Source organism: Moschus berezovskii, chromosome 2 (assembly GCF_049115385.1).
Source record: "Moschus berezovskii isolate FMDL1 chromosome 2, NW_MosBer_1.0, whole genome shotgun sequence".
Lineage (NCBI taxonomy): Eukaryota > Metazoa > Chordata > Mammalia > Artiodactyla > Moschidae > Moschus > Moschus berezovskii.
The window spans coordinates 17,655,692-17,777,587 of record NC_142461.1 but is presented as its reverse complement, the minus strand read 5'-3'; the positions used below and the strand labels follow the sequence as shown (position 1 = coordinate 17,777,587).

General features: G+C 41.4%; 1 protein-coding gene across 9 annotated transcripts; it reads left to right on the top strand.

Moving 5' to 3' along the window:
- Positions 1-266: 266 nt before the first annotated feature.
- SP100 (SP100 nuclear body protein) lies at positions 267-101,899 on the top strand. Of its 9 annotated transcripts, XM_055397112.2 has the most exons (22): positions 271-452; positions 33,905-34,067; positions 35,402-35,570; positions 37,569-37,652; positions 39,089-39,139; positions 39,408-39,479; positions 44,148-44,297; positions 44,799-44,882; positions 47,582-47,728; positions 48,444-48,527; positions 58,763-58,816; positions 59,430-59,513; positions 66,001-66,054; positions 79,429-79,476; positions 81,005-81,109; positions 83,818-83,960; positions 87,302-87,340; positions 92,992-93,107; positions 98,980-99,100; positions 99,385-99,456; positions 99,946-100,089; positions 101,608-101,899. In XM_055397112.2, the coding sequence occupies exons 1-22, from the start codon at positions 421-423 to the stop codon at positions 101,707-101,709; spliced, it is 2,118 nt and encodes a 705-aa protein (XP_055253087.2). In that variant the 5' UTR covers positions 271-420; the 3' UTR covers positions 101,710-101,899. The 9 variants fall into 9 exon arrangements, with proteins under 9 accessions (XP_055253090.2, XP_055253092.2, XP_088701120.1 ...); XM_088844958.1 differs by lacking the exon at positions 99,385-99,456 and having other exon boundaries at positions 270-452; XM_055397116.2 differs by lacking the exon at positions 44,799-44,882.
- The last annotated feature ends 19,997 nt before the right edge of the window (positions 101,900-121,896 follow it).

Here is a 121,896-nt window from a genome sequence, read left to right as displayed (position 1 = left end):
CTAAACTCTGAACCGCCCTGAGAAGGCAGAAGCCTGCAGACTGTTGGGGTCATGCAGATATCGTTGCTATCTGTGCACAAACAGGTGGACCCCTGGGGGCTGGTCCTGTCCCTCCCTTGGCCCTCCAGGCCCTGAGTGTCACTCCTTGTCTTGCATCACTGGGACCACATGCCTTGATGGCTGGAAGCACCAGGGAGCTGCGGGTGGAGGGAGGGAGCCGGTGTCTGCCAAGCACAGCTCACTGGCAAGTACTTTCACTTCTCTTTTCCCCTCCATGGGCGGAGCCACCAGCCCTGGGTGAGACCCGGAGCTGACTTCCTGCTCGGGGGCTCAGGGCTCCGGAGGCCTCTCCGGATCCAGGCTGGGGAGACTGGAGGAATCCGAGGCCAAGCTCAGGCCCAGGCCGGGCCGGGCAGGAAAATGGCTGGAGAGGGCAGAGAGCTCAGCACCAGGTCAGCCTTTCTCCCTGTTCTTCCGCCTTTCCCTTTGCCCACGGCTCTGTTCAGTGCTATGTTTGGACTCTGCACTGAACCTTTGCTTTCCACCTGGTGTAGGGGAACCTTCGCCTGTCGCCTGTCGTATAAGGGTGGTCAGGAATGTGTGACGAGGAAATGGGATTTCAAACTGCAGCAGGGCGCCTGCTGGTTGAGTCCTGCCGCCACAACACACACGGCTGCTTATTTTGCAACTACTGCTCGGCTGGCAGGTCTGCCTGAAGGCGCCTTGACCTTTATGACGCTTTATTTCCTCATGACCCCAGATCACTCTCGTTTCCCTCATGTCAGTTCTACCTTTGCATAGATCATTTCGAAGAAGGTAGTTTAGAAAACATGAAATTCAGGGTAAACCCCTGACTTATTTTGAAACCCTGGGTGGTGTGGGCTCACGTCTGTCCTGTGGAGGACACAGCTCTGTCAGCTCTGAAACTAACCTCATTTCTGACTGGGGGTCCTGGGCTCCTCCTCCAGCCATCCTGAGCTAAGAAACAAAAGGAAGAGAAATGCCCCAAACTGCCCAGGGTTAGCACAGGCTGAATAATTTTACGTTTGGTTTCATTTTCTGTTCTGGAACAGTTTACATTTCTACAAGGAAAAAAGTAGTGTTTCTATCTTTCTCTAGTAATCGGTCAGAAATAACATTACTTAATATTTTAAATTTTTTATTTTTTTAATACAAAAGGAATACATATGCAATCTGGCTCATAAAATTTCAAACAATACGGAAGTAGAGAGAGGGGAAAAGTCCTGTTCACCACTCACCCCCTCGCAGCTTCCAATCCCGGTCCTGTTAGAGTTGTAGGCATAACCCTCTAGATTTGTTTCTATGCATTTATGTATATAACTCATTTTCCTAAATACACAATTTGAGCCCTGTTTTTTAAAATATGGAATTACATTGTAAATACTATTTTGCATTTTCATTTAGTTTAATAGTGAAAATCATAGAGATCTTCTTAATAATCATAGGCTTGCCTTATTCCTTTTAACAGCCATATATAATACTATTCTATGGAATGGACACACCATAGTTTTATGTTGTTGTTGTTTGTTTATTTCTTTAATTGAAGTTTAATAGTTTTACAATATTGTGTGAGTTTCAAGTATACAGCAAAATAGTTCAGTTGTTCATATATGGTTATATATGTACATACGCATATATATTCTTTTTCATTCTTTTTCCATATATGTTATTACAAAATACTGAGTAAAGTTCCCTCTGCTACAAGTAGATCTTTGTTGTTTGTCTGTTTTATATAGTAGTGTGTATATGTTACTCCAAAGTTCCTAATTTATCCCTCCCTCCACATGTCCCCTTTGGAAACTATAAGTTTGTTTTCTATGTCTGTGAGTCAGTTTCTGTTTTGTAAATAAGCTTATTTGTATCAGTTTTTTAGATTCCACATATAAATGATATATGGTATTTGTCTTTCTCTGACTTACTTCACTTAATGTGACCATCTCTAGGTTCATCCATGTTGCTGCAAATGGCATTGCATTTTTTTTTCTGACTGAGTAATATTCTGTTGTATATATATACCACATCTTCTTTATCCATTCCTCTGTTGATAGATATTTAGGTTGTCTCCACATTCTGGCTACTGTAAACAATGCTGCAGTGAATATTGGGTTGCATGTATGTTTTTGAAGTATGGTTTTCTCTGTACACATACTCAAGAGTGGGATTGCTGGATCATATGGTAGTTCTGTTTTTAGTTTTTTAAGGAACTTCCATACTGTTCTTCATAGTGGCTGCACCAATTTACATTCCCATCAATAGTGTAGGAGTCCCTTTTCTCCGCACACTCTTCAACATTTATTTGTAGACTTTTTGATGATGACCATTCTCACTTACACCATAGTTTTTAATCCACTCCACCACTCTACTGAGAGACCTTCAGGTAATTTTCAATTGCTCACTTTTACCAACAAGCTATGATAACAAAGATAATTTATTTCTTTATACTTTTTACACATATACAAGTGTTTGTGTTGTGTCAATAACCAAAAAAGCTATAGTGCTGAGGCAAAGGGCACTCATATTTAATTGATTATAGATTCTGCCAAACTGCTTAAGTAGCTGAACCAGTATATCTTCCTGCCAAAAGTTAGGCTTCCCTTTTTGGCTCAGTGGTAAAGAATCCATCTGCTAATGCAAGATACGCAGGTTCAATCCTTGGGTCAGGAAGATCCCCTGGAGGAAGGATATGGCAACCCACTCCAGTATTCTTGCCTGGAAAATCCCATGAACAGAGGAGCCTTCAGGCCTACAGTCCATGTGGTCGAAAAAGAGTCAGACATGACTTAGCGACTAAACAACAACCCAAAATTAGACAAGCCATCTCCCCACACCCAAACTTTGCAGATGTGGTGAATAAAGAGTTGGTATCTTGTTAACTTCATTTCAGTTCAGTTGCTCGGTCCTGACTGACTCCTTGCAACCCCATGGACTGCAGCACACCAGGCTTCCCTATCCATCACCAGCTCCCAGAGCTTATTCAAACTCACATCCATTGAGTCGGTGATACCATCCAACCATCTCATCCTCTGTGGTCCCCTTCTCCTTCCACCTTCAATCTTTTCCAGAGTCAAGGTCTTTTCAAAGGAGTCAGTTGTTCGCATCAGATGGCCAAAGTATTGGAATTTCAACCTCAGCATCAGTCCTTCCAATGAACATTTAGGGCTGATTTCCTTTAGGATTGACTGGTTGGATCTCCTTGCAGCCCAAGGGACTCTCAAGAGTCTTCTCCAACACCACAGATCAAAAGCATCAATGCTTCGGCATTCAACTTTCTTTATAGTCTAACTCTCAGATCCACACATGACTACTGCAAAAACAGTAGCTTTGACTAGACAGACCTTTGTTGGCAAAGTAATATCTCTGCTTTTTAATATGCTGTCTAGGCTGGTCATAGCTTTTCTTCCAAGAAGCAAGCATCTTTTAATTTCATGTCAGCAGTCACCACCTGCAGTGATTTTGGAGCCCCCCAAAATAAAGTCTCTTACTGTTTCCATTGTTTCCCAGTCTATTTGCCATGAAGTCATGGGGCTGGATGCCATGATCTTAGTTTTCTGAATGTTGAGTTTTAAACCAACTTTTTCACTCTTCTGTTTCACTTTCATCAAGAGGCTCTTTAGTTCCTCTTTGCTTTCTGCCATAAGGGTGGTGTCATCTGCGTATATGTCATTATTGATATTTCTCCTGGCAATCTTGATTCCAGCTTGTGCTTCATGCAGCCCAGCACTTCACATGATGTACTCTGCATATAAGTTAAATAGGCAGGGTGACAATATGTAGCCTTGACGTACTCCTTTCCCAATTTGGAACCAGTCTGTTGTTCCATGTCCAGTTCTAACTGTTGCTTCTTGACCTGCATACAGATTTCTCAGGAGGCAGGTAAGGTGGTCTGGTATTCCCATCTCTTTAAGAATTTTCCACAGTTTGTTGTGATCCACACAGTCAAAGGCTTTGGCGTAGTCAATAAACAGAAGTAGATATTTTTCTGGAACTCTCTTGCTTTTTTGATGATCCAACAGATGTTGGCAATTTGATCTCTGGTTCCTCTGCCTATTCTAAACCCAGCTTGAACATCTGGAAGTTCACAATTCATGTACTGTTGAAGCCTGTCTTGGAGAAATTTAAACATTATATTGCTAGCATGTGAGATAAGTGCAATTGTGCATTAGTTTGAATATTTTTTGGCATTGCCTTTCTTTGGGATTGGAAAGAAAACTGAACTTTTCCAGTCTTATGGCCACTGCTGAGTTTTCCAAATTTGCTGGCATATTGAGTGCAGCACTTTCACAGCATCATCTTTTAGGATTTGAAATCGCTCAGCTGGAATTCCATCACCTCCCCTAACTTTGTTCGTAGTGATGCTTCATAAGGCCCACTTGACTTCACATTCTAGGATGTCTGGCTCTAGGTGAGTGATCACACCATCGTGGTTATCTGGGTCATGAAGATATTTTTTGTATATTCTTCTGTGTATTCTTGCCACCTCTTCTTAATATCTTCTGTTTCCATTAAGTCCATACCATTTCTGTCCTTTATTTTGCCCATCTTTGCATGAAATATTGCCTTGGTATCTCTAATTTTCTTGAAGAGAACTATTGCTTTCCTCTATTTCTTTGCATTGATCGCTGAGGAAGGCTTTCTTGTCTCTCCTTGCTGTTCTTTGGAATTCTGCATTCAAATGGGTATATCTCCTTTTCTCCTTTGCCTTTAGCTTCTCTTCTTTTCATAGCTATTTGTGAGGCCTCCTGAGACAATCATTTTGCCTTTCCTTTTCTTGGGAATAGTCTTGATCACTGCCTCCTGTACAATGTCACGAACCTTCCTCCATAGTTCTTCAGACATTCTATCAGATCTAATCCCTTGAATCTGTTTGCCACTTCCACTGTATAATCGTATGGGATTTGACCTGAATGGTCTAGGGGTTTTCCCTACTTTCTTCATTTTAAGTCTGAATGTGGCAATAAGGAGTTCATGATCTGAGCCACAGTCAGCTCCCAGTCTTGTTTTTGCTGACTGTGTGGAGCTTCTCCATCTTTGGCTGCAAAGAATATAATCAATGTGATTTCGGTGTTGACCATCTGGTGATGTCCATGTATAGAGTCTTCTCTCGTGTTGTTGGAAGAGGGTGTTTGCTATAACCAGTGTGTTCTCTTGGCAAACTCTGTCAGTCTTTGCCCTGCTTCATTTTGTACTCCAAGGCCAAATTTGCCTGTTACTACAGGTATCTCTATCTCTTGTTAACTTGATTCTCCTAATTACACGAGAGATTGAAAATTTTTTGTGTTTTCTGAATTACTGGTTAATTTATTGCCAATGTGAGTTCAGATGATTGTTCTTTCTTTAACAATAAGAATTTGCTAAGTATTCTGAAAGTTATGAATACACTTTTCTTGCCTTTTAACTTTGCTCATGGGGACTTTTTCTTATTAAAGCTTAAACTTCAAGTATAGACTTCTTCTATTGATTTCATAAAATAGATTCGCCCTTGTTATTTGGAATAAATAAAACCATTCAGAAGGTTACTGATGAATTCCATGTGCACTGTCTTTAGCCACAGCCCTTGTGTTCTTAAGGTGATAGATTCAATTCTACCTTTATGGTAAGGTTCTCCTCTAGTATATCCAAAATTATTTTCTTTTTCAATTTTTGGATAAAATTATTCTTTCATTGTAACAGTTTTAGCCTTCATAGCATTTATCTGTCTTTCAACTTTTATATTTTTAGCATTTTGCTTTCTGCTTATACTGGTTGTCTCAAACTTTTCTTCATGATAATTATTTAATTTTTAGTAGTTTCTGGTTTCTTGGTTTTTTTTTTAAGTTGACTGTGTTTATTTGGGGGATCTTCCTTTGTTTCTACAGCTCTCCCAACTTGAAACATTTTGTTATTTTACCACCTCATCTTCCTGCTCTTGCTTTATTGTTTAGGTCTTTGTGTGATGTTCAGCGCTTTGAGGATATTTTCTTCATCTTCTGGGTTATCTTTCCAGATTGATTCTGTTTGCAGTTTGGTTTCATATGTTGTTTAACTTTCTTGTTCATGTGCCTGCCATGGTTTAACAGCCCAGTTCACTCTGACTTGACCTGAACAGCTCGCTGGTCACCCACAGTCTTGAGTAAATGTTTTTGTTTTTCTACCCATATTTTCTTTAGATATCTGAGACCAAATTACTTCCTGTCTGATAAAGCGTCTACTTTAATTCTTGTCAATTTCAGTCAGCGAATCCTTTGATCAGTTAAACCATCCCTTTCCCCACTGATCTGCTGTGCTCCACTTCTCATTAGCCACGTGGTCATATATGCAGGGTGCTGTTTATGTGCTCTCTCTTCTCTGCCATTGACCTATGGCAGGCTTTCCTTATGTGTCTCCATACTGTCATAGTAACAAAAGCTTCACGTGAACTCTTGAAAACGATAGAGTAAATCTTCCCATGCTCCTTGCTTTTTCCAAAGTGTTTTGGTTTTAGCATCTCCAAATCAGCTTGTTAAAATCTTGTTGAGGTTTTGTTTAGGACTGTATTGAATATGTAGGTCAATATTGTCTTCTATGTCATTATATGGCATTTGTATGTTATTAATTTAAAAATATTTTCTAATAAAATTTTCTGCCTAGAAGTCTTACACTTCTTCTGCTAGATTTATTCATAGATAGTTGACATCTTTCTGCAATTATATCTATGTAATTTCAAAACTGCTTGTTACTAAGACATAAAAATAAATGGAAACTTTGCCAAAAAATTCTAATAACTTGTATGGAGATATATACTTTTGTATGGACATAAATTTATAAAACATATACACAATGACGGTTTTGTTGCTTCTAATCTAATCCTTATTCTTCCTACTTCTTTTTCTAGCCTTACCATGTGGGCTAGGACTTTGGGTGTGGTGAACACTCGTAGTAGCAGTAATCATCTCTGTTTTGATTCTAGTTCCAAAGAGAAGGCCTTTGTCATTGTACAATTATGACTGATGTTTGCTGTAGGTTTTCTTTTTTAATAAAAATGCTTACACAGGTTAAAGAAGTTTTATCCTTGACATCTGATACTTTCCATATATGAAGTGTTTGTGGCCCTGTTTTCTTTTGTTTCTGCCAGTTCTCACTCACAAATTTCATTTTTTAAAGTAAACTTCTTATTTTGGAATAACTTTATATTTACAAAAAAGTTGCAAAGGTAGTACAGAAGTTTCTAAACACTGCACACCCAGTTTCATATCCTGTGATGTTACCCTCTCATATTATTGTGGTACATCTATCAAAACTAAAAAGCCCCATACTGCTAGGTTATTAGGTTACTATTAACTAAACATGGTGGCTCAGAGGAGAAAGAATCTGCGTGCAATGCAGGGAACCCGGGTTTGGTCACTGGGTCTGGAAGATCCCCTGGAGAAGAAAATGACAACCCATTCCAGTACTCTTGCTGGAGAATTCCATGGACAGAGGAGCCTGGAGAGTTGCAGCCCATGGGGTCGCAAAGGGTCGGACATGACTGAGTGTCTAACATCAACACTAAATGTACCTAACTAAAGCCCAGACTTTTTTTCAGTTTCACCAGTTTTTCCATCAGTGTTCATATTCTGTTGCAGGACTGAATTCAGGGCACCGCAGTGCACTGAACTATCCCATCACCTATTCTCTTCTGGTCTATGACATGTTCTCAGTCTTTTCTTGTCTTTCATGACCTTGAGAGTTTGAAGAGCACTGAGCAGTCATGTTGTAGAATGTCTTTCAAGTTGGGTTGGTCTTGATGTCTTCCTCAGAAGTGGGCTGGGGTTACAGGTTTTATGAAAGAAAGCCACAGAGATGAAATGCGCTTTTCATCACATCCCATTAGGGGACATGTCAACTGACTTATCACCAGGGGTGTTGACACTGATCATTCGAATCAGGTGGTGTTTGCCAGGCTTCTCCACCTATCAGGTTACTAGTTTTTTCCTTTTTATGCTCTATTCACAGGATTATTTTGCTTATATAGTTGGTTTTCTTGGACTATATACTAGCACTGTATTTGAAAAATTATTTATAGGTAAAATTTGGGGCCACAGTGAAGGTACTGGGCTTTGGAAAGGATTTCTGATTGTTTCATCCAGGTGCCTCAAGGCACCCCCTCCAGGATCTCTTAGGTACAAGCTCAGAGACTGAGGGAACCTGGAGGAATCCAGGTGATTTCATCGGGAATGCAATTCAGTAAATCCAGAGCTGTTCCTTCTTCACTTTATTCTCTCTATGAAGATATCAAGGTCAGGAACTGGACTTCCGCTGGACTCTGCACCCTGTGTGGACTCTAGACTTTATTTCTGTCCATCTCACCCCTTAAGGCTCTCAAATCTGAGGTTCTGATTTTCTGGGATCAGCAAATACCCTCAAATCAAGTGTCTCTTGCTTTGCTTACCTCTCTGGTTTCTCCCGCCCCCTTTGCTTTTGCTGGCAAATCCTTACTGCAGTTTCATCTCTTCAATGATTGCTAACATTTTTAAATGCTCTTTCCAACTCCTAAGTTTTTTCAACAGAACACTGTACTGCTTGTGGGAGCTGGTGAGAGATAGATGTTTTGAATCCTGCTCCACCACACCAGAAACTCACTGTCATTGATTGAAGGATTGATTAATTGGATAACTGCCAGTTTGCAAAGTTTATGGCTTGAGGTTTGATTGTGGCTCGTGAAGTTTCCTCTGATTGCTTCTAAGATTTTTCTCTTAGCATTTAAACAGTAATGAGCCTAGATTTGTTTGCATTTTGTTTTTGCTTTGCATTTATCCTATTGGCTTTTTCACAGTCGCTTTAATTTGTGACTTGATGTCTGCTTTAATTTGTGACTGATCGCTTTTGGAAAACCCTAGCTATTATCTCTTCAAATATTTCTTCTGCCCTCCCCCCAGCTTCCTCCTCTCTCTTTCCAGGACTAAAAAGATTATACTAGATCTTTTGACAGTTTCTCACATATTTCTTTCATGTTTTTCTGCACTTTCCCACTGTTTAAATTTCTGTATCTTGGTTGCATATCTTTTATTTAGCTGTCTGTCTTCTAGTTAGCCAGTTCACAAATTTTGCCTTTTTAATTCAGTCTTCTGCTAAATCCTGCTATTGAGTTTTTAATTTTTTAAAATTGAAGTACATTTGATTTACACTATTAGTTTCAGGTGTGTAACAGAGTGAGTCAATATTTTTATAGATTATACTCCATTTAAAGTTATTATAAAATGATGGTTATATTTCCCTGTGCTATACAATATATCCCTGTTGCTTATTTATTTACACAGGGTATTTGTGTCTCTTAATCTCATATCCCTATCTTGCCTCTCCCTACTTCGCTCTTCTCCCTGGTAACCATTAGCTTGTTCTTTATATCAATGAGTCTGCTACTGTTTTGTAATACATCCATTTGTTTTATTTTTTAAATTCCTGGTATAAGGGATAACACAGAGTATATGTCTTTTTCTGGCTTATTTCACTGCGCATAATACTCTCTAGGTCCATTCACAGTGTTGCAAATGGCAATAATGACTAACATTCTGATTAGTGTGTGTGTGTATTTCATCCTATTTCATGTGCTAATGGGCACTTACATTGACTCCATATCTTGGCAATTGTAAATAATGCTGCTATGAACCTTAAGGTGCATGTATCCATGTCCATTTTTATATATTCATGTCTACCAATGTTATCCTCCTTATGTCTTGTTTATTTATTTATTTATTTTTGCAAGACACACAGTGAGGTTTATTTCCAGCTAGCTGGGGTCCAAGTGTCCGTCCGACGCAGCGGGTTTCAACAAAGACCCCGAGCACTCAGAGCCAAGGGGTTATATAGCATTTTCAAATCATGATATTTCTAAATTACCTAACTCACAGGAATTTTCTTTACACACACACACAGCTGTGCCTATCTCTCTCCTGGGGTCTTAAGGAGATAAGTTTATCAGACCTGTTTACCTAATTTTCAGTGTCGAAGCCGCCCACATTCTTGGTACTTAAGATTAACTTGTCTCCCAGGTTTTATCTAGTTCTTCTTCCCTCAAGTCACATACTCAGTAAAAATGGTTTTTCCGGCCTCTAAGATGGCCATTCTTATGCTAACCCATTCTTACATTCCCCCCTTTTCTGTTGTTCAAACGGAGGAATCTTCCTCCGTGGGTAGAGTTTGATCCAGGGATCATTATACATCCTTACTCAAAAACAATTTTAGGAATCTTTACTTAAAAACAACCTTATCTTAAAATGGAATAACTTTGGTTTTACAAGCAGCAAGCAAAGTACAGAAGCAAAAATGCATTACAGGAGCATTAAATTCTACATTAGGTCACAGCGTCTAATCTGAAATCACACCCATAATATCATTTTTCAGGATATCTGGGAAATAGTTATTTCCCAGGATGTCTGAACCATAGCTACTCTATTCTGAATTTTAATTGTAAAAAAAAAAAATTTTTTTTTAATAGCCAAAGCAGATGTCACCATTAATGATGTCAATGTTTTTCTAGGTATGAGAAGATGCAAGAATTGGAACTCATAAAACCTTTTTCTGAAAAGATCTGACTATCTGAAGGCCTGTTCTGCCAGTTTTTTTTTCAGAGCACAGAGTGCCTCATTCCTGATTTTCACCCTGAACTTCTTTCAGGGGGTGTTGAAGGTCAGCAGCTTGCAATGGTCGTGACGTAATCTTTGTAGAGGCAGCTGGCAAGTACCAACTTCCAGTCAGCAGGGTCCCTTCATAGCCACACATCTGACCATGTGACACCATTTCATGGCCATTGTGTCCCACGTTGCTGGGAAGGGTCATTCCCAGGTCTAGGGAAGCGATGGGCCACTCAGTGTGCTAAAATTGGACCAGGCCTTGCAAGTAGCAAAAGTCTCTGGACCACTGTCTTACTAGCCTCCTGGTCCAGGAAAATATTCCCTCTTGTTGCTTTTTCTCATACCCAGAGTCACATTATTACAATTATTGATCTCATATGGAACTGCATATCAGCATTATATCACAGGCTCAGTGAAACAAGTGACATAGAAAATAATATAGCCCTAGCTAGCAGTTATTAGTAAAATAAGAATTATAAGTCAAGAAAACATTATAAATGATCATACAAATCAGGTCCAGCATCTTGGGCAAGCTGTCTACCTCTGATGTCGTCGTCTTCTCATCCTGGTGTAGTGTAGTTTCTTCTGAAAAAAAGTCCTTCCATCCAGGTTGGAGACAGTCCCTTAAATTATGTCTTTTTCTAGTCCTGGTTGCAGGTCATGAGGCATCTGATCTTCATCCAAAGATAGATCACTGAGACAAGCTTCAGAAACAAACCTAGGGTGCTCTTCAAGAACTCAACCAAATCCTATACTAATATCACATAACAGCAAAGATCATTCAGGAAATGAGTCTTAGTAGATACGGACTTCCATTAACAAACTGGGATTCAACATTCATTGAAACATCCTTTTCCCCCTAAAATCACCCTCATTTTTACCAAATATAACCAAATTAAGACTTGTTTACAAAATAGATCTGTTCTCAATAAACTTGACCTGATTATTTACATAACCATAGACTTTTCTTTTTTTTTTGCTGAAACTTTTATGGAGTCTCAAACTTAACTTTAAAACCTTTCAGGGCTAGGAAATTCATCTCAAAGGCTTATCACAGATTTTGCCTAACAGATGTGAGTGAATTCCTCCCTTTCTTAAGGTCTCCAAAACTGAGATTTCTGTACCTGTTAGTGAGATAACCTTCTTAGTTTATCTGATAAAGTTACTGGAAGCCTAGGAGTTTCCAGTCTCTGAAGGGGTCAGATAGAGAAAGATGTTAAATGCTTCAATTTGTCTATCAAATACCATTTTACCAAATTACTGTTAAGTCATAATTAGTTTGAGGGGAAGGTTTCCTAAGATCTGGAAAACACAGATTCAAACCAGTAATTTTTCAGAAACCATAAAAGTTATAAGCATATTTGCCAGTTCATTCGGTCCTTTTGTTAACCTTTGTACAGTCATCAGGTTTCTCACTAGAATCTTTTAATTTCTTACCCAGTTCAGAAACTTGTATTTATCCAAAAGTCCTTTTTATAAACCTTCTGGAAGAGGAAGCATTTTCACAACAAACTTGGTTAGTGCTGTGACAACACCCTAAGATAGTAATCAGAATTACGGCAACATTTTACCTGAATATATCAGAATTTATATATAAATTGTTTCTAGGATATCTGTATTAGTAACATTTACCATACAATATACCCGAGACGACTTATTCACTTGACAGTACTTCCCATGTAATTTAACATGGAAGTTGAACCCAATTAGTGTAATATCTCCCTTTGGGATGTTTCAGGGGCCCTCTGAAGCATCCCAAAGTCAGCTAGAAGCCAAAAGTGCTTCATCAGATTGATTTAGGAAGTTTTGTCAACAAATATCAGAAAGGTTTAGAGCACTCAGTCAGATGGGATTATAGGTCACTGTGAAACAATAGCTATTCACTCAGCCATAGTAACAATATAGGATTTCAGAGGCAAACATAGAACAGACCACTTAAGAGGCAAATAAACTTAAATCTATTGTCAAATGCAATTTAACATCTCAAGAAAATGTTTATTTAAACATAAAACTCTTTCCTTGGTGTCCACTTTCCACAAAACCATTTATGATTCGATCTCTGGGTCAGAAAGATCCCCTGGAGAAAGGAATGGCAACCCATTCTAGTATTCTTGCCTGGAGAATCCCCATGGACAGAGGGAGCCTGGCAGGCTACAGTCCATGGGGTCACAAAGAGTCGGACACAACTGAGCAACTAAAACTTACTTACTTACTTCACATACTCAGAATTCTACCCACATTCTCCTATATATTATACCAATACTTGATTCATTCATCCACAAATATTTCCTGACACCATATTCCCAGCACTTAATTAGATGCTGGAATATAATGGTGAGCAAAGCAGACCAAGTCTCTTGCCTAATGGAGATGACATTCAAGACAAAGAATAAGCAGATGAACTAATAAATTTATAATTTAATGACAGAAGGTAGTAAGAAAAAAAAAAACTATGGGGTACATGAATAGGGTGTAATGGGAAGGTTTTCTAAGAAGCTAGTATTGATATTTAATGGAAGCCATGAATGAATGAATGAAAAGCACCATGCAAATTCCTGAAGAAATGCTCTAAGTAGAAGAAACAGTCCATGAAAGTCAGGTATAGAAACACGCCTGGAATTTAAGAAGAAAATTTGGCGATTACAGTGCTAAAAGGCAGTGATCTGAAAGAAGAGTAGAAAAGGAGATTGGAAAGGTACTAAGAGATCATGTTGTTTCTCATAGGTCATGGTCAAGAATTTAGAATAGATTGTGGGGGCCATTGGAGGGTTTTTCAATAGAGTGAAATAATAGAATTTCAGTTTCAAAAAGATCTCTGTTGGTATTTAGAGTTTGGAGAACAGCTGCAATATGACATGACTGGAAAAAAGAAGACTAGTTGGTAGTCACTGCAGTAGCCTGGTATGATTGTGGTTGGGACAAGGTTGGAGCAGGGATACAAAGAAAAGGGGTGGGATACTGGATTTGTTTCTATAGTAAAGTGAAGGACTGTTGAAGATGGATAAAACATTAGGTATGGGAGGAAGAGAAGCGTCATAGAAGACTGCAAAGGTTCTAGCCAAAGAAACTAAAGGTTAGAGTTGTACCTAGATGGCAATATTATGTAATGATTAAAGGGTCTAGACTCTGGTCCAAAGCCTCATTCTGTTCTTTAGTAGTTATGTGGCCTTGCAGATATCTCTTAACATCTCTGGACACCTGTTTCTTCATCTGTAAAATGGGATGATAAGAGCATATACCTCATGGGGGCTGTTTCATGTATTTATTAAATCTTATAGATGGAAAAGTTAGAAAAAAAGTATGTTTCAAGATGTGACTGAGATCTGCAGTCAGTTCCTACATGGCTGAGTGTAAAAAGCCTGCTAGCTTCATCAAAGTGGAGATTGTTGTTGTCTTTTAATCACTCAGTTATGTCCAATTCTTTGTGACCCTATGGACTGCAGCATGCCAGGCTCTATGGGATTTCACAGGCAGGAATGCTTGAGAGGGTTGCCAGTTCCTGCTCCAGGGGATCTTCCTGACCCAGGGATCAAACCCGCGTCTCCTGCATTACCAGGCAGGTTCTTTACCACTGAGCCACCAGGGAAGCCTCAACTTGCCTAGCACACTCTGTTATCAATGTTCCCCAACAAAGTGGTACATTTTTTACAATTTTATGAACTTACATTGATGCTTTCCTGGTGCCTCAGCTGGTAAAGAATCCACCCGCAGTGCAGGAGACCTGGGTTTGACCCCTGGGTTGGGAACATCCCCTGGAGAAGGGAAAGGCTACCCACTCCAGTATTCTTGCCTAGAGAATTCCATGGATTGTATAGTCCATGGGGTCACAAAGAGTTGGACACGACTGAGCAGCTTTCACTTTCAACCCACACAGATACATCATCATCACTCAGAGTTCGTTGATTACATGAGGATTCATTCTTGTACACTGTTGTTGCTGTTCAGTCACTAAGTCATGTCCAACTCTTTGTGATCCCATGGACTGCAGCATGCCAAGCCACTGTCTTTTACTATCTCCCAGAGTTTGCTCAAATTCAAGTCCACTGTACACTGTGGGCTTAGACAAATATATGTCATGTGACCACCATCATGGTGGTCACCAACATGGTCACCAACATGGTCGTTTCTCTGCACTAAAAATGCTCTGTACCCTGCAACAGAGCATTATCCCTTCCCGGAGTCCCTGGCAACAACTGATCTTCTTACTGTCTCCCTTATTTTGCCTTTTCCAGACTATCATATGGTTGGAATCATACAGTATGTAGCCTTTTCAGATTATCTTCTTTTACTTAATAAAGTGTATTTTCTTTTGGCTTGAATCGTATTCTGTTCTGGTAAATAAATGTACCACAGTTTATTTATCCATTCACTTCCTGGAGGACATTTTGGTTGCTTCCAAATTTTGGCAATTATTCATAGACTTTTAAAATTTATATATAATTGGCATATAACATTATATTAATTTCAGGGGTATATCATAGCAATTTGATATTTGTATATATTATGAAATGATCACCACAGTAAGTCCACTTAACATTCAGTACCATACATAGTTACAAATATTTTTCTTGTGATGAAAACTTGAAAATATACTTTCTTAGTATTTTTAAGTATACAATACAGTATTATTATCAATAGTCCCCATGCTCTATGTTGCAATAGTTTCAGGTTTTACAGTTAACTCTTTAATCCATTTTGACTTAATTTTTGTATATGGTCAGAGAGTTCCAATTAGGTTTCTTATCCCTTCACTCTGTGAAATTGGCTACTGCTTGGGCTTCCCCAGTGACTCAGTGGTGAAAGAATCTGCCTGAAATGCAGGAGATGCGGAGAAGACCAGGGTTCAGTTCCTAGATTGGGAAGATCCCCTGGGGAAGGAAATGACAACCCACTCCAGTATTCTTGCCTGAAAAATCTCATGGACAGAGGAGCCTAGCAGTCCATGGGGTTTCAAAGAGTTGGACACGACTGAGTGACTAAAAACAACAATATACATTCACACCTCATCTTCAGAAGTGTCTGCTTAACGTGTGTTCAGTGTCCTTCCTTCTGTTCTTTCATCATTGCTTTCTGCCATGTCACTTTCTGACAGATGATTTCATGTCAGAAGCACATAATACAGATATGTTCAATCTGCCAGGTTTAACCAAAAGCATAGAAAGATTTTCTAACATGTCCTGTCCTAGACTTCCTGAGATGATTCTTATGTGGTCATATCACACTATTTTTTCATCTACCCTTGGACCGAACTCACTAATATCTTATGAGGGGATTTAATATTACATGCTTATAAGCAACACTAACCTACAGTTATCACTTATCTTGTGTTTCTCTGGATTTGATAGCAGAAATGTGTCAGCCTCATGATGATTTGTGGTGACTTAAATTTTTAAACTTATTTTAATGATTTAAGACAAATATGTTCTGATCTTTGAAGGATGACTGGAAATATCTCATTAAACTCTTTGAAACCGATTTCTGGGAGGGGAAATGGGGAGAGGGCAGGTTTAGGACAGGTCTGGAAGAACGTTATACATTTCTCCTATTCGTTTTAGTTCTATTTATTTCTCAAGTTTTCTCAGTTTTGATCATTTCTATTTTCTTAAAAAGTAACAATTTTTCCTAGATTGTCAATTTATTGGTAGGAAATTATATAAGAATTTATTTTATAAAAATTTAATCTTTTCTTTAACTAAAAACATATCCCTTTCCTTATTCCTAGCATTGTTCATTTGTCTTTTCTTTCATTCTCTTGATCAAATGTTCCATTTTGCTGTTCTTGTCCAAGAACCTTTTGATTCTTTTGGTTGCATTACTCTTAATTTTTGTTTGAGATTTAATTAAATTCTGTTTTTAAAAATAATATTTATAAAAAATTATATTTATATATTTTTCTCTTCTTTATTCTAGTTTTCAGCTTTCTTGGGGCATTACCTTGATTTCTTATTCTAACACCTTGACTTAAAGTTTAATTTACTTTTCAGTAGAGGAGAAATATTGTATGACATCCCTTGTATGTGGAATCTAAAAAAAGAAATTATACAAATGAACTACTTACAAGACAGAAAAAAACTGACAGACTTATGACCTTATGGTTGCCAGGGGGAAGGATTGGGGGAAAGGATGGTTAGGGAGCTTGGGATGGGCATGTAAACAGTGCTGTATTTAAAATGGATAACCAACAAGGACCTACTGTATAGCACAGGGAACTCTGCCCAATTTATGTGGCAGCCTAGATGGGAATGGGGTTTGGGGGAGAATGCATATGTGCATATCTACATATGTGTATGTGTATGGCTGAGTCCCTTCGCTGTTCATCTAAAACCATCACAACATTGTTAATTGGCTATCACTTCTGTTCAGTTCAGTTGTTCAGTAGTTGGTGATCAGTTTAGTTCAGTTCAGTTGTTCAGTACAGTAATTGGCTATACCCCAACACAAAATAAAAAGTTCAAAAGAATAAAGTTTAACTTACTATGCAGTGTTTCCTGTTTTTTAATAAATGCATTTTAGGCCATGAATGTTCACCTTTGTGCCACTTTGAGTATGTCTGTGGTTTTGTATGTATTGTTTTCATCAGCGTTTATTGCTCAATCATGTGTAATTTATATATTTTTAAAATTTCATTTCATTTTGTTTATTTATTTACTTTTGGCTGCCCCAAGTCATCATTGCTGCATGTGGGCTTTCTCTGGTTGCAATGTGCGGACTTCTCATCGCAGTGACTTCTCTCCTTGCAGAGCATGGGCTCTGGGCACTCATACTCAGTAGTCGGGGGGCATCGACTTATTGCCCCTTAGCATTTGGGATCTTCCCAAGGCCCTTGCTTTGGTAGGTGGATTCTTTACCACTGGACCACAGAAATCCCTGTAATTTAAATTTTTATTTTCTTTTTAACTTTTTTTAAAAAAAATGGAATATGGTTGTTTTACGATTTGTTAGTTTCTGCTGTACAGTGAAGTGAATCAGCTATATGTACACATATATCCTCTTCCCCTTGGACCTCCTTCCCACCCTCCCCACATCCTTCCCATCTAAACCATCACAGAGCAAAAGCTGAGCTCCCAGCTAAGGACTGTTGAGGAGGAGCTTTGAAAATTTCTCAGAGGATGGATTAGGAAAGGTCTTTCTTTGTCCAGTTACTTATTCTGATCATTTCACATATGATTAAGATTTTTTCGCTTAATAGTCTATTGTTATTTCTTTTGTTGTCTAATGCTTGTCATCTTTGAGGCTTCTCTGTGTTTGAAAGACAGTATTGTGTAATGATTAATAGTGTAGTATCTAACACCAGATAGAAGGAAGGGCAGAAGGTGAAGGGATAGGTACAAGCTTGGGAGGGATGTTTTGAACCCTAGGTCTGCCATTGTGGAGGTAGGGCAGCCTGAGTTTCCTACCTGTAGAATGTTGCTGATCAAAAATGTACCCACTGCATAGAAGAGCGAAAGTGTGTTAAACCACATACCAAGCACTAAGAAGAGTGCTAATAGTGAACATTCAAAAATATCAAATGCTTATTTACAAAACAGAAACAAAGATATAGAAAACAAACTTTTGGTTACCAAAAGGAAAGAGGGGAAGGGATAAAATAGGGAGATTGGGATTGACCTATAAACACTACTATACATAAAATATGGTCATGCATGGATGTGAGAGTTAGACTGTGAAGAAAGTTCATCGCCGAAGAATTGATGCTTTTGAACTGTGGTGTTGGAGAAGACTCTTGAGAGTCCCTTGGACTGCAAGGAGATCCAACCAGTCCATTTGAAAGGAGATCAGTCCTGGGTGTTCATTGGAAGGACTGATGCTAAAGCTGAAACTCCAATACTTTGGCCACCTCATGCGTAGAGTTGACTCACTGGAAAAGACTCTGATGCTGGGAGGGATTAGGGGCAGGAGGAGAAGGGGACGACAGAGAATGAGATGGCTGGATGGCATCACCGACTCAACGGACATGAGTTGATGATGGACAGGGAGGCCTGGAGTGCTGTGATTCATGGGGTCGCAAAGAGTTGGACATGACTGAGAGACTGAACTGAACTGATACATAAAATAGACAACTAATGAGAACCTACTGTATAGCACTGGTAACTCTACTCAGTGCTCCTTAGCTTTGTAATTATTTGGTATATCTATTTTAATCCCTTGGGTTTGAATCCCATTGAGTGGTTTCATTTTCACATATCCCTTAAAAATAGAATATAACTGGATTTTGTTTTCTACTCTACATACATATTTCTATATTTTATGTCAGTTTTTATATTAAAATTTATTTTGACCACCAGTGTGTTTGTATTTATTCTTGCTATTATTAGTGCTTTGTGTGCATAATGTACTCAAGAATAATTGAAGGACAAAGCAGACAAAATTCCTATGCTTGTGGCATATGTATTTTGGGAGAAGACAGTCAGAGAATAAGATAATAAGCACTAATTAAAGTAAATAAGTAATTTAGTATGTTAGGGAGTGATAAGGACATGGACAATAAAAATAGAGCCAGATTAAGAGGTTGTGAGTATGTAGTTTGGGTGGGAGGGCTGTGGTTGTGGTTTTGAGTAAGTTGATCAAAATGGTCCTAATTGAAGTGACATGGAATAAGGATTTTAAAAAGATGAGAGAGTCATTCATTATATAGATATCTGGAAAAAGAACATATCACATGGAGGAAAGAGCCAGCATCTCATTCCTAGAACTGTAGTATGCCTGGTATAGTCAAGAAATAACAGAGGACAGTGAGGTACCCCAGAGAGAAGTGAAACAAAGGAGAGGAGAGAAGGGCTGGATTATTTTAGGTCCTCTGAACACTGTAAGGACTTGGCTTTTACTCTGGGGGGAAGTAGGGAGCCATTGAAAGTTGTGGAGCTTTTTATGCATAATGGTGCTTTTATTTTCACAGGATAGGTTCCAACAGTATGATGGATTTCTGGGTCAATCTATGTGTCTTAAAATTTACTAGATCTTTTCTGAAAAGGCTATAGCAATTCTTGCTCATTCCAGCAATGCATGTATGTTTCTTTGAATCTTCTCCCACATTGCAATGTCATTTAAGAAGTTATTTTTGCCAATCTAAGGGGTGAAAAATGGTTTCTCATTACCATTTTAGTTTGTATGTATTCATATGTTTATTGGATATTTTTACTGTCTCTTCTCTAAGCTGTTCAAGTCCATTTTCTTTGGAATTATTTGTCATTTCACACATTGGGGAAGGAAATGGCAACCCACTCCAGTGTTCTTGTCTGGAGAATCCCAGGGACAGGGGAGCCTGGTGGGCTTCCGTCTATGGGGTCACACAGAGTCGGACACGACTGAAGTGACTTAGCAGCAGCAGCAGCAGCAATAGGCTGGAGCCTTTGTATATCATATATATTAAGCCTTTGTCATATTGGTTGAAAATATATTTATACATTGTATTTTAATGTGTATATTGTTTTTTACATTTAAATCTATTAAATCTTTTTCTGCTTTCTTTTTTTAAATTAATTGTTATTGGGGTAGAGTTGATTTACAATGTTGTTAGTTTCTGCTGTGTAGCAAAGGGAATCAGTTATACATCTCCACATACCCACTCTTTGTTAAATTATTTTCCCATATATTAATAGGTCGTTACAGATAACTGAGTAGAGTTCCCTGTGCTATACAATAGGTCCTTCCTAGTTATCTAGGCTTCCTAGGTGGCCCAGTGATAAAGAATCCGCCTGCCAGTACAGGAGACGCAAGAGAAGTGGGTTTGATCCCTGGGTTGGGAAGGTCCCTTGGAGTAGAAAATGACAACCCACGCCAGTATTCTTGCCTGGAAAATTCCATGAACAGAGGAACCTGGTGGGATACAGTCCAGGGTGTCAGAAAGAGTCAGACACAGACTGAGTGACCAAGCATACACACAAACACACATTAGTTTTCTACGGTACATACAGTCACTCGTATATGTTAACACAAACACACAAACACAAATTACAAATACACACAAACACACATTAGTTTTCTACGGTACATACAGTCACTCGTATATGTTAACACAAACAAACACACAAACACAAATTACAAATACACACAAACACACATTAGTTTTCTACGGTACATACAGTCACTCGTATATGTTAACACAAACAAACACACAAACACAAATTACAAATACACACAAACACACATTAGTTTTCTACGGTACATACAGTCACTCGTATATGTTAACACAAACAAACACACAAACACAAATTACAAACACACATTAGTTTTCTACGGTACATACAGTCACTCGTATATGTTGACCTCGGTCTCCCGCTTTATTCCTCCCCTCTTTCCCTGCATCATGTTTATTTTCTACATCTGTGACTCTCTCAGTTTGGTAAATAAGTTCATTTGTACCATTTTCTTAGATTTCACATATAATTGATATCATATAGTAGGTATCTTTGTCTGACTTACTTCACTCAATATAACAATCCCTAGGTCCATCCATGATGCTGCAAATGGTGTTATTTTGTCCTTTTTAATGGATGGGTGATATTCCATTGTGTATATGTACATATAAATGTGTATATATATATATATATATATATATACTGCATTTTCTTTATCCATTCCTCTGTTGATGGATGTTTAAGTTGCTTCCATGTCCTGGTTATTGTAAATAGTGCTGCAATGTATGTTTTCAAATTATGGTTTACTCTGGATATATGCCCAGGGGTGGAATTGCTAGATTATATGGTAGCTCCATTTTTAGTTTTTTCAAGAAACCTCTGTACTGTTCTCCATAGAGGCTGTCCCAATTTATAGTTCCACCAAGAGTTGCATTCTCCACACCCTCTCCAGCATTTATTATTTGTAGATTTTTGATGATGGACATTCTGACCAGTGTGAGGTGATAACTCAAGGTAGTTTTGATTTGCATTTCTCGAATAGTGATGTTGAGCATCTGAAACTTTTGGCCATCTGTATGTCATCTTAGGAGAAATGTCTATTTAAATCACATACAATTTCAATGGGATTACAAGTTGCAAGTGTACCACACTTTTACAATAATTTTGGAAGGATTGACATTTTAAAATTACTGTGCTTTCCTGATTGGAGGCAAGTTATATTATCTCCGTATATTTAGATCTTGTTTTAATAACCTTCAATAAGATTTTATATAAATCTTATAATATTTTATATAAATCAATAATAAGATTTTATAGTTTTTATTCATATTTTCAGGTGTTTATATACACATATATTTTTGCTATTACATTTGAAATATTCCTTTATTTATTTTCAATTTATGGTGCTCCAAATAACATCTATAAATTTTATTCATGCACATTGGCAAATTCTTTTTCTAGTTCTTATGGACTTCAGTTAGGACTCTGGGGTTTCTATGTATGTATGTTTTTAGTATTTATACCAATCACTTCATCTTCTTATCAAAACTTCTAAAATTATGTATATATATAATATACATATAACAATGATGGTAATAGTAGGCATCCCTGTCTTTTTTTCTATTAAAATTATTTCATCATTTCAATGTCTACTGTAATATTTGTTATTTTTGGAGACTTCATATTGTGTTCAGTATCTGTATATTTCACATAGTTTTTGTAAAATGGCTGTTAGGTCTTAGGAAATTCCCTTTTAAAATTATTATGGATATATTTATATACTTTTTCTCCTTTTGTTTGTTGAGGTAACAAATTGTATAAAGAGATTTCCTGATGCTAAACTATTTTCACTCATTCTCAGTGTGCTATTTTCCATTTTCTTCCACTTTTTTTAAAAATGACCTCTAGACCACAAAATATCATCTTTGACCCAACACAGCAATGTTTGTTTTGTTTCATGAACCTCCCGGTGGTTTATTTTCCTTACTATGCAGTCTATTTAGCTTCTGCTGCTTATAACTTTTCGTGACCTCATTTGTGTTCAGGACTGTAATCTGTATTGCTCTGCATTTAAAGGACATTGGGGGGAAATGTTCTGTTTTTAGGTTATAAGATTAAATAGTAAAACATTTTTGCTAATTTATCCAGAGCTTATATATTTTGATCATTTTTAAATATGTGAAGAGCGAAAAGCTAGAAGCGAACTGTTTCTCAATATTCATGAAACCTTTGCCCCATTATTTGTCTTTTGAATTTTGCTTTGAATTGGATATTAATACCCTTATTTTTTGTTTTGTTTATAGTTGAATACCATAACTTGCCTATCTTTGATTTTAACAAATTTTGTGTCACATTTTTTGGCCTCTTGTTGGATTCTATTTTTGATCCTCTGCCTTTCAATATAATTTTTCATTTACATCTAATGTTCTTAATGATATAATTTTCATGCTTTTTTCTTAGCTTTTAGAATTCTATTGTTTTTATTGTTTTGTCTTCTCTAAAAATGCAAACAATATTTCCGTTTTATATTATTTTTTAGTGCTTCACAAGGCTCTGTAAGAGTCCGATTTCACTCAGCCAGTGGTTACTTTCAGCTTTTCAAAGTGTTGAATTTGAAATCATATGTTCAAATTTTTCATATTTAAAAAAAATATACAAATTTTCCTTTACCAGTAAGGTCAACACTGGTTGTTTATATAACTCAAAATTTTACATCAAACCAGTTACAGTTATGTTATTATGCAAGTTAAATCTGTCTCCTTCAGAATCATTTTCTGTTTATTTTGATCCTATATATATTTTGTTAGATTCATACCTAAATATTTTAAATTTAAATTAAATTAATTTTAAAAATACTTAGGCATAAACCTAACAAAATACATACAGAATTGCTCCTTGGAAGGAAAGCTATGACAAATCTAGACAGCATATTTATAGGCAACGACATCAATTTGCTGACAAAGGTCCATCTAGTCAAAGCTGTGGTTTTTCCAGTAGTTGTGTGTGGATGTGAGAGTTGGATTATAAAGAAGGTTGAGCATTGAAGAATTGATGCTTTCGAAGCGTGGTGTTGGAGAAGACTCTTGAGAGTCTCTTGGACTATAAGGAGATCAAACCAGTCAATCTTGAAGGAAATCAACTCTGAATATTGATTGGAAAGACTTCCGCATCAGCTTGGGATGATGAAGCTGAAGCTCCAATACTTTGCGCACCTGATACAAAGAGCTGACTCATTGGAACAGACCCTAATGGTAGGAAAGACTGAAGGCAGGAGGAGAAGCAGGCAACAGAGGATGAGATGGTTGGATGGCATCACCTACTTAATGGATGTGAGTTTGAGCAAACTCAGGGAGATGGTGAAGGCCAGGGAAGTCTAGCATGCTGCCGTCTATGGGATTGCAAAGAGCTGGACACGACTTAATGACTGAACAACAACAAATACCTAAATATTTTATATTTTTGGTGCTATTGTAAATGGTGTTGTCTTACTGCATTTCAAATTCCAAATTTTCAATGCAGGTATATACAAAAGCAACTGATCTTTGTCCAGCAACCTTGTTATAATTAACTATTAGTTCCAGATTTTGTGTGCGTGTGAATTTTGGGGGATTTTATACATAAACAATCATTTTATTCTTTCCCTAACTCTCCTTGAATTTTCTTTTCTTCTTCTTCTTCTTCTTCTTTTTTTTTTTTTTGGTGCTAGCTGTGCCTTCCAGCGCAGTATTGAATAAGAATAGTGAAAGAGGGGATCTCTCCCTTGTTTCTAATCCTAGGAGGAAAGTGTGCAGGTTTTCAGCAGTAAGTATGATACTATCCACAGAGTTTTTGTTAGATTTTCTTCCCCATTTTGAAGATGTTCCTATCTCTAGTGTTCTAGGGAATTGTCCATGAAAAAGTGATAGAATTTGTCAAATGACTTTACTACATCAATTAATAAGATCATCCAGATTTTTTTCTTTTACCTTGATTGATATCAGATATTACATTGTTTGATATCAAATATTGAACCAGCCATGCATATCTTGAATAAGTTACACTTGGTCATGCTGTAATTTACTAATACTTTCTTGAAAATTTTTACATCTATGTTCATGAAAGATATTGACCTGTAGCTTGTCTTTATCTGCTTTGGGTATTGCAGTAGTTCTGAGCTCATAGAATAAATTAAGTGTTCCTTCTGCTTCTATTTTCTGCACAAGAAAGTGGGAAATTGGTGTCGTTTCTTCCTTAAATGTTTGGTAGGATTAACCAGTGAAATTCTCTGGGCCTAGTACTTAGTTTTTTCAAAGTTATTAATTACTAATTCAACTTTGTAATGAATATAGGCCTATTTAAATTTTCCATTTCTCCTTGTGTGAGTTTTGATAATTTGTGTCTTTCTAGGGTTTGGTCAATTTTATTTATCAAATTAGTGGGAATAGATTTGTTCATACTATTCCTTTGTTATCCTGTTAATATTCATAAATCAGTTGTGAAAACCCTACTGTCATTTCTGATATTGGTAATTTGTGATTTTTTTTCTCTTCTTTTCCTTAGTTAGCCTGGGTAGAAGTTTATCAATTTTATTGATATTTTCCAAGAACAAGCTTTAGATTTTGTGGAATTTTCTCTTTTGTTTCTTATCTCCAATTTCATTGATTTTTTTCTTCTTTATTTTATTTCTTCGACTGTTTTAGGCTTAAGTTTTCTTCCCCCACATTCCAGTTAGAGAAACATGTTGTTGATTTTACATCTTTTTTCTTTTCTAATATATACATAATAATGTATATTCAATGGAATATGTTTCTTTGTAGTCACTGCTTTTTCAGCATCCCACATATATTGATAAGTTGTAGGTTTATTTTCATTCAGTACAAAATATTTTAAAATTTCTCTTAAGACTTCTTCTTTGACTTATGTGTTACCTGAGTGTATTTTTAACTCTCCAAGTATTGGGGGGAATTTTTCACTTCTTTCTGTTATTTATTTGTAGTTTAATTTCTTTTTGTCTAAGAATGTACTTTTATGATTTCTATTCTTTCACATTTAAGATGTGTTTTATAGCCCAGAGTGGATTCTCTCTTGGTAAGGGTGATTATTCTATGTGATCTTTTTAAAAATGTATTTATTTTTTAATTGAAGGATCATTGCTTTACTGATTTTTGCTGTTTTCTGCCAAACCTCAACATGAATCAGCCAGAGGAGTATGTATATTCTGCTATGGTTGCATAGAGTATTCTAAAAGTATCAAATAGATCAAGTTGATTGGTAGTGGATGTTCAGGTCAGCTATATTCTGATGACTTCTCTACCTACTTGATCTATAAATTACTTTAAAAAAAAAAGAGCTGTTTTTGTATCGAACTGAAATAGTGGATTTGTCTATTTCTGTCACTGTTCTATCAATTTTTACCATACACAATTTGATGCTATGTGTTTACCATGTGTAAATAACATATTAAGGATTGTTATGTCTTCTTGGAAAACTGATCCCTTTGTCATATGTAACGCTCTCTTTCTCTTAATTAGTATTTTTTCTTGTCCTAAAGTCTTTTTTCCCTGGAAATAGTATAGTTACTCTTTCTTTTGACTAGTGTTGATGTGGTTTCTCCTTCTCCATTCTTTTTTTAAGATTTTTTTTTTAATGTGGACCATTTTTAAAGTCTGTATTGAATTTGTTGCAACACTGTCTCTGTTTTGTGTTTCAATTTTTTGGCCATGATACATATGGGATTTTAGGTCCCTGACCAGGAATTTAACCCCTACCCTCTACTTGAAAGGTGAAGTCTTAACCACTGGACCACCAGGAAGGTCTCTCCTTCTCCATTCTTAACATGTGTCTTTATATTTATGGTTTTTTCTTATTGACAATATAAGATAAGGCCTCATTTTCTCTGCCATTTCAACAATCTCTGTTTTTTTTATTGGAATATAATTGCTTTACAATGATGTGTTCGTTTCTGTGATACAATGAAGTTAATCAGTCATATGTATACATATATCCCCTCCCTCTGGACCTTCTTCCCACCACCTTCCCCTTCCCACCCATGTAGGTCATCACAGAGCACTGAGCTGAGCTTCCTGTGCTTTACAGACAATCTCTGCTTTTAATTAGAGTATTTAGGCCATTCACACTGAAAGTAATTATTGATATCCTGGAGTACATTACCATGTTTTAACTCTTCTTTATTTATTGTATTTGTTCTGTGTCTCTTTTCCCCACTCTTTTTCTACCTTCTCTAATTTTAATTAGCATTTTATATGATTCCATCTTAGTCTTCTATTAGCATATTAATTATACTTCTTTTAAAATGTTTTTGATGGTTGTCTAGAGATTATAATACACATTTTACAGCACTTCCCCTGTAGCACACGTAACTTATAGCAGAGTATATGCAATTCCCTTCTCCCTTTGCTTATGACATTGCTGTCATTCATGACACTTATCTGTATTGGCTTTCCCGGTGGCACAGTGGTGTGAATGGAAAGGAAAATAATGATTGTATAAAAATTTTAGAGCATGTATAAACTGTGTTTTTTAAACCTTAAATGTATATATTGACATAAGCATAAAGAAAATCTTAGGAACAACACTCAAAATGGATGTTTGTAGAGTGAAATTTCTCAGCCCTGCATGGCTGGAATTGGCCTGATTCGCTCTGCATTTTGAAGGCCTAGATCTGTTACTGATGAGATGTCTCAAGTTATTCTTGCCATTATCCTCAATAAGTGACCAGTTTCTTAATTCTTTCTGGAATATTTTAAGTTCGTCTCTGTTTTTTTAGGTGTTGGCATTTCATCATTATGTGCCTTGGTTTGGTTTTCTTTCTTAAATTTTTATTTATTTATTTATTTTTGACTGTGTTGGGTCTTTCTTGTGGTGTGTGGGCTTCTATGTAGCTTCTGGTTTGGTTCTTTTAAATTCATTTTTCTAAATCCTTTAAAGAAAGCCATGTTATTCTACTCTATAAAGTTCATAACTCTTTAAATAATTCTCCTGGTATGGTCCTCCTCTGCGTTTTCTTGAATATCTTTCTTGACTCTAATAAGGTTGCTGTTCAATTAAGTTCAGTTCAGTCGCTCAGTCGTGTCCAACTCTTTGCGACCGCATGAAACGCAGCATGCCAGGACTCCCTGTCCATCACCAATTCCTGGAGTCCACCCAAACCCATGTCCATTGAGTCAGTAATGCCATCCAACCATCTTATCCTCTGTTGTCCCCTTCTCTTCCTTCTTTCCCAGCATCAGGGTCTTTTCAAATGAGTCAGCTCTTCGCCTCAGGTGGCCAAAGTATTGGAGTTTCAGCTTCAACATCAGTTCTTCCAATGAACACCCAGGACTGATCTCCTTTAGGATGGACTGGTTGGATCTCCTTGCAGTCCAAAGGACTCTCAAGAGTCTTCTCCAACACCACAGTTCAAAAGCATCGATTCTTCGGCGCTCAGCTTTCTTTATAGTCCAGCTCTCACATCCATACATGACCACTAGAAAAACCATAGCTTTGACTAGATGGACCTCTGTTGGCAAAGTAATGTCTCTGCTTTTTAATATGCTGTCTAGGTTGGTCATAACTTTCCTTCCAAGGAGTAAGCGTCTTTTAATTTCCTGGCTGCAATCAGCATCTGCAGTGATTTTGGAGCCCAGAAAAATAAAGTCTGACACTGTTTCCACTGTTTCCCCACCTATTTTCCATGAAGTGGTGGTACTGGATGCCATGATTTTAGTTTTCTGAATGTTGAGCTTTAAACCAATTTTTTCACTCTCCTCTTTCACTTTCACCAAGAGGTTGTTTCATTCTTCTTCATTTTCTGCCATATCATCTGAATATCTGAGGTTATTGATATTTTCTGCCATATCATCTGAATATCTGAGGTTATTGATATTTCTCCCGGCAATCTTGATTCCAGCTTGTGCTTCCTCCAGCCCAGTGTTTCTCGTGATGTACTCTGCATATAAGTTAAATAAGCAGAGTGACAATATACAGCTTTGATGTACTCCTTTTTGGAACCAGTCTGTTGTTCCATGTCCAGTTCTAACTGTTGCTTCTTGACCTGCATATAGGTTTCTCAAGAGGCAGGTCAGGTGGTCTGAGATTCCCATCTCTTTTAGAATTTTCCACAGTTTATTGTGATCCACACAGTCAAAGGCTTTGGCATAGTCAATGAAGCAGAAATAGATGTTTTTCTGGAACTCTTGTTTTTTTGATGATGCATCGAATGTTGGCAATTTGATCTCTGGTTCCTCTACCTTTTCTAAAACCAGATTGAACATCTGGAAGTTCACATATTGCTGTAGCCTGGCTTGGAGAATTTTGAGCATTACTTTACTAGCGCGTGAGATGAGTGCAATTGTGCAGTAGTTTGAGCATTCTTTGACATTGCCTTTCTTTGGGATTGGAATAAAAACTGACCTTTTTCCGTCCTGTGGCCACTGCTGAGTTTTCCAAATTTGTTGGCATATTGAGTGCAGCACTTTCACTGCATCATCTTTCAGGATTTGAAATAGCTCAACTGGAATTCCATCACCTCCACTAGCTTTGTTCATTGTGATTCTTCCTAAGGCCCACTTGACTTCACATTCCAAGATGTCTGGCTCTAGGTGAGTGATCACACCATCGTGATTATCTTGGTCGTGAAGATCTTTTTTGTACAGTTCTTCTGTGTATTCTTTCCACCTCTTCTTAATATCTTCTGTTTCTGTTAGTTCCCTACCATTTCTGTCCTTTATTGAGCCCATCATTGCATGAAATGTTCCCTTGGTATCTCTAATTTTCTTGAAGAGGTCTCTAGTCTTTCCCATTCTATTGTTTTCCTCTATTTCTTTGCATTGATCGCTGAGGAAGGCTTTCTTATCTCTCCTTGGTATTCTTTGGAACTCTGCATTCAAATGGGTATATCTTTCCTTTTCTCCTTTGCTTTTCGCTTCTCTTCTTTTCACAGCTATTTGTAAGGCCTCCTCAGACAGCCATTTTGCTTTTTTTTTCCTTGGGGATGGTCTTGATCCCTGTCTCCTGTACAATGTCATAAACCTCCTTCCATAGACCCCTAAATTAATCTTGGACTCCTATGTGCTGTGCTGTGCTTAGTTGCTCAGTCGTGTCTGCCTTTTTGCGACTCCATGGACCATGGCTCTCCAGGCTCTTCTGTCCATAGGGATATTCCAAGCAAGAGTACTGGAATGGGTAGACTATCCCTTCTCCAGGGGATCTTCCTGACCCAGGAATCAAACCTAGGGTCTCCTGCATTGCAGGTGGAGTCTTTAAAAACTGAGTTATACTGGGAGCCCTGGACTCCTGTATTGTCTCTCAAATTTGCTCTCCTGTGTTCTTTCAATCTCTTTATTTTGGACTTCCCTGGTGGCTAAGTGGTAAAGAATCTGCCTGCAATGCAGGTTGGGTCAGGAAGATCCCCTGGAAAAGGAAATGGCAACCAACTCAGTATTCTTGCCTGGGAAATACCAGTGTCTCTTTCTCTGTTAGTTCCTTCTTCTCTGTAACCAGGGGTGCAATGTGTGTTCTCAAATCTCTCTAAAAATATTAGAGGTTTTGGACATTTCTCCTGTTTCCTACAATATCTCTGTTTCTCCTGGGGTAATGTCTTTCTCTTTTTAGTGTTATTCTTTCTGAAGTTGGAGAATTTCCTTAAAAGTCTGCTGATCTGTGGTTATCTGTTTCTACTTAAGAGGAGGCTCTGGAAATCAATGCATCTGACTCACCAAATTAAAGAATAAAGAAGGAAAACCATATGAACACCTCAATAGATGCATTTCATAATACTCAACTTCTGACCATGATAAAACTCTCAGCAAACTAGTAACAAACAGAATCTTCCTCTGTCACATGTGTGTATCTGTGTGTGTATGACGTCATACTTGATGCATACATTAAATGCATTTTCTCTAGGCTAGAAACAACATAAGGAAGAAAGAAAAAAGAAACAATTTTGGAAAGGAAGAAGCAGAAGAGTTTTATTTTCTGATGGCATGGTTATTTTTTTCTATGAAATCCAAAAGTAGTCTACAAATATATTACTAGAATACATGAATTTAGAAAAGTCACAAATACATGGTTACTCTTTCTTAAAATCAATTCTATGTTCATATAATTGTTGGAAATAATTTAAAAGTACGTAAAGTAGCCCCCCAAAGAATAAAACAGCTGAGAATTAGCTTAAGGAAAGAAGTGTATGACTCATGTGTACGTGTGTGTGTGTGTGTGTGTGTGTGTGTGTTCAGTCAGGTTTGATTCTTTGCGACTCTATGGACTGCAGCCTGCCAGGCTCCTCAGTCAGTGGAATTTCCCAAGCAAGAATACTGGAGTGGATTAACATTTCTTACTCCAGGAGATCTTGCCGACCCAGGAATCGAGCCCACGTCTCTTGCATCTCCTGCTTTAGCAAGCAGATCCTTTACCACTGCACCACTTGATACTGAAAGCTATAAACACTTCTGGCAAGATTAAGGAAAATTAAATAAATGGGTTGAACTCAATGTTGTTAAGATGTCACTTGTCACCAGATGAATCTAAAAGTTCGATGCAAACCCTATAAAATTCAAAAAGGCTTTTCTTGTAAAGATTGACAAATCAATTTTAAAAGATATGTGGAAAACCAAAAGGCGTAGAAAATCCAAGGTAATATTTTCCTAATTGACTTCAAGTCTTTCTATACGCTGTAGATTCAGATCAGTACACCATTGACACAAGAGTAGGCAAACAAACAAATGGCATAGAGTAGAAAATCTAGAAATAGGACCAGGTTTACACTTTAAATTAATTTTTGAATATTTTAATTAACTTGGGGGAGGCAAAGATTTCTCAGATAGTACCCTAAAGTTGTTAGCCACAGAAGAAAAAAATGATAGCTTTGGCTTTGTCAAAATTAAAAATTTCTCCTCATCAAAACACACAGTTAAGAAAATGAAGGCAAACCACAAAATGGGTGAAAATGTTCACAGTACATTGCTGTTGCTGTTCGGTTGCTCAGTCATGTCTGACTCTTTGTGACCCCATGGACTGTAGCATGCCAGGATTCCCTGTCCTTCACTATCTCCTGGAGTTTGCTCAAACTCATGTCTGTTGAGTCAATGATGCCATCCAACCATCTCATCCTTTGTCATCCCCTTTTCCTCCTGCCCTCAAGTTTTCCCAGTATCAAGGTCTTCTCCAATGATTTGGCTCTTCAAATCAGGTGGCCTAAGTGTTGGAGCTTCAGATTCAGCAACAGTCCTTCCAATCAATATTCAGAGTTAATTTCCTTTAAGATTGACTGATTTAATCTCCTTGCAGTCCAAGGGACTCTCAAGAGTCTTCTCCAGTACCACAGTTCAAAAGCATCAATTCTTTGATGCTCAGCCTTCTTTATGGTCCAACTCTCACCTCCATACATGACTACTGGAAAAACCATCGTTTTGACTATACAGACCTTTGTCGGTAAAGTGATATATCTGCTTTTTTTAATACACTGTCTAGGTTTGTCATAGATTTTCTTCCAAGGAGCAAATGTCTTTTAATTTTGTGGCTGCTGTCATTGTCTGCAGTGATTTTGGAGCCCAAGAAACTAAAGTCTGTCACTGTTTCCACTGTTTCCCCATCTATTTGCCATGAAGTGATGGGACTGGATGCCATGATCTCAGTTTTTGAATGCTGAGTTTTAAGCCAGCTTTTTCACTCACAGTATGTATATTAAACAAAACATTTCTTTTATAATATATACAAACTCCTACACATCAATGAATAATAAAAGACAACCAAGTAATATAAATGGGCCAAAGGCTTGAAAAGGCACTTCCAAAAAGGAGATTTTGAATACCCAATGAGCATATGGAAGTGTGCTCAGTATTATCAGTCATTAAAAAAATACAGGTTAAAACTGTATGAAATACCATATTATATATATAGACTAAAATGGCTAAAACTAGAAAGCCTGTTTCTAACAGACTTTGGAATAGTTTGATATATTCTAAAACTATTAAACATACTCCTACACAATGACTCAACAATTCCACTCCTAGTTATTTGCCGAAGGGAAATTAAAACATCTTGCCACCAAAAAAGAACCACAGCTTTATTCAAACTAGTCCCAAACTAGAATCCACCCAAATGTCCATAAACAGGAAAATGAATAAGTAGATTGTGGTAGGTCCACACAATGGAATATCTTCAACAATAAAAGAACCAAATTTCTGTTCATTTAACATGGATGATGAGCAAAAGAAGTCAGACACAAAGCACACGTGATGTATTGTTTTCATGTATACAACGTTAAAGTGTTAGTCACTCAGTCATGTCTAACTCGGCAAACCCATGGACTATGGCCCTCCAGGTGCTTCTGTCATGGAATTTCCTAGCCAAGAATACTGAAGTGGGCAGCCATTCCATTCTCCAGGGGATCTTCCCAACCCAGGTCTCCTGCATTGCAGGCACATTCTTTACCATCTGAGCCACCAGGGAATATGAAGTCCAATCATGCCTGCATGCTCAGTCATGTCTGACTCTTTGCAACTCTATGGATGATAGCCCACCAGGCTCCTCTGTCAATGGAATTTTCCCGGCAAGAATACTTGAATGGGTTGCCATGCCCTTCTCCAGGGGATCTTCCCAACCCAGGGATTGAACCCACATCTCTTGCATCTCCTGTACTGGCGGACAGGTTCTTTACCACTACTGCCACCTGGGAAGACCGTGTAAAGTTCAGTAACAAGTAAAATTAACATATGGTTACAAAAAGGATAGCACTGTTTCCCTCTGAGCGGCTGTCTGGGTACAAGTGGTCAGGATGCAACCTGAGGGTGGAAAGTGTGATGTTCTGTTCTTAATTTTTTAAATAACACATCAGTTTTCCACAACATGTCTCCCTTGTGATCTCCACTGGGTCTCCAGGGTTCTGCAGGACTCACTGGTTGCTTTCCTGACCTCTGGGAGTATTTTCCACCTACAACAGTGGTTAGCGATCCTCTGATCACTTTTTGTCTCATAAATTTTGGTAGAAATCTCTTATCTACTTATTGCCCCCTGCCATTCTCCTTGTCATTGTGAATCCAATCCCTTTATTAGCATTTTTAGTGGGAAGTGGTGGCAATAATAAAGAGAAGATAAATGATTCTCTTTAATTGGCAGTATTTAACCAGAAACATTTTTCACAGGAAGTTGATGCAATAAAGTGATTATTCCCCAATGCATTTTGGGTACTGAAAAGTACCCAAATACACCAGACACAGGTGGATATCTTTATAATGGTTTTGATTGGGACAGACTGGAATGGACTTCTTTAGTCCTGTACTTCAGTCTTTCTTAACTTCCACACTTTTCTTCAACTATATCATTGTTTGTTGTTTCAGTTGCTTTTATTTCTTTACTGAAAGCACTTATTTTATATATGTTGGTTCCTCACAATCTATGCTTTATATATAAAATGTTACAGCCTCCACAAGCATCTCGGAATCTTGATGACCATTTTCACATGATACTCTTCTTCCTTAGGATATCCACAGAAAATCAGAACACAGAAGACAGGCTTGTCTTTGAGACTGTATTCAGGCACTTCAAAAGACATAAAGTGGAGATTTCAACTGCAATTAAAAAGACGTTTCCTTTCTTTGAGGGCCTTCGTGACCGCGAACTCATCACCAATAAAATGTATGAAGTAAGTGAGGTTTCTTATGTCACCATCTGGTAAACCAACCCCAAACTAAGTTATGCTTTGATATCCTGAACACAAAAGTCAGGACACAGCTAGCTCACTGAGGAGTGTCTTATGAATAGAAGATCTTTTAACTGTTGCTGCAAATGTTCAAGTATTGCTGTGAGGTAGAAAGGGAGAAAGAGAGTGGAAACAGGCATCAGTGGAGACAGTCCTTCCTCTGACTGAAGGGACGGTGCTCTTGGCGACCACTGGAGTCAGGCAGGCTGGATCTAAAACAGTTGTTCTCCACAGATGTTTAAAACACACAGTACAGCATAAACTAAGAATTAAAAGAAAGTGTAATAAATTCATGAATAATTTAAATGAGATGATTTAGTGAAATAATAATTGACACAGCATTTCTTTTTAAAGAACATCAATTTAAACAGTTGGGCTTCCCTTGTAGCTCAGTAGGTAAAGAATCTGCCTGCAATGCAGGAGACCTGGGTTTGATCCCTGGATCGGGAAGATCCCCTGGAAAAGGCATGGAAACCCACTCTAGTATTCTTGCCTGGAGAATCCCATGGACAGAGAAGCCTGGCAGGCTACAGTCCATGGGGTCACAAGAGTCAGACATGACTTAGTGACTAAACCAACCAATTTAGATCTGAGAACATTAAAACCCACAGGGAACTGAGGTCTTGTTAGGACAAATTTGGGAGTAGATGCCTGCTATTCTTTCTCCAACAGTTTTCTTTCACCAACAGGGGTTTTTATTTTTCCACTTATTTATTTCCTTATTTATGTATTTATCTGTGCTCTTTCTGGAGTCTTGGACCTTGAGTTAATTTTAGTGATAGGCATTGTTGGAGATACAGATGCAAGTCTTCAGCTTGTCCTCCGGACATGCTTTCCCTGTGGCCAAGTTCACAAGATGGAGAACTGTAACCTGGCTTCTTTGAGCTCTTCCAGGCCAAGTCAGTATTGGTGAAGGGGCAGGCGGTGTCCAGTCAACAGAATAGTGGCTCATCACTCGCCAAGTCTATTCCTCAAAAAGTTGACCAGGCTCTTAGCTACATATTCATTAACTTTGAACCCACTTTTAATCTTCAGAATTGTGCCTTCTTACATCTAATGTAAGTTAGGGTGAGGAGATCAGATTCACAAACAGTTTTAAGAAGAGAGGATTTATTGTTTCACTTAGTAGTCATACAAACATACAGAAATGCTAAACCTCTACATGAAAAGATATCTATGTATGGAAATTGGAATACATTAACTTGACATCTCTTTCTAGGGCTCTCTTTTAACTTGGAAGTCTGTATGTATACTTTTCTTCATTCATTGTTTTTAAGGACTGTCAAGATTCTTGTAGAAACCTGGTCCCTGTACCAAGAGTGGTGTACAATGTTCTCAGTGAGCTGGAGAAGACATTTAACCAGTCACTTCTGGAAGCTTTGTTCAGCGACGTCAACATGCAGGAATATCCTGATTTAAATCATGTTCGTAAAGGCTTTGAAAATGGTAATTAGTTTATTTTCTACCTTTTGATGTTCAAGGTCAATTCTGTTCAACAAGTATATATTGAGCTCCCATCATGTGCCATAACTGGTGCTGAGCAGTGGGGATATAACAGTTAACAAAGCACACTTGAGTCTTCTCAAATCGAACCTAGGTCTTCTACATTTCAGGTAGATTCTTCACCATCTGAGCCACCAAGTTCTTCCCAAAGCTCATGTTATAAAGGCTGTGGTACAACACCAACCTGGAGGTCTGCTTAACTAGACACTTAGACTCATAGGAGAACCAGAGCCACAGTGCCATCCGATTTAGATAGAAGGACAAATGGCCAGCAGTGGCCTACACAGCAGTCCACTGAGTTGATTACTACCCATCTCAAGCTTAGCTGTGGGTATAGGATCCATCCTGGCTTAGAAACAACAGATCAACAGGGTCAGTATCTCAACAACTCCAGAATCATAGTTTTCAGGGACCCCTAGAGGGACAAGCCATATTATAAGAATCACCACAACCCAAGAATGTGGTGTTTCAAAGAAGACCCAAGAACAGTCCATAGGTAGACCCTCCCAGTCACAGGTCATTTTAAGCCCTCAAACTCAGGGTTGACCTGGTAACACAGAAGGAAGGCCACATTCATCAGATTTCTAGAGTAATTAGCACAAAAGTTAACATATCAAATTTTCCCTTAAAGGAAAAATGGTGTTAATCATACTTTCTCCTCAAATAATCACAAAGGCTATTCTCTTCCAGGGGTTATTTTTGGTGCCACATATAACTAAATATTGATTTTTTTTTCCCGAGAAGGTATAATTGATCCTTTTTAAATGTTGTTGACTCACCTACACTTGCTGCCAACCCCCTGCCCCTGGCAGAGGTCACTGCTGTCCACAAGAGCTTGGGTCAGTGACTAAACTCCAGAGGATGGGGACTGTGGTCCAGGGTATGGTATCTCTCCTGTTTCTAGGTTCCCGCCTCAACCCTGTCTCATGTGCTGAAGTTCTCCCACCCTTAGGCCTCCTTCACCTTTTCTGGGCTTTGGGCCACTGTCCTCCTCATACCTGCCATCTGATTTTTCTGGAACTTGACCCATGCTCTGGGGAAGACAAAGTAGTACCTGTGGCTCCCACAGTCCTGTCCATCTCAACCCCTAGTGGGCATTTTCCCAGGAGGCACTCCTGCCAGCAGCACTGAGGCAGCCTCCCACCATGTCTCCTTCCTAGACTCCTGGCAGTGATCTACCCACTAGGCTCCTTGGTTTATTTCCTTCCTCCTACATCTGCTAAGTTACCTACATGCAGGGTCTCTGGGCTGGTGTCTTGGCCTCCTCTTGTTGGCAGCCTCTTGGGTCCGTGGGGGTCCAGGAGTCATGGGGATGCCCTGCAGTGCCGCAATAGGCAATCCCTGTGTGCAGCTTCAGAGCGTCCTTTTCTGTGGGATCTGGACCACTCTGGGAGCTCCAACTAGCTACCCCAGCATGCCCCCCACCCCATCTGGTTTGTCTCTTTGGAAACTGAACATCTTCCCCAACACAATTAAGCCCAAACCTCCTCTTATCTAGAGCCCTCTTTAAAGCCTTTGGGCTTTCTCTTTTACACACACTCACACACACCTCTAGAATCCTAGTCATACTCCAGAAGAAATTTGTTTCTTTCTTACATTTTGAGCAGAGCAGTTAACACATTTCACTCCCCTTATTTATTTTGACCTGTGTTGGCCGCGTGGGGTGACGTTCGTTGTACATGACTGACAGCCTCAGGATGTCCCCAGGAACCCTTTATCCTTTCGTTCAAGTGGCTCATTTCTGTGCAGGGAACATATCTGCTCCCTTGCTGGGGTCTCTCTTTTCTGTCCAAAGATGATGGGGGAACTTTACCAAGAAGGTTGGGATCCACTGAACTCTGACTGACCCAAGAGCTGGAAGTACCTAAATGTGCAATTCTAAGATGATGTTCCTGGTCTCTGGTGGAGATCTCTAATTGTGTTTTCTCTTTCTCTCTTCAGCAATCCAAGAGAAACTTAGTTATGAAGAAATCGATGGAGAAGAGAGGGAGGAGAGGCCTGCCATCCAACTGAGCCTTGAGCAAGGTGATTGAGACCAAGAGCAAACCAATTCTCCCTTGCTAAGAGGAAAACGAGAAGGGGAGGTGGAGGCCTGAGTCCTGAGCAGATCGAGAATCAGGGAAGAAACGATGAAGGAGCACAGAGGAGGCAGGCAGGGATGTTTGTATGAGCATCTAACCAGAGGCTAAGGCTGGAGGAGTGGCTATGACAAGAGGCTGTTGCCCCAAGTACCAAGACAAAAGAAGAGGAACCCAGGGTGTCAGTAACCAGATTTAAACAGAATGACTGCCTGGAAGTCATTGTGATTTAGAAAGAATCCTACAGGAGAAGATCAATGTGAAGGTGTGATGGGCTAATTACTATGGGCCCAAGGTCAGTGTCAAAGTGGAGGCCGTTGATGATGGCAGAAAAAAGGACTGATTTAAATGTAGGGGAGGTTGTTCAAGAGCAGGAATAGTAAAGGATAAAGGTGGTCGTATGGATTCAGTGGTGAGGAATGGTAGAGATTTGGAGGAGATGTGGGTATTTGAGAGAGGGGAGAAGAAAAAGATGAAAGGAGAAAGGGGTCAAGGACACAGCAAAAACAAGCAAGTTAATTAACACTCACTCGATTGAAGGCTTCTTCTGGCAGTTGTGGGTTTAGTGCCATTGGACAGTATTGTCACTTATGTGCCCATTTTGCAGATAAGGAAGCTGAAATCTAGAGAGACTGTGTATGTAATTGGCCTGGGATCAAACGAGCAAGGATGGAACCAGGCATTCTGAACCCAGAGCCTGTGTTTTCAACCCTGGATACTCCCTGGTAGCCTAATGGGACAGACAGAACCCTGAAACAAAAGGAGGGAAATATACAAAGAGGGAGGTGAAGTGAAAGTCACTCAGTCATGTCCGACTCTTTTCGACTCCATGGACTGTAGCCCACCAGGCTCCTCTATCCATGGGATTTCCCAAACAAGAATACTGGAGTGGGTTGCCATTCTGGAGAAAGTGGAGGAGAATCAGACATTGAATCCTCAGGGAGAGGCTAACAAGACAGATTAAACAGACCTGTACAAGGAGGGAGTGGATGAAGACGGAGTGGGGACTTTGCAGAAAGTAAGGTAAGGTCACCAGTCAGGGCAACTCTGGGGACCAAGGCCAGTTCACCATGGCTGTGGAAGTCAAGCTAAGCCATCGCTAGGTACTGAATGGCTGGTGGAGATCATGCAGAGAGATGGCCTGGCCAAAGCCCTCTAAGCCAGGAGTGCCCCTGACCTGCCTTCCACTCAAGGATTTGGGGTCTGGCTGCAAGAGTTGGATGAGATCCACCAGGCCCAGATGGTCTCTGTATTGTTGTCTACTGGGGGTCTCAAGTTTCTTATTTATAAAAAAAAAAAAAAATGAAAGAAAAGGGGAATTAGGGGAGGCTGGCACAGTCCCTACTTCAATTTCTGAAATAAATTTTTAATTTTTCCCCCTAGGAACTTCTGGAGGCCTGACTTGGTCTGGTGGAGAGTCCTCATCTTATGATGGTCTGTTGTTGACTCTGTTCTGTGATGCTTTGCTGCTTGTGTCTCCTTCTAGGCTGTGCTGGGGGTGGAGCGGCTGCTTCTTTGTGTCAGAAATTTGTCAGTCTTTGCATCTGCAGTATCTTCAAGGGTCAGTACTCTGAGTTGCTGGGAAGGTCGCTGCTTCCGGGCTCCTTAACTGCACTTGCTGTCAGTCCCCAAAGACTCTGGGCCTGATTGTTTTGCCCCAGCATCTGGCTTCACCATTTTCTGTTCTGTTTTGTTTGATCAGGCAGTGATCTTGGTGCTTCGATGTCATGTCTGGCAGAGACCAGTGCTACAACCAGAGCGGTGGAAGAAGCAGGTGATGGGCATTCCTTGGGGCAGGGGCAGGGGTGGGGGCGGGGGGGAGTCCTCCCTTCACTTCAATTAACCCATAACTTTCTTAATGATGTTATTATTTAAATTTTATTGCTCAACTGTCTCATTTGTAATATAGGGATATTACAGGCAGATTGTCATGAGGCTATGAAATGGAACAAGGATGGGAATGCATTTAACAGCCACTAGCTTTTCACTGGGCTTCCCTGGTGGCTCAGCAGCACTGTTTACAATAGCTAGGACATGGAAACAACCTAGATGTCCATCGGCAGACGAATGGATGAGGAAGTTGTGGTACAAATACACAATGAAATATTGCTCAGTTATAAAAAAGAACACATTTAAGTCAGTCTTAATGAGGTGGATGAAACTGGAGCCTATTATACAGAGTGAAGTAAGCCAGAAAGAGAAACACCAATACAGTATATTAATGCACATATATGGAATTTAGAAAGAGGGTAATGACGACCTATATGCAAGACAGCAAAAGAGACACAGATGTGAAGAACAGACTTTTGGACTATGGAGGAGAAGGCGTGGGTGGGACAATATGAGAGAATAGCATTGAAACATGTATATTACCATATGTAAAATAGATGACCAGTTCAAGTTCGATGCATGAAGCAGGGCACTCAAAGCTGGTGCTCTGAGACAATCCAGAGGGATGGGGTAGGGAGGGAGGTGGGAGGGGTGTTCAGGATGGTGGGACACATGTATACCCATGGTTGATTCATATCGATGTATGACAAAAACTATCACAATATTGTAAGTAATTAGCCTCCAATTAAAGTTAATAAATTAATTTAAAAAATAAAAAGAATCTGCCTGCAATTCCGGAGACCCAGGTTCAGTCCCTGGGTCAGGAAGATCCTTTGGAGAAGGGAATGACTACCCACTCCAGTATTCTTGCCTGGTAAATCCCACGGACAGAGGAGCCTGGCAGGCTACAGTCCATGGGGTTGCAAAAGAGTAGGACACACTTTAGCAACTAAACAACAAGGTATTCAGTACATGTTTGTTCCCTGAATAAAAAGTACTGGTACAAAAAATATACTGTTAATTTAAAACATTAATCATAGCGATTTGATTTTTTTGATCATGGTATCCCATATATTTATGCAGCCAGTAGTTTATTTAATCTTCCCCCAAACCTGAAAATGTGTATATATTATCCCTGTTTTTCAGACAAAAAAGAATCAGCTTAGAGAATTCGGTTATTTGTACAAGTTCACCCAGCTGAAAATCAGGATTGAACACTGCTGTGTGCAGTGTCACAGCAGGGATTCAGGGGCCCATAGCCTGGCTTCAGCTTCTACCTCAAGATCTTGGGATAGTGACTAGCCCTCTTTGTTCCTCAACTTCATCATTGTAAAATGGACATGATGATAGCACCTATTTCAGAGGGTGATGGATTTTAAACAAGTTACGTCATATACAGCGTTCGCAGTCTTATCTGGGGCTGTATCGGTGTTCCATGCATTTGTTGTTATTACTACATTTAATCATCATCTTTACTTGTGTCTGGTGCCAGAGTCCAAGCTTTTAACTGTTGCATTCCTAGTACACTTTGAGATTTTTTTCTCTCATAGGTGTTCATTGGATTTACTGATTCCCCAGGCTGGAGAAGGAAATGGCAACCCACTCCAGTGTTCTTGCCTGGAGAATCCCAGGGATAGGAGAGCCTGGTGGGCTTCCGTCTATGGGGTCACACAGAGTCGGACACGACTGAAGTGACCTAGCAGCAGCAGCAGCAGCAGCAGGCTGGAAAAGCAGTGAGAATAGCAATGCCACCTTCTGGCCCAGGAAGATAAACTGAAGGTCGTAGTTTTCCCTGCTTACAGCACACTGCTGCTGCTGCTAAGTCGCTTCAGTCGTGTCCGACTCTGTGTGACCCCATAGACGGAAACCCACCAGGCTCCCCCGTCCCTGGGATTCTCCAGGCAAGAACACTGGAGTGGGTTGCCATTTCCTTCTCCAATGTGTGAAAGTGAAAAGTGAAAGTGAAGTCGCTCAGTCGTATCCGACCCTTAGCGATCCCACGGACTGCAGCCTACCAGGCTCCTCCATCCATGGGATTTTCTAGGCAAGAGTACTGGAGTGGCTTGCCATTGCCTTCTCACTAGTCTATAACAAATTTTAAGTCTATATTCCATGACTCACCTTAGTAAGTAAGGAACGTAGAGGAGTCTCGGGGAACTACCTACAACATGAAAGGCTCTTACTATGTAGCTTCCCTTAGGGATGTATTATTTAAAAAGAATGTTCTAAATTAGTAATATGCTTTTATAAAAGAAGAACTTTCAAAGTGATTTTTGAAAGCACAGTAATACTTTTTTGCTACTTTAGGTTTTTTTTGAACGGAAGGATATTTGCTTTACAGAATTTTGTGGTTTTCTGTCAAATATCAGCAAGAATCAGCCATAGGTACACCCATGTCCCCTCCCTCCAAACCTCCCTCCTGTCTCCCTCCCCATCCCACTCTTCTAGGTTGTCACAGAGCCCATTCGAGTTCCCTGAGTCATACAGCAAATTCCCATTGGCTATCTATTTTACATATGGTATTATATGTTTCCATTTTACTCTCTCCTTACAGCTCATCCTTTCCCTCCTCCCCACTCCATGTCCATATGTCTATTTCTCCCTTGCTGCCCTGAAAATTAATTGATCAGTACACTCTTTCTTGATTACATATATATGTGTCAGTATACAATATTTATATTTCTCTTTCTGACTTACTTCACTCTGTATAATAGGCTCTAGGTTCGTCCACCTCATTAGAACTGACTCAAATGCATTTCTTTTTATGGCCGAGTAACATTCCACTGTATATATGTACCACAGCTTCTTTATCCACTCATCTGTAGATGAACATCTAAGTTGCTTCCGTGTTCTAGCTATTGTAAAAAATGACACAATGAACATTGGGATATATGTGTCTTTTTCAATTTTGGTTTCCTCAGGGTATATGCCTAGGAGTGGGATTGCTGGGTCATATGATGGTTTCATTCCTAGCTTTTTCAGGAATCTCCATACCGTCTTCCATAGTGGCTGTATCAATTTACATTCCCACCAGCAATGCAAGAGGGTTCCCTTTTCTCCACACCCTCTCCAGCATTTATTGTTTGTAGACTTTTTGATGATGGCCATTCTGACTGGTGTGAGGTGGTATCTCATTGTAGTTTCAGTTTGCATTTCTCTAATAATGAGCAATGTTGAGCGTATTTTCATATGTTTGTTAACCATTTGTATGTCTTCTTTGGAGAAATGTCTGTTTAGGTCTTATTCCCAATTTTTGGTTGGGTTTTTTTTTTTTTTTTCTGGTATTGAGTTGTACGAGCTGCTTGTATATTTTGGAAATTAATTTCTTTGTCAGTTGTTTCCTTTGAGATTATTTTCTCCCATTCTTGTTTATACTTTCCTTTCCTGAAAAACACAGTAATACTTTTAACAAATCACATTTATTCAAAAAGTTAACAGTTAAAAATACATATGGATGAATACATATTAGCCATTCATCTGCTAGTACAGCTGATGGAAACAGGAAAGGATAAGCAGATGGAATTGTGACAAGCAATGAGCAGAAGAGAAAGGATTCAGTGTGTGAGTGTGTGTGTGTTTAGGGTGTGGAGGGAGGAAGCAATGAAGTTCTCTGAAATTCACAGCGTGGTCTGGGGGCAACCTTGCCAGGAAATGAAATCCCAGAGCATCTTGATGGTGGGGAGCAAGAAATATAAAGAGAGAAACTTCAACCCAGGACCCAAATGATACACAGCAAGTCACCAGTAAATGTGTTTGAGCGTCTGACCCAACAAGGTGGGCTGATGTGCCCTGGTGAGAGGAGCGCTGTGTCTCACATCCCCTCACCCCAAGAGGAGGCTCCCAGTCCTGAGGATGTAGAACAAAACAGGCATCAGGGCCCACATTCCATACTAAAACTTTGGGAAATAATTTTAAATCATGCTTCATGTAAATTACTTTGTTCAGAAAAATAACACTAAGAGAGAAAAATCCAAAGTGCAGTGAAAAATATGTCTATGTTCGTACATTATTGAGGCTGGAGGGAACAGAGCAGGAGGGGTTGATGGAATCAGTGAGGACCAGAGGTGGTTGCCATGGAGGAAGGCCGTGTGTGCTGGTCCTGGGTGGTTTGCCCGGGGACTCAGTCCTTCCCCTCCCCTGCTCTGCTCGGCCCTCTGTCTCTGGCCACTGCCCCCTGTGGACTTGTTTGTCAGCTCCCCTTGCTGCTGACTCCCTTCTGGGTTCCTAACATGGAGACCCTGGCAGGAGAGTGGGAGTAAAGGAGAAGCCAGGTGCTTCTCCATCACTGCCTCCAGCCGCAATTCTGGCAGCAGCCGCATCTCAGCCTCAACTCCACCTTCCACGAAGCAGGCAATTCATGGTCCAGCCTCTGCCTGCCCAGTGACCTCAGCCCGTGATCTCATCCTCTATCCCTCCCGTAGCTTCCTGTTGACTCTTCTTTATGTTGTCACATTCTTCCCCTTGGTCTTCTCCACTCTTCCATCAGCTGTGTAGCCAATCCCTGGATTAAATATCCTCTGCTCTAAAAACTTAGAGTGCTTTGTATTTTCCTGTTGGATTCTGCTGGATATTGGAGGAAATTAAAATATTTATAAATCAAAATGTGGTTTAGGTACAGCCTCCCCTGAAAATAGACTCTCAGATCACCTCAGTGAAACAGAAGAGATAAATGCCAAGAGGAATAAGACACCCAGCAACCAGAACGATGAGCTGGAAAGCCAACAAGCAAATGAACAATGTGACCACGAATCTGAACCAGCAGGTAAGGCTGGCTGGCTTTGCCTGGGGAGCAGAGATGCTTGCCACGGGGGAAGGGTACGTCCAGGACGTGCTGGTCCCGGGTGGTTTGCCCAGGGATTCAGTCCTTACCCTCTTAAAGGGGTCAAGAGGGCCTGACTGGTGACAGAGAATGAATTCATGCACCACATGAGGAAACATCTATTAACAAAGAAAGGGGAAATTACACAGACACTGAGGGCAGGAACAGAGCCTGGTGTACTGATGGGAAAGACCTGGAGGAAGAAAGTGAGAAAAGAAAAACTAAGAAGGTGAAGCGTCCCGGACCCACTGAGAAAGAGGAACAGAAACAAGAGTCAGGGAGAGATTGGCTCCAGAATCAGTGCAGCGCAGCACTTTCATGGGGTGAAGGTGGCAATAAATGCAGACAGGCTCAAATTAGGCACAGAAGAAGGAAAGAGAAGTTGGGGAAGAGGCAAGAAAACGGACATCTGCTGGATGTCAGCTGTGGTCTTTTTATCTTCAGAGTTCTGTGAACCGGCACCTATCCAATCAAATAATGCAGATGCCAGGGAGGAGACACCCGACCCATTGCCTTCTAACAAAGAAAGTAATTATTACTTACCTTACCTATTTTCTTTCTTTTTTTAACTTTTATTTTATCCTTTTTTTTTTAATGGCCATGTTACATGCATGTGAGATCTTAGTTTCCCAGACAAGGATTGAGCCCATGTCCCCTACATTGGAAACACAGTCTTAACCATTGAATTGCCAAGGAAGTGTCGTATCTTACCAATATTCTAATTACATCGTTGTTTTTCTAAGAGCCTAAAAGCTTTCCTTTCCTCTCCCATACTAATTCACCCCTTCCAGATCCTAACACCATCCAAGACAATGTAGCCTTACCCACAAGCTCTCGCTGATTTTAGCAGGTGTAAATTGCAATGGAGAAGGAAAGCTGAGCTCTTTGGTGGACAGGGTGTCCCTGGGAAGAGGGTGCAAATAGGAAGAATAGGAAAAGGTGGACTGGGGAGCATCAAATAACAAATTACAAGAATGAGATAGATTTTAGATGGAATCCAAATAATGCCATGTTGCGGAGTTGATGAAAAAAATTAAGTTTCAACTTCCTTTTCAGAGGTTATAGCAGAAACATGGAAATCACGTAAGATGCTGCAGGTCAGATTTGCATGAAAGGAAGCTCAGATGAAGGGCCTTCTAGAAAGAAAGTGGCAGGTAGAGGGATGTGGTGTGTTGGACATTCAGTAAACAGGAAGAACTTTGGTGATGATCCGAAAGCTTAAATGAGGAAAATATATAGAATGACAAAATTGACACAGAGGAGACATACAGAGGTCATATTAATAATTAAGAAACAGAGAATAGGAGAAAGTAGGGAACATAATAGAGAATGGATACATTTAAAAAGCGAGTAGGGGACAGCAGGGTCAGGTCAAGGGGGAGACCCTGGGGCACACCTAAGGACTGTCTTACTGTTGGCACCTTCGTGAGTCCTGATCACCTCCTTTGCCTCATCCTAGACACTGCTGGGTCTTGGGGACAGTGATTTTAAAAATGCAGAGGAAAAGAGATGAATAGAGAATGATACCAATGAAAAAGAATACTAAAAAAAAAAAAAAACACAGAAAAATGGAGGTGGGAGAGGAACAAAGAGAATAACTTGACAACAAATGAAAAATTGGTAGAGAGTGGACCATACAGAGAGAGGAGAGAAATCAAGACGCTGTCCCATTAGAGGAGACTGTCATCAAAAAGGAGGCACAAGGAGTCTGTAATAGTCAAAATAACCCTGGAACCCCCAGATAAAAACAGACCTGTCCCCAGTCATCTTCACCCTCCCCACGGTCTCCATAACACCCATGAGCTATTGTTTCCTGGACGTACATCTTCAGCCTACACCTGATCGCTAGACTCATTCCACCAAGTGCCTGGAGATCTTTATTCAAAGATCTGTTGGAAGGATTTCCCTAGTAGTCCAGTGGTTAGGGCTCCGCGCTTCCACTGCAGGGGGCGAAGGTTAGATCACTAGTTGGGGAATTGAGATCCCACATGCCACACAGCATGGTCAAGAAAAAAAACAATCTGTTGAACATCTCAATTCGGAGGCCATATCTATAACTATCTTTTGCTGCGTAACTAACAGTCACATAACTGAGCGGATTAAACCAATCATGGTTTTCCTGGGCTTCCCTGGTGGCTCAGAGGTTAAAGTGTCCACCTGCAACGTGGGAGACCTGGGTTCAATCCCTGGGTCAGGAAGATTCCCTGGAGAAGGAAATGGCAACCCACTCTAGTATTCTTGCCTGGAGAATCCTATGGACAGAGGATCCTGGCGGGCTACAGTCCATGGGATTGCAAAGAGTCAGGCATGATTTAGCACACACGCACGCACCTTCCTGTGGCCCTCGGCATGAAGTCAAAGCTGCAGGTGTGGAGTACTGGCACACACCTACCAGTTGTGTGTTTCCCCATCATACTACATTCCCATCACACCAAACTCCTTTTAGTTACTTAAATTTGACAAGCTCTCTCAACAAGCCATGCCTTTTCATATGATTTTGAAAAACAGTTTTGTATAATCTTTCAAAGTAGAAAATACAGGTAGCTTATGACATAGCAATTACACTCTTCAACAAATCAGCAGATTTTATCACCACACACACAAAAGAATATTCATCATAGCATTATTTGTAGTAGTCTAAAACTTGAGCCCGCACAAATGGAGATGTTTTGGTTTTATTTTTTAATGGATAATTTCTGTAATGGAATGTTATACAGCAGTGAGAAAGTATATATAACTGGATACAAATGATTATTGCACACGTAATGTTGATAAAAGTGGCTAAATCCATATCCACCCTGCCCCCAAAAGCACAGACAGAACAAGAGTGAGTGATTCCACTCAAGAGCGTTAGTCACTTAGTCATGTCGGGCTCTTTGCATCCACCTGGACTGCAGAGAGGTTCCTCTCGCCAAGGGATTTCCCAGGCGAGAATACTGGCGCAGGCTGTCATTCCCTTCTCCAGGGGACCTTCCTGACCCAGGGATCAAACCTAGACTCCTGAATGATAGGCAGATTCTTTACCATCTGAGCCACTAGGGAAGCTCTGATTCCACTTAGCGTTGAGAGGAGCATGAAGGAAGGGACAGAGTTGAGCAGCAAAAAGGAGAAGGGTTGGGTGGAGCCTCCCTCTGCAGTAAGATGACAGGAAGAAGACTTCTTAATGCTAGTGAGCTCCTTTTTGGGGAGACAAATTAAAATTTTTCATTCGTTAAAATTTGATCCAGGAGCAAAGCCATCCAACCATGGACTACAAATCAATTCCTGTTCTGTCCGTCTGGTGGATATAAAGAAGGAAAAGCCATTTTTTAACTCAGAATTTCAACTGCAAGCCCAAGCAAGGACTGACTATAACCAGGTGTCTGACATAATAGGTAAGGCTGACAGACAGAAAGTGGAGCGGGGGTCACGGGGACCAGGCAAGAGGCTGGGGCAGCAGGGTCCAGCCAGCCAGTCCAGGTGGCCTTGGGCAGAGGCAAGAAGGGCAGGGAGCCAGCACCCTGTGCTGTGAGTTTAGCGGAAGAGTTTCCCCAGGGACCAGAAACATATCAGAAGATAGATGATGGGTAATAAATATTGATGTCCAGGAGACTATTTCCAAAGTAAGAGAGGAAAGTATGAGAAAGAAAGCAAAGGGTGGAGGGGGGGAATAGAAAGCCAAGATATTCAAGAGAGTAGATGGAAAAGAAACACATGAAGACCAAGTGAGGTATCAAGAGATACCGTCCCTGGAATGAGCGGCATAAGTAAGGAAAAGGGGCCAAGAGGAAAGTGAAGAAGTAAAACGAGAATGAAAGAAAGAGGTAGAATGGAGTAGAGGGCCAGAGGCAGATCTAGGGTGGGGGTGAGGGGTAGCAGGACGGTGGGGGAAGGGAGTGTGGGCAGGATGGGTAGAGCCACCCTCTGCGTGTGAGCATCATCACCTTTCCTGCAGGACCAGGAGCAACCTGCAGCTCACCCACATTCAAGCACAGACCACGTGCCTTGAATTAACTTAGCTTCTAGGTCTCCCCGGTGCTCTCATTCTGGAGTTTCCTGCTGCGTGGGCTCCACCCTGAGATCCTAAGCGGGGTTTGTTCCTCTGTGCAGTGATCAGCAGTGAGGACTCTGCAGAATCCAGTGATGGAGAGGAGCTCCCAGAACCCTCCACATCAACACCAAGAAGGATAACTGGTAAGGAAGTCGGAGAGCAAGGCCAGGGTTGCAGGAATCTGCACAAGAGCTGCTGTCTCTGGAGCATCTTACTCGGAGTCCCTTCTGAACCATGGATCCAGTTTTTCTTGCAATTGTATCCTCTGAATTTTACTGTCATGGGAAATGCAGAATGATATGAAATCTCTCTCTGAGGATGAGGTCTATTAACTGATGGTTGTTGCCATTTAGTCGCTCAGTCGTGTCCAACACTTTTGCAATTCCAAGGACTTTAGTCCATCAGGCTCTTCTGTCCATGGGATTTCCCAGGCGAACATACTGGAATGGGTTGCTATTTCCTTCTCCACTATTAATTGATGGGTCCCATTAATTAGGGCTTCCCTGGTGGCTCAGATGGTAAAGCGTCTGCCTGCAGTGCAGGAGACCCAGGTTCTATCCCTGGGTTGGGAAGATCACCTGGAGAAGGATAATGGCAACCCACTCCAGTACTCTTGCCAGGAAAATTCCATGGACTGAGGAGCCTAGTAGGCTACAGTCCTTGGGACCGCAAAGAGTCGGACATGACTGAGCATGTTTTCTATTTTATTATATAAAGAAATAGATTTAAAAAGTAATGCGTGTGTTTAAAACTAGTTGCTGTGTCTATAAAATGTTAGATTGTTTTCAATGATTTTATTTATTTACTTATTTATTCCTGGCTGTGCTGGGTCTTCATTGCTGCCTTGGCTTTTCTCTAGTTGTAGCGAGCAGGGGCTACTCTCCAGTGATGGCCCTTAGGCTTGTCTCGTTGCAGTGGCTTCTCTTGTTGGGGAGCACAGGCTCTAGGACACGTGGGCTTCAGTAATTGTGGCACATGGGCTCAGTAGTTAAGGCTCCTCTAGAGCATGGGCTCAGCAACTGTAGCACATGGGCTCAGTTGCTCTGCTGCATTTGGGATCTTTCTGGATCAGGGATTGAACCCGATTCTCCTGCTTGGCAGATGAATTCTTTACCACTGAGCCACCAGAGAAGCCCCAAAATGTTGGATTTATATGGTGACTTCTACCAAGAACAGAATGTTATGTATGGTTGGCAATGCACGGGTTAAGTACACCGACTCTCAGTGCAGTCAAAATCTGCTTGTCACTTATAGTCACCTCCACATACACAGGTCCGCATCCATGTTGTTGGTTGTTCAGTTACTCAGTTGTGTCCAACTCGTTGCAACTCCATGGACTGCAGCACACCAGACTTCCCTGTCCATCACCAACTCCCAGAGCTTGCTCAAACTCATGTCCATTGAGTCAGTGGTGATGCCATCCAACCATCTCGTCCTCTGTTATCCCCTTCTCTTCCTGCCTTCAATCTTTCCCAGCATCAGGGTCTTTTTTAATGAGTCGGCTCTTCACATCAGGTGGCCAGAGTGTTCAAGTTTCAGTTTCTGCATCCATGAATTCCACCAACTGTGGATTGTCTAGTGATTTAGTTTTTACTACAGAAAAAAAAGAAAATCTGAGTCTCATCTGGACCTGTGTAGCTCAAATCCATATTGTTCAAGTATGAACTGTATTCCTTTATTGGAAAGTCATATTATTATCTGGAGAAGGAAATGGCAACCCACTCCAATATTGTTGCCTAGAAATCCCATGGACGGAGGAACCTGGTAGTCCATGGGGTTGCAAAGAGTCAGACATGACTGAGCGACTTCACTTTCACTTTTATATTATTATATAATCACAAACTTGAATCATGTCACAAGATAACTCATCTAGCTACCTATTGTTACCAGAAATAAAGACTTCAGATAAGGTATTCTGAAACCCAAGGTGTTTTTGACAATTCTTCAGCAAGTCATGGCATATACAGTGATTTTTCAAAGGAGTTTTGCAGACAATCTTACAACAACCTTAAAGGGTAAGCAGGATGGTCATTGCTATCGTTGTTTCTAGAGGAGAAAACACAATCACATGAATGTTTCAAGGTCTCTAATAAGTCTCATGAGAGATGAAAGGGAATAACAAAGCTGGCATTCTGGATTCTGCATTATTTCCTTTGTAAAACTGGAGCTCAAAATGATTATCTAAATGTTTCCTCAGTCCTGGTGGCAGCCAGAGTTGCCATAAGATCTGTATCTCTGTAGTGTACAAATTGGTGATTTTTTTCCTCCCTTTCTACTTTCAAGACCCAGACAATATTAGAAACATATCTATTTATAGAAACATACTAAGTCCTAAAAAGAAACAAAAATATTCCTTGATCTTGATGCTACAAAAGAGTAATATTTTAAATAAAACATTCAATCTACTTACTCACTAGATTTATAAAGTATATGTTAGTTGCTCAGTTGTGTCCAACTCTGTGTGACTCCATGGACTGTAGCCTGCCAGGATCCTCTGTCCATGGAATTCTCTAGGCAAGAATAATGGAGTGGGTTGCCATTCGGTTCTCCAGGGAATCTTCCCAAACCAGGGATCAAACCTGTGTCTCTCACATTGCAGGCAGAGTCTTTACCATCTGAGCCACCAGGGAAGCCCCAAGTAAAATATGAATTTGCTTCAGTTTTTGGGGAGTCCACCTTCTACTTTCATCTTAGTTGAGTAGGTTCAGTTCAGTTCAGTTCAGTCACTCAGTCGTGTCCGACTATTTGCGACCCCATGAATCACAGCACGCCAGGCCTCCCTGTCCATCACCAACTCCCAGAGTTCGCCCAAACTCATGTGCATCAAGTCGGTGATGCCATCCAGCCATCTCATCCTCTGTCATCCCCTTCTCCTCCTGCCCCCAATCCCTCCTAGCATCAGGGTCTTTTCCAATGAGTCAACTCTTCGCATCAGGTGGCCAAAGTGTTGGAGTTTCAGCCTCAGCATCAGTACTTTCAATGAACACCCAGGACTGATCTCCTTTCGGATGGACTGGTTGGATCTCCTTGCAGTCCAAGGGACTCTCAAGAGTCTTCTCCAGCACCACAGTTCAAAAGCATCGATTCTTCGGTGCTCAGCTTTCTTCACAGTCCAACTCTCACATCCATACATGACCACTGGAAAAACCATAGTTTTGACTAGATGGACCTCTGTTGGCAAAGTAATGTCTCTGCTTTTTAATATGCTGTCTAGGTTGGTCATAACTTTCCTTCCAATGAGTAAGTGTCTTTTAATTTCCTGGCTGCAGTCAGCATCTGCAGTGATTTTGGAGCCCAGAAAAATAAAGTCTGACACTGTTTCCACTGTTTCCCCATCTATTTTCCGTGAAGTGGTGGTACTGGATGCCATGATCTTAGTTTTCTGAATGTTGAGCCTTAAACCAATTTTTTCACTCTCCTCTTTCACTTTGATCAAGAGGTTGTTTCGTTCTTCTTCGTTTTCTGCCATAAGGGTGGTGTCATCTGCATATCTGAGGTTATTGATATTTCTCCTGGCAATCTTGATTCCAGCTTGTGCTTCTTCCAGCCCAGCGTTTCTCATGATGTACTCTGCATATAAGTTAAATAAGCAGAGTGACAATATACAGCTTTGATGTACTCCTTTTCCTATTTGGAACCAGTCTGTTGTTCCATGTCCAGTTCTAGCTGTTGCTTCTTGACCTGCATATAGGTTTCTCAAGAGGCAGGTCAGGTGGTCTGAGATTTTAATCTCTTTTAGAATTTTCCACAGTTTATTGTGATCCACACAGTCAAAGGCTTTGGCATAGTCAACAAAGCAGATGTAGATGTTTTCTGGAATGCTCTTGCTTTTTCGATGATCCATCGGGTGTTGGCAATTCGATCTCTGGTTCCCATGCCTTTTCTAAACCAGCTTGAACATCTGGAAATTCACATATTGTTAAAGCCTGGCTTGGAGAATTTTGAGTGTTACTTTACTAGCATATGCTGCTACTGCTAAGTCACTTCAGTCGTGTCCGACTCAGTGTGACCCCATAGACAGAAGCCCACCAGGCTCCCCCGTCCCTGGGATTCTCCAGGCAAGAACACTGGAATGGGTTGCCATTTCCTTCTCCAATGTGTGAAAGTGGAAAGTGAAAGTGAAGTCGCTCAGTCGTGTCCGACCCTTAGCGACCCCACGGACTGCAGCCTACCAGGCTCCTCCATCCATGGGATTTTCTAAGCAATAGTACTGGAGTGGCTTGCCATTGCCTTCTCCGTACTAGCATGTGAGAAGAGTGCAATTGTGTGGTAGTTTGAGCATTCTTTGGCATTGCCTTTCTTTGGGATTGGAATGAAAACTGACCTTTTCCAGTCCTGTGGCCACTGCTGAGCTTTCCAAATTCACTGGCATATTGAGTGCAGCACTTTCACAGCATCCTCTTTCAAGATTTGAAATAGCTCAACTGGAATTCCATCACCTCCACTAGCTTTGTTCGTAGTGATGCTTCCTAAGGCCCACTTGACTTCACATTCCAAGATGTCTGGCTCTAGGTGAGTGATCACACCATTGTGGTTGTCTGGGTCATGAAGATCTTTTTTGTACAGTTCTTCTGTGTATTCTTTCCACCTCTTCTTAATATCTTCTGCTTCTGTTAGGTCCCTACTATTTCTGTCCTTTATTGAGCCCATCATTGCACGAAATGTTCCCTTGGAATCTCTAATTTTCTTGACGAGATCTCTAGTCTTTCCCATTCTATTGTTTTCCTCTATTTCTTTGCATTGATCGCTGAGGAAGGCTTTCTTATCTCTCCTTGGTATTCTTTGGAACTCTGCATTCAAATGGGAATATCTTTCCTTTTCTCCTTTGCTTTTCACTTCCCTTCTTTTCACAGCTATTTGTAAGGCCTCCTCAGACAGCTATTTTGCATTTCTTTTTCTTGGGGATGGTCTTGATTCCTATCTCCTGTACAGTGTCATGAACCTCCGTTCATAGTTCATCGGGCACTCTGTCTATCAGATCTAGTCCCTTAAATCTATTTCTCACTTCCACTGTATAATCATAAGGAATTTGGTTTAGGGCATACCTGAATGGTCTAGTGGTTTTCCCTACTTTCTTCAATTTCAGTCTGAAATTGGCAATAAGGAGTTCATGATCTAAGCCACTGCAGATGCTGATTGCAGCCATGAAATTAGAAGACGCTTACTCCTTGGAAGGAAAGTTATGACCAACCTTGATAGTATATTGAAAAGCAGAGACATTACTTTGCCAACAAAGGTCCATCTGGTCAAGGCTATGGTTTTTCCAGTGGTCATGTATGGATGTGAGAGTTGGACTGTGAAGAAAGCCGATCGCCGAAGAATTGATGCTTTTGAACTGAGGTGTTGGAGAAGACTCTTGAGAGTCCCTTGTACTGCAAGGAGATCCAACCAGTCCATTCTAAAGGAGATCAATCCTGGGTGTTCATTGGAAGGACTAATGCTAAAGCTGAAACTGCAATACTTTGGCCACCTCATGCGACGAGTTGACTCACTGGAAAAGACTCTGATGCTGGGAAAGGTGGAGGGCGGGAGGAGAAGGAGATGACAGAGAATGAGATGGCTGGATGGCATCACCGACTCTGTGGACATGAGTTTGAGTGAACTCCGGGAGTTGGTGATGGACAGGGAGGCCTGGCATGCTGTGATTCATGGGGTCGCGGAGAGTCGGACACGACTGAGTGACTGAACTGAACTGAACTGATCTGAGCCACCAGCTCCTGGTCTTGTTTTTGCTGACTGTATAGAGCTTCTCCATCTTTGACTGCAAAGAATATAATCAATCTGATTCTGGTGTTGACCATCTGGTGATGTCCATGTGTAGAGTCTTCTCTTGTGTTGTTGCAAGAGGGTGTTTGCTATGACCAGTGCGTTCTCTTGACAAAACTCTATTAGCCTTTGCCCTGCTTCATTCCATACTCCAAGGCTAAATTTGCCTGTTACTCCAGGTGTTTCTTGACTTCCTACTTTTGCACTCCAACCTCCTATAATGAGAAGGACATCTTTTTGGTGTGTTAGTTCTAAAAGGTCATCGTGAATATAATCATGGTGATTCAGGCCTATGCCCCAACCAGTAACGCTGAAGAAGCTAAAGTTCTGTAGGTAAATGGCTCTAAAAGATAGTCCCCAAACATATCTATGGTTCAGACACATGAGAAGATTATTTTCCAGGCTTGCAAGTAGTTCAAGGGCACCAGGTTGGCAGGGGGTGGGAGGATGTGGGAAAAGGAGACTCAGTCTTGAACAGGTTTCTAAGGTACCCTATGTGAGAATCAGCAGATGAATGACATGTGAAAAAGACAATAGAAGGGGTCAGAAGTAGAAGACAGAGAAGGGTAGGATGGTTAAATTTCAAGTAGGCAAAGTCTCCCCTTGCATTTGAATTGTCTCTGCTCTGGGGATAGGGGATGGAGCATCACTAACCTAAATGGCAGGTGACTTAGATGAACAGACCACACTCTCCTTGGCTTTTCAAGACTTTGTGAGTTTTCTTATTAGGGAATTTCCTGCTCAGTGGGTTCCTTCGTCACACACCCAGACTCCTCAAGAAGTTCCTCTGTGCAGAGGCCAATAACCTGAGTCTTTAGGATCAAGTGAGGGAGGAGAGGCCGAAGAAGCCACCGTCTCTCCATCCCAGATGGCTCAAGTAGGAAGATCAGGATTGCAGCCCTGGACCACAAATATCCAGAGTCTAAATCCAGAGTTCTGTTTTCCTGATGAATCTTATTCTGATCATTCTCCATATGCCTTGGTTTAATTACTTCTAGGATATCATTTTCCACATTTAACTTATCTGGCCATGTTGGGAAGTGGAAAGAGGCAAGAAGGTATTATATATAAACTGTTGTTTAACTGGGTGAGCCCAATCAGTTGCTATATTGAAAATGTAGTAAAAATATGCTAGTAAAATGATATTTTTAGTACACACTATCACAGTTATTAATGCTAAAGAGTGGAAATAGTGTATCTATTCTCCAGCATGCTTTTATTCTATAGAGTGTACTAAGCACAGTATTCCTCTATTCATTGTTAATATTATTTTTAGTCCCCAACTTAGAAAGTCTTCACAGAGTAATTTGTGCTTCTGTTAAATTATTGATGGAAAAATGGCTTCAGACCAAATACTCTCAAACCCTAATTATAGTTAAACTGTTGGCTAATAGTGATTTCTCATAGGGTTTTTGTAAATAAAGCTTCATTTTGTTTTTACAAAAACCTTAACAGGGAGTGAGGGTAACCAGGTTCTCCCAGGTTTATAGATGAGGAAACTGGAATTGGTAATGTTTGAGGGTCTTTTGATCTTTCCAAGTTTGAGGGTCTTTTGTTCTACCCAGTTGGCCCTAGTGGTAAAGAATCCACATGCTAATGGGGGAGGTGTGAGAGACTCAGGTTCAATCTCTGAGTCAGGAAAGATCTCCTGGAAGAGGGCATGGCAACCCACTCCAGCATTCTTGCCTGGAGAATTCCATGGACAGAGGAGCCTTGTGGGCTATGGTCCACAAGGTCACATAGAGTCAGACAAAACTGAAGTGGCTTAGCACACATGCATGCACTCACGAGTATCTTTTATGAATTCACATGGAGAGTACAAGGCAGTACTGGGTAGGACTCCAACATGACATACCTGCAACATGACACTGACCTATAGTCATATTCAAAAATATCTTCAAAAATAACATATCTTTTTATTTTCATAACAGCCTAAAATGTCAGTCAGAAGACTGTTGTTCCCTTATTTCACAGATGAGAAAACTCCAGCACATAAACATTTAAGGTCCTTTACACATCATATACTATCAAGGTTGGTCATAACTTTCCTTCCAAGGAGTAAGCATCTTTTAATTTCATGGCTGCAATCAGCATCCACAGTGATTTTGGAGCCCCAAAAAATAAAGTCTGACACTGTTTCCACTGTTTTTCCATCTATTTCCCATGAAATGATGGGACCAGATGCCATGATCTTTGTTTTCTGAATGTTGAGCTTCAAGCCAACCTTTTCACTCTCCTCTTTCACTTTCATCAAGAGGCTTTTGAGTTCCTCTTCACTTTCTGCCATAAGGGTAGTATCATCTGCATATCTGAGGTTATTTATATTTCTCCCGGCAATCTTAATTCCAGCTTGTGCTTCTTCCAGCCCAGCGTTCCTCATGATGTACTCTGCATAGAAGTTAAATAAGCAAGGTGACAATATACAGCCTTGACGTACTCCTTTTCCTATTTGGAACCAGTCTGTTGTTCCATGTACAGTTCTGACTGTTGCTTCCTGACCTGCGTATAGGTTTCTCAAGAGGCAGGTCAGGTGGTCTGGTATTCCCATCTCTTTCAGAATGTTCCACAGTTTATTGTGATCCACACAGTCAAAGGCTTTGGCATAGTCAATAAAGCAGAAATAGATATTTTTCTGGAACTCTCTTGCTTTCTCCATGATCCAGCGGATGTTGGCAATTTGATCTCTGGTGCCTCGACCTTTTCTAAAACCTGCTTGAACATCTGGGAGTTCATGGTTCACATATTGCTGAAGCCTAACTTGGAGAATTTTGAGCATGACATTACTAGCGTGTGAGATGAGTGCAAATTGTGCGGTAGTTTGAGCATTCTTTGGCATTGCCTTTCTTTGGGATTGGAATGAAAACTGACCTTTTCCAGTCCTGTGGCCACTGCTGAGTTTTCCAAATTTGCTGGCATATTGAGTGCAGCACTTTCACAGCATCCTCTTTCAAGATTTGAAATAGCTCAACTGGAATTCCATCACCTCCACTAGCTTTGTTCGTAGTGATGCTTTCTAAGGCCCACTTGACTTCACATTCCAAGATGTCTGGCTCTAGGTCAGTGATCACGTTATCGTGACTATCTTGGTCGTGAAGATCTTTTTTGTACAGTTCTTCTGTGTCTTCTTGCCACCTCTTCTTACTATCTTCTGCTTCTGTTAGGTCCATACCATTTCTGTCCTTTATCGAGCCCATCTTTGCATGAAATGTTCCCTTGGAATCTCTAATTTTCTTGAAGAGATCTCTTATTTTTCCTATTCTGATCGCTGAAGAATTGATGCTTTTGAACTGTGGTGTTGGAGAAGACTCTTGAGAGTCCCTTGGACTGCAAGGAGATCCAAACAGTCCATTCTAAAGGAGATCAATCCTGGGTGTTCATTGGAAGGACTGATGCTAAAGCTGAAACTGCAATACTTTGGCCACCTCATGCGACGAGTTGACTCACTGGAAAAGACTCTGATGCTGGGAAAAGTTGGGGACGGGAGGAGAAGGGAACGACCGAGAATGAGATGGCTGGATGGCATCACCGACTCTGTGAACATGAGTTTGAGTGAACTCCGGGAGTTGGTGATGGACAGGGAGGCCTGGCGTGCTGTGATTCATGGAGTCGCGGAGAGTCGGACACGACTGAGCGACTGAACTGAACTGAACTGAACACATCATATTGATAAAAGTGAAAGTTTAGTCACTCAGTCATGTCCAACTCTTTATGAACCCAAGGACTGTAGCCCACCAGGCTCCTCACTCCATGAGATTCTCCAGGCAAGAATACTGGAGTGGGTGGCCATTCCCTTCTCCAGGGGATCTTCCCGACCTAGGGATCAAACCCAGGTCTACCACATTGCAGGCAGATTCTTTATCGCCCTGAGCCACCAGGGAAGCCCCAAGAATACTGGAGTGGGTAGCCATTCACTTCCCCAGGGGATCTTCTCAACCCAGGGATCAAATCCACATCTCCTCCTTGGCAGGTGGATTCTTTACCATCTGAGCCATCAGGGAAGCCCATTACACATCATATATGGAAACTTACAGAAACTTAGCAGAAGAGACAGAAATAGCAATCTGGACTCTTAGGAAACATTTGTAATCTTTTATTCAAAATCTTTAACACAACATTATGAAGCAACTATACCCCAATAAAAATTGATAAAATTTTAACGCCAGATGTAAAATAATAATACTTTATTATTTTAGAAAGGCAGTATGGTGTATATCCTAGAGGTTACAAGGCAACCCAATAAGTTTGGGACAGAATCTCATTCTCAAATAGACTGTGTTAGTGTTCCTGCAGCAAATTGTGTGAATTCACATCAACTGTGATAAATATTTTATTGAACTCATGGCTGCCCAAGTCCAGGTTCGTTGCCAAATTAGTTACCTGCAAGCCTATGAAAAAATACTGGTTTTCAAAATTTCTTTGACTTCGCAACTAAGGCTGAAGGATTGGGGGTCTTCACTCCATTTGGTAGTAATCTCTTTCCCTTAGATGAGAAGAGACAGTGATGTTCATCATTGCATCTTTATAGCCTATGTCCTGTCTGTGATGTGAGTATTCATAAGTTCATAACTCTTTTTGATATAGATTACTGGTTGTATTTTCCTTTGCTTACTAGATCCGTCAGCCATTGGAAGCACGTCTATTTTCAGAACAAGCAGTAGGAAGAGACGTAAGAACAATTAAACTCTTGCTGTTACAAATATCTTTCTTTGCTATATCTTTCTTTGGTTATATCATTGAAAATGAAGCAATAGATTTATAAGTATTTTAGATGATTCACATTTATTTTGAATTAGGTGAGCTGGGCTAATTGATGTAACACATAGACCTCAAGAAGTTGAGTGTCACAGTGCAATACAAGTTTATTCTTCACTCACATAAAAGGATAAAGTAGTTCTCAGGTTGGAGGGGTGCTCACTGAGGGCCCAGCTGATGGAGGCTCTGATGTTAAAATTGTTGCTTCCATGGTCTCTCTGGATAAGAAACAGAGTGAAAGCAGGAATATTAATATGTACAGACAAGAGAAAAGGGTAAAAGCTAGTGACCAAAGGGAGTGCCTTCCATAGCAAAGTTGTGCCCACTTCCAGCCTTGGGGGTGGTTCCTGGAGCAAATTTGACCACCAGGTCAGATGGAGCCACGGGGTGGCCTGGTGGGAGAATTATCCTTAACCCTCTTACACAAGCTTCCCTTTTCCAAATTTCCTGTTAAAGAATTCCATGCTGTATTGATTGGTCCTAGGACACAGACTGAGATTGTAAAGTACTTTTATTTCTTTCTGCAGGGATGAGCGGTGGTGACTCATCAGACTTGAGTAATGAAGGAGAGCCTCAGGCAACATCTAGTTCAGCCCTAAGAAATGGGTCAGGTAAAGAAGATTAGGATGTCCAGCCTTGGCCTGCAACATGTCAGGAGTCTGAATTTAAAGCTACTGCTTCCAGATGCATTTCATTCTGAGCTCCCTGACTACCTTGTATCCAGTTAATCCTGGGAACTACTTCTGGAATTTTTAGAAAATGGAAGGAGGCAGGAAATTATTATAAATTCACGCTTAACAAAATAAGTATAATAATATAATATAATAATGTGTGTGTGCTCAGTCATGTCCAACTCTTTGCGACCCCATGAACTGTAGCCTGCCAGGTTCCTCTGTCCATGGGATTTCCCAGGCAAGAATATTGGACTGGTTTTGCCATTTCCTACTCCAAGGGACAGAGAAGGCAATGGCAAGCCACTCCAGTACTCTTGCCTAGAAAATCACATGGACAGGGGAGCCTGGTGGGCTGCAGTCCATGGGGTCGCTACTAGTCAGACACGGCTGAGCGACTTCACTTTCACACATTGGAGAAGGAAATGGCAAACCACTCCAGTGTTCTTGCCTGGAGAATCCCAGGGACGGGGAAGCCAGAGTCGGACACGACTGAAGCGACTTAGCAGCAGCAGCAGCAGCACTCCAAGGGAACTTTTTGATTCAGGGATTGAACCCACATTTCCTGTACTGGCAGGCGGATTCTTTCCCACTGCACCACCTGGGAAGCCCTAGTCACTAAATGTGTATACTTTTATATTCCTATTTTAGCAGAAACAATTACCACAATGATGGTATCTTTTTAAGCACTTACTGTCATGTCTACTAACACCAAAATCCTAAATTTCTACAGTGGTATACTGGTTGACACTAATGCCATTTGTAATTATAAAAACATCAAAAGACAACTGGTCCTGCTGTGTAATTATAGACAGAAATAAAAGCTTCAGATCAACCATTCTAAAACTTTAGTATAGATTTTGTCAGATATTCAACAGATTGTAATTAGATTGTCCAATGGTACTTTAAATTCCTTTGGCAAATAAGATCTTACTCTGTCATCACAGTCTTTAAGAATTAGGCAGGCTAGCTCTTACTTCCCCACTTTGGGATGAGGAAATATTAATGGATGTACAAATGTTTAAGTATAAAAAAGGAGTGACTATTTTATGTAACAGAAAGATAAGAGCTGTGTTGCATGATCAGAGTCCAAAGATGAGATACAAGGGATCTGTCATCGTCACAGGAGAATGTATCAGTGTCTGATGCAAGAAAGTGTATTTAATGATAATAAATGCATGTCATCTGGTCCTATCACTTCATGACAAATAGGTGGGGAAACAATGGAAACAGTGAGAGACTTTATTTTCTTGGGCTCCAAAATCACTGCATGTGGTAATTGTGGCCATGAAATTAAATGATACTTGCTCCTTGGAAGAAAAGCTATGACAAGCCTAAACAGCATATTAAAAAGCAGAGACATTACTTTGCCAACAAAGGTCCATATAGTCAAAGCTATGGTTTTTCCAGTAGTCATGTATGATGTGAGAGTTGGACCATAAAGAAGGCTGAGCACCAAAGGACTGATGCTTTTGAACTGTGGTGTTGGAGAAGACTCTTTGAGAGTCCTTTGGACTACAAGGATATTAAACCAGTCAGTCTGAAAGGAAATCAACCCTGAATATTCATTGGAAGGACTAATGCTGAAGCTGAAGCCCTGATACTTAGGCCACCTGATGTGAAGAGCTGGCTCATTAGAAAAGACCCCAATGCTGGGAAAGATTGAAGGCAGGAAGAGATGGGGATGACAGAGGATGAAATGGTTGGGTGGCATCACTGACTCGATGGACATGAGTTTGAGCAAACTCTGGGAGTTGGTGATGGACAGGAAAGCCTGGTGTGCTGCAGTCCATGGGGTTGCAGAGTCAGACACGACTGAGCAACTGAACAACAAATAATGCATATGTATATATGTATGTGTGTGTATGTCACATATACACACACATATGCATATATATGTGCATATATTGATGAATATATTTAACCACCAGTATTAGTGTGAATATTGAAATATATATATCTAGATTGAGAGGGAAAAAGCAAAAACCACAAACAAAGAGGGTGGGAATGGACCCAGCTATATGGCTTACAAAACGCCTAAAAAGATAAGACGAGAAAGGATGAACAGAGAAATTTTTAAAAAAACAGATGTTAACAATATAACTGGACTTCCCTGGTGGCCCAGTGGTTAAGAGTCTGCCTTGCAATGCAGGAGACACAAGCTCGATCCCTGATCCGGGAAGATCCCACGTGACGTGGAGCAACCAAGTCTGCGTGCTGTAACTACTGAGCCCAGGCACTCTGGAGCCCATGTGCCACAGTTAGCACCCAATGCAGCCAAATAAATAAACATTAAAAATATAGGACCTGCAATTAAATCTGAATTTCAAATAAACAATGAATAATTCTTTAAAAAAAAGTAAAGAGTATAACTGATGAAATGAGAGAAATCAACACAGAAGACAAGAGACATCAGGGGCAGAGAAGCTCACAGAATCAAAGTGATGGAGATAAATTTTCTAAGGAGACCAAAAAGAGGAAGAGAAGGAGGAGGCGTGGCTAGGTAGAAAGAGAGCAAATCTCCGCTGGATATGAAGAGTGGTCAATGGAGCAGATGTATTTCTCCGCAGCCCATCTGAGTTGCGGACATAGATCAGCATGACCACATCAAAGTATGTTTGCTAGTCACCATCTGCAGTCTGTTGTTTCCTTATTTCCCTCCAGTGACATGTGGATTCAAAGCTCTAAAAATAGAGTCAGAAGAGATGCCAGTCTATTAGCATGTGATAGAAAAGCCTATTGTGATACTAGTTATCAGTTTTCTTTGTTTCCCTGTCTGCCCAGAGGAAAAGCTCTTCCTTCTTTAATAATAATGGAAGAGTCAGGCTGAAAAGATATTCTGAGTAAGTTTCTTCAAATTAAAAGATGTTTGGGTATGTTTCAAGTTTCACAAGACCCAAATGTCACCAGATTGGGAAGTTTTATAGAGGACGATGGGTAATTTTCAAGATATCTCTAGGAACTTTACCATAAACATGATAATAAAGTCTGTGATTGATAGGCCTGTGATGCAGGAAACTCATAGAGAACTGGCAATAATAATAATCAATAGAGTGGCCAGTGTCAGAAGAGCAAGCAAATGGTGACAATGAAAGTGGTAAACTGCGAGATGAAGCTAAATATCATTGGAGAAAAAATAGATAAATGCAAAGACTGTAATATTTTAAAGCCAAAAGATCAAGGTAAAATTGAAAAAAGAAAAATTAGAAAGGGGTGTTACAGCATAGAGAGGATCACTTCCATAATAACACTAGCCCCAGAGACAGAATCGTAGAAAACCAGATGGAATGAGATACATACAGGAAGTAATCAGTGGAGGGGATAAAGATGAGGTACAGAGAGACGGTTGGATGGCGTCACTGACTCAATGGGCATGAGTTTGAGTAAGCTCCAGGAGTTGGTGATGGCCAGGCGAGCCTGGCGTGCTGCAGTCCATGGGGTCGCGAAGAGTCAGACATGACTGAGTGGCGGAACTGAACTGAACACAGAGATAAATGGTTAAAAGATGAGAAGAAAATGGTAGAGAGAAGCGGGACAGTGAAAAAGAAAGAGGAGAGAAATGGAGAAGTTGTGGATCTGACATGCTCATGAGACCAAAGCAACACTGTTCACAATGGCAGTGAGTTTTTAGGGTCAGGTGTCCCCAGGTATCAAAATGGCTCCTGTAACTCACCCAGTTCTTAGGAGACGTCGCCAATGGAGTTTCATGTGCTCTTACAGCATCAATCACCATCTACAATCAGATTGTTCCTAAACCCACATTTCCAGCCCAGCCTGACTCTGTCTTCTGTCTTCTGTCTTCAAACTCCATTATCCAAGTATCAGAAAGACCTGGCCAAGCTCTTAAGGTTTTAGACTTCTCCACTTAGATATCTCTCAAAGACCTTCAAACTCAACACTTTCAAAACTGAGCACATCATCTTTCACCTGAAAACCAGTATCTGCTCCTCCAATGTTCTCTATCTCTAAAACACTTACTAACTGACTCATTATTTCAACTTGAACTTCTCAGTCATCCATGACAGAGACATCTCAATTGACATAACTCATCTGTCACCTGAGCTTCCCTGGTGGCTCAGGGATAAAGAATTTGCCTGCCAGGGCAGGAGATGCAGGTTAGATCTCTGGGTCAAGAAGATCCCCTGGAGAAAGAAATGGCAACCCACTCCAGTATTCTTGCCTGGGAAATCCCATGGACAGAGGAGGCTGGTGGGCTACAGTCCATGGGGGTCACAAAAGAATCAGACATGACTTAGCGACTGAACAACAACAATCTGTCACCTAACTCTATCAGTTATTCCTTTTAAATGTCTCCAGCCTGTCCACTTATTTCCATCTCCATGTCAGCACCCTTATCCACGTCTGAATCACTTCTCACTCGAACTAGCTCCACAGGCTCCTGTTTGTTCTCCTTCTTCTAACGTTGTTCCCACCAAACACAGTCTAAGTGATTTAGCTAAGCTGATCTTTCAAAAATGTGAATGTGTTCATGCTTCTCTTCTATGTAATAGCCAAGTGTCCTTTAATTTTCCTTTGGAATAAATTAATTCTTCTCTGAGTGACTTCCAGACTCCCTCCCTGAGGCCCCTGCATCTTTCTCCATCCCCATCACTGCCTCTCACCGTCCCACTCTGTGTTCAGACACACTGAACTCTTCTTGGTTTCCTGCATTTGCTGAATCCAGACTTTCGTATGTGGGCTCCCATCCATTTGGGGCTGTCATTTTAGTCACCTTTCTCCCTAATCTGTTTACCTCCTGCTTCCGTGATTCTTCCTCTAGAAAAGGCCCCTCATTTCAAACCGGGCTAGTTCTTCCTGCCTTCTGCATCCCCAGAGTAGTCTGTACAATGTGTCTGAACAGTCTCCGTGTTTCAATGTGCATCCCTCTTTATGCATCAGTTCCCTGGTTGCTCATAAGATTGATAAGCACTGATGCTTCAGTAGTCTTCTGCCCTGCATCATCACCATCATTCACCTCAGCACCTGACACGTGAGAGATCTTCAGCAATCTTGTTGAATGAACAGAAAAAAAAGAGTCTACCTTCTGTGTTTCAACATTTGGAAATTTGGCAAAAATTCGTTTATTACAGTATTTATATGAGAATATCTACTAAAGTTACTTTAATAATTGATTATGTGTATACATATAAATGTAACAAACAGTATTTTTGGAAAAGAATAATGTCACATAAAAGTAAGTACAAATGTATTGTAAAAATGTCATCAATGAGTGGATTGGAGAAGTATATAAAGAAAAAAATAGAAAAATAGAAATGCATATTTGGGGTGAAGAGTAAAAGCAGATTAAAAGGAAGGGACATGGACAGTGAGGAGCAGCAACAAGAGAAAGAGATGTCAGAGGCAGAGTCACCCTGTGGTGTGGGAGTCAGGGAAAGGGGAGGGGAGAAGGGGTAAGTGAAAATTTCTTTACAAGCCGTAACTCAGGAGCAGAGCGCCAAGGACTGAGAAGTGCTCCTGTGTCATGTATTCTCCAAAAAGTGTCCCAAGAGGCCAAGAAGCAATGACTGAAAGTCACCAAGCATTGATAGAATGGGTAAGGCCACCCAAGGTCAGGGTAGAGGTGGTTGACTAGATACCCCAGACCCAGGAGCAGCTGTGGAAAGTGATCAGTGTTCAAGGAGAACTTCAAGCAGCTGCCAACAGGGGGTGGACCAATTACAGAAGGTGAAGGTCACAGGACCTTGGGCTGCAGGATGTCAGGAGTCTGAAATCAGAGCTCCCACTCCTGATGCACTTGGGTCTAAACACACTTGACGGGGAGTGTGCACTCAGTCCATGTCATAACCCTGTTCTCTGCACTTACCTGACCTGACCCTTCGGCGAACTGCAGGGAGGAAAGAATTCTATTTAACAGAATGGGTCCAACTGATTATACCTGAATGATGTAGTTGAAACACATTGGTGAAATCGACAATATCATGGGGCAAAGAAATAAATTTGTTCTTCTGCTGGAAGATAATAGCGTCATTTTGTCACAACCTTGGAAAGACCTCAAAAAACAAACAATCCTTTCAGTTCAGTTCAGTTCAGTTCAGTTCAGTTCAGTCGCTCAGTCGTGTCCCACTCTCCGTGACCCCATGAATCACAGCACGCCAGGCCTCCCTGTCCATCACCAACTCCCAGAGCTCACCCAAACTCCCTATCAGAAAACAAAAGACCTCAGACAACTATTTGTAAACTCACCAGAGAGTTTTGGACGAGGCCTTCTAACATGTTACTGATTCATGTAGTGATTTCTCATTAGCTTTTGCAAATAAGATCTTATTTAATCTTCATAAAAAATGTAAAACCTGAATGGCATACCTGTTGCTACCCCTGTTTCATAAATGAGGAAACTGATGCACATAAGTAGTGAAGAGATTTTACAGTTTTTTAACGTTTCTGACCACCACCTGTTACTTTCTAGATCCCACGGATATTGGAAGCAATTCTACTTTGGGAAAACACGGTGGGAAAAGAAGTAAGACTGCATAAGAATTTACTCGATTTTCATGTTACAAATGAACTATTTTTTAATGCTAAAGTTTATTATATTTTCTGTACCTTTAATAAGAAAAAGTAAAGGCCTTTTAAAGTAATTATTTTTCAAAATGCTCATATCTTCATGTGAATATCTTGCTTTTTATTCTTACTTTAAAATGTTTCTTGTAAATATTAACATATACATTTCCAGAATTTTTCTATGCATGTGTTAACACCTTTTGTAATACAGTTTTATTTATCTAAATAGAGTAATTCTATGCATACTCTCTCTCTTAAAAATTATATCATACCTAGAAAATTAAAATACGTAACATTTTAAATTGAACTACAAAAAACCTTTTTTAAAAGATGCTTTAACATCCACTCTTTTCATTTTTAGTGTGGTTGAGTATTTTCCATTTGTTATTGGTCGTTTGTTTTCCTTCTTCATAGAATGCTTTGTCATGGAATGCTCGGTCAGTGTTTCCTGTTATGTTTGTCTTTTTCTTACTATACTGCATGACTATAGAAATCTTTGTATCAGATACATGCACACTAAATCTTGGTCCTATATGTTCCTAATATTTTGTCCCATTTGTTGTTTTTCTTTTAGGTTTGTTAACGGAATATTTTGTCTTAAAGAAGTTCTAAATTTTTAGGAGGTCAAATTTGTTAGCCTTTTTCTCTCTAGTTCTTTGGTTTCCTATCATATTTATAATAGCCATTTCTAGATTTTAAAAAATATTGCTCTATATTTGATTCTAGAATATTTGAAGTACCTGATAATTTTTAATATTTTCACCAAAATCCCATGAGTTTTGCCTATTTGTATATAGGCACTTTGATCACACAGCATATTTACTTGTCTGAATATTAGTTTTTCTTTTATAAAAACATTGCAGGAGAAAAGGGAGAGCTCAGAAGTAGAAAGAGACTGATGCTAGGGGTGAATTTTAGAATTAGCTCAAGAAGATTCCCTCCCCATCTCCTTCCCAAGTTCTTTGGAAACTCTAATTAGAAATACATTGATTTTGCAGAATAATTTAGGGAGAACAGAGACATACCCATTTATTTATGTCTTATTTAATGTTCTTCCACTAAGAATTTTCTTACACTTTTAAAAAATTTATATACTGTACACATTTGTTTCCATCTATGAATATTTTTTTCCCATTACAGAAGAGTTGGAATAAATTTAAATGAGATAAGACTCTCAAAATCTTTTTAAGTAAGAAATCTATGGTCATTTTATTGCCTATTTGCATATGAGGAAATCAGAATGCCAGGGATCTTTTTCTGATTTAATATAAAATCTTAGGGGCTTCTATATAATAGTGTAAGGATCCACCTTTCACTTAAAATATTAGGGCCAGGCCTCCAAGTGATCAAGACATCCAATCAAAATTAAGTTTCTTAAGAAATTTGTAATAAGTGGCAATATTTTCTAATGAGGGGAGTATTATAGGACCCTTCCAAATAACTCTTTCAAGGCAAATTTGTATTACAGAGAATAGAAAAAATTGGTAATGGTTACAAACAGGCATGTCTTACCTTCTTATGAAAATTCTCAATTTAATACTTTCCAGGCAATTATTGTTTTGAATTTATTATTTATTTTAATTGGAGGATAATTACTTTACAATATTATGATGTTTTTGCCATACAGCAATATGAATCGGCCATCGATATACATATGTTCCCATCATTCATATGCTTTACGTGGGACATCAGTCCCATGTAAGGCAATTCTTTGCATTAGTTTTAATGTAGGGAATTCTGTCTCTCCTTCTAAAGCTATGGGTTGAGAGGACTTCCCCTTGTTCTCTTTGTGTAATTCTTTGTTAGGTACAAAGACTTACATTTAAAAAATTTGGTCTCTGGAATTTGATTAGTTAGCCTTGAAACACAGACCCATAGAGTTGGATTTTGTTGGCAGAAATAGAGAAAGTATTTGGAAAGAATCTTACCTAAAAACAGTAAAATATGATGAATATAGATTTTTCTACTACAGTTTCCAATCTTGTTGCTAAATCTGAACTAGTTTGAGATCCTTTATTTTTTTTCTGTTCAGATTTCCTTTCTTGTCTTCACCTAAATATGTAACGTAAATGATTTATTTAGTGATTTAAGCGAGGATAAATCTTTTTTAAGACTATCTCTCTCATATAGTATTTAATAAGTATTTACTACTTATAGGTTAATTATTATTCCCAGCATTGTAAAATATTTTCTGTATTGTTCTTTGATCTCCAAATACTGAGGACCCTTCTTTATACACCTTCTATTTATCAGACCTCATCCTTATGGGGCTCATCCCATTTCCATTTTCACCTCTCAACTTACGCATTTCATACTCTCAACCCTTCTACAACTTCTCCTTCCTGAAAAATCAGACCACGTCTCTACTAATGGCTGCTAAAACTCAGTCTTTCCTCATGGTACTTATTTTGGGTGAAGATATATAAACAGACTTCAAAAGTGAGCATTATTACTGGTGTTGTGTAGGAATTTAGCATAATTGAAGGAAAAGCCAGATTTGGGTGTCCCCAAAAACAAAGGTATAGAAGGCTTCCAAGATTTTGAAAGACTTTGGCCAAGCTTGCACTCATGCAAAAGACTGAGTTGCTGTTGGCTGTAGATAAAATTCCTATAGCTCATCTTATAGAACATTGCAGGATACTTTACAATGATTCCCTACTTCCACAGAATAAAGAAGTGAACTCAGAGCTTCCCTTTAAAAATAATTCTGAGTTTCACCTAGAGGCAAAGGGTCTAGAGTCTCATTTGCAACATAGCCCAGGGTCCAGTCACAATAGAGGTTCCTAGTGACAAATATACATATTGACACAGCCTCACAATCTAGCAACCTTAGGTGCTAAATGCAAGGCGGGCACCTCCATATTTTTCCACCATGATGAAACCAAGAAGGACTAATTCCACAAGATTAAGCCAATGTCATACCCCAAATATTTGGAGTGATTTATGCCTCCAACTATCCTTGGCCCAGGTTAAAAGTACTAGCACCACGTGGCAGGTAAGAAGAAACTCTGCATTAGAAATAGTTAAGTTTCTGTATATTGATGCATCTAAGAATGTTTTGGAAGAGTAATTTAAATGACTAATTCTATCAGTCTGTGTAAAGTTTAATCCAAGTATATGATTGTATACTTAAATCTGGGGAAAAAATGTTGAAATAAAGGGAGGGATAAGGAAATGTTCAGTTCAGTTCAGTCGCTCAGTTGCGTCCGACTCTGCGACCCCATGAATCACAGCACGCCAGGCCTCCCTGTCCATCACCAACTCCCAGAGTTCACTCAAACTCATGTCCATTGAGTCGGTGATGCCATCCAGCGTTAGGAAACTACAAATTAGAAGGTTGGTCAGTTTTCATTGTTGGTTCTTTGTCATGTACAGTGTTGTAATCAGTGTTGTTGGCTAAGGAAGATTCTCTGTAGATCTCATTGCGATGATAAGGATGCCTCTACACCACATCCTTCCAAGAGGACTATACAGATTGACCATAGATGAGCAGCTCTGCTGACCTCATGGATGAGGCAGGAGTAGGCAGCAGGCGTGGGGAGCATTGAGGATGGGGAGGCAGACCTCCTCCCAGGAGCCTGGGCTTTAGACCTGAAGGGATCTCTTTCTAACAAGCTGGTTTCTCCAGTCAAGAGGATGAAGCTGGTTGGCCTATCAGAGGGAGGTATGATCATGGCCTTTCTGACTGGGAGGTTGTTGGCTGCTTCTTGGCTCCTAACACTCAGTGGGTCTTGGCATCACTGTGATCAGGTAAGTAAGCCGGGAGAATTTGATGCACTCTATTGTCTGATAAAGTATCATGATCTCCTGCTTGCTTATAGCTCCTTCCTGGTTATTTGTTGGTAATGTTGATCAGAGAGTTGATAGTTGTGGTACTGTTGGTGGTGATGGTCCCTTCACAGCTTCCTGTATCTACATGTTGGAGTGTAGCTGAGATTGCATCCCTAGGTATTTCATCCAGTCTGGTAGCTATAAATTCTATCCATGTGTTAATGACCACCAATTTTATTTCACCTCCTTTGGTCTCTCTATTGAACTGCCAAGTCATAAGTTCAACTTCTGACTCCAAACTTCCACTTGGAGTCTCAGATTTGACACATGAAACTCATTTCTTTATTTCACTCCCAAACCTGTCATCCACCACCTTTCTCTCACTAAATGGCATTATTTCTACTCAGTTGCTTGAGTCAAAAGTATAGAAAAATGTGCTTGATTCCTCTTTTTTTTCCCTAGTCCCTCCACATCCATTCACAAAAATGTTTCAAAACTATATATATATGTTTTAAAAAAGAACCAAATAGAAATTCTGAGATTGAAAAGTATAATATCTGAAATAAAAAACAGTGAAAAAATTGGGTGGACTCTGAAAATACACTGTGTGTGTGTACCTGTGTATACAAATACAGCCAGTTCTCATTATTCATGGTATAGAGGTTGTATGAAGTCACCCCAAACACAAAGTAGCTAATAGCAAAATTTTGCTTCCAAAAGAAATAGAAGGTTTGGTTCCTGTGAACCTCTGGTCCTATTTTTGTAAACCAATAAACATAGATCTTTGTTTCATGAGTGTTTCTGTTTAAAGACACCTAATTTATTATATGTGTTGATTCATTAATGTTGAACTCACATCCAACGGCGTTATAACTCATGCCTGATTGGAGCTCATCTAACACTTGTGTTTTCTCCATAAGACACGTCACAGTCTTAAGAACACTAGACAGCACTTCAGCACTAGGCTTGAGGCCATTTTGAGCAGCATAATTACCAACAAAAAGCACAAAAATGATAACAACATGGAATTAAGTAGATGGCAATAGGATGCTTGTTTACAAAATGACCTGAAACAAGGAGACAGCTTTGTCTTGCTCACCCTCTGCTGGGAACACATGTGTCTGGGAACATTTGTGTCTGGCAACACAAATTTTTCATTGCTCTGCACACCACCATGAATGACCATGGAAGCACCATGAGAACTGACTTGGGAGTTTCAGATAAATTTTAGAGAGTGGGTGACTTCACAAATTTGGAATATGTGAGTAATGAAGATTGGCTGTATATATACATATTTTCATTCTTTCTAGAATTAGTTTTTTAAATTAAATAATACATAGGTTCTCATAGGCAATATTTTTTATTATTGTTGAATGCCAGACAGCCTGAAATTTGGATTTATATTTACTCTCTGACCCAAGAGTTGCTTAAGAGAGGGTGGGAGAAAATGTACATTCTCTATTTCCATTTTCTAGGTATGAAGTTGAATGTGTATCAATAATATCAACTTTGTTAAAACGTATTATTTGGGTCTTTCATAGCCTTCTCATTTTATCCAATTGATCATCTGTGGACTGAGGGTAATAAAAAATAAGATTGTCTACTAGTAGAGTGTTTTTACCTCTTATGATATTTCCTGTAATTTCTATTTGCTTAAAATATTTTGTCCTGGATTATACTTTGTTTGATAATCAGATCAGGATTCCCTGGTTTCTTTTCGTTGATGTATGCCAAAATTACCTTTGCCTGTACATTGATTGTCAGCATTTAAAAAAAAAATGTGTTTTTACTTGAGCCTTTTGTATATGGTTAAAAGTTGGGGTTTACTTTGTAATTTAATTACAAAATATATTATTTAAATAAGTGAGTTAAGTCCATGTCCTTTTATTGTTAGGACCAAAATGTTTGAACTCGTTTCTGTCATGTTAATTTGTACTGATGATTCATCTTGTTCTAGTGTCTTGGATATTAAAAATGTCAACACTGCATTCTGTCTTCAATGCATTTATGTGCATGTGTGTACTTGTGATACTTAGGAAGGTTTGCATTTTGGTTGTAGTGATTAAAGCTGGGCATAGGATTGCTTAGCTGAGACTAACCCTCCCAAATGTTCTTGCAGTTAGCCCTGCCACATTTCTGCTGAGTAGGAGAAGCATGAGCCACTTCTGGGTCTTTCCTTTAAAAGAAATGAATGGTTGAGTTCTTGTTCATTTCCCATATTTCTTTTGGTTTGGAGTATATACTTATGATATTTACAAAGGTTTATTCTTTTGTTGTAGTAATTACTCTTAGAATTACCTTTATATGGTACCTTTGATCCTCTCTGTAGACAGATCCCATTAATTTCCCACCCGGTAGATTTGCAAAATTAGCATGTGTCCTATATTTCTCTGTCCAGTCTCTTTCCTCTCCCACCCAATTTAGGCCATATGTTCCCTTTATTTTTTACCTCTCATATATTAAAAGTGCTTTATATTTATCCTTTATTTATCCAAATAATACCCCTTGACCCCAACAGTAAAACAGACAATGGCCTTGCTCTACCACTCATATTTCTGCCTTCCTCTGAAATTTTTTTGGTATTACGTTATATGTATATTTTCAGGACATATACACTTATCACTCTGGTCTTTCACCTCATTTACATTTTTACTTTAATCTTCTTGCCAAAATGTCTCAGTCCTGTCTTGGTTTGCTGAAGTGGACCTTCTAGCAGTTTTCTGAATAGGTATTCATAGGACCAATATTTCCAAAATGTTCCTATTCAAAAGTACTTGCTTTTATTATTTATACCTGAAAATAATTTGCTTGTTCTTTACTTCTAGAACTGTCTTGTAAGACTTTCCCGAAATCTTTTGTGGCATTCAATGTTGCTATAGAAAATTCTACAGCCAAAGAGAGTCCTCTCCCTTGAAAATGACTTGGTCTTTCGGCCCAGGCTGCCCATTCAATTCTTTATCTTTAAAGTCCAGTAAGTTTGCTGAAATATATTTCAGGGTTGACTGGAATCTGTTTTCTCTGCTACAGAGTGAAAATACATGTACTTACGCAAAGTATATTTGATTTTTTGAAATAATTTCAGAAATTTTTTCTTGAACTTACCTTCAATTATGTCTTCTGTTACTTTGAATCTCTTCTTCAAGAACACTAAGGATTTGTTCACTGCTTTCTGTTGATAGGGATATCACCCACATTTTTCTTTTAATGGAAAGACCCAGACTATTCTGCTCACATCCCATTGGCCCACACTTAGTCACATGGTCAGAGCTAAGTGCAAGGGGAGGCTACAGGCAGCCAAGGGTCCTATGAAAGAAAAGAGAGAATACTTATGGGTAACAAACAGCAATCTGCTTACCTGTTCTCCACGTTTTTCTCCCAAGTCCCTGATCTCCTCAAAGAGGCAAAGTCAGACTCTGTTGGTTCAAGCCTGGCCTTGTTGTCACCTGAGGCACTTTGGCAATAAAAGGAGCTTAAATGTGGATGCAACCCAGAGCTTTGTGGCCAGAGACAAGTTAGCGTTGAGTGGAAAATAAGGGAGAAAGTGTTAGAAAAGTCTGTTGTAATTGATGAACCCAGCTCTCAATGGAATGAGGAGAAATTAAGCAGAAGCCAGACTCCTGGGTATCACATCAGATCTATGCCCAATATACACACAATTACTTAAACCAAACTCAGGGCACACACCACACTGTTGGTCCCGTAGAGACAAATGACACCCCATTCTCTGAACTGAGTTCTGTGATTTTCATTTCTACCTCATTCCTTGTATTCTCTTCTTTATCTCTCTTCTTTTTCCTGCTCCCTTCCCATTCTGCTAATGTTTTTCTTCTCTATTTCTTTTGGTCATTCTTTAAAATCATATCATACAAAACACGGCTGTTGGGTTTACATGGCACTGTAGCGATGACAAGACTTTTCTTCTGGAGCTGAAAACATATTTGGATATACATTTCTTTCATTTGGAAGAAATTCTTTCAATTTCTTCTGATTATTTCTAATACCATATATATATTTGAATATATTATTATTATATATTAAATATATTTTCAAACATAGTATTAATCACTCAGTCATGTCTCTTTGTGATCCCATGTACTGTAGCCTGCCATGCTTCTCTGTCCATGGAATCCTCCAGGCAAGAAAACTGGATTGGGTTGTGCACACTTCAGTAGTTGCAGCATGTGGGCTCAGTAGTTTCAGTTCCCAGGCTCTGGAGCACAGGCTCAGTAGTTTTGATGCATGATGCATGGGCTTAGTGACTTCACAGCATGTGGGATCTTCTTCCCCAACCAGGGATCAAACCCATGTCTCCTGCATTGGCAGGCCAATTCTCAACCACTGGACCACCAGGGAAGCCTCCCATACTTATTTTTATCATCTTGTTTATTTCCCAGGTTATACTTAACCTGGTCTAAGAATTTTGTCCTCTGAGTTTTTGTGAAATCTCACTGCCATATTTGATTTAGTAGTTGGAATGAGAAGTCTAAGCACAGATCACATTTGTTCCTTCTCTTCCTTCCTTATCAAACCTGTTTTCTTAAATTGTTCTTTCTATGCCACAGGATGAGGTCTTAAATAAGCCCCAGAGTTGTGTTAATCCTTTTCAGCAGCAGTGATATTCTCACTCAACATTAAAAAGACTGAGCTGATATAATATATTAAAACTGTAAAGTAGGTAGGGGGAAAATTGGGTAAGACCAGCCTCTTAGACCATTTACACATCCTCTCTAATGTCATTCAGTATCTACTGCTTTCGACTAATTCAAGTTGGGGAGGAAGGAGAGAAGGAAGGAGTCAAGAGCAGGAATGGCCCTCTAACAATAAACCCATCAGTTCTCCCAGAAATAGCAGATGCATGAGTCACATTTGAGGGTTCATCAAAGATCCTCCCCTTTCAGGGAGAATTTCTCACCTGAAGTTCCCCTGATGCAGGAAACCCAACTGGTGACTTACCACTTCCTTCCTAGTCTCCCAGCTTCCAAGAGGCCCACACCCCTCCTAGGGTCACCTCTTTCATCCAAAATGTCCTCCTGGACACAGTATCTCTCAAGAATTAACTGAACCTCTCCCTTCGCAGGGAAAGCTCATGAAAACCATGCCACTTCATGGTCTTCAGACTTTCTAGACCCCTCTCTAGACTTTCCAGGTTTGAGTCTTTAAATACCTCTGCCTCCCTTAAGCCCTTGGAGATACAGATTAATTATCCTGGAAACTTCCTCACTTGTCTTGAGGGGAGGGGAGCACTGAACTTCTATAGCAAGTCTCTGGTGCCAATAGATAGTATATTTGAATAGGAAACCCAAGAACAACCACTCTACTTCCTCTGGTGTATTGAGAGAGAAACTTCACAAAGAACAATTATTACCTGGACTTAAACCCCAAATCTGCCAGTAAGGAGAACTCTTAAGCTAAACCAGACTACTTTTGTATCTTCAATTTATTTGGCCTAACAGGTTTGAAGGAAGGTGAATCAAGCAGTGCCAGAGAAAAACATAGAGGAACAGAAAATATTTTTCATTTGCCTAAGAAACTATGGTTGCTGCTGCTGCTGCTGCTAAGTCACTTCAGTCGTGTCCGACTCTGTGTGACCCCATAGACGGAAGCCCACCAGGCTCCCCCGTCCCTGGGATTCTCCAGGCAAGAACACTGGAGTGTGTTGCCATTTCCTTCTTCAATGTGTGAAAAGTGAAAGTGAAATCGCTCAGTCGAGTCCGACCCTTAGCGACCCCACGGACTGCAGCCTACCAGGCTCCTCCATCCATGGGATTTTCTAGGCAAGAGTACTGGAGTGGCTTGCCGTTGCCTTCTCCGAAGAACCTATGGTTAAACAGGCCCAAGCTGTAGTCCAGTGCAAGAAAGAGAAAGGAAGAAAGAAGGAAGAAAGGAAGGAAGAGAGAAAAGGGCAAGAATGCAGGGAAGAAATGGAAACAAAGCATAAGAGAAGAAAGGAAGGAGAGGGGCACACTCCATGGCCCTGCCTTGGGAATCGGCGTGTTTGAACATGGCATTCAAGAAATTCACCTGCACAGGCCCCTTCATCTTTCCTCTCACAGCCCATCACCTCTTATATATGAGAGCTATTCTCCTGAGATAGGGTTTCAATCAACCTTTTTTGATATCTCTCACTCTAAGATTTTCTATGACTTGAAATTATATTTCTACAAATTCCACTTGGGCAATTTCTCTTGGTTAATTCTTTAGATCTTTTTTGTCCAAACCCATGTGAACAAGCTCTTTTGTCTCTTTCATATTTTCAGCCCCAAAGACTTCATTCAGGGTTAAGGTGATGGCCAACGTATTATTTGTGTAGGTCACCATCACATATCCCGCGGTAATCCAAATTCTTGCATTACTGCATTGATTCTGCCACTCAAGCAAAGGAAATCTGGATTGCTAAACTTAACTTTTTAAATTTCAGAATGCTTCAGTTTCTTTATAGGTAACGGGGATAGTAAAACTCCCTGAGATAAATTAGTAAATGTAAGGGTCTTAATTCGTGTCTAGCATATAATAAGCACGTAACAACTGTTCAGTTCAGTGGCTCAGTCGTGTCCAACTCTTTGCAACCCCGTGGACTGCAGCACAGCAGGCTTCCCTGTCCATCACCAACTCTCAGAGTTTGATCAAATTCATATCCATTGAGTCAGTGATGCCATCCAACCATCTCATCCTCTGTTGTCTCCTTTGCCTCCTGCCTTCAGTCTTTCCCAGCATCAGGGTCTTTTCCAATTACTCAGCTCTTTGCATCAGGTGGCCAAAGTATGGAGGTTTCAGCTTCAGCATCAGTCCTTCCAGTGAATATTCAGGACTGATTTCCTTTAGGATTGAGTGTTCTGAACTCCTTGCTGTCCAAGGGACTCTCAAGAGTCTTCTCCAATACCACAGGTCAAAAGCATCAATTCTTTGGTGCTCAGCTTTTATTATAGTCCAACTCTCACATCCATACATGACTACTGGAAAAACCATAGCTTTAAGTAGAGGGAACTTTGCTGGCAAAATAATGTCTCTACTTTTTAATATGCCATCTGGGTTGGTCATAGCTTTTCTTCCAAGGAGCAAGCATCTTTTAATTTCATGGCTGCAGTTACCATCTGCAGTGATTTTGGAATCCAAAAAAATAAAGTCTCTCACTGTTTCCATTGTTTCTGCCTCTATTTGCCATGAAGTAATGGGACTGGATGCCATGATTTTAGTTTTTTGAATGTGGAGTTTTAAGCCAGCTTTTTTACTCTCTTTCATTTTCACCTTTCATTATTATCATTCTCAAAGTGTTCCTTTAGATACAAGAAATAAAACTTGCCTTAAATTCTTTTAAATGTAGACATAAATGTATCTGGATTAGTGCGAGAATAAACAACATGAAATCTAGGAACCCAGGTTAACCTTCAAAGGCTTGGTAAGTGCAAGGCCATGGAGTATTTGTTTTTCTTTATGCAGTAGGATCTAGACAATTTACAGTAAAATGGAATTTTTTTAAAGTATTATTGCATGCAATGCAACTTTTCAGCAGCATTTGTTTTATATTTTTCTATTTTCTCAGAAAGAGGGGGAAGACATAGAATTGAAATTCTGAATAAGCCTCAAAGAGGCAAACAAGAGGAAATAAATATATAAATAATTTTTAGTAACTAAACGTCTAAATTCTTATGTTTTATTCTATACTTTTATTAATAGACTTATTTCTCTAATTACTTTCTGTAGCTACTAACCCGGAGAAGGCAATGGCAAGCCACTCCAGTGTTCTTGCCTGGAGAATCCCAGGGACAGGGGAGCCTGGTAGGCTGCCGTCTTTGGGGTCACACAGAGTTGGACACGACTGAAGTGACTTAGCACAGCAGCAGCAGCAGCTACTAACCATTGCGAAATATACCAGATTTAGTCAACTTCTAAAACATGACAGGGAGACAAATATGATATCTCAAACAAGTAGCATGGTGGTGGAATCTGCAGCCAGAACCCAAGGCCCAAGGGCTTCTGCAGTGCTGAACTGATAACTTTTGAGGCTGGAAATAGTTGTAGCTATAAAACACTGTGTAACTCACAAGTGATGAAACTGTCCTGCCCCACTCCCCACCCCCCTGAGGTAGTCCTGTGGACTTGGGTCTGTCACATTGTCTCTTCTGCCTGAGTTTATTCCTCTGTAAAATGAAATAATAATAAAGAGACTAACTGGCTAGCAAGGCCCACTTCAGCTTCATGTATGAGCTGTTTTCTCCTGGAACCAGCATTAGCAAATTAGTACTCTAGGATTCTAGCCATGGGAACTGAATGATGGGCATAGACCTTTAGCTAGAAAGCATCCCTGACTTCAACAGTCAGATACTGCTGATGATGGCAGACCTACACATGCACATGGACATGCCTGATCTTTTTGGATGCAATCAGCAATTAAATCAGATACTACATTTTTCGGAAATATCTAAGTCAACATTTTGTGCTATCTCTAACCCTACCTACAACTTTAGGAGCTTAGGCATCAATTTTACATTGAAGGCAAAAGGAGAATGGGTCAGCAGAGAATGAGATGGTCAGATAGCATCAATGATTCAATGGACATGATTTTGAGCAAACTCTGGGAGACAGTGGAGGACAGAGAAGCCTGGCATGCTACAGTCTGTGAGGTCACAAAGTCATACATGACCTAGTGATGGAAAAACAGCAACAAAAACAACAATCAATTTTATAAGCTTCCCTTCTTTGGGCCATTGAACTAGTTTTTTTTTCAGTCCTTGCTCATTTTTGCCACCACTTTTGGTCAAAACCTTTCAAGTATAGTTTTATGGCAGTTATCTGACCTACAGAATTGAGCATAAAGTTTTCCTTGAGACCTATTATTACTGCCTTTAATCGCTGCCTCTTTATAAAAGTAAATCTTCAGTGCTTTTATTTAATTTGTATTTTTAGCTGTGCACATCAATTTTCTCATCTGTAAGATGAGGATAGTATTAGTTCTTATTTGATAAATTTGCTCTAAGGATAAAGTAAATCAGTAGAGACAGGTTCTAAGGATCGTTCCCGGTGCACAGTAAAGACTTGACAGGTGTCCAGCTTCATCACTCTGCTCACATTGCTGCTCTGTTACTTGGGAAGTACGTAAGACATGGTTTCAATTTTATTTGGAATGACTGGGAAATGTTAGTAAAAGAAATACAGGATGTATCTCAGATAGGCATCATCTTTGTAACTAAGTCTAGGCCACCGTTCCCCAAACTAAGGTCCACAGGGCAAATTCAATCCATGAACTGCTTCATAAATAAATTTTGAGTGGAACACAGCCAGAGCCACATTTTACCATTTACGAACTGTCTATGGATGCCTTCACAATAAAACAGTAGAGCTGAGTAATCACAAAAGGAATTGTGGTCCATAACACCTTAAATATTTTCCTCTCTGGCCCCTTACAGAAAAAACTCCTAACTCCTTATCAAGGCATTTGACATTTTTCTTGATGTACTAGACAGACTCCTGAAAAGTGACACTTAAATGGTATTTTTGTAAAACACTATTTGCAATACAATGTTGTAAAAAGACACATTTATGTTATTTTTCTACTTTCTCCCAGGGAGAGAAACAGTCTGCACTGAGTCTTTGAAAAGAGGCAGAAAAAGAGGTAAAAAATAAATGATTAATGCATTTTTAACTAAAATAATGCAAATTTCTATTTTATAATTCATGTTTTTAGAGAGCAATCAATTTTCTTAATTGACTTATAGAGCCAGTAACAAACGTTAGGATAGTCCTGGTCCTGGTCAGTTTCAACAACACAACAGGCACCCGCTTCACTGATTAGTCAATTGATCTGAGAGACCCCCGGGCCTCCTAAGCAGGTCTCCCCTCACCACAGTGATAACTTTTGAGAAGGGGAATATGAAGAAATATATCTAAAGAGTATGACTCACATAATATTTAGTTCATTCTTCTCTTGCCTACATAGAGAGCCATAGGCTAGCCACCAAAGGGGACTCTGAGTGGTAACGGGACCTGTTACCAAAGAAATTCCTAAAATTTCTTTGATTGTATAACTTTGGCTTGTCACTCATTTTTTTGGCCTCAATTTCCTCCTCTGTAAATTGGTGGGTGGCAGGTGAATTTGACGGAGAAGGCAATGGCACCCCACTCCAGCACTCTTGCCTGGAAAATCCCATGGACGGAAGAGCCTGGTAGGCTACAGTCCATGGGGTCGCTAAGAGTCGGACACGACTGAGCGATTTCACTTTCATGCATTGGAGAAGGAAATGGCAACCCAATCCAGTGTTCTTGCCTGGAGAATCCCAGGGACAGGGGAGCCTGGTGGGCTGCCGTCTATGGGGTCACACAGAGTCGGACACGACTAACGCGACTTAGCAGCAGCAGCAGCAGGTGAATTTGAATGGCCTCCTACGCCCACCCAACTCTAATAGAACTGACTCTGGAAGGACTGTCCACAGGCTACCCTCCCCATCCAGAGAGAAGCCCCAACATCAGTCTTTAATGGATCCCCTTCAATGCTGGCCAGAAGGGCAAGAGAAGGTGTTCCCACTACTGACATTCTTCTAAGATTCTCAGCACCTACTTCAGAGGAATCAGACCTCAGCACCCTCACCCAAGGGTGTACAGAGGCCCTCTCCCTGAGCAATTTGTGGTTTCTTCTAGAGCAAGTTACATTCTAGCCACAAAGAAAGCGTGCATGAAAGAGAAGTGAAGGAAAGCAGAAAGCAAGGCAGGAAGATGGAACTAACCCCCTGGGGTGCCATTGCAATCCTGCTTTGTTGCCCCAGTTGAGCCCTCAAACAGGGAGAAAAAATGAAAAAGTGAGGCTTTTTATCCATCTGTATAACTTCAAAGCAGTGATATGACTATAAATCTTCCTTCAAAACAGCAGGAAGAAAATGATCATGCAATAGGTAGCTGGGGCCGGCAAGCTTGGAAATTCAGATCCTTCCTCAAGAGGTGTGTATGTAGGATTTCAGAGGATTGGGATATAAAGTGACATTAGCTTTATGGACCTAACCTGCCATAAAAGAAAGACCTAGATATGTACCTAATTCATGGGAGAAATCCTCCCATTACATTTAAGGTATAAAGAAGGATCTAAAGATGGGGGAGGAGAGACCATTTTAGAGCAAGATGGAATGAAAAAAACACATGCTTCCTTGCAGGTCCAAGAGTTCCCAGAGATCCAAATATGGATTTTCAACGTGATCAGCTTCCCGTGACTTGTGGTGAGGCGATGGGGACTTTATATAAGGAGAAAATGAGAAAAGGTGGGCTTCACAATATTCTACACTTTTCAGTTAGAAAACTCCCATGTGAATAATGTATTGTACAGGTTGTGGGGAGGAACATGTTTCTAAGAGCATCCCCAGGTCTGGTGGTTCACTAGAAAGACTGAAAGGGCTCAGCATATTGTTGAACTCATGGCTGTTATTTATTCTATTGAAAAGGCACAAACACAAAAAATCAGCAAGGGGAAAAAGCAGTTTCCAAAGTCCTCTCCCAGAGGGGTCACCATGACGCACTTAATTCTCCAGCAACAATATACAATGTTGTCTGCCAGGGAAACTGCCCTGAGCCTAAGAGTCCAGGGTTTTTATCAGGGGTTAGTTACATAAGTACATTCTGCCTGCTGCTGCTGCTGCTAAGTCGCTTCAGTCATGTCCGACTCTGTGCGACCCCATAGACGGCAGCCCACCAGGCTCCCCCGTCCCTGGGATTCTCCAGGCAAGAACACTGGAGTTGGTTGCCATGTCTTTCTCCAATGCATGAAAGTGAAAAGTGAAAGTGAAGTCACTCAGTCATGTCCGACTCTTTGCAACCCCATGGACTGCAGCCTACCAGGATCCTCCACCCTTGGGATTTTCCAGGCAAGAGTACTGGAGTGGGGTGCCATCGCCTTCTCCACCTTCTGCCTAGCACATGTCAAAATTCCAAACTCTTGGAAGGAAAGCAGGCATTCCACACACACTATAACGTTTATACCAACAGTTCAGGCACAGTGAGTCACTCTCAAGTTCTGGGAATAGGGAGACCCCTTCCCAAGTCCATGTTCCCAGATGCCAGCCAAGGGCCATCTGGAAAACAGACCTTCTAAAGAAAGCAGACTCAATTCTTCTCTGTTGACTCCTTTCCACACAGCATCCCAGAGAGGCTGGAGGAAAGATGGCATTTCCACACTTTTTAAATTAATGAACATTAGCTGACCAAGCCATCTCTTCTCCTGCCATGGAAAGTGCCCACGGGTTCCCATCTGCACCCAATATAAGAGCAAGTGCTTCAATAACAGGATGGAAGATGTACACCTTTGAGAAACCCAACAGCAGCCTTCACAGTTGACTCCCTGTAATGTCTGTCTGGCCTTTTGCTCACTGAAAAAGAGCACAGCCTTTAGGCTGAGAAGACCTGGATTCAAGTTTCAGCTGTACCAAGAATGTCTATTTTGTGTGGGCCAACGTAGTATCTCTCATACTGAACTTAGTCTTCACCCAAATGGGAATAATAATAAAACTTGCCTCACCATATTATGAGAAAAAAGCAAGATAATAGATGTAAAAACTTGCAAATTATTATTGTTATAGTACAAATGCTCATCTTGCTCATCTATCATAACTGATACCCTCCTCCCCAAGTATTGGGTTGGCCAAAAAGTTTGTTCAAGTTTTCCATAGCTTATAGAAAACTCCGAATGAACTTTTTGGCCAACCCAATATAAATGGGTTTTTTGCTTTTGTGTGTATGTTAGTGGCTCAGTCATGTCTGACTCTCTGCCAACCCATGGACTATAGCCTACCAGGTTCCTCTGTCTGTGGAATTCATCAGGCAAGAATATTGGAGTGGGTAACCATTCCCTTCTCCACAGAATCTTCCTGACCCAGGGAGCAAACCTGGGTCTCCCTCACTGCAGGCAGATTCTTTACCATCTGAGCCACCAGGAAAGTCCATATATAAATGTTTGCCTAATGACTCTATCAGTTCAGTTCAGTCGCTCAGTTGCGTCCGACTCTTTACGACCCCATGGACTGCAGCGTGCCAGGCCTCCCTGTCCATCACCAACTCCCAGAGTTTACTCAAACTCACGTCCATTGAGTCAGTGATGCCATCCAACCATCTCATCCTCTGTCATCCCCTTCTCCTCCCACCTTTAATCTTTCCCAGCATCAGGGTCTTTTCAAATGAGTCAGTTCTTCGCATCAGGTGGCCATAGCACATATACAATTTAACTTTTCCCACTTTATAGCATTTCCTAATTTCTTTTAACATAAAACAGCTTGAGTTCAAAATATGAGAAATAGTTGCTTGCCATTAGCTGAAATGATCAACTTTTGTACAAGACAAGGCAGGTGTAGCTGTGGTGACCCTGTGTGACCTCACTTGCCCCCCCAGAAACTCAGCCTGGTTCTATCTCAGGTCTCAGAGAAGGGAAGAGCAAGAATCTTCCCTACTCATCTTTAGATTCATTCTTTTTTTTTTTCTCTTTTGAACATAATGAAATATTTTTTTAAGTAAATATGGGTAGTAACTAGGGGCTTCCCAGGTGGCACTGGTGGTAAAGAACCCGCCTGCCAATGCAGGAGACTTAAAAGATGAAGGTTCAATCCCCTGGAGGAGGGAATGGCAACCCACTCCAGTATTCTTGCCTGGAGAATCCCATGGACAGAGGAGCCTGGCAGGCTACAGTCCACAGGGTCCCAAAGAGTCGGACACAACTGAAGTGAGTTAGAACGCACCCCAGGTAGTAATTACTGTCCTTCTCTTTGCATGAAGGTCAAAGTATGCACACTGGACAGGAAGTTGGTTCCTACTCTTGCCTTTCAGACTGCTCTGGGTCCCCAAGAGGGGACTCTGCTCTCCTGTTGCCCATTCTGAACCCAAAACTGGTGGCCCAGATTCATGCGTGGGGAGGTCAAATCTTGGGGTTTTCAGTCTGGTGCATGCCCTGGCAAGAAAGGGAGCTCACCGTGTCTTGGTCTCACAGGCACCTCAGAAAAGTGTATAAAGGATAAGAATGGAAAGTGGTTCACCCTCAAGGAGTTTGAAGATGAAGGAGACCACAAAGCCTCCAAGAACTGGAAGCAGAGTGTGCGCTGCGGTGGATGGCCCCTGAAAATCTTGATTCAGGTATTCTGGCGTCAAAGCACTGCAGTCAAGGGTTTTGTGCCATGGGTCACCAGTTTCAAGCGTTAGCAGGACACTTCCAGAAAATTACCATGCCTAGGTCACAATGCATATATTATCCCTAATAGTTCATATGGGTGCTATCTTTGCTGGCTTTCATTACAACTCAATCCTCTAAGTGTGTAAACATTTATATTTAAATTTTTAAAATTTTTATTCAATTTTTAAAAGTTACTTTCCACTTCCAATTACTACAAAATATTGGCTGTATTCCCCATATTGTGCAATGCATCCTTGAGCCTGTCTTATACACACCAGTTGTATCTCCCACCTCCCTACTTCTGTGTTGTTCCTCTCCCCACTCCACTCTTAACCACTGGTTTGTTCTCTATACCTGTGAGTCTGCTTTTCTTATGTTATATTCACTAGTTTGCTATATATTTTTTTAAGATTCCACATATAAGTGACACCATGCTTACATTTGTCTTTCTCTGTCTGACATTCGCTTACTTTGCATAATGCCCTTCAAGTCCATCTATGTTGCTGCAAATGGCAAAATTTTGTTCTTTTCTATGGCTGAGTAGTATTCAAACTCTTACAATTTTGGAGGTAGAACAGTAAAAATTGTGACCTTGGCGCTGCCACTAATAATTGCCATTGTGTAATTTGGTCACAGGAAAGTAAATTAAATTTAATAAATTTAATTTGTTGGGGGAAGATCTTAGACTTTGTCGGGGGAATGTTTAAAATAACAATAATAGAACAAGCAGAGTGAGTATTTTCTGGATAGACTTATGAAGTTCATTCTTGAAAAAAGATATTTTAAAATAAAATATCTCTTTGATCCTCATATCGGCCCCGATGGGAACAAAACAGGCCAGATTTCTGTCACAGATGAACTCATGCCTCCTGGCTCTGGACCAAATGCCCCAGATGGTCCTTCCTTGTGCCACTCTAATGATGAGAAGATAGTTATTGAATACGTCTAAAGCCACAGGGACTGTAAACTGTGGCCCCCAGCCCCTAACCAGGAAGACAACTACTCATTTATAAGCACAGTACGGCACAGTTCATGGGTAGGATAATGAGATTCACTGGCAGGAAGAGACACAGTAGCTCAGGGGAGGGAAGGTCGTTTCTGTCTTTGAAGTTAAGTCCAGTTTCACGGGACAGTTTGCACTGAGCTAGGTCTTTTGCTTGCTTGCAACAAGCAAAAAGTTAGGACTGAGAAATTCTGCATAGGAAGGATAGTGTGATTTTTCAAGAAGTTGTGGGTGATAAGGCTTCCTACATGAACAGGCCTGATTGTACAGGCCTTGAGGCCCAAGAAAAAAGACTGAGCCCTTCATTTAATCATTGGGCAATCAAGGGAGGTTTGGGTTCGGGACTGACTGACTAAGTTGAAAGAGTGTTGGAGAGGTAAGAATCTGCTCAGGGAATGCAAGATGGATTACAGGGTGGGGAACTTAAACCCATGGAGACGTCAAACGACCTCCATCACCTTTCTACCTGATCAACCCCACTCACCCTGCAAGGACCAGCTTAAACAGCACACTCTGCTGGAGTCCTTGGAAATTCCCTGAACTTGCTTCCTATCGCAGCTGTAAAAATTTCCCACAAACTTAGTGCCTTCGGTTCAGTTCAGTCAGTTCAGTCGCTCAGTCGTGTCCGACTCTTTGCGACCTCATGAATCACAGCATGCCAGGCCTCCCTGTCCATCACCAACTCCCGGAGTTCACTCAGACTCACATTCACAGAGTCGGTGATGCCATCCAGCCACCTCATTCTCTGTCGTCCCCGTCTCCTCCCACCCCCAGTCCTTCCTAGCATCAAACTCTTTTCCAGTGAGTCAACTTGTCGCATGAGGTGGCCAAAGTATTGGAGTTCAGCTTTAGCATCAGTCCTTCCAATGAACACCCAGGATTGATCTCCTCTAGAATGAACTGGTTGGATCTCCTTGCAGTCCAAGGGACTCTGAAGAGTCTTCTCCAGCACCACAGTTCAAAAGCATCAATTCTTCGGCGATCAGCTTTCTTCACAGTCCAACTCTCACATCCATACATGACCACTGGAAAAACCATAGCCTTGACTAGACGGACCTTGGTTGGCAAAGTAATATCTCTGCTTTTTGATATGCTATCTAGGTTGGTCATAACTTTCCTTCCAAGGAGTAAGCGTCTTTTAATTTCATGGCTGCAATCAGCATCTGCAGTGATTTTGGAGCCCAAAAAAATAAAGTCTGACACTGTTTCCACTGTTTCCCCATCTATTTCCCATGAAGTGATGGGACCAGATGCCATGATCTTCGTTTTCTGAATGTTGAGCTTCAAGCCAACCTTTTCACTCTCCTCTTTCACTTTCCTCAAGAGGCTTTTGAATTCCTCTTCACTTTCTGCCATAAGGGTAGTGTCATCTGCATATCTGAGGTTATTGATATTTCTCCCGGCAATCTTGATTCCAGCTTGTGCTTCTTAAGACAACATAAATCTATTATCACACAGTTCTGCCGACCAGAAGCATGAAATCAGTTTCACAGGACTCAAGTCAAGGTTCAGCAGGGCAGCTTCCTCCTGGAGCCTTCCAGGGAGAATATGTCCCTCACTTTTTTCAGCTTTTGGAAGCAGCCTTCATTCCTTGGCTTGTGGTCCCTTCCTCACACCACTCCAGCTCTTTTTCTGTCATCACATCTCCTACTATTGACTCTGGTCCTCCTGTCCCCTCTAATAGGGACCAAAGTTCCTTTTACTGTATAAGTTAGCACATTCATGGGTCTGGGAATTGGAATGTGAACATCTTGGTGGGGATGGGGGAGTGTGGGGAACAACAGACATTATTTAGCCTACTATACTTACCCATCTCTGGATCCTGAAATATTCTGAGAGCACGGTTTAAACTTTATCATTCTTACCATTTCTGTGCCAGCTTTTCCCACTTGTCTCCCCAAAGAGAGTGTGTGTCCAAGGCCACTGATAAGGCCTGCCACCTGTCAGTCACTCACTAGGTATGTACCAAAGGAGTAGCTATAGTACTCGAGGTATAAATCCACAAGTTAGAGGGATACTGGGGGGTGGAAAGGAAGTGGCAGGTGTAGAAGTGGTTGTAAAGGAAATTCTGGCAAGACTTTATAAGGAGAGCAAGAGTGAGGATGCCGTTTTTAAAGCTGACTTTAAATCTGAGGCTGGGTAACAGAGAGTAGCATGTTACAGACTTGGAGAGGGAGGTTGTTTCCCATGAAGGTCCCCCGAACTTGTGTTGACAGTGGGGCATGAAAGGCAGTTGGAATTACTGAGCTCACAAAGTAGAAACAAGGACCCATCACAGCATGAATCTCATTTTTCTTTCAGAATGGATCCCTACCAGACCCATCAAGAAAAAGGAAAAAGGTAGCTATTCCCTTCTGTCTCACCTACCATATTGTTGATTTTCTCTCTGGCTTTATTTCTTAGTTTCTAAATTAACCAATTATGATGAAGTTTGACTTTATAGTATGGTGTTTTTGCTACTTCCAAACATTTATGTGTGTGAAGCCAGGACTTCTTTGAGTTTTAAAACATTTGAGATAGAGGGTGGAGATAATCCTTAAAAATAGATAACGAGGCAGAACTGACCTTGAACATTTGTTTTATAAAAATAGGTGAGTAAGTCCCCTATATATGAACGTTACAGTTGCAAGCTTTCAAAGATGCAAACATGCATTCACATGTTCAATCACATAAGTTAGTTCACATGTCTGGCGTGTGTTGTCATGTATGTGAATCCTCCACAGCTGATTGTGCTTTTGTGTGCTTTACTGCACAGTGCAGTATAGACGACAGTAGAGCAGTACCTTTATTTCAAGTCCAGGATGTCTGGAAGCGACTGTAAAAGCAGCAGTGATGTAGCTGGTATGGCTAAGAAGCTCCAGGAATTGGAGGCCCAGAGGAAGGACGAAGAGAGACGAGAAGAAGAAGTAACTGCAGAACTGAAGAGATTCACAAGGCAGGAAATGTCAAGGGGATTTTCTTTATCTGAAGAGGCAGCCTTAGTGTCTGAGGCACAGGACTCGGACATAGAAAGGTACATGAAGGTTGTAGCAGCCGTTCAGAATGCAGTCCGGTGCTACCGTGTCATCCATGATGAGAAAAATAGAGCCACTACCCAGACATCACTGGATCGTTTTTTAAAGAGAGTAGACAGAATTGAATCCAGCGAAGAACTGGAACCTGTGTCATCAATGGCAGGCGTGAGTGAAATTGCAGCTCGCCCTCCGTCTCCTATTGCCGCCGATCCTTCAGCTCTACCGTCTTCCACCTCCTGGCCCTCCTCCGGTCAGTAACCCTTCTTGCCTGTTCACTCGGTGCCAGCCTCTGTGTGCCAGCTGTTGTACTGTACTCCTGCACTTCTCAAGGTACTCTGCTGCTGCTGCTGCTAAGTCACTTCAGTCGTGTCTGACTCTGTGCGACCCCATAGACAGCAGCCCACCAGGCTCCCCCGTCCCTGGGATTCTCCAGGCAAGAACACTGGAGTGGGTTGCCATTTCCTTCTCCATCTCAAGGTACTCTAACTGTACATTAAAAATGTTTTCTTTACTCTTTGTGTTTGTCTGCTTTTTCTGTATTATTTGTGTGAAAAGTGTTACAAGTTTATTACAGTACAGTACCATAGAGTTGATTGTGTTAGCTGGGTACCTAGGCTAACTTTGTTGGACTAACCAACAAATTGGACTTTCAACATGCTCTCGGAGTGGAGCTCATCAGGAGGTAGGCGAGTTTCTGTACTGTCTTTCTTAAAAAAGTTTTTGTTGGGGTACAGTCGACTTAAGCATTGTATTAGTTTCAGTATACAGCAAAGGGAGTCAGTTATATATACACATATATCCATTCTTTATTTTTTAGATTCTTTTCCCATATAGGCCACTGCAGTGGGCATACATGTTTAAAATTAGACATAAAAGATGGAGCTAGAGGTGGAAAAGTGTGATTTTGGAAGCATCATTAAACAACAAAAGTGTGTTTACTGATGGTTGCTTTTGCAACACTGATTGTATTTTCACTGGTTTTTCTGGGCTCTGGCTTTAATGAAATAAGGATTGAGCAAAATGAAACAACTCATGGTCACTGTAGCTGACCTAGTATAGACCTAATGTAGAAATCCCCTTCGGAACGAATATATAGCCATATGTCACCTGGTAAAGCAAAAACAAAACGAAACCTCTTCTTCACTTGCACACAGCCACTCACACTGAGTCCTTCCACAGGGGGTCTGTTTTCAAGGTAAACTTTATTTCCTTCATGGAGATGACACTTTAAAGAATAGAGTGATTGGGAAGCAGGGGTGCCCTGTAGAAGAGGCTGCTAACTTGGAAAATCTTTTCCTTTGTGGAGAGAAAGCCCCATCAGAGGGGCTTTGCAGACCTTCATGCCACCTATGAAGGCAAATTCTCTCCTTCAAAGTAGCATGTGACATTCATGGACCAGCGCTGTCTGTGTTGTGTGGATTGTGGGGAAGGCGTCAGATAGTTGATGTCTTCCTCTCCAAGACAGTGTGTGAGAGAGAAGCTATGAGGTGAAAATAAGGAATTAGAAAAGCTTCCATTTTCCTAACTTTCAGCAGAGGTAACCTTGGCCATTTCTGCCAAACCAGGAAGTCATGATCTTCACAAAGCTGGTTTCTGGGGATACCTGCTCCACTGACTATATGTTAAAGATTCAGTAACTAGGATTTGCATCCACTGGGTTTTCTGGAGAAAGAGATGTTATTTGCACTGTTCATTAAGACCAAATGCTTCCACCCAGTCCTAGGGAGTGAATGCTAGGCTATGCGTGCATGCTCAGTTGTGTCCGACTTTTTGCAACCCCATGGACTACAGCCCACCTGGCTCCCCTGCCCATGGGATTATCCCAGGCAAGAATACTGGGTGGGTTGCCATTTCCTCCTCCAGGGGATCTTCCTGATCATGGGATCGAACCCGTGTCTCCTTGGCTCCTGCATTGGCCAGCAGATTCTTTAACTCTAAGCCACTGTGGAAACCCTAGTCCTAGGGGGTCAAGGGTCATTCAGTCTGGGTTAATCGATTAGTTGATCATCTCCCACCCTTCATCACAGATGCCCTCTCTTGGTTTCCTTTGGGCTTACAGCTCATAAGGTGTCACTGCCTCAGTTCTTGGAGGGTCTCTCTAGAGCATCTCTTCCTTCTCCAGCCCCTTGGCTTCTGCTGCTTGTGTCTTCTTAGCACCAAATGGCATGAGAAACCCTGACCCAGCAGCCTAAAAACGGTGGTCAGCTTCCATGAGGGTGAGAAGAAGGAAACGCGGTTACATGGCCCCAAGCCAGGACCTCTCAAACACAGGTAGGGATGTCCCCAAGGATGTCCCTAATGGGACATTCCTCAGGCTCTCCTATTGACAGGGAGCACGTGGGCAAGACATGACTTGCAGCCTAGAATTTCCTATGTTTGAATTTTGTGTCTCTTTTTCTTATATTGAAGTTATAGATGCAAAGAGTCTACCGATCGACGTGTGTTCCAATTCACCTCGGCTCACTGGGCTCAAGGATAATGTTCCGACTGTTATGATTTGGAAAGATCAGGCCATTTTGCTTTGGCTCATAATACCGTAGTATAAGTAGAGGCTCTGCATTCTTGTAGCAACAGACCTCACAGAAACACTGAGAATGAGATGAAGTATTTAAAAATTCAGATCAGCAGGACTGGTAATGGGCTGGATGTCTGGGATGGGGTAAGGGAAGGAATCCATGTTCGCTTCCAGTGTCCTGGGTAAATGGTGGGGTTCTTAATGAGGTGAGGGAGCACCAGAAGAGGAGCACATTCAAGACAGAAAGACAAGGACTGTGATCTGGGGCACAATGGGTTTTAGACATGATGAAAGACATATAATTTTATGATAAGAAAAAAAGTAGCATTTGGATCCTTGGGTACTCAAAAGAAGACCAGGAGACCAGAGACACAGGCCTTAAAGCCCAGGGATGAATGTGGTAGGTCATGGGAGTAGTTGTGGTCATCTCAGAGAGGAAAATGGGCAGGGGACAACAGGACAAAGCCCAACAGAATTCCAACATTCCAGATTTGGAAGCTGAAAAGAAAGAAGAAACATGTTTTAAAAAATCAAAGAGAATAGAATGTGATGGAACAAAGCATAAAGAGTGTTTCTAGAAGGAAGAGGTGAATGGCCCTCCCCACCCCCTCCCCACTTCCTCAAAACCCATCAGAGTCCCAGGTACCCATCACCAGGTGGGCCGGTCCCCAAATCTGTGATTGTTTTGTACCTAGACTGTCATGCAAGTACTGTCATGTGAATTTCTCCTTCCAGCCCATGGTGTAGAAAGGGTAGCTTCATCTAGACAAAGAGCTGCTATCCATTAATTGAACTGTTTCCCACCACACGGTTATCTCTCCACTCAGGTGGCCCAGGAGAGGGACCAGGTGCCCATTCTCTAGGCATTTCTGCAGAACAGACACATGACCCTCATACATAGAAATTGTAGTATATAGAGATTCACATGTTATTGCCACATAGATTATCACCAAAAATAAAAAGGAAGAAATTTAATTCTCCTTACCCACCAATGGGCTCCTTCCTTGATCATTCTTATTTTGGTCTATAGATTCTATAGGTTTTTTAAAAGATTTTTTTATGTGGACCATTTTTAAAGTCTTTATTGAGTTTGTTACAATATAGCTTTTGTTTTATGTTTTGGCTTTTTGACCGTGAGGCATATGGGATCTTAGTTCCTCAACCAGGGGTTGAACCTGCAACCCCTGCATTGGAAGGGGAAGTCTTAACCACTAGGGTGCCAGGGGAATCCCCATAAATTCTGTAGTTTTAAAATGTGCTGCTTGTTACTCCACAATACTTAGATGCAAACGCTGTCAATTTTTTTCTTTTTTAAAAATAAATTTTATTTATTTTTAATTGAAGGATAATTGCTTTACAATATCGTGTTAGTTTCTGCCATACATCAGCATGAGTCAGTCATAGGTCTACATACGTCACTTCCCTCTTGACTCTCCCTCTCACCTCCCACTCCATCCCACCCCTCTAGTATGTCACTGAATGAAATAAAATCTGGCTAAAGGCCCCACATATTGAGACTGGGGGAAAATCCTGCACCAATTGACTTTGTGGGCCCTTCCATCTTCCTTACACAGGACAAAGCACCAGGTCTTCTATGGGCTCAGAAAATTAGGGTAAGACCTTGGCCTTCAACTCCAGTGGTTGCCATTACAATAGTTCCCAGCCATTGAGAGATGGCACCTCCACACCGAGATGCCAAGCTAAGTCATGGGATGGCTTTCCCTAGGCTTCAGAACCAGAGAGGTCTGTCTGCCCTGGCATCCACCTGGTCATCTGTGCCCTTGGTCTTTCCAACCAGAGGCACTGTTGCAGGCTCAGGGGCTCTCCAGCACAGAACCCATAGCCTAGGAATGCCTCCCCAGGTCCTTCAGTTCACAGAGAACTCACGGCAAGGAAAATAGGATGCAAGGGTCTCTCAGATGTTTACCCTATCATGTCAAGTCTCAGTAGGGACTTCCCTGGAGGTCCAATGGCTACGACACTGCTACCAGTGCAGGCAGCGCAGGTTCAGTCCCTGGTCAGAGAACCAAGATTCCCATGTGTCATGCAACATGACCAAAAGACAAAAAAAAGAAGAATTCTCAGTAAATCACTCTTCAATGAGTCAATGTAAATGATGTAGTGGAGACAGCTAGATGAGACACTGTGCTCCTGAGACAGATTTGCCTTCAGAATAATAAATTCCTCAGATTATCTTTAATTTATCCTTTTCTGTGGTTGTTGAAAGCCTTGTCAGAATCTCTGCCTCTATAAAGAAAACTTTGAAAGTTTAACACACAGCCACTTCCTCCTGAACTTCAGACCAGACTGTCTTCTCCTGAACTCTTGTAAACCATTTTGAGAATGGTTTACAAGTATCACCTGGGTACGAGTAAAGGCTGTGTGTCTACAGTGCCAACCACAGTGTTGACTTTCCAGAGTCTTGCTGATCCCAATGATGTCTACATCATCTCCCCTTCTAGCCAGAAGACTCAAATAAATGCGAGGTGTGCAGTGAAAAGAAAGCGCTGTTATCCTGTGATACGTGCCCAAGGTTCTTTCATGGGGACTGCCACATTCCACCTAAAGTTGCTACCAAGTGAGTGAGACCTGGCTCCCTCCTGCCTTCCTCCTTATGTTTCTCCCATCATGCTCACTCAGACTGCAGCGTTGTCTCTTGTTGTATGTGTCTTGATTCAGAAGCAGAGTCCTTACTATCAGGATTCAGAAATAAGATACATAGCTGTTTAACAGTGCTAGTTCAGTTCAGTCGCTCAGCCGTGTCCAACTCTTTGCGATCCCATGAATCACAGCATGCCAGGCCTCCCTGTCTATCACCAACTCTCGGAGTTCACTCAAACTCAAGTCCATCGAGTCGGTAATGCCATCCAGCCATCTCATTCTCTGTCGTCCCCTTCTCCTCCTGCCCCCAACCTTTCCCAGCATCAGAGTCTTTTCCAGTGAGTCAACTCGTCGCATGAGGTGGCCAAAGTATTGGAGTTTCAGCTTTAGCATCAGTCCTTCCAATGAACACCCAGGATTGATCTCCTTTAGGATGGACTGGTTGGATCTCCTTGCAGTCCAAGGGACTCTCAAGAGTCTTCTCCAGCACCACAGTTCAAAAGCATCAATTCTTCGGCGATCAGCTTTCTAGTAGAAGTAGATTAATGAGAAGAAAACTCTTCAAGCGGCGATTAGGTATAACAGAGAAAGGAATAACCCTCACTTCCCTCACGTGATTCCCGGACCCATGCATTTTGATGGGGTGATGATGCCGTATATTAGCTGCTGGTTTAAAACATATACTACCTGCTATGGAAACATCAATCCGAGGCTAGAATTTTGCAATAAAGACCCGATGATCTGAGCCACAGTCAGCTCCAGCTCTTACTTGTGCTATGATATAATAGGAGCTTCTCCATCTTTGGCTGCAAAGAACATAATCTGATTTCAGTATTGACCATCTGGTGATGTCCGTGTGCAGTCGTCTCCTGGGTTGTTGGAAGAGGGTGTTTGCTATGACCAGCATGTTCTCTTGACAAAACTGTTAGGCTTTGCCGTGCTTCATTTTGTACCCCAAGACCAAACTTGCCTGTTATTCTGGGTATCTCCTGACTTCCTAATTTTTCATTCCCATCCACTATGATGGAAAGGACACCCCTTTTTGGTGTTCATTCTAGATTTTGTAGGTCTTCATAGAGCTAATCAGCTTCAGATTCTTTGGCATCAGTGGTTGGGGCATAGACTTGCATTACTATGATATTGAATGACTTTCTTTGGAAACAAACCAAGAACATTCTGTTGTTTTTGAGACTGCACCAAATATTGTATCCTGTACCCTTTGACTGACTATGAGTCCCACTCCATTTCTTCTAAGGGACTTTTGCTTGCAGTGGTAGATATAATGGTCATCTGAATAAATTTGGGCTTAAATTGAAGAAAGTAGGGAAAACCACTAGACCATTCAGGTATGACCTAAATCAAACCCCTTACAAATATACAGTGGAGGTGACAAATTGATTCAAGGGATTAGATCCAGTATGCAGAGTGCCTGAAGAACTATGAACAAAGGTTTGTAACACTGTACAGGAGGCAGTGACCAAAATCATCCCAAAGAAAAAGAAATGCAAAATGGCAAAATGGTTGTCTGAGGAGGCCTTACAAACAGCTGGGGAAAGAAGAGAAGTAAAAGGCAAAGGAGAAAGGGGAAGATATACCCAACTGAAAGCAGAGTTTAAGGGCATAGCAATGAGGGCTAAGAAGGTCTTCTTCCATGAACAATGCAAAGAAATAGAGGAAAACAATAGAATCAGAAAGACTAGAGATTTCTTCAAATAAATTGGAGATATTAAGGAAACATTTCATGCAAGGATGGGCACAATAAAGGACAGAAATGGTAAGAACGTAACAGAAGAGGAGAGATTAAAAACAGGGGCAGGAATACACAGAAGAACTATACAAAAAAGATTTTAATGACCAAATAACCGCCATGGTGTGGTCACTCACCTAGAGCCAAACATCCCAGAGTGTGAAGTCAAGTGGGCCTTAGGAAGCATTAATATGAACAAAGCTAGTGGAGGTGATGGAATTCCAGTTGAGCTATTTCAAATCCTAAAAGATGATGCTGTGAAACTGCTGCACTCACACTGCCCACAAATTTGGAAAATCCAGCAGTGGCCACAGGACTGGAAAATGTCAGTTTTCATTCCAGTGTCAAAGAATGTTCAAACTACTATACAATTGTGCTCATTTCACATGCTAGCAAGGTAATGCTCAAAATACTTCAAGCTAGGCTTCAGTAGTACATGAATCGAGAACTTCCACACGTACAAGCTGGATTTAGAAAAGGCAAAGGAAAAAGAAATTAAGTTACCAACATTCATTGGATCATGGAAAAGCAAGAGAGTTCCAGAAAAAAGCATTTACTTCTGCTTCATTGAAGACATGAAAGCCTTTGACTGTGTGGATCACCAAAAAAAAAATAATAATAATAATAACTGGAAAATTCTTAAAGAGATGGGAATACCAGACCATCTTACCTGTCACCTGAGAAACCATATGCGAGTCAAGAAACAAGTTAGAACTGGACATGGAAAAATTGACTGGTTTAAAATTGGGAAAGGATTCCTACAGGGTTGTATATTGTCACTCTTTTTATCTACCTTGTATGCAGAGTACATATGGAAAATGCTGGACTGAATAAACCACTAGCTGGAATCAAGATTGCTAGGAGAAATATCAGCAACCTCAAATATGCAGATGATACCACTCTAACGGCAGAAATCGAAGAGGAGCTAAAGAGCCTCTTGATGAGCGGGAAAGAAGAGTGGAAAAGGTGACATTCATAAAGCTAAGATCACGGCATCTGGTCCCATCACTTCATGGCAAATAGATGGGGAAAACGTGGAAACAGTGACAGATTTTATTTTCTTGGGCTCCAAAATCACTGTAGACGGTGACTGCAGCCACAAAATTAAAATATGCTTGCTCCTTGGAAGAAAAGCTATGACAAACCTAGACATCATATTAAAAAGCAGAGACATCACTTTGCTGACAAAGGTCCATATAGTCAAAATTATTATTTTGTCTGTAATCATGTATGGATGTGAGAGTTGAACCATAAGGAAAACTGAGTATCAAAGAATTGATCCTTTTGAATCATGGTGCTGGAGAAGACTCCTGAGAGTTCCTTGGACTGCAAGGAGATCAGACCAGTCAATCCTAAGGAAAATCAGTCCTGAATATTCATTGCAAGGACTGATGCTGAAGCTGAAGCTCCAATACTTGGGCCACCTGATGCAAAGAGCCAACTCATTGGAAAAGACCCTGATGCTGGGAAAGACTGAAGGCAGGAGGAGAAAGGGATGACAGAGGATGAGATGGTTGGATGGCATCATCAACTAAATGGACATGAGTTTGAGAAAACTCTGGGAGATACTGTTGGACAGAGGAGTCTAGCAAGCAACAGTCCATGGGATTGCAAAGAGTTGGACACGACTGAGTAACTGAACAACAATCAAATGGGAATATCACAAAGCTGACAAAGCTGGGACTGTTCTGAGCCTTCAGAAGATGATCATCGCAGTTTTATCAAGCCAGCTTATCTTGAATCTCAGGGTTCAGGATAAGATCCCTGAATTCTGTGAGTGTGAATCCACTACTGCATTTCCTTTGTGGTAAAGTGTATCTTTGATCAGAGGTGATGACATGTGAGATAACACATAGAAGGAGAAGACATTCTAGAAGTAGTAGAATTTCTGTGGCCAAGGAGGAGAATCTCTACCAGGATTATATCCATCTCTATGAGAATAGAGCTCTTTTCCTCCAAAATGGGAGGAGTCTAAAGTAGCTCATCTGCTTCCATGAAGCTCCCAGAGATTTGCTCTCAGGAATCCAGCAAAGAGAGGCAATGCCAAAGAATGCTCCAACTACTGCACTACTGCACAGGCTAGTAAAGTAATGTTCAAAATTCTCCAAGCAAGGCTTCAACAATACATGAACCGTGAACTTCCAGATGTTCAAGCTGGTTTTAGAAAAGACAGAGGAAGCAGAGATCAAATTGCCAACATCTGTTGGATCATTGAAAAAGCAAGAGACTTCCAGAAAAAATGTCTATTTCTGCTTTATTGATTATGCTAAAGACTTTGACTGTATGGATCACAACAAACTATGGAAAATTCTTCAAGAAATGGGAATACAAGACCACCTGATCTGCCTCTTGAGAAATCTGTATGCAGGTCATGAAGCAACAGAATTGGACATGGAACAACAGACTGGTTCCAAATAGGAAAAGGAGTACATCAAGGCTGTATTATCACCCTGCTTATTTAACTTATATGCAGAGTACATCATGAGAAATGCCAGGCTGGATGAAGCACAAGCTGGATTCAAGATTGCCAGGAGAAATAGCAAATAACCTCAGATATGCAGATGACACCACCCTTATGGCAGAAAGTGAAAAAGAACGAAAGAGCCTCTTGATGAAAGTGAAAGAGAAGAGTGAAAACATTGGCTGAAAGCTCAACATTCAGAAAACTAAGATCATGGCATCTGGTCCCATCACTTCATGGGAAATAGATGGGGAAACAGTGGCAGACTTTATTTTTTTGGGCTCCAAAGTCACTGCAGATGGTGATTGCAGCCAGGAAATTAAAAGACACTTACTCCTTAGAAGGAAAGTTATGACCAACCTAGACAGCATATTAAAAAGCAGAGACATTACTTTGCCAACAAAGGTCCTTCTAGTCAAAGCTATGGTTTTTCCAGTGGTCATGTATGGATGTGAGAGTTGGACTATGAAGAAATCTGAGTACCAAAGAACTGATGCTTTTGAATTGTGGTGTTGGGGAAGACTCTTGAGAGTCCCTTGAACTGCAAGGAGATCCAACCTGTCCATCGTAAAGGAAATCAGTCCTGAATATTCGTTGGATGGACTGATGCTGAAGCTGAAACTCCAATACGTTGGCCATCTGATGTGAAGAGCTGACTCATTGGAAAAGACCCTGATGCTGGGAAAGATTGAAGGCAGGAGGAGAAGCGCACGACAAAGGATGAGATGGTTGGATAGCATCACTGACTCAATGGACATGAGTCTGAGTAAACTCTGGGAGTTTGTGATGGACAGGAATCCTGGTGTGCTGCAGTCCATGGGGTCACAAAGAGTCGGACACAATGAGCGACTGAACTGAAGTGGCAGAAATTCAGCATAAATGTCTGCAGCTGGGCATTCTGCAGAGGTAGAAGGCTTCACTTTTCTGTGGAGCTCCTGTATAGTGCAGGCCACCCTTGCACCATGGGCACTGTAACAGGCCTCTCCTGGGTGGCCCAGGAGAGATGCTAAATGACATCTCTAGGTTGGATCACTCTCTCTTCCTCTCAGATTATCAAGAGTGCCCCAGGACAGAGGAGAGTAGAGAACAAATCTAAGGGCACATGAAAAACATCTGGCCCTCTCTTGGTAAATTTCCTTTCCAAGAAGTTTCTGCAGTGCAGATTCTAGACACAGAGATAGCAATGACTAAAAAAAATAATGCCTGTGGCTTATATTCTGTGCTTTTTCAGCAAAGTGGAGAAGAAGGGCTGATTTCATGATTTTTACTGTGAGTTGATGGATCATCAAGGCCCAAGTCTCCAGTGTTTAACATACCAATTTCCAGTTCTTACTTCTAAAAGGCAGAGTTCATGACCAAACTCACAGTAGCTCAGACAGGAACCCGAGGTTTTGAGGAGAATGCGAGTCCTGACCCACCGTGGTACTTCGCTTAGACCAGCTGTCTTCTACCACCGTTGATGGGAGAGCTGCATTTGGCAGTTGAGCCCAAATGGGGCTTCAGTGCAGAGAGGTGTCAGAGAGAAGTTGGGTACAGGTGGAAACTACCAGTTACTCCTGAACAGAGGACTTTAGCAGCTATGGAGACAATGGTTGAGTCACAGAGAACCCGGCTTCTCTGACCTTGTATTTGACCTCTCAGGAACCCATGGAGTTGCATCTTCTGCCAGATAAACGATCTTAAGAAATGTTGTCCAGAAAGCCAGCCAATTTATCAGGAATCTGAGATCCTGCAGAAGCGGATGCTGCCAAGAGAGCAGTTGGTGAGTTGAAATGTAAACCTAAGCCCCCTCCTGTCTGTTTACACAAGAGAAGGAGCACCATCTTGCAGGGAGCAGGAGGAAGAGTGCCCAAGGCAAACTTCTGTGCCTTGATGTGTTCTGATCACATTACCTGACACCAAAATCCATAAGCCACAGAAAATTCCCATTTTGTGTTTGTTTTGGGAAGTCTGCAGGTTTGGGAGTTGTGCATTGATCGGAGCATGTGTAAGAGCTCATTCTTTCCAAGCTGCTCATCACTTAAAAATCTCGTCTATCTTTGGCAGAAATGTGAGTTTCTCCTCTTGAAGATCTATTGCTCTCCAAAAAGCTCCTTTTTTGTCTCAGAACCACATTATGTAAGTAACAGCAATAAAAACTGCAAACTGGTATTTGTCAGATTTGTGATATGAATCAACGGGCACACATTGCCAATCTCTTTGCCTTGTTGATGGATGTCTCAATCAGCTCAGTCAGCCCTTAGACGCTTAGGCCGTTATGACAAACTACCATCGATTGTGTGGCTGGAGGCTGAAAGGTCAAGATCAGGGTGCCAGCATGGTCAGGCCATAGTGAGGGCTTTCTTTCCTCATCTTGTCCTCATATGGTGGAAAGGGAGAGAGAAGTCCCTGGGATCCCTTGTATAAAGGCACTAATCCTATTTGGAGGGCCCCATCCTCACAATTACCTAATTATCTCCCAGTAGTCCCACCTCCTAAGACCATCACAGTGGGGATGAGGATTTCAGCATATGAATTTGCGGGATACAAGCACTCGGTCCTTAACAGTGGGAATCAATAGAAGGGAAACTTGGAACCATGCCTACTATTTGTCACTTTTGTCAACAGACTAGAGACAGTTCTCAGGACCTTGAGGAGCCCATGTGGTTAAATAAAATCAAGGACAAGCTGACGATGACCTTGTACTACAAAGTGTGGGAGTTTGTGCGGGATATGCGTCTCATTTTCCAGAACCACAAGGTAGTTTACAGGGTAAGTGGTTCTCCCTGCTTCTATTCTTCTTCAATTAAGTCATTTTGTCTGTCAACTTCTTGTAACAAGTAAATGTTACGATCTCCCTCAAGCTCACACAAGTAAAAATTCTGGGAGTATTCTACAAGCCCTGTGGGCAATGGTAGGGAACATAATAACAGATCAGAAGGGATCACTGGAAGCATTATCCTTGGACCTCAGAGTTTACTTCTTCTATATAGTTCCTTCTTCAATTTGCCCGTAAAGAACACTGGTGCTCTGCTCAATCATGTCCAACTCTTTGTGACCCCATGGACTGCAGTCTGCCAGGCTCCTCTCTCCATGGGATTTTCCAGGCAAGAATACTGGAGTGTGTTGCCATTTCCTACTCCAGGGTCTCTCGACCCAGGGATCAAACCCACGACTCCTGTGTCTCCTGCATCAGCAGATGGATTCTTTACCAAGGTGTCACCTGGGAAGCCCAGGCAAAAGTGGACTGCAGACCCAGTACCTTCCACAGGAAGTGGAAGTACTTTTTTTTTCTGGACCTGACAGTACCATGTGTGCCTCAGAAGTCCCTGCCATTGGCCTAGGCTCCTATCCTCACTCATCCCAGACTTGGAGACCATCCTGGGGAGTCTGGATGCTGAGGCATCGTAGGTCCATGTGCAGTTTGCTGCTGTGCACTTGCCCTCTGGCATCTGGGTCCTCCGAAATGTGTGTACAGGGGCCTCCCCACAACACCTGGGCATCTCCCTATTTCCAGCATTTCTGGATGGAAAGCAGAACTCTCATGGCCTTGGTGCTCATACAGAAGTGGGGTCAGGTCTCTCATCAGCAAGAAGCAAATTTTTTTGGATGTTTTTTACATGGACCATTTTTAAAGTTTTTATTGAATTTGTTACAATATTGTTTCTGTTTTGTGTTTTGACTTTTTGGCCCCAAGGCATCTATGATCTTAGTTCCCCAACCAGGGATCAAACCCACACACCCTGCATTGGAAAGGAAAGTCTTAACCACTGGACCACCAGGAATGTCCCTAGAAGCATGTTTTAAAGGCAACTTGTGCTTCTCTCCTCTAAAGGAAGATAGCGTATCACTTTTCTCAAATTTAAGAATCTTGGATCTCTTTACATTCACATTTCCTACTGCTGTATCTAAAAGTTAATAAGGATTATCTCAAGGGGTGGGAATGAAGAATAAAGGAAGACACCATAAACTTACCTTCGACCTTTCTGTACTTTCATCCTGTCACGTGAAATATGGGCTATGTTCAAAACCAAATAGCTAGAATTTTTTTAATTAATCAACAAATTTCTGATGAAGAATTAGATTGCAATACAGTGCCACTTTTGCTCCTACATCTTCCAGATAAAGAGAAACAACCCAGCTATCAAGGAACATAAACTACTCTCAACTGGATCAATTCTCACTTGACATTTGGGAGTCTAAAATAAAGCTCTGGATTAACCAAAACATTGGGTGTCTAAGCTCATTAGCAGTCTATGACTATTATTGTTTCTGTCTTTGCTTTTTCAGAACAATAAATTCATCAGTCTGGGACTTCAACTAGAGGCCCAATTTGAGAACGATTTCAAAGACATTTTTGGCATCCAGGAAATAAGTACAAACAGCACTTAGTTTGAGCCATTCTTTTATAATGGAGCCCATTTCTAGTTGTCCCTTCAGAGCCTCCAGCAGCTACATAAGACTGTACCTGTGGCCTCACTGACCATCTGCCTGTTTCTGTGCAAATAACACACTTGTTCTTCAAACTTGTTGTTGTTTATATTCCTGCTCATTTATTTTTCTAAATAAAATTAAAAACTTTCAGATTCTCTTACTGGGTAATAAGGGGTGAAATTCACAAAAGAAAATGTCAGGTCTTTCTATAAAGGATCATAATTTGTGCTTCCATTTACTTAAACCTTTATTAGGTTCTCCAGTAAACTTTTATCTTCTTCTCTCCTCCCCACACAGGACTTGTTGCAATTGTTTAGTCATGGTGTCCGACTCTTTTGCAGCCCCATAGACTATAGCCCACCAGGGTCCTTCTGTTCATGGGATTTCCCAGCAAGAATACTGGAGTGGGTTGCCATTTCCTCCTCCAGAGGATCTTCCTGACCCAGGGATCGGATCTGTGTCTCGGGCATTGACAGGCAGATTCTTTACCGCTGAGCCACCAGGGAAGCCCACACAGGACTTAGTCATTTCTTATTTTCAGTTCAGTTCAGTTGCTCAGTTGTGTCCGACTCTTCGCGATCCCATGGACTTCAGCACGCCAGGCCTCCCTGTCCATCACCAACTCCCAGAGTTTACTCAAACTCATGTCCATTGAGTCGGTGGTGATGCCATCCAACCATCTCATCCTCTGCCATCCCCTTCTCCTGCCTTCAGTCTTTCCCAGCATCAGGGTTTTTTCCAATGAGTCAGTTCTTCACATCACGTGGCCAACGTATTGGAGTTTCAGCTTCAACATCAGTCCTTCCAATGAATATTCAGGACTGATTTCCTTTAGGATGGACTGTTTGGATCTCCTTGCAGTCCAAGGGACTCTCAAGAGTCTTCCCCAACACCACAGTTCAAAAGCATCAATTCTTTGGCGATCAGCTTTCATTATAGTCCAATTCTCACATCCATACATGACTACTGGAAAAACCATAGCCTTGACTAGACAGACCTTTGTCATCAAAGTAATGTTTCTGCTTTTTAATATGATGTCTAGGTTGGTCATAACTTTTCTTCCAAGGAGCAAGCGTCTTTTAATTTCATGGCTGCAGTCACCATCTGCAGTGATTTTGGAACCCCCCAAAATAAAATCTGTCACTGTTGCCACTGTTTCCCCATCTATTTGCCATGAAGTGATGGGACCAGATGCCATGATCCTAGTTTTCTGAATGTTGAGTTTTAGGCAATATTTTCACTCTTCTCTTTCACTTTCATCAAGAGGCTCTTTAGTTCTTCACTTTCTGCCATAAAGGTGGTGTCATCCGCATATCTGAGGTTATTGATATTTCTCCCGGCAATCTCGATTCCAGCTTGTGCTTCATTGATCATTTTAGGAAGGCTTTCTCATCTCTCCTTGTTATTCTTTGGAACTCTGCATTCAGATGGAAGTATTTTTCCTTGTCCCCTTTGCCTTTTGCTTTTCTTCTTTTCTCAGCTATTTGTAAGGCCTTCTCAGACAACCATTTTGCCTTTTTGCATTTCTTTTTTTGAGGGATGGTTTTGATCACAGCCTCCTGTACAATGTTGCGAACCTGTATCCATAGTCCTTCAGGCTACGAAGAACTTTTAATTGTCGATCACATCTAGTCCCTTGAATCTATGTGTCACTTTTACTGTATAATCATAAAGGATTTTATTTAGACCATACCTGAATGGCCTAGTAGATTTCTCCACTTTCTTCAATTTAAGTCTGAATTTTGCAATAAGGAGTTCATAATCTGAACCACAGTCAGTTCTTGATCTTGTTTTTGCTGACTGTATAGAGCTTCTCCACCTTTGGCTGCAGAGAACGCGATCAATCTGATTTCAGTGTTGACCATCTGGTGATGTCCATGTGTAGAGTCATCTCTTTGTGTTGTTGGAAGAGAATGTTTGCCATGACCAGTGTGTTCTCTTGGCAAAACTCTGTAGCCTTTGCTCTGCTTCATTTTGTACTCCAAGGCCAAACATGCCTGTTACTCCAGGTGTCTCGCGACTTCCTGCTTTTGCATTCCAGTCCCTTATAATGAAAAGGACATCCTTTTTTGGTGTTAGTTCTAGAAGGTCTTGTAGGTCACCACAGAATGTTCAGCTTTAGCTTTTTCTTCATTATTGGTTGGGGCAGGGACTTGGATTACTGTAATATTGAATGGTTTGCCTTGGAAATGAACAGAAATCAATCTGTCATTTTTGAAATTGCACCTAAGTACTGCATTTCAGACTACTGTTGACTATGAAGTCTACTCCATTTCTTTCAAGGGATTCTTGCCCACAGTAGTAGCTATAATGGTCATCTGAATTAAATTTGCCCATTCCAGTCCATTTTAGTTCACTGATTCCTAAAATGTTGATGTTCACTCTTGCCATCTCCTGTTTGACCACTTCCAATTTACCGTGATTCATGGACCTAACATTCCAGGTTCCTATGCAATACTGTTCTTTACAGAACTTTACTTTTTGGACTTTACTTCCATCACCAGTCACATCCACAACTGGGTGTTGTTTTCACTTTGGCTCCATCTCTTCATTCTTTCTGGAGCTATTTCTCCACTCTTCTCCAGTAGCATAATGGACACCTACCAATGTAGGGAGTTCATCTTTCAGTATCCTAACTTTTTGCCTTTTCATACTGTTCATGGGGTTCTCAAGGCAAGAATACTGAAGTGGTTTGTCATTCCCTTCTCCAGTGGACCATATTCTGTCAGACCTCTCCACCATTACCCGTCCATCTTGGTTGACCCCACACAGCATGGCTCATAGTTTCACTGAGTTAGACAAGGCTGTGACCCATGAGACCAGGCTCATTAGTTTCCTGTGACTGTGGGTTTCATTCTGTCTGCCCTCTGATGGAGAAGAATAAGAGGCTTGTGGAAGCTTCCTCATGGGAGAGACTGACATGGGGGAATCTGGATCTTGTTCTAATGGGCAGAGCCATGCTCAGTAAATCTTTAATCCAATTTAACCAAAGCAAAAACTAGAAGAGTTTATCAATACTAAACCTACCCTAAAAGAAATTTTAAAAGGTCTTCTCTAAGTATAAAAAGAAAAAACTACAACCTTAAGTAAAAATCTAGAGGAAAGAAAAAATCCTACTAGCAAAAGCTGTGGATCAACCACATAAATGAGCTAAATAAAGATGAAAAATCCAAAACTTGTCAAATGAACTACAAGTATAATAAACAGTTAAGGGATAAACATAAAAGTGCAAAATATAACATCTAAAGCATAAATGGGGATAATAAAAAATATAGACCTTTTAGAATGTACTGCTGTTGTTCAGTCGCTAAATTATGCCTGACTCTTTGCAACCCCATGGACTGCAGCACACCAGGCTTCCCTGTCCTTCACTATCTCCAAGAGTTTGCTCAATTTCATGTCCATTGAGTCAGTGATGCCATCCAACCATCTCATCCTCTGCCACCATCTCCTCCTCCTGCCCTCAGTCTCTCCCAGAATCAGGGGCTTTTCCAATGAGTCAGTTCTTTGCATCAGGTGTCAAAGTATTGGTGCTTCAGTTTCAGCATCAGTCCTTCCAATGAATATTCAGGGTTGATTTCCTCTAGGATTGACTGGTTTGATCTCCTTGCTGTTCAAAGGACTTTCAAGAGTCTTCTCCAGCACCATAATTTGAAAGCATCAGCCCTCTTTACAGTCCAACTCTCACATCTGTACATGACTACTGGAAAAACCATAGCTTTGACTAGACGGACCTCTGTCAGCAAAGGGATGTCTCTGCTTTCTGAAACACTGTCTAGGTTTGTCATAGCTTTTCTTCCAAGGAGCAAATGTCTTCTAATTTCATGGCTGCTGTAACAGTCTGCAGTGATTTTTGGAGCCCAAGAAAATAAAATCTGTTACTGCTTCCATTGTTTCCCCATCTATTTGCCATGAAGTGATGGGACCAGATATGCCATGATCTTAGTTTTTTGAATGTTGAGTTTTAAGCCAGCTTTTCTACTCCCCTCTTTCACTGTCATCTCAAGGCTCTTTAGTTCCTTTTCACTTTCTTCCTTTAGAGTGGCATCATCAGCGTATGTGAGGCTATTGATATTTCACCTGGCAATCTTGATTCCAGCCTGTGATTCATCCAGCCCTACATTTTTCATGATGTAGCCTGCATATAAGTTAAATAAGCAGGGTGATGATATATAGCCTTGATGTACTCCTTTCCAAATTTGGAACCAGTCCCTTGTTCCATGTTGGGTTCTAACTGTTGATTCTTGTCCTGCATACAGGTTTCTAAGGAGACAGGTAAGGTGGTCTAGTATTTCTGTCCCTTCAAGAATTTTCCACAATGTGTTGTGATCCACACAGTCAAAGGATTTAGCATAGTCAATGAAGCAGAAGTAGATTTTTTTGGAATTCCCTTGCTTTTTCTATGATCCAACAGATGTTATCAATTTGATCTCTTTTTCATCTTCCTTGTCTAAATCCAGCTTCTACATCTGGAAGTTCTCAGTTCATGTACTGCTGAAGCCTAGTTTGAAAAACTTTGAGCATTATCTTGCTTTTAGAATGTTTTTGAATTTAAATCACTACCAATTTAAAGCAAGTAGATGTAATTACTGGAGAAGGAAATGGCAACCCACTCCAGTGTTCTTGCCTGGAGAATCCCAGGGACGGGGGAGCCTGGTGGGCTTCTGTCTATGGGGTCACACAGAGTCGGACACGACTGAAGTGACTTAGCAGCAGTAGCAGCAGATGTAATTACAGGTCAACATAGATGAACACCACAGTAACCACAAATAAAAAGCCAACAACAGATACACAAAAAAGAGAGAAGCACAAATACACCACTAAAGGAGATTATAAAACCACAAGAGCGGAAACTAAAAGAGAAAAAAACAGAGACAAACTACAAAAACAACCAGAAAACAAGTAAGAAAATGGTAATAAGTACATATCTATTAATAATTTATGTCAATGGATGTGCCAAATGCTCCAATCAAAAGACAAAGGGTACAGATATTTCACCTCTTTGGTTAAGTTTATTCTTAGGCATTTTATTCTTTTTGATTAATTTTCATTAGATTCCTCAAAAAACTGAAAATAGAACTACCATGTGACCCAGCAACTTCACTCTTGGGGATATATGCAAAGAAAATTAAAACACTAATTAAAAAAGATACATGCACCCCCATGTTCAAAACAGCATTGTTTAAAATAGCCACAATACTGAAGCAATATAAGTGTCCATCAACAGATGGATGAATAAAGGAGATGTGGTGTGTATATAATGGCATACTATTTAGCCATAAAAAGAATTTAATTCTGCCATTTGCAACAACATGGATGGATCTGAAGGGTATTACGGTAGTGAAATGAGTCAGACAGAGAAAGACGTTTGAGTGTATGTTATCACTTATATGTTTCAATATGAAAAATAAAACAAATGAATGAGTAAAACAAAACAGAAAGGGACTCACAGATAAAGAGAACAGACCAGCGGAGAGAGGAAAGGGAGGAAGCACAGGTAGGAGTAGGTGCTTAAGGGATACAAGCTGCTGTGTATAAAATAAATTAGCTACAAGTATATATTACACAGCACAGGAATACAGCCAATATTTTACAATAACTTAAAACTGAATAAAATCCATACAAATATTAAATCACTATATCGTACACTTAAAACTAATAAAGTAATGTAAATCAACTACACCTCAATAAAATATTTTACATATTACATATGTGTGTTAGTCACTCAGTCGTGTCAATTCTTTCCGACCCCATGGACTGTAACCTGCCAGGCTTCTCTGTCCATGGAATTCTCCAGGCAAGAATACTGGAGTGGATTGCCATTCCCTCCTCCAAAGAAACTTCCCAACCCAGGGATCGAACCCTGGTCTCCTTCACAGGCATATTCTTAACCACTTGAGCTACAGGGAAGTCTATATATATATATATATATATATATATATGAGTGAGTGAGTGACTGAAGTCGCTCAGTCGTGTCCGACTCTTTGCGACCCCATGGACAGTAACCTGCACCAGGCTCCTCTGTCCATGGGATTTTCTAGGCAAGAGTACTGGAGTGGGTTGCCATATCTTATCATTTTTAGGTCAATTTGAGTCAAAGTTGTTGTTTAGTCAATAAATCATGTCCAACTCTTTTGTGACCCCAGGAGTCTGCCAGGCTCCTCTGTCCGTGGGATTTCCCAGGTTAAAATACTGGAGGAGGTTGCCCTTTTCTTCTCCAGGGGAACTTCTTGACTCAGGGATTGAACCCACCTCTCCTAATGGCAGGCAGATTCTTTCCCACTGAATCCCCTGGGAAGCCCATCTGGCTACAGCGGTTCTTTGATCATGGCTCCCATTATAAGGAACACAACTGGTGTCTTATATCTAAGCCATGTCCCCCAGTCCAGTTTCTTGAGGGTTTTTGATGTCCCCCAATCCAGTCTCTTGAGAGGTTGTTTTTTTTTTTTTTTTGCCACACTCATGTGGGATCTTAGTTCCTGGACCAGGGATGGAACCCCATGCCCCCTGCCTCAGAAGCTCAGTCTTAACCACTGGACCATCTGGGAATTCTGCCAATCCAGTTTTGATTAGTACTAAAGCTGAGGTTACAATTTCCAAATGGTTGACACTATCAGTTCAGTTCAGTCGCTCAGTCGTGTCTGACTCTCCGCGACCCCATGAATCACAGCACGCCAGGCCTCCCTGTCCATCACCAACTCCCGGAGTTCACTCAAACTCATGTCCACAGAGTCGGTGATGCCATCCAGCCATCTCATTCTCCGTCGTCCCCTTCTCCTCCCGCCCCCAATCTTTCCCAGCATCAGAGTCTTTTCCAGTGAGTCAACTCGTCGCATGAGGTGTCCAAAGTATTGCAGTTTCAGCTTTAACATCAGTCCCTCCAAAGAAAATCCAGGATTGATCTCCTTTAGAATGGACTGGTTGGATCTCCTTGCAGTCCAAGGGACTCTCAAGAGTCTTCTCCAGCACCACAGTTCAAAAGCATCGATTCTTCGGCGATCAGCTTTCTTCACAGTCCAACTCTCACATCCATACATGACCACGGGAAAAACCATTGCCTTGACTAGACGGACCTTGGTTGGCAAAGTAATGTCTCTGCTTTTTAATATACTATCAAGGTTGGTCATAACTTTCCTTCCAAGGAGCAAGCGTCTTTTAATTTCATGGCTGCAATCTCTCCCTTAAGTGGATCTGAACTCAAGCAAGTAAAACGTGTGTTATTGTGAAGCCTCCTCAAATCCCCACTGAAACCAAGAGAGACACATAGCTATAGCCTTTGCTTGGAGAGATGCCTGTTATAAATGAAGCTACCTCCCTAGACAGGTCCAACACTGATTTATCAATGGTGTGGCCAGAGCACAGGGCTCAAAGGGCCAGTGAAAATCAAGAAGTTTTAAATATCTGAGGTGGACACCACAGAGGAGGAGGGAACCACTGGAAGCCTTGGAACTGGTGATGCTCTCCCTGAAAATTTACAAAGTTTACAAGACAGATGCCACTCGCTAGGGCACTCAGATAAGTAGATTTTCCCCAGCACATAGTGCCACATTTGACCTTCAGATGGAAACCAACCCAGGTTAAAATTAAGTTCCACAATGGAATCTAGACAGTGACCAACAATTTTCCTTCCCTCTGTGGTTTGACCTGTTTGTTGCTCACACCCCAGATAAGAGGAATTCTTTACTAGTGTATAGCCATCGGTGACCTGGGATCAGATTATACATTTCTAGGTTGGCTTCAAATTTTCTTGGGTTTTTTGTTTGTTTGTTTTGATTTCTTTGTTTAATTCTGTGGGGTGGAACCAGACTTGTGATATTCTTGTTAGTTCTGGTTACCCTCTTGCTCCAGGGACTCAGGAAACACAGGACACATAAGAGACCAAGGCCCAGATGACACTGGGTTGGCAGAGCTAAAAGAGCCACGTCTTCCAAGAGGCATAGTTGCTGCAGCCAGGACACTGAGAATCGAGACTATATCTGCAGCTAGGTCTGAGCAGAGCAAGGACATCAGCCCAGGGCACTTTGGGCTATAACCCCTTTGGGAGCTTAACTTACAAAACAGTTCAGTTCAGTCACTCAGTCGTGTCCGATTCTTTGTGACCCCATGAACCGCAGCACACCAGGCCTCCCTGTCCATCACCAACTCCCAAGTCCACCCAAACCCATGTCCATTGAGCCGGTGATGCCATCCAACCATCTCATCCTCTGTCGTACCCTTCTCCTCCTGCCCTCAATCTTTCCCAGCATCAGGGTCTTTTCAAATGAGTCAGCCCTTTGCATCAGGTGGCCAAAGTATTGGAGTTTCAGCTTCAGCATCAGTCCTTCCAATGAACACCCAGGACTGGTCTCCTTTAGGATGGACTGGTTGGATCTCCTTGCAGTCCAAGGGACTCTCAAGAGTCTTCTCCAGCACCACAGTTCAAAAGCATCAATTCTTTGGCATTCAGCTTTCTTTACAGTCCAACTCTCACATCCATACATGACTACTGGAAAAACCACAGCCTTGGATGGACAGATCTTTATTGGCAAAGTAATGTCTCTGCTTTTTAATATGCTGTCTAGGCTGGTCATAACTTTCCTTCCAAGGAGTAAGCGTCTTTTAATTTCATGGCTGCAATCACCATCTGCAGTGATTTTGGAACCCAGGAAACTAAAGTCAGCCACTGTTTCCACTCTTTCCCCATCTATTTGCCATGAAGTGATGGGACCGAATGCCATGATCTTAATTTTCTGAATGCAGAGTCTTAAGCCGACTTTTTCACTCTCCTCTTTCACTTTCATCAAGAGGCTCTTTAGTTCTTCTTCACTTTCTGCCATAAGGATGGTGTCATCTCACAAAACAGGGAGATTTTATTTGGGTCCCTGGTGCCTGCAGGCATGAAACTAAAACACGCTTGCTCCTTGGAAGAAAAGCTTTGACAAACCTGGACAGTGTATTAAAAAACAGAGACATCACTTTGCTGACAAAGGTCTATACAGTCAGAGCTATGGTTTTTCTGGTAGTTGTGTACGGAGGTGAGAGTTGGACCATAAAGAAGGCTGAGCACCAAAGAACGGATGCTTTCAAACTGTGGTGCTGGAGAAAACTCGAGAGTCCCTTAGACTGCAAAGAGATCAAACCAGTCAATCATAAAAGAAATCAACCCTGAATATTCATTGGGAGGACTGAGGCTGAAGCTGAAGCTTCAATACTTTGACCACCTGATGTGAAAAGCTGACTCACTGGAAAAGACCCTGATGCTGAGAAACACTGAGAGCAGGAAGAGAAGGGGACGACGGAGGATGAGATGGTTGGATGGCATCATTGACTCAATGGACATGAGTTTGAGCAAACTCCAAGAGATAGTGAAGGACAGGGAAGCCTGGCATGCCCCAGTCCATGCAAACAGTTGGGCACGACTGAGAGATAGAACGACTAAAACGATTTTACTATGGGGCTTAATTATGGGAGAGGGAGTCAGGAAAGATGGCAAAATGTCAAGCTCCAAAGTCTGTCTCTCCACTTAGACGTAACAGCTGTACTAGCAGAAACCGGCCAAAGGGTGGGAGGCACCCAGCAAGGTCTCAGAGAGAGTGAAGAGTGAGATCCTAACAGATCACTCAGGTCTTGACAAATATCAGATCTACACCTGAGCTTCCTGTTCTGCTAGTTTCAACAAACTCCAAACAAGCACCGGCAGAAAGCACTGGGTCTCCGCTTGAGCCTTCCAGGGCTCTCCTCCTCTTCCCCAAATTTCATCCTGGGGTGAACGAGGTGTGGCCAAGGTGGACTTAATGGCAAAAGCGAAGACCTTCAGGATGAGGAAGAACTCCTGTCCGCAAAGGAAGGAATCATGATCGGATCCAGACAAGGGACGAGCGACTGAAGCCGCGCTTGGGTAAACAGAAGATGAGGCAGGAGCGGTTTTCGCCCAGCAAACACCGGATGTCGGGGGACGGGTCGGGACTTCCCCGCCGGCACAAGGTCGCTTACTGGAAGTCAGTTGCTGACGCAAGCTCAGCCCCCGAGAGCCAGCCACGCACATTCCCAAAGCACCCTCCCCCTTGTAGGGCAGAAGTCAGCCAAGACGTTCCTCTAAAGCGATGCACACTATCAAACGTGGTTTTGACCCAGTGGGTAAATAGCCGCTGCCCTGAGCCCGTTCAAGGGCCTCCCTCCACTCCCTGCTGCTCGTGCCGTTCATCTTATAGCCATCTTATAACCACCAGCCCCCACCCCACCCCAAGACCTCTCCGATCAGCAGCCAATCAGACTGGGATCCTCCAGGAACCTGCTGCAAACTCCGGCCGGCGTCAGTTTTCTTCCGGAGCACGCAGAGCAAGATGAAAGGAGAGGCATACTACCGGGGTCACTTTTTTTAAATTCTCATTTTAGCAGATGAAACTTCGCTTTAAATCTGCATTTTTCATGGTGGGATGCGGGGACGTAGGAGGGATGTTCAAGTGGCAGGGGACCTGGGTAGACCTATGGCTGATTCATGCTGATGTGTGGTAGAAACCAAGACAATACTGTAAGGCAATTATCCTTCAATTAAAAATAAATAAATTTTAAAAAAATTTTTTTTTCATTTTTTAGAGTTCTTTCTCTACCCCGTTCCCGGCTCCAGAACCTTCAGAACGACTACACTGCCCTCTGGTGGCTGAATGTTGTTATTGCTCAGTCCCCTTTAGAAATGTCTTAAAACTTTTCCTCTCCTAATTCATCCTGTTGTCAGTCCTGAAAAAGTAGAACTCATTTTTTAATCCTCTAAACAAAGATCTCAAAATCAAGGTTAGACGTGGTATTGTTTGTTTAGTTGCAAATCCTGTCTGAATCTTTTGCCACCCCATGGGCTGTAGCCCACCAGGCTCCTCTGTCCATGGGGTTTCCCAGGCAAGAGTACTGGAGTGGGTTGCCATTTCTTTCTCCAGGGGATCTTCCCCACCCAGGGATGGAACCCACGTCTCCTACTTTGCAGGTGGATTCTTTACCAGTGAGCTACCTGGGAAGCCTTAGAAGTGACATTGTGAAAGTCGCTCAGTCTTATCCGACTCTTTGTGACCCCATGGACTATACAGTCTATGGAATTCTCCAGGCCAGAATACTGGAGTGAGTAGCCTTTCCCTACTCCAGGGGATCTTTCCAACCCAGGGATTGAACCCAGGTCTCCCTCACTGCAGGCGGATTCTTTACCAGCTGAGCTACAAGGGAACCCCAAGAATACTAGAGTGGATAGCCTATCCCTTCTTCAGCAAATCTTCCCCACCCAGGGGTCTCTCTTCCCCATTCAGGGGTCTCCTGAATTGCAGGTGGATTCTTTACCAACTGAGCTATCAGCAAAGCCCAGAAGTGACATTATTTCCTTCTAAATAAAAGGGAGTGAAATAATATAAGAAATTGGTGCCTGACATAGTTTTCCTGTTTGGCAGTTCATATGCCCATAATTGGATTCATGACCTAGACAGAGAGGTCTTAGTTCAAATTGTGAGGATCCTATGTCTTTGACTCTTTACCACTCCCACTTCTGAGCTGTCCCTGAGAATGTCCTTGGGCCTAGAAGTCCTCAAGGACCAGACATTCCTGCCCTCCGGACTTCCCCCTTAGGCTAGGAATGCTATGAGGTGAGCTTCCCTCAGAGGACTCCCTCAGTGAACCAAGGGCTATCTGAAGCTACTGAGCAGCGACATGGTGTCTGCCTATTCATCTGGACAGCCTCCACCTCAGCACGGAGCCTGTTGACTTCCACTGGCTTGCCTTTCAGATTTTGAATCTGAGAATGCTTCTTATAAGAGGAGTCTCAGTGGTGGCTTGCACAGAGAAGAAAGATCTGGGTATTAAGGTGAGCATAACCGCAGCTGACAGTTGTCTTTTAAGGGGAGACGAGAAGTGGGTTGCTGTGGGTGGACATCGTCTCGGGGAGGGCTCCATCCGTGCCCCATCATGACTGTTGTCCAGCACGAGTTCATGTGCAGGATGTGGCCTCTGGAGGTGATGTGTGTAGGCAAGTGGCTTCACACCAGCGGTCATGTTCCAGTGGGAACTCCCTCTGTGACATGTGTGGTTGGCAGACGGAACCAAACTCTTCGTGCATTCATGAGGAGTCCCACACAGAGAACAGGGTGGGTTTTCTCAAACTGACAGTCAAAACTAAGAACAAAAAACTAAAATTGTGGCATCCAGTCCCAACACTTCATGACAAATGCATGGGGAACAAAATGGAAGCAGTGACAGACTTTATTTTCTTGGGCTGCAAAATCACTGCAGACGGTGACTGTAGCCACGAAATTAGAAAACATTTGCTTCTTGGTAGAAAAGCTATGACAAACCAAGATAGCATATTATAAAGCAGAGACATTACTTTGCTGACAAAGGTCTGTATATTCAAAGCTATGATTTTTCCAGTAGTCATGTATGGATGTGAGAGTTGGACCATAAAGAAGGCTGAACACCGAAGAAGTGACACTTTTGAATTGTGGTGCTGGAGAAGACTCTTGAGAGTCCCTTGAGCAGTAAGGAGATCAAACCAGTCAATCCTAAAGGAAATCAGTCCTGAATATTCATTGGAAGGACTGATGCTGAAGCTCCAATACTTTGAACACCTGATGCGAAGAGTCGACTCATTGGAAAATATCCTGATGCTGGGAAAGATGGAAGGCAGGAGGAGAAGGGGATGACAGAGGATGAGATGGTTGGATGGCATCATTGATCCAAAGGACATGAGTTTGAGCAAACTCCGGGAGATAGTGAAGAACAGGAAATCCTGGAGTGCTGCAGTCCACGGGGTTGCAAAGAATCAGACATTACTGAGTGACTGAACAACAATGTATGTATGTCTGTATGTGTGTGTGCCCGCGTGCCCGAGTTTAGTCATATCCGAAACTTCGAAACCCCACAGACTGTAGCCCACCAGGCTCCTCTGTCCAGGGAATTTTCCAAGCAAGAATACTAGATCTGGTTGCCATTTCCTTCTCCAGGGGATCTTCTGGATCCAGAGATCGAACCCAAGTCTCTTACATCTCCTGTATTGGCAGGCGGACTTTTTACCACTGCACCATCTGGGAAGCCAGTACGTATGCACATAACAATTATATGTGTATATAACTGAATCATTTAGCTGTACACCTAATGCACAATATTGTAAATTATTATAGTTATAATTTTATAAATTATAAAAATGATTATAAATACCTTCCATGATGCTGGCTAACTCTTGTAAATAATTCTCCATGTAAATAATTTTTAAAGAAGCAATCTCAACAGTTGCTAATCAATGAAATAAGAGTTGTTACAGAGAACAAGGAATAAGACTATGAGGAAAATAGAATAGAGTGATTTTATAGACTGGGAGCTTAGGTGGGGCAGTGGAAAAGAATCAGCCTGCCAGTGCAGGAGACTCAGGAGACGTGGGATCCATCCCTGTGTCAGGAAGATCCCCTGGCATAGGAAAAGGCAGCCCACTCCAGTATTCTGGCCTGGGAAATCCCACGGACAGAGGAGCCTGGCAGGGTACAGTCCATGGCATCTCAAAGAGTCAGACACGACTGAGTGAGCATGCCTGGAGCTAGAATGATCCTTTAAAGGGTGAGTTGGATGCTGTCACTCCCTTGCTTAAAATTCTCCAGTCCTTACTCCAGCTTGCTCGGGGTAGAAGCCGAGGTCATCAAACCAGTCTAGAGCGTCCTCTCCCTGAACTCCATGACAGCCCTGGATTCATTCTAAGATCTGCTTGTGCTGTAAGAAGTTTTGCAAAGCGTTGGAAACCAATGGTCAGATACTAGTTCAAGTTCCCACAGAGCAGGTGAAGGAAGTCCCCACAAATATGCCTCTTTGCCATTAAAATTATTTTGAGCTGAAGGCAATTAAGCAGCAAACACAGGAAAAGCTCTCTCTACCCTCTGCTTTTCTGCCTAAACGCATGCGTGCTAAGTTGCTTCAGTCACGTCCAACTCTGCGACCTTATGGACTGTAACCTGCCAGGCTCCTCTGTCCATGGACTTCTCCAGACAAGAATACTGGAGTGGGTTGACATTTCCTCCTCCAGGGGATCTTCCTGAGCCAGGGATCAAACCCACGTCTCTTGGGTCTCTTGCATTGGCAGGCAGATTCTTTACCACTAGTGCCATCTGGGAAGTCCCTTTCTGCCTAAAGATAGAATATAAATTATCCTTGGGCAGGCCACAGACTGTTAGCAGCCCCAGTGGAATCTGTAAGCAAACTTCACACCATCAGCTTCCTCCCATGTATTTATTTACCTTATCACAGTTTGTCACCCTAGGAAACCTAACCCTGCTTTCCCCTGTCCTCTCATTTCTCTGCAGGTTTTTGATCTTCGTTGAAGATGCTAATAAGCCAGGGTTGTAAGCCTCCACTTTGAGTTCCTTTTTCTGGTGGTTTCTCCCACATCCTACTCGAGTTAATAAACCATTTTCTTTTGTTAATCTGTCTTTTTATTAGATCCCCCATTGGAAGCTTAAGATGAGTAGAGCTAAGGTTTTGTGACCCCTCTGAGGACTGGGAGCAGGTCATTTCCTTGAAAAGTGGACTAGGACACACACGTGATGGAGGGACTGCAGAGGGGAGGGAAAGACAGAACAAATGCCCTGTTTTTGAAGCATGGACATCAGTGGCTCTGTCCCCGACAGAGCTCCCTGAGAAACTATGGTCCACGCTTCTGAACCAGCTCATGAAGGGAGGAGGGGGCAGCTCCAGGGGCTGACTCCCGTTCTCCGCTCATCGATTGCTCCCGGGGACAGTAACAGCTCAGAATTTCCAAGGTTTGCTGCTTGCAGCCCAGCCAGCTCCCACAGTGTCCCAGAAATCCCTCAAGTAGACAAGGGAGAGGCCAGGCACGTGGGGAGGAAGCTGTGAGATGCTGGACCATCTTCCTCAGCCTCCATCAGGGAGGAAGAGGGACTCACAGGTCAGCTGTGAGCCCACACCAGCCTCTGATTGTTGGCCGTGGACATCAAACATCTGAAAACTTGACCTAAATGCTATTCCTGGCCATTTCCTTTCAAGTATTCCCCTTGTCCCATAATTTCTTATCTTTCTGTTTCTGTCCTTTAGGGCTTTTATTCTGGCCTTCGTCCCTGGGTCTGCCACTTGCTTCGGCGCAAAGGCCCTGCTGTAGAGACCATGTGACTGGCAGGCAGTGAAGGGGGAGCTGGTGAGGTGGCCTCAGAGAGGAGGCCGATAGACAGATGGCAGAGGGCCTGGGAGGCTGTTTTAGGGCTTTGCTTGAACGTGAACTTGATGGGCTGTGTTGGATGATTTTAAGTTGAAAAGTTTCATGCTCTGTATCATATTCACGGGAAGTAGATTTTCCTTTCACCTCCAGAACCTCTTCTATCTCTCCCTCTTACATTTCTCATTTCTTCTTTCTCAAGTTCTTTCCTTTTGTCTCTCCTCTCCCAGGGTGGTTCACTCCACCCCGGCTCCTCTCTGCCTCGCTTCAACCTCAGCCTCTCTGCTCGTTGAGCTTTCTTCTGCTAAGTGCCCTGTAGCCCTCTCCCACCACCCTCATTGGTTCTCTGGCTTCTCCCTTGGTCTGGATCCCTCCCAGTCATCACTGCTGTCCTCTGCTAGTACTTACCATTCAGAGGCTCTGAGCCATGCCACTTGCCAGTTTATGCAACAGTGAGCCTTCTGAAATATGACTCTGTCTCTGATATTTTGGATCAAAGGTATCCTACCAGAAAAAAAAAATCCAGATATAAACTCCTGATGTCAAATGCATTCAGTGTCTTATACAGTTTGCAAGTTCAAGTCACATAGTTGGTGTGACCCTGGGATCACAACACAGGGGAAAGGCATCAGCATCTGTGAGGAGTCCAGGGGGCCATGAGTTCTCTGATGACATCACACCCAGCCTGTCCCAGGCCCTGCACCAAGAAGAAGCCTGCTTCTTGCAGAAATTGCTCTAGGCAGAGGAGGGACCAGAGACTACAGTCCTTGATCCCTCCAAGTAGGGAAAATTGTGCGTTGAAATTAAGAAGCATTTTTCCATCTCCCAGGAAGTAAGGTCGTGCTCAGTCACTTCAGTCCTGTCTGACTCTTTGCGACCTCATGGATTGTAGCCCACCAGCCCCCTCTGTCCATGGGCTTCTCCAGGCAAGAATACTGGAGTGGGTTGCCCTTCTCCAGGGGATCTTCCAGACCCAGAGATTGAACACACGTCTCCTGTGTCTCTTGCATTACAGGCAGACTCTCTTCCCACTGAGCCACCTGGGAAGCCTGGAAGTAAGATCTGAACATACCTTTGGACCATGCCTATCCTCTGGTCTGGGGAAACCTACCTCCAAGGTCACTGAGGTAGGCAGAATTTTGGCCCCTATGACCTTCACACTCTCGTGTCACAACCTCAATTATTTTGCATTACATGACAAAAGGGAATTTGTAGATGAGGCTACTCAAGGCTATTAATCAACTGCCCTTAAAATAGTGAGATAAGCTGGATTGTCCAGGTGGACCCAGTGTGAACACATGAGCCCTTGAAAACAGAAGAAGTCAGAGATATTTGGAATTTGAGAAGGACTCAACACATCAGCATCACTCAACATCACTGTTGGCTTTGAGGACAGAAGAAGGGCCACAAGTCAAGGGATGCAGGCAGCTTCTGGAAGCTGAGAAGCTCCTCAGCTGACGGCCAATGAGGACATGAGGACCTCAGTCTTGCAACCACAAGGAAGTGCATTCTGCCCACAACCTGAATGAACCTGGAAGCGGATTCTTCCCAGAGTCTCCCAGTAGGAACACAGCTGGCCACTACCCTAATTTCAGTCTTAAGAGATCCTCAGCAGAGGTCCCTGTTGAGCCTAGCTGAGATTTCTGACCAACATAACTTTGAGATAAAAACATACATTGTTTGAAGCCGCTCGATGTGTGGTGGTTTGTTACAGCAGCACTAGGAAACTGACACGTCCCCTCTGATTAGACCTCTGTAAGCTGGAGCTATCTGCCTGACCTCTGCAGTTGTGTTCCTTCTGGAGAGGTCTTTCTTTGCCAACCGTAGATTGGGTCAACACTGCCCCCGAGCTCAACAGGAAAATCCTCTCCCACCCTTTACTCTTGGAGACTTGACCAAGATATTCTTCTACTTCTCCTTTCCTTAAAGTAATATGTGTGAGGATAGTTTAACTTAAACTTCCCATCAGTTCTAGATGCAGTTGAGACCAGAGACATGATGTCTTAATCAGGGTTCTCTATAGAAATAGAACAGAGGCTGTGTGCATGTGTGTACAGAGAAAAAATATTTATTTCAAGGAATTACTGATGCAATTATGGAGCTGGCAAATCCAAAATCCGCAGGGTGGGCAGGAGGCTGGGGACCGAGGGAAAAGCCAATGCTGTGGTTCAAGTTCAGAGGTCACCTTCTGGCAGAACTTCTTCCTGCTTGAGAGAGGTCAGTTTTTTGTGTTATTCAGGCCTTCAACTGATTGGATGAGGCCCACTCACACTATCGGTCACACTGTGCAGCAGTGTTGGACAAATAGCTGAGGAAAGAAGAGAAGCAAAAAGCAAAGAACGGGAAAGGTACACCCAACTAAACGCAGAGTTCCAGAGAATAGCAAGGAGAGAAGAGAAAGCCTTCTTCAATGAACAATGCTAAAAAAATAGAGGAAAACAACTGAAGGGAAAAGACTAGAGATCTCTTCAAGAAAATTGGAGATATCAAAGGAACATTTCATCCAAAGATGGGCATCACTGATTCAATGGGCATGAACTTGGGCAAACTCCAGGAGATGATGAGGGACAGGGAGGCCTGACGTGCTGCAGTCCATGGGGGTCCCAAAGAGTCGGACACGACTTGGTGACTGAACAACAATAAAATGCAGCCGTATTGCCTGTTCCTTAGAATGAGATGGATCTATATGTGTGGACATGAGAATTGTGCTAAGATATATTATTAAGCAACGAAGGCAGAGTACACAGCAGTGCTATTGCATAATCCAATTTGTGGTTTTTAAAGAATTCACATGTATTAAGTTCTACATAACCACTGTGAAAGAACTTTTTTTTACTTTACACACTTCTGCAATTCTCATTTTTAACTGCATGAATGTAAAATTCTGTTTTTTAAAGTTTATTTTTTAATGAGAAAAATGATGTGACAGATATTAAAATGGAGTGATATTATGTTTAAAAGGTTACACAACAGGATGTATATGATAATTGTATTTCTTCATGCATCTGTAATTATTTCCAAATGTATCTATGTGCATTAAAAAAAATCTGGAAGAATTTGGCCAAAATGTCAATTGTAAAAATCCCCAGTAGATACTATTTTTACATTTGTTTCTTCAAAGTTTCTATTGTTCTACAAAGGATGTTTCAAAGTTAGCACTATTGACATTTAGGGCAAGACAACTCTTTATTGTGGGGGCTGTTTTGTGTCTTATAGGATGTTTAGCAATATTACTGGCCTCTACCCGCTAGATGCCAATAGCACCCCCAGCTGTGATAACCAAAAGGTCTCCAGACATTGCTCAATGTCCCTTGGGGAGAAAAACTATATCTCCACTGACCCACACCCCTGCTGTTCTACAGTAAACATGATTTATTTGTATAATTAATTATTTATGTAGTTAAATGATTAAATGTTTATATACTGGACAGAAACATAGAGGATAGACAAATGGATAATATGAGAGAGGAAGAGATGGATATATACAAGACATTCAGGGTAACCACAGGGAGGCAGATGAGTTAAGAAGCTCTTGGGAGTGTGTTAGTCAGTCGTGTCCGACTCTTTGTGGCCCCATGGACTATAGCCCCCCTGGCTCCTCTGTCCATGGAATTCTCCAGAGAGGAATACTGGAGTGAGCTGCCATTCCCTTCTTCAGGGGATCTTCCCAACCTAGGGACTGAACCCAGGTCTCCTGTATTGCAGGCAAATCCTTTACTGTCTGAACCACCCGGCAAGCCCAAGAAGCTCTTAGTGAGCAGCTAATGAGATCACTCCACAGAGATTTTCTTCTGACCTTTTTCCAGGTTCCTTTCAGAGGGAAATAAAGACAGTGACTGTCCCCCAAACTCACCAGAAGGTACTTATCCAAATGCGTGAGTGGCTACAATACCATTCTTTGAAGACTGCCTATACGCTAATGATATTGTCAGTGTAAAAATATTTTTGATACTCCTCTTTGGAGTTTATCTTCAGAATAGAGAGCATGAACTTTTGAATAACTTCTGAGAGGGTTAATATGTCTTCTTGCTTTCTTCTTTTAAATGAAATTGCTTATGAGAAATAAACAAATGTCATTTTGATTCAAGTGTGATGAGTAAATTATTAATCAGATTAAACACTTCTGTGTGAAAATTAGCTGTGAGAATAGTTTTACATAGATGTCTGTTGTTATTATGAGTTGAATGGTGTCCCCAGAAAAGGTATGTTGAGTCCTTTATCCTCAGTATCTCAGACGCTGACTCTTCTTGGAAATAGGGTCATTGCAAGTTAAAGTGAGGTCATACACTAGTAGAGTGGGTTTTTAATCCAGTCTTACTGGTGTCTTTGTAAGAGAAGAGAGCATCTTGTGAACACAAAAACACTCAGAAAACAACATGAAGATGTACAGGGAGAGGACAGCAATGTGACTACAGTGACATATCTACAAGCCAAGGAATGTCAAGGGTTACCAGCAAACACCAGAAACTAGAAGAATCCTCTCCTACAGTTGTCAGAGACAGCAAGGCCCAGCCAACATTTTTTTGGTCACACCACGCAACTTGTGTGATCTTAGTTCCCTGATCAAGGACTGAGCGGTGAGAACGTGGAGTCTTAACCACTGGACCACCGGGGAGTTCCCCTGGCAACCTCTTGATTCAGACTCCTAAAACTGTGAGACAGTGAATTTCTGTTGTCTTAAGCCATCCAGTTCAGAGTTCTTTGTAACAGCAGCCCTAGGAAATGAATACAGTTGAATACTCAGCACCCATCACCCTCTTTCTAACAGCACCTAGTTTTCATTTCTGTATTCACCCCTTCTTCACACCAACCAGGTACTGCAGAGGAACTGATGTGCCTCCAGTCATATCAAGTCAGACCCTGAGAGGCTCAGCCAATCAGCATCTTCCCTCCCCTCACCCATAAGTCCCTGGTCCATGAACAGGTATCTTAAACTGGGCCAATCAGAATTACTCCCAGGATCCTCCCTTAGAATGGTGGGA

Excerpts from the sequence above, each read along its gene's own strand:
- SP100 (XM_055397112.2), top strand. The coding sequence starts at position 421 with ATGGCTGGAGAGGGCAGAGAGCTCAGCACCAG. Across the intron at positions 34,068-35,401 it reads TCACCAATAAAATGTATGAA|GACTGTCAAGATTCTTGTAG; the intron begins GTAAGTGAGGTT and ends ATTGTTTTTAAG. Across the intron at positions 58,817-59,429 it reads AACAAGCAGTAGGAAGAGAC|GGATGAGCGGTGGTGACTCA; the intron begins GTAAGAACAATT and ends TTCTTTCTGCAG.